General features: G+C 39.7%; 3 protein-coding genes across 9 annotated transcripts; 1 reads left to right on the forward strand and 2 right to left on the reverse strand.

The window, feature by feature from the left end:
• Window positions 1-3,077: 3,077 nt before the first annotated feature.
• Window positions 3,078-41,418, reverse strand: LOC116485968 (transmembrane protein 68-like). Of its 7 annotated transcripts, none has more exons than XR_004252915.1 (11): window positions 41,302-41,418; window positions 38,317-38,400; window positions 36,898-37,225; window positions 34,330-34,494; window positions 29,020-29,213; window positions 26,919-26,979; window positions 25,024-25,163; window positions 22,878-22,992; window positions 12,780-13,342; window positions 12,066-12,578; window positions 3,078-3,139 (listed from the first exon to the last, which is right to left on the reverse strand). XR_004252915.1 is itself a non-coding variant. In XM_032181823.1 (8 exons), exons 3-8 carry the CDS (start codon window positions 37,220-37,222, stop codon window positions 22,888-22,890), a joined length of 990 nt encoding a protein of 329 aa, XP_032037714.1. In that variant the 5' UTR covers window positions 37,223-37,225; window positions 38,317-38,400; window positions 41,302-41,418; the 3' UTR covers window positions 22,595-22,887. The 7 variants fall into 7 exon arrangements, 1 of the variants encoding a protein (XP_032037714.1); XR_004252916.1 differs by lacking the exon at window positions 3,078-3,139 and having other exon boundaries at window positions 8,850-12,288; window positions 12,362-12,578; XR_004252913.1 differs by lacking the exon at window positions 3,078-3,139 and having other exon boundaries at window positions 8,850-12,578; window positions 38,317-38,386.
• Window positions 41,419-44,958: 3,540 nt separating this feature from the next.
• On the reverse strand, window positions 44,959-65,320 carry LOC116486011 (transmembrane protein 68-like). Its single transcript, XM_032181908.1, has 7 exons — window positions 65,272-65,320; window positions 59,930-60,266; window positions 58,386-58,550; window positions 56,518-56,711; window positions 48,904-48,964; window positions 48,368-48,507; window positions 44,959-46,554 (listed from the first exon to the last, which is right to left on the reverse strand). The coding sequence occupies exons 2-7, from the start codon at window positions 60,261-60,263 to the stop codon at window positions 46,450-46,452; spliced, it is 999 nt and encodes a 332-aa protein (XP_032037799.1). The 5' UTR covers window positions 60,264-60,266; window positions 65,272-65,320; the 3' UTR covers window positions 44,959-46,449.
• A 39,487-nt stretch (window positions 65,321-104,807) lies between these two features.
• Window positions 104,808-131,407, forward strand: TGS1 (trimethylguanosine synthase 1). The gene is made up of 13 exons (XM_032182536.1): window positions 104,808-104,885; window positions 105,370-105,434; window positions 107,132-107,304; window positions 108,943-109,810; window positions 111,328-111,448; window positions 112,416-112,502; window positions 112,754-112,925; window positions 114,426-114,777; window positions 115,655-115,828; window positions 116,870-117,013; window positions 118,348-118,564; window positions 119,594-119,672; window positions 130,778-131,407. Exons 3-13 carry the CDS (start codon window positions 107,245-107,247, stop codon window positions 130,892-130,894), a joined length of 2,391 nt encoding a protein of 796 aa, XP_032038427.1. The 5' UTR covers window positions 104,808-104,885; window positions 105,370-105,434; window positions 107,132-107,244; the 3' UTR covers window positions 130,895-131,407.
• The last annotated feature ends 9,194 nt before the right edge of the window (window positions 131,408-140,601 follow it).

The raw sequence follows: 140,601 nt of genomic DNA on the forward strand, positions 1-140,601 counted from the left end.
AATTCTATAACTGAAGAAAAAGCATCAGGAGCACCATCATCAAGGGTAATCAGGTGATAAGTGCAAAAGGAAAAGCGCATTATCAGAAAACACATTCCAGTCATTATTGGAAACAACTTTGAGATGCATTATGTCAGTAATTTAATGAAAAGTTGTGGAGGAAAAAGGTCTAATGCTATGTTTCATCATCTTAAATATTTTGGTAAAAGAATAGAGTAAAAAATAGAATTGTATCAAATAAATAAGGATTTGTCACAGTTAGTAGAGAAAAATAAAATCATAGGCAAATGACAAAGGGACTGATTAACCCTTTGTTTCATTTAATGTTGGTTATATTTGTTTCACTGAGTATCAGTGTTATTGATGTCAGTAATTTATCAAGGAACTAATCTGTAATAAATCAGCATGATTTACTTGAAATTTGACTAAAAACACTGAAAAGAGTGTTTGTTAGCCATCATATATACAGTTGCCTGGTACATGCTGTCAGAAGAACAGATTTGCTAGTCCATGGATTATGTACTGAAGATAAATTTCAGATGCATGCATTTAATGATAACAATACCTCTGTCAGTTTAACTGTACCATGAATACACAGGAGCTGTTTCTGAAATCCTAATTACTGTTGCTTTTTTTCAGTATGTATTCTGCATTATTATCTGTGTATCCCAGATTGTTTCTTAACTAATGTTTGATAAGAATTAATTTAACAGTTTATAAAGCTGAGGAAAAGATTACTAGCCAGTTAACCAAAGGCTTTTGTTTTCGATTGTGTGATACGCATAAACATTTTTTAAGCTTTAAAAAGGTGCAAAGCCCCAATTGCGCAAATCCCTTGCTGAATACAAAAATAGCTCATTGGTCTTCATGAAAGCATGGGTTGTATGGAAGCTTAGCTCCTCACCCAACCATCATTCAGGTATTCTGTCACTCGTTCAGCATAGCACTTGGAAATGATCATAACTTTCCCGTAGGACCTGATTTATAGGCAGATACAAAACTAACCATGGTGGCTGTCTCAGACAAGTTCAGAAGTGGCCACTAATCACCCCTAACATTGTTCCGGCATCCCTGCTTTGGGACATATGGAGGAGATACCTCACTGAGGACATCCATGGGATTGCCACGATGCTCTGGGCAGGGTTTATCCTTCAGACAGCACTGCACAGACAATGAGAAACCTTCATTTATCAGCAGAAATGGAAACTGCCACCAGTTACAGCTGCGCAGTGCCAGCATATGGTCACATATTTGTGGCTGCTATTGATTCCTCCTATTTTATTTTATTGGAACAGCTTGAAACTTGTCAAGCTTTGCTTGGGTTGATTTGCAGTTAATTAATTCAACAGACATTTTTAATCTCGCAAATTTGTGACTTGTAATATAGTAATCGAGCTCCCATGAGTGTACGATAATCAGCTGGGGGGGAGGAGAAAACCGTTGATAGCTGTGTGCAGCATGGTGCCCACACTGCAAAGGGGCATCTACAAGAAAAGCAACATTCACCCCAGCCAAGCTCTCATCGTTCATCTGAATCGTTCATCATGAATCATTCATCCATTTGATTTGTCTTGGATGAGCCAGGAGCTGTATTTAAGGAGGATTGCTGGGGCTGAGACAGCTCTAGGTACTGTTGGTGGGGATCGACACCTCCTCTTCTGGTCACCTGTTTCCTTACCAACCAAAGAGTCATTCTGCCCAAGAGCAGACCAGTTTCATTTCTGAAATGACCATACCTCTTGTGGAACAGTTTCTCCTGGAGAAATGACAATATAAAAAAAACATAGAACATTAGGACACTAGAAATCAAGTGAATGAATGGAGAAACTTTTTTTTTTTCTTCATTGCCTTTAACATACAGGTGGATTTTAGCTACTTTGATGTGAAGCAGAAGGGGAAAAAAAATCTAATGTCTGCAGAGGATGCAGAAGTGCGTACATTAGTCGATGACTAATCAGTATGTACTTTTTTATTGTGGAAGCACTGGTAACCTCAGCAGGGAGATCAAAAGACTTGAAAGCTAGGAAGTGATTCCTCTGGTCAGGGTTAAAGAGGTGTTTGTGAAACACTGTGGAAAAGCTGCTCCTGTTGTTTCCGTGAATAAAGGGAGGAGCAGAGTCTTTCAACAGGAAAAAAAATCAAATGCCAAAACACTTTTTATGGTGCAGTTACTCTTTTCTCTAGTAACGATGTTGGTTAAGAAAGCTCTAGGCATGTTACGAACTGTAACATACAGGGAGACAGTGAATGACACTTCATAGATATAACTGTTGCTATTGACAGGAGATGTTTATTAGCAATAAGATAAAAAAGTGTCTCAAAATAAGGCCTGAGAGACAAGGATTTTTTATGGTTGTTATGTCAATGATTGTTAAATGTAGAGATCATAGATCTTTATAATAGCTTATAGGTCAAAGAATTTTTCTTTTTATTGTTCCTTACAGAGGATAAATCTCAGATGGCTTCCACAAAAACATATCACATAAAACAGGCTCATAAGATGGGCTTTTCTATGTATGGAATATTATAGGCTCAGTGTTGTTCAAGTGCTTGTGCATTTTTTCATGATCTCAGCTTTTAATGCAGTACATGCATAAGCTAATAGTGGATTCGCAAGTGCATCTTCCTTTAGCTCAATAACTCCCCACATGCTCATTTGTGTACAGGTCAGGAGCACATATGTGGTGGGGAGAGAGGTGTGTGTGCACTTGTAAAGGTGAAAAGTAGATGAAAAATAAAGATGGAAACCAGTAGATGACATGCTAAAAGCCTTATAGTTAGGGAACAGCTGTGAACCTTTAGAGTAGGTGAGTCCTCATGGTATTTCTTCATGCTCAGGTATTCTGTCACTCCGCTCATCACAGAAATCACTGCTGAAGGACTTTCAACTGTATTATAAGTTATTATTTTTTGCTTGTTTAGAAGTAGAAACAGTATCACCCTGACTCTCTACAGAAATCACTGTGGAGGCATCCATAAGCTTCATGCATGATCTGTAAGTGTAGCACGTCATAACAGTTCTGATTTCTTCTAAGATGCACTTAAACAAGTTTGCAAGATGTATTAGATATTGTTCTGATTTTCTTCCTTGGTTCCATTTTCTTCCTGTGCTTATGCATGTCATATGCAAACCCCACTGCTGAGAGAAGATGACACTCAGGTTATAAAACAGACTTTTTTTTTTTTTCTCATTTAGTAGTACAAAACACAAAAATTCATTTGCATAACACCTAGCTATTGAGATAAACTCTATAATTAGAGAAGGAAAAGCAAGTTAATTATGCAAATATTGATTTAATGTTAGCCAGTGCAAAACAGGGAAAAAAAAATACAGATAGCTGTCATATTTTGTTGTTCGACTCATCTTGCTTCATAATTCCAAAAGCTGTGGTATATGCCCATAATAGCCTGAAATTGAATATTCCTTGTTTCTGAGAAACTGGCAGAACAACCACTAATTGTGGATCCCATTAGATTAGCAGGCACAGATCTCCTAGCAAGCACAGATCCACTGTGTTTCTTCTTTAACTGGACTGCAGTTCCTTTAAATCAATTCCCATTGATTCTCAAGGACACAAACTGTCCTCTGTGTAATTTGTTCTACATGGTGGGACAGATATTTTGCTGCCTATTCTTTGAGTTGTGTATTATTAACAAGCTAATGTTTATTCTAACAAATGAGCATCACTGTATTTTCCTGCAGGTGCCTTTCCATCTATAAGGTTATCTCAGCAATGGAAGCTGGTTCTGTTCTTGTTCCCATGCTCATTACCTGCATCTTTAATCAAATGCTAATTTAACAATTGTTTGTCATGCTGCAGATCCATGCAAAGCACAGTCTGACTTCTGGATTTGACCCAGGGCATTAGCAAATGGGAGAGTCATCTTCTCACTGCAAGCATTGGACATGGATACCACTGAGATGCAATAAACAAAGTTCCTTAACGTGCTCATTTTCCAGTAATTTTCCAGGGTGCAGTTGTGCTTCAACACTTTGTGCAGCTCTCTGCAATCTTCTTTTATTTCAAAATAAATAAATAAATAAATAAATAAAAGGCAACACCCCTCCCTCCCACCCCCTCAAAAAAAAAAAATAAAAAAAATGAAATTGATACACACACATAAAAACAAAGAAGCAAACAAAAACCTTTAATTGCTCTTCCTCATTGTATATTGTTCTTATGGAATATGCTATGTGTGAGGAGAATGTTAGTTAATTGACATCGGAACAGCCTTTCCTCTCAACACATTCCAAATGGATTCTTACAAAAACTATTAATAAACCCAGTAGTAATTAAAAAGAGTGTATTTTCCAGTCATTATAAGAAAATGTATACTCAGATAAGGCTAACTAATTTGTGCATGCTTCCACCTTTCATCTCTTAAGGTACACAGCTCAAAGTTTGTTCTTCAGATCATCAACCCCTCATTAGTAAAACTAGTGAGCCTTGCAAAGCAAATTCATGTGACACAAATGATCCTAAAAGACTCAGACTTGGTAACAGTTGTACAGTTATGCTTACAAAACCTTCTTGAATGGTCTACAGCTAAGTAAAAAATAAAAATAAATAAAAATAAAACAGTGATGACAACAACGACAACAAAAAAGGCACTCTCAAAGGACTGATAATGAAATTCTGCCTGGTGAACACACCAATAAGTCATACTTACACCAGCACTTCGGACAGGAGCATTCATTATACTGTGATTTGCCTTGATTATAGACAGTTTATAGTCATAAAGGGCTTGCTTGAAGGTCTACCATAGCAAATAGATGCTTTCATCTTTAATGGACTCCAGTAAGCCCCAGGAGTAAGCATGTGTGCATTTTGCTTCTAAATTTCACAATGCCTATCCAGATGAAATTTATTTTTAAGGAATCTCTTTAGTCACTATTTCACAGCTCACTTGTACTCCACTATCAAGTGAAGTGTCAGTCATTGTCCATGCAATTCTGATTAGGCTAAGTCAAAGAAAATGTCTGGGGAGGGAATATCAGGCTTTGTATTAAAAACAGTCCACTGGAAATAATACTAGAGCTTCCAATTCTGTGAGTCACTGGATGAGTCCAAAACACCTGGCTGGGTTCCAGAATAAATTTAAATAGCTGTTTAAATTGTCTTAATGTCTTATTAAGGTGTTAATAGTACTTCAATATTTTCTATGAAAAAAGTATCCTTCAAGCCTCACATTTTAATTTCAAGAAAAAGTCATGCGTCACTAAAGCCTAAATCATTGGGCTTTCAGGCAGCAGGGGAAAAAGTGGCAAGCTGGGGAGGCAAAAATACTAAGCTAAGCTCAGGCAAGAGTCCCCTTGCTCAGCCCACCAGTCTGCTGCGCCAGCCCTTCCCGATACTTGTGTGCCCTACTTTCACTACTGACACCACTGAAAATGGATCTAGCATTTGAATCCTGATCAACCCCATCTCAGTCTTCAGCGCTGGGTCCTACAAGGCAGGGACAGAGGCACCTCAATGACAAGAGGGTAGGGTCAGGCAGGTACAGGCAGATCCTCCTTTATTCCAGTTTCCCAATTGGCTGCCACTGACACAGCTGAACTGGTGATGGGGAGAGGGTCTGCCTCTTCCTGGCGTAGATACTGCCTTCGAGTGCTGAGACTTGTGGGTGGTGTTTGTAGCCTGCCACTGTGAAAAGGAAAGCCAGCAAATAAAAGTTGTAAAGCAGTGAAGGATTAGATGAAGAATTAAATACAAAAACACTGAAACATCAAGCTTGATGCCTAGTCCTTAGAGGTAAGAACAGAAACAAGTTTATTAGCTGGTGCAATGCGGTCCTCAAAGATGCCAGTTGCAGTTTTCTGTCCTTCACAGATTGATATGCAGAGGGAAAAACAAAGGATTGCCTTTACTGTTTTCACATGAAGAAAAACTTTTTCACAGCTGTTTCAAATGTGTGCCTTTCAGCATCTTGGGTTTTATGAAGGCATGAAAAATACTTCTTTCCCCTCCAAAATTAGGCTATTAACCTTTTTCTGCTTAGGTTTACATAAAACAATACAGCCTTGTCTTTTCTGAGAAACTGAGATTCTCACAATACCCCTCCCTCCCCTCTTCTCACCCCCTAAAAAAATACAATTGAGTAACTGATCAGGAGCCCCTGGTAAGCATTTTGGGGGAAGCTGCAATACCACACTGCCCCATGAAGTCTCCCACTCCAGTGCTCTACTTTTCCACTTAGTTCTGTAGCAAAAGCAGGAAAAATTAAAGGCCATGATGTGCAGAGTGTACAAGGGTAATTGGAAACTACCAGTGGCTTTACCCTGTCACCTTAGTTTTTAGGTTCAAACACTTTGAACATTAGTGATTCCTCATTTTGGGCCACCAGAAATGAAGTTGGGAAAAGCCACACATTGCTTTTGAAAATCATCATCAAAATACAGGAAGATTAGAAAGTAAAATCAAGAAAGAAAGAAAAAAAAAAACTTTTAAAAAGAGCTTCAGGATCTCCTTTTTTAATAGAACACAAACATTAAAGAAGGTGTGGATACATTTCTCTCTTTCATAAGTTATAAAAAAAAAAAAATACACATTTCAGAAGTACAAACCCTATGTTTTCACAGGCCTATCACAAAAATAAAAAAATAAAAATAAATAATTTAAGTTTTTGATGCTCCCTTCTGTGATTTTCAAAGTCAGGTGCCAAGAGCAGAATTCATGATTCCAAATTGCATGTGCCAATGTTGTTGCAGGGATCAGCAGTGGGATTCAACAGCAGGCTGCATGAAAGCCAGCACAATGCGCATTTGATAAGGGGAAGAATTAATTATGTGGTCACTACTGACAAGAAGAACACATCTCCAATTTGGCCCATGTCCTAGAAATAGGCTTATTTGTGAAATTCATTTCCAGAGCCTGCAGTCTCCTCTTGTGCTTGTAGACAAGCTCTGCACTTAGGTAGAGAAAGCTGCCTCACTCGTGTGGTCAGGCAGGAGTTGGAAGGGAAAGCCAGGGATGTCTCTGTGCTGTTGGCCAGAACTTCAGGACCAAGGTGCAGGTCCAAATCCCTGCTCATCCTGGGTAGATTCAAGCCAACACTTCCTCAGAGAGTCTCCTGTCTGCAGGAGGGAGGTCACCAGCCCTCTTGCCAGATAAGAAAAGGCCACCATGCCTCCTGATAGGCAGTAGTGCTGGGTGAGTGTGGGGAGGTCTAAGGGGAGATACTCTGTGGTCCAAGGTGCATAATGCATGGGACAGTGCAACTGGGTGGCCCCATTGCTCTGCCTTGCCACCTGCTTGGGCTGGGTTTTACACAGAATGTGCTGGAACATTGGCAGAGGGGATCCCTATCACCTGTGTACGTCCCCTGCAGATTCAGACATGTAGGAACATCCCAGGCATGCCTCCAGAAAGTCTCTCCTATCAGTCCCACAAGACATAGGCATGGGACCCCTGGGCCTCTCTGGACTCTCAGGTGGCCTCAGTGGAGGATGGGTGCATAGAAGTGGGTGCATCTCACTCAAGCTGAGATGGTGTTGTCTTTGGGCACAGGCAGTGATGCATCTTCAGGCATTCGTGATGTATTTCTGCCTTTCAGGAGCTGCAGTCCCAGAGGTAGACCAGATCTTATGTGATGCGTGATAAAAAGTAAATGACTTCCTAACAATACAAAAGCCTGTTAAAAAAAAAAAAAAATGCACATGCAAATAGACTCAAATACTTGAAATTCAAATTCCAGTAGTATATTCCGTGTTCATTCCTATGTTATTATTACTAAAATCATTTCCTTGTTTTGTTCAGAAATCATAAAGACTCCTGCTTGGCTTTAAGTTGTTGCATGATATAAAATTAATTCCAAATGGGTGGATTTTTACTGTATATGTCCTGGATTTAAGTTTTCAGTTATTTTTCGTAAATACATTTTACATCTAACTACCTCAGCTGCCTTTTGTTTTGTTTTGGCACATAAAAAGTCATGCACTTTCTATATTTGGGGATTTGGGGGGGAGGAGTTCTTTCCATTTTGAATAACCAGGTTTAAAGCCATGTTGATCAATTTATAGAGGAGAACAACTTAACAAGACATAATTATTGACAGTTGCAGAACATACATTTTATTTTTAGGTTCTGTTGGGGTATAGTTTAATGAAAAACACCATAAGCTGCTTATTAATTTGCCTTAAAAAATGTGTGCTCTTTCCTATTCGTGTTATTTAACTCTTATCTTGTACACAATTTATGTGACAACAACTAACGTAACAGTTGGCAGATAAACAGCAAATTGAACAGAATGGACCAATAGTTTCTCAGTTCTCTGTTGTAAACTGTTGCATTATACACTGATTGTGCTAAAATAATTGTTACTGTGCTTATACTCCTTAGTCACCGTTGCGGAAATGAAGTTATGGAAGATCACATTTGTGTTTATGGAGCAGTGTAGATATCCCCCCAGTACAAGCACAGTGACTTGAGGTGAATGATAATCATTGCTGAACTTGTGCTTTGACTTGTAAACATTGTAAAAATGTATTTGGTATTTTATTTGAAATGAAGAATCAAAATAGTTATTAAAAAAAATCTTCCTGTAAATATATATATTCTGATTCCATGTATACAAACATTCCTTTAGAGTTCAGATTGTGAAGAGTGTCTTTATTGGCTAGAGACCGCTGTCTCCCTGGCAGAGGTTACATGTGCTATAGTAAAGAACACAGTGTGTGAAGTATTTGATGTACTGCAGTACCATAGTTCTTTTGGTCTGTTAAGTAAGTTGCAATTTGTGATGAAATGAAGTTGAAAGTAGTGCTTCATACTAACAAATTTCCTTGGTTACAACTTGATTTTTCTTGTAAAACTTAAAAGGAAAACTTGAAAATTTTATATATTTGGATTTTGTAGATTTTTTTTATTTTATTGCAACACAAGGTACCAAAATCATTAAATAAAGTACACTGTGGTCATTTTACCATGGCTCCAGAGTCTTTCTTAAAACTCTTCTCCCATGGTGGGTCAGCGAATGATGCCGTCTTTTGAGCTTCTGACATTAACAGACAAGACCAAATCTGTCCCTGCTTTGACTGGGGGTTGGGCCAGATGATCTCCAGAGACTCTTCCCTCCATTAATCATTCTATGATACGAGCAATACCATCACAGGAGCACCATCCCTAAGCACAGGAGTGGTTCAAGCAGCTTCCAGGCTACCCCTGGGACCTGCAGAAGACTTGACAGTTCCCCATGGGACTTAGACAATCTTACTGGTGTTGTCACCGCAGCGAGCTTGAGGAAACCACCAGACAAACCAATGGCCACCTCACCCAGAGCGGGGTGCTCCGGCCACTGCGGTCAGGGCCCTGAATGGTGTTTCAGAGGAAGACCGCCCAAAAAGCTGCCCTTGCCCAGGGAGCAGCCCAGCAGGCCCTCCCTGCTCCTTGGCCCCTCAGGGCTTAAGTGCTCTCCAGCATGGGGCCAGACACCCTGCCTGAACCCTGGGGGTCCACAACACCATGGAAAGAGAAGCAAGAGGAGTCTGACCCTGCTGCTGGGCACTGGGGGTGCTCCCTAGGCAAGGGGGAGACTTCTGGACTCTGCTGTCAGGGCTCTTGTAGCATTTCAACCACAATGAATATAGAAAGAGTGAACAGTGCAGAAACCCAGGACAGAAACCCCTCCATTACTTGAGAAGGCCACTGCTCACAGAGAACAGGAGGCGGTGCTCTGCTGCTTTTATTCGCCTTTCAGACTCCTGAAAGGATTACTATTTACTATGCAGTGAGCCCCACAGGGTGGTGGGCAAGGGAGAGGTGGGCCTCACCCAGCCTTGTCCTTAGCATGGTAATTGGAAAAACACCAGAGAAGAAGCAGCTTCATTGATCTTCCTGTGTTCAAACCCCCTAGGGTTGAGGAGGGTTTATTTCTTCTAATGCCTCCTGCATAAGTGCTTTAATTATTAGATTATTACACAAGTTGTTCTGACTTTGCCTGCACCACCAGGAGGTCTTAACAGTCCTCTTGGACTTCATTGCCACATTCGTGTGTGCAATGTCACCCCAGGCAGCACCTGGAGTTTGTGCAACAAAGGACAGCACCCAAATCTCTCAGCCTTTCTGCCCCTTAGCCATGCTCCCACTCCTTAGGTGCTTCTTCTTGCCCTCTCTTAGATGACCAAGAAAGGGAGACCAGGGGAAAACAACCCAACAAGCAGCAACTAATAATTAGCGTGAGTTCAAAGAGAGGAAACATATATATATATATAAATATATATGTTGAGTAACTGAATTTGACAGCACATGGTGATTACAAGTGACTGATGGATTCTTCAAGGTTTTGTTTTTCATATTATCTTGTACTTTGGCTAAGGAGGGAGCAGATTGTTATTGTAGCTTGGCAAAGTGCAATGGGGAAGCAACAGCCCAGCAACACAAATGGTAACTGTCCTACTGTCACAAGATCCCCTGCCCAGTAATTCTGTGACTGCCCACCAAAGAAACCAGTAGAATCCATAAAGAAAGATGCTCATAAAAATTTTTCTTAACTACTCATGTGAACTAGGGGGCAGAAAACATCAGAACCAGCCTTGAGCACTGTAAAGTCATTTGATGACACCCCGTGGGTATATAATTCATGAGGTGAAAAAGCATTAAGTGGGTGGGTAGCTGCCATAGTGTGAGACTAGTTACCTTGAGGTAAAAGGGATTTACTTGACATGTTTCTAGGCAAACTATTAACCTCTCAGGCAAAAGTCTCCTCCAGGATGTTTTAAATGTAAACTTTCCACATGAGAGAAGCAAAGCAAATTCTTTCTGAGCTAAGAAAAGATAGCAGACATTTTAAATAGATTCTTAACAGAGGAAAGAAATGGAGAAAATTTTGCAAGTTGCTTGAATTGTGCTTATTCAGAACAGTTGCTACCTTTCCTGCCTTAAAAGAGAGAAATGGCTATGGTTCCTGTAGAAAAACAATCTGAAAACAAACAAACAAACAAACAAACAAACAAAAAATATAGGGACTTGGTAATAAAAATCCCAGGTGACTTGGCAAAATTATCAAAGAATGTTTTTTTCTCCTACTTACTTAGCTCATATGAGCAGTATTAACTGCTCATAAAGTACCCAGAGACCTATGTGTATGGGAAGGAGCAGTGCTTTCCTACCACCACAATGGGAATCTTGGAAACCAACCAGAGATGGACAGTTCTTCTCCTGTATACTTCACAGGGACAAGACGCATTTATTCAGTGACTTCTGTGCTATGTACTTGAGGCAGGAAAATACTTACACTGTATAGTATTCTTGCTGTGGGAGTACTTCAGACCCAGAGTCAAGCACAGAACCACAAGTGAATTTGACATAAAGATGAGTTGGAAACCTGCTGTCTGTCATGTTTTGGGGCAAGTGAGCTGTAACATAGACTACACTCTTAAGTAGGTTGTTCACACAATAATACCTATTTAAACTAGTTTACATTGAAGTTATTCTCTTGTGCTCACCAGTGCTTCTTGTCACTGTGAAAGGGGGAAGAGAACTCGTTTACTGACAAAATTTACTGAATTTACTGTCAGAGTTTACTGACAAAAACATAGCTCCAGAGCATGTAGAGCCAGACAGACCAGACAGGCATCTTTTTACCTGTGTGCCATTGCATTCATCTTGCACACTGGACCATGCGTATCGTAGACTTCATGTTTGTTTCTAAGCGGTCTAGGCTTTTCCAAGATAGCAAGATTTCTCATTCACAGGCTACACACAAAACTAAAGACAAATGGATGCTTGTACTTAGTGGGTCTTCCAGGAACCAAGCCATTCATTTTCAGCTGGATTCCTGTTAAGTGCTGTGAGCATAAACTATACTGCCATGAGCACATCAATAAGCATGGGAAGTGTTTCCCACTGCTGTGTGACTGCCACAGGCATTCACAGGACTGGCATTATTAACCAAGTAGACCAGCTTAGAGAGGGAAAGATCAATGATAATGTCCCAAAGTATAGAGGGATAAGCCTGAGTACTTTAGCTTTATAAATAAATTGAAATTGAGCTAATGGATTATTATGGCTCCTGCAGTTCATCTCCAAACTATCTCATAGTTTTAAGCAAGTTAATCTTGTATTGACCTTAAATTTCCTGTGTCTGTAAAGTTCACAGGAGTCCCAATTTGGAATGTGATCAACTCCGTTGTTGGAAGCAGAAGTCGATAAAAAGTGGAAAGTTGTCTGAGTACTGGCTTGGTGCCAGAAGCATCTGTCTTTACTGCAGGTAGTCTCTGTTTGTCTCCAGCTTAGTCCATTACTGAGTCTCTCATCTTGCACAGTGCTCTGCAGGGATGTTTGTTTCCACCTGGAATCAGCAACAAAAAAGTCACTGGGCAATGATGTCTGTCTGCAGGAAACATGGTTTAGCTGGAGCTTACCCTGGTGTTTTGGAGGGTGGTCAGGGCCTGCAGATCTGGTCCTCTCAGGTGGGACCCAGAGATGCTCAGTAGCTCTGAAAAATGTGGGCATTGTTTTTCAGACTGAATATTCAAAGCGTCTCAATGTACAGTGGCATTAGAGGATGCTTTTGGAAAAATAAGCTTTGACTCCTGCATCCACCAGCTGCATTTTCTTGATGAGACAACTTGCATCTCCCTGTAAAAGAAGACATTGTCATGAATAATGAACTAATTTGGAAACCTGCTCTGAAGCAAATTCTACCAAGAAAGTAATTGTGCTGTTCCCCTGATACCTGTGCACCATTCTAGCTTCGTCTTGGCTGCCTAGATTACAGACAGTGTTAATTTTCTCACTGCTACTCAAGAGCAAACTAGCTATTTCACAACTTGTACTTACGTGAGAGTTACAGGGAACATCTGGAGGCTCCCTTTAGATGGATCAGGCAGCATTATGCAATTCACCCCGTCCTTATTGCATTGTTTGTTCCTAGCGATCTTTGTAGCTCTTCCAAGGGTCTCCCTTTAAGGCTTTCTCTTTTTTGTTTGTTTCTTCATTCATTTATTTTAAAGGCCTGTTTGTCTCCGGTGTTTGTTTTTTGTGTGTGTATGTGCTTTTCTTTGGGGATGTGCTTTTGCTTGGGGCTGTGCTTGCCATCTGTAGTGTCTATGTTTCAGACACAGTCACCTTCTCATGATGATTCAGATTCCAGCAGGCTGTGCCAGTGCAGCAGTGGGAGAGGTTACGTTGTACCTGTGTGGTACTTCATCAGAGGTCTCATGTCCTCAGGCGTGTCCTACCAATGTCCTGATAAAGGCAGGAAACTTAATCCCCAGAACAACTTCTCTGACTGGTTAGAGTAGTGTCACCTTTTGCCTCCGGTTTCTTCCCAGGATCCATTGTGCTGACTTGCAATTTCTTTGACTTTTATGTGTCACTCCACTTTGCCCATATTTTCAAATCTAAAAAACAAACACACAAACAAACAAAAATAAAATTAGAAATGAGGACTCTCTGCTGGCCCATAATGGGCTAGAACACTCTCCATTTCTGTGGAGGCATTTTAAGCCTCCAAAGGAATGTAAATAATTGCTGTGTGCTTAAACACCGTTATAGCCTAAAGCGTATAGCATACCTTAAGGGTAACCCTTAATCAACATCTCCAAACATCATATCCATGTGAGCAGCACACTCAGTGCAGGCTTTTATGAGCCTGTAAAGGAAAAATGAGGTTGAAGTTTAAGTTAAGTCTTATGGTATAAAGGAGGAAATGGGCTGTTTTGTCTCTGGTGAGAAGCCCTGGTGCCCATGCAGGGGTTACAGCTCTGGGGGAGAAGGGGCTCTGCCCCAACCATCAGCTGGCAGGAGAGTGTTGGTAATTAAGAAGAGACATGCCTTACAGTCAAATCTTTCTAAAGCATGAGCTGTCGTGTGTGACTTGTAGCTAATACTTAATCAAGTTTTAGATGAGCTTTTGCTTTAATATCTGGTCCACCTGATCTTTAAAGTTGTAACTATCCAACGCTATGCTATTTGTGTATTGGTAGTAGGGTTTTTTTATTTGGACACACCACCTTATCCCAAATTGTTACTCTGTGATAGTAAGACATGAGGCTGGATGATGCTTTGCCCCAGATTTTAGTGATAATGTCTTCTTCAACACCCTACTGGGACAGGATTTCATTAAAGTGACATACTAATCTAGCATGGAAAATAATTTTTCTTCCCTGTAGAGCATCTCTGTGAGGCTTTTTTACAGAAAGAGTTACAAAACAAAACTTGTCTTCAGTTTCCCTGAATAGATTGCCAGAATAAGACTGCTGCATGGTCTGTGTGTGTCTTATCTGTTACACAACCCCATGGAATTGCAAAAGGGCAAGTCTTCTTGCCAGAATTTTTACCCATGATCTGAAGCAGACCTCACCAGCGTGTGCCTTGGTTTACATGGCGATATGGGCAGATGATCTGCTCTGCTCTGGGGCACATCCCCTCCGAGCTGTGGCTGAGTAGTCACTGCACTGTATTTCCAGTCACTTACGGCATTTCATTGGTAGTGCAAACAAGTGGTACACGAGAAACCTCAATAGCAACTTCTTTTAATATTGTTTTAAATACAGATCTCATAAAACCTTTTTCTTAATTAACTTTTCTTGCATAGATAATTCATTTCACCGGCATACTATGCCACAGGATGCTTCTTCCTGTGCACAGAGATAATATGCTCTGTTTCTATTTCTGCCTGAAGCAGAATTGAAGTAGGAAGGGAAGTGTTTGGTAGCACTTTTATCCTTTGGAGTACTTTTTCTTGTGTGCACCCATGCAACGTATTTTGAGATCACAGCTCTCACATTTCCTAAAGGAAGAGGAAGAAAAAACAGGGCAGCCTTAGAGAAAAACAAAAACTCTTGGAAGAACATAAAAGCCTTGTGTTCATTACAGTTTGCCTTGAAGAATTTATCTGACGTTTCTCTGAAACTTGAGTTATCAGAAGCAATAATTTGCTCTGCATTATCTGCTACCTCGATTCAAAAGAAGTTCTGAAGAGGTGTCATTTGAATTCACACAGGAAGCCAGATCTCTTAATAGAAGATTTACTTCTTATTAAGGCATCTGGTGCAGGGGGAAGAAAGCAGAGAAGCTTCTGGTCTCAGCATCTTTTTGCAATTTCTCTTACAAACGCCTGGAGTTATAGGACAAATATGCAGAGACAGTGCCTAGAGATGAAGGTGTAAGTGTCCAGATCAGACCATACAAAAGGAGAAGCAGTGAGGAGACACAGCTGGACAGGCGTAGCAGGGAGGGTGAGAAATGGAGCTGGGCACCGTCAGCTGCTGCCTACCCCTGGACAGGCAGCATGCTGTCTCCTGGCACTTCCCAGGCTCTGCATGTCCAGTTTTTAAGCAGAAGTTGCTCTTTTGTGCCGGCGTTTTCAGTCCACATCAGGCTGCGTGAATAGCTTACTTCCTGCATGCCAGTTTGCATCGCTGCTGTTCTACCTGGTATACAGCCCTGACCTGAGCTCTTCCTGCATGCTGCCAGGGCATGAACACAGGATTTGGTATTAGATCTCAGCTGAAGTATTCAGAGGAATAACCTCTGCTTCAGCAGTGTGGTTTCCCACTCGTGCCAAGGCAGCAGTGCTTTTAAATTCTCATGACCTCATTGTTTCTGACATTAGAAACGCTGGCTGCAAACTTTCAGCCAATATGCCCGGGGGAGGAGAGGGAAGAAAAAAACAGCCAAAAAGTTTGCAAATCATCCCATTTTTTATACTGTAAACTTCCCCGTGCAAAGATCCCTCCATTGTTTGCCCTTGGATGCCTGCAAAAGTGATGCAATGTTGTGTTTTTCCATGCTAGGAGTTATTGCTTCTGTATTTGCAAGTGTGAAAGAAGCACCCAAGAGGCAAAGGACATTGAGGATCAGGCATATAAAGCAAGTTTTCTTTTCATCTTAAAAAGGGGCACAACTGCACTATCTGAGCATCACTGAGCCATCTTGCATTTTGACAGTTTTTCAAACCTAAGAAAACCTGCCTTGCTAAATATTTATCCATTTCTGTGCTGGGGACAGCAGGAATTGGTGAGAGGCAGCATTGCTCACTGAGCTAAGAGGCAAAAAGTATGTAAGAGAAAAAAAAAAAAAAAGCAGGATCGAGTTTCCATTTTTGATGTGTTCTTGTAATGTCAGTGGATTTCTTGAGAGAAATCAACCTTCAGGCTTTTCTGCTGAAATAAAAGGTGAATCCAGCACACACACAGAACAGCATGGGATCCCAGGAAAGGAAACTTGGCTCACCAGCATATGAACTACATGGAGCCTGTCGTATTTTCTCCATTTGATTTATTTATTTCAGAGAGCTGCCATCACCTACTGAACATCTTCAATTTGACTTTGCCCCACCCCAGCGACAGCATTTACATTGGGATGAATCACCTCCACCTTCCGATGCATCCTACCAATGCTCAGCCAAATGCTTTCTGTTCTCCCCAGTTGCAAAATAGTTGCTGTTCCCAGTAATTTAATGTTAAATCTGATTGAATTTGATGGAAGCACATTCTCCTTCTGTCCCAAAAAGCTGATACTACAGGCTCGTGTTTTCATTCTTCATGTCTCCTTTCCCATCTCTTGCTTGGCACCTCCCTGGAAAGCATGAGTGACTGGTGAAACAGGACAGCTTGCTGAGGAGATAAAACTCATTTGAAGGACAGCCTTGACAAAAGAATATCAGTCTTTTTCAAGAGGTCCCCCCTCTCTGGGTGAAATTGCATCAGTAGCCCTTGTATCTGAGTGTGTCTGCTTCCCTCATCGCTGAACCTGCTGTTCCTCTGTATGGTACTTTGGTGCTCAGGAAGACCAGTATTGCAAATATTTGTACTTTGGGACCGGAGCATTTCAGGCTTTATTTGTCCTGATGCGAGCATGCTGCTAACATGGATGCTGTCCATTTTAGACACTGGAAATGGGGCCCAGATCCTCAGAGGTACAACCTCCCGGTTGATGAAAACATTCCTAAAGACTTCATTCCTACACTTACGGTAATGTGCCTGATAACCCAGGAACCATTATTTCCTTGCTTTCATGGTATGGTCCATGTTTTGCTGTTTGAAGGGATGGTCTGTTAGAAATCAGCACATCTACAGAAACTACTTAGTCCACAAGCTAATAAAAAATGATTAAGCAAAATAATGACAAAGCAAGCAGGAAAGATATCATCTAGACATTCCCAAAAGTAGCAGGCAGATAGAATAATAATGGTCTGCTATTTGTCTTGCAACAGTAGCTAAAGTAGGTCCCACGTTCCTGTTTATACAGATGAAACAGGGAATCACGTGTGCACACACACACACATATGCTGCTGACTAAGATTAGGTAGTATCTGGTGCTGTAGCCATTAATAGTCAGAAGATGCTAAGAGGTAAGAAACTAAAAAAAGACTGATTAATGCACTCCGTTGGTTATTTTCTGTCCGCCTTTTTCTGTCAGCTCTCTATTCTCACTACTCTTCTCAGTGTGTTTCTGGGCACCGGTGGGTGCTTAGCCACCTACACGCTGAGCTCCCCTTAGCTTTGTGCAGACAGCAACAAAATCAATCCTCCACTTTTAAATGTTTGCCAAAATGTACATTCACTGTGCCATAAAGAAAGCACTGAAAAAAAAAAAAAAAAAAAAAAAAAAAAAAAAAACCAAAAAATGAGGCACCGTGCATGGAGCAACCACAGAGAGCTGAAGCTGGTGTGTTCAGCCTAACGTTAGGTCCACGTACAGCCCAGATGCTCCACCAGAAGGGCTGGATAATTTATGTAGTATAAGAGAATCTGTCAGTTCATCTATCAAAGCTGCTGTGCAGAAGCTTATTACCTCCCAGAAGCGGTGTTTGCGGATGCTGTATGTCTGACAGAAGATACCAGAGGCTCTTTATATAATGCTTTTTCACTTGTCAGAACAGCAGCGTTCCCTTGTAAGGTTTGCTCTGTGTGGGGATCTTAAAGGTGGCGGTGGGATGCGCACAATGAGCAGAAGTTAACTAGATTATCTCCTCAGCTGTAATTTCTAGTGTCTGTTCAGCTGTACCTGAGCCAGCCCTGGGCCGAGCAAGATATTTGAGGGTACTTGAGCCACTGAACATGGGGTGGCCGGGCCTTCTTCTGAGGCTGCTGCTTCCAAAATCCCCCCTGTCACGGCTCAACTCAGATGGCAAGTTCAGTCTTGAAAATAACGCCAGATCTGCTATGTTTCTGTGCCAGCAGAAGGTTTTTGCAAGGAGAAAAAGGGGCCAGGCTGCTTTATTTCTCTAAATGTGACTCAAAATTATCCAGAATTAGGATTCCAAAGCCAGTTTGGGGTTTGGGTATGCTTGTTTCATTGGTAGGCCTTGTTTCATATTTCTCGTTTGCAGCCTTTAGAGACTGAGCCAAGTTACAGGAAGCCTTTTCCCTCAAGCTTGTTCTCACAAAGCAAGTTCAACATGCCAAAAAGTCTGTCAGGAATGTGGAAATCTACAGGGAAAAAAAGTCGACCACACAAGCCGTCAGCTGCTGTGCCAGCTGGTTAAGAAAATTAATCCAATGGACGATAGCCACAAAGGAAAATGAATACATTTCAGAAGGGACAGGGCACTTTTAAAGTTTTGGTGGATCTGTGATGAAAGTAGATTTCATATCGTAAGGTACGAAATCCGACCATTAAGACGTGTCTAGAGAACTGGCAGCTCCATCACAGCAGCTGGAATAGGAGTTCAGAAGTGTTTCTAGGTACATGTATCTTTCGTAGTCTTCAAAGAGATCAAAAAGAGAACTAGCAAATACTCATGGGGTTCTATACTTATCTTCCTGCCTAAGTAGTAATTGAAGAAGCACTGGAACTGCTCTGGGCACAGCACAGACCCAGCCGTACAAGACCACTATTGGGAAAAAAAAAAAAAGAAGAGTAAAAAACAGTATGGAATTCATGAAGATTGGGTATATCTGCAACAGGAATCACCCCAATTCACCTGCTACAAATTCCCTGTAAATATGACATGAAATTAGGAATTCCTGACCACCCTGATGTTTAGTAAATTATTTCTCGTTAAAAGGAACTAGGTAAAAATAAGTATTTTTAGTTCAGTTTCTTGCCTTGCAACTTCAATCCTTTTTAATATATATTTTTAAACATAAGATTTTCTCTATGTTATTAGAACATCTCTTGTTTCCAGAGCATGCGATGAAATTAGCTAGCAAACATAATTTGAAGAATCACACTGCACTTTCTCTCCAGTTACTGTAACTGGTATGGACAGTCTTGCTGTCAGACTACTTTTAGCTGATCTGGGTTACTGCATGGTAGGCAGAAATACTCAAAAGAAATTTAAAGAGGTCTTGCTCACATGTGCTGGCTGTAACACAAGGCCTGGTAGGATAGGTTTGTTTCTGTAACAGCTGACTCAACTTCATAGTGGGGAGAGAAGTATTGCACCTACTTTATATGTGCATAAGCAAGGTTGTTTTTTTTTTTTTTTTAAAGAAAAGATCTCCCCCAGTTCATTACACTTTTGTGAGCAATTTTTTGATACGGAGAGATCACTATAACAATTGAATAATGTTTCAGGAGGCAAAATCTGGTATCACTCAGTGTCTGTAGTGTGTATGTAGTATGTACATACTAGTATGTAGACCAAAACCCAAGATATTAATATCCTGTTATTAACAGTCTGTGCAGAACAAAATTATTTAAGAAAAGCAAACAAGCAAATACTGTGAATAACCCATGATAAGAAAAATAATTTTCTTTGAGACCACTATTCATTTTAGCTAGTCCTGAATGTTAAATAGATATAAAATATATAAATATATATAGTAAAATGGGTATTAGCATCATTGGTCTGTGTTGTCAAAGACCTTTGTAGAAAATAAGTGGCATCATATAGCCTCATGAAGTTTCAGTAGAAATGTTTAGGAGCATTATCTTTCTTAATATTTATCTTCCATGCTATTACGCTCATGCAGCAATTCTAAGCACATTTACTTTTGGCACCCTGTTGGTACAACAGGGATTAAGCACTGCAGTGCTAACAAGTTAAGTGTCACCAGAACTGTATCTTTCTCTTCAGAATAACAAGATGAAGCAACATAATGGTGTACTTGTGCAGCAAACCCAATACAAGATGAATCGCACAATGGTCTTGACAATGCTGATTAACTGCTCTAGCTTGCATTTCAGTGATTAATTTCATATGAAAGCATCCTAATAATAGATGGCCAGGCTGAGCTCTGCTGTTACACAACAGGGCAGTAAATTGGCCAGTAGGAGGTTTGCTATCTTGCTGAGAGCTAATGACAAATACTTATCAGTACAGCAGTCGCTCTATTCCTACTTCCAAACAACCTCAAAACATACATCCTGGTTATGCTGTTTGCATGGAGAAATCTGGAAAGTCTTCAGCGTATCCAAAGGCTAATCGTGTAATCAGTGGTCTAGTCTAATGCTGTGAAAATTTCCTTTAAGTACTTCTGCCTAACACACAGTAAACCAAATCAGCTAAAAGTAGTTTGTAATCCTGTTTGTGTAAGTCTCCAGATCTGTCCCCCCCTCCTACTCAACAAAATTGGGTGTGCAAATGATTATCTACCCTACTTGCACAAATAAATCCTATTAGTCAGTGTTTATGACTTACTTCTTATTGTGGAATCTTAAATGTAATCATGGTGGTGTTGCTGTGCCTCTTAAGGCCTCCTGTGACATTGATTACAACTATTAAAACTGAGACCTTGTTCCTTATGGGATTTTTGTCCTATTTTCCACTGTTGCCTCCATTAGTTTCCCTTTAAATCATTCCATACATAAAGGTTCAGCAGCGCAGGCCATGTATAATTTCATTTAGTTTAAACACAACACAAAACCTCAGAAACCTGTTCCAACTGTCAATTTTATTTGAAAGGTGTCTTCTATACAATTTTATATAGAGAAATAAATATGAAAGGCCTATACAAGTACAAACAAGAGTTCCAATACTGCCCTTCACTTTTCATACTCATCTTTCAATACTTTAAGGGACAAAAATTGCATCAAATATCCCACATTTAGCAAAATAAATTTTACAAAATCTCAGATCACAACAGGTCTGTTCATGCCTACTGGAAACTTTTAAACCGAGTTTTCTTGTACATACAGACAACCTCAACACTCAATTACATTCAGCTGCCTTTGAGAATTTCACAACACAGACCAATTTACATTTTCCTCAAGATAGATATCAAAAGCACAAGTCATATGTATGTCACACTCCAATGTAGCAACTAGGCATTATCAGTTTTAATGATATACTGTGTGAACACAATATTTTTGAAATACGTTCTGATAAATTTAAAGGACAACCTTGCCTTCAAATAAAAGCTTTGATACTTTTTAAAACTTCAGAATGGGCATTTGCTGTGGCGCAACATGACTTTTACAAAGCCTTAAAAAAAATTAGTTCAGCACCATATAAAAGGCTTTTGATATAAAGCAACATTATAAAATAAGAAAGCTTTTGGGGTTTTTCAAAACAAAATTTAACATTGTATGGGAAAGAGTCTATATTATTCTAATATAGGGTATCCTCCAGATGCAGGTATGTAATAGACTGATTTTCACAGTTTAAAGAATATAAAACCAAAGCACGTATTTATGCATTTTGGGGTCATAGATATTTGAATGTAACTGCTCTTTTAAAAAGTTGAGGGTTGTCTTCTTTAAGAAAAAAAGTCAAAACCCAACACTATTGAAAGGAGATCACATAATATACAGAAACACTCTTTTACCCTTTCTTAGGGAATTTGTCCTCATTCCAAAACAAATTAGCATCTAAGAACTCTTTAAAGAGCTGTAGATTAAACTTGCTGGCAATCAGAGGAAATATTTCAGATATTTCCTATTTGGATAATACAAGTGTAGGCTTTAGTGCAGGGAAGAAAAAAAGTAATTTACTGTAAGTGCACAAAAGTCCAACCCTACAACTTCTTCCTGTTTCTTCAATGGTTTTTACTTATGGGAAGTATATAGAACCTCCCTCTCAACCCTGATTTAATAACTTACTATGTTTGAAGAATATGGAGATTTAACAGTTTACATGTATAAAATACATATACACACACTGTTTTTCAAAAGAACCATTACTTTTTAAAGGAGTGTTGTATTATTTTTTTTCTTTCCTTTATTATAAAGCTTTCCTTGTGTTACTAAATAGTACCCTAACTTCCATTTCTTAAAGTTTAAGTGCTTCTTTCATTCATTTGAAGGAGAATTTCCACATTCAGAATCACTAAGTATACAGGACAATACCATACTTCAGGGTAAATATCCATTAAGGCTCAGCTTGGAATAGCAGCCATGCTGTCATGTTGTGATTCGCTCCACACCAGACTGGTTTCTGTAACAAACCTGCTTGGTTCACTGCAGTTCTTTTCTCTACTCATTGCTTTCTGAGCAAAGCCAGTAAAACCAAACAGTTTTCACTGCAGGTTTTACAGGCATAGCTAGAGGTACTGCAGGCCACAGAAGGTTAACTGCTACTGTCAGCAACACGTTTGTCAGCAGCATGAAAGCAATAACCTAGAGAAAGTTTTAATAAATGTTGTAGAGTTAATCTGGCCTATAAAACCTATTTGCTGTGATGATGATTAAGACAGTAAGACCCACTGCAGAGCTAGGGTCTAACATCCAGATTAAAGCAGCAACCATAGGTGATGGGAGAAAAAAAAAAAAGAGACTATAAAAAGAAAGACCTGAAGTGTCTTTTTTACATGAACACTTTCAACATAGGAATGCATTTGTCAAAAGTTAAATCATTTGTAATGGGGTAAAATGTAAAGTTTGGGCTCCTGAGCCCAATACTGGACAAGGGAAAAAGCAAAGGAAATTGTCATATCTTAAAATAGACAGCAGTATCATTAGGACAGTATTTAAAAAACTATGATTAGAAGAATGAATAAGTTGTATTTATGACTTTAAGAATATTGTAACTAAATAGTAGCTTACTCAGAAGACCTTAGTCTTCTTTCTGTCGCGTTTGAAATCGTTCCATTAAAGCCCTACATATACTTCCTGGTATTTTCTGATGTTTTTCTATTAGGGCCTGGAGTGCTGCTTTTGTCTGTAAGGAAAGAGAAAAGGGTTGAGTCAAATTAAGTCATCTTTATATTGTTCATAAACGAACACCATTTCTAGACTCCAAAATTTGAAATGATGAAAAAGAGAACTATTGCAAGTACAAAACACTATTTTTTCCATGATTAAGCCCACATGATTTGTCCATGGGATCACTACCAAGAAACAAACCAGCAAACTAGTATCTTTCATCTGTGTTAGCTGTGTTCACAAGCCCTATTAGTGATACGCAATAATAAAATGGTGATGGAGTAAGCTAGCAGAGACCTAGATCTATAAAGCATGTCAGTACCTGTATACTGCACTGCAACTCAATCTTCTGCCTATGCACAGGTTTGCATCAGTAACACTTTGCATGCAAGAATTTTGCTTCTACTCAGGATCAGAAGCAGCCCTGGAAACACAGTTGTGTCCCATCTAAGTACATTTGGCTTTTACAAAATAATTATCCCTGCATCCAAGTCCCCCAGAGGAACTAGTCCAGCAAAGCATGCTTAGAAAACACCTCAAAAGCTGCATCTGACCACATTTTTCATCACTTGCACTCAAAAATTTAGCAAGCCCAGAAGTTAGTAACAGCCATTCTATTATATAATATCTGTATAGGGAACATTGAAAAACAGCAATACACAAAAAGTATGGTGAAGACACATAGCAACTTTCCTGTTCTGTCTACAGAAGCAGACTATTAAACTCTTAAGGCAAGAGACAGAACAGAGACCTACTGCTTTTGCAGACCATGGGTCAACAAGGGGAAGAGATATTCTTGGTACAAGCTCTCACTGTTCCTGTGAAGTAAGTGATCAATTGCTAAGTCCTGGGAGCAGGTCCCTGTCCACGTCCTAAGTGTCCTTACAGGAGAAAAGCTTCTATTAGGAAAAAATTAAGCTCACTTTTTCTTTTGCTATACATAATGGGAAAATGAATACCATACCATAGTCTGAAACATGAGATGAAGCACATTAAAATCACTCTAGGATTCTAGGGGATTCACGTTCCATGGGCTTTATCTAGCAGAATGCACCCTTAAGGCAGAAGGAAGTGAGGGCGTGTACAAATGTAAGATTCCAAAGCATGACTGAAAGTTGTTTAAACACACACAACTGCTTCTACAAACCAACAGTGCTGAGGCTCTGTTAGACTGAACCCACAAAAGAAGTACTCAGTTTGCCATAAACAGGGCATAAGATAATGCAGATAAACCTTTCAAAATGTCATTTTGTGGTGATCTAATGAGATAAGCAGGTGATGACAGAAAATCGACCTTACACCTGCATTGTCAAAAACAAAGATCTTTCAGATTAAGTTTTTAGAATGCTAAACAAGACCCCCTGTGAAGCTTTCAAAATGGCTGTTTTGGTGCCCTCAATCTGACTGCTTCACACATGTTTTATATCTGCACTGTGAAATCTATTCACGAGTTGAATGAATACTGACAAGCTTCTCTACAAACCACCTAAATCTGAAGAAGGCAAACATTCAAAGACTTAATTTGTGGGGTGAGAAGCTGGAGGAAATAGAAGTGGAAATAGACTGTACAAAGTCATGAAAGGATTCGGCTTTAGTTGTTTCATTGCATGGAATTTCAACAGTTTGTGACCACAGATTCACTGTATTTTAAAGGCTTCATTGGTAATTTTCTAAGTGATCATGATCCAGAACACTTTCCCTGGATGAAGCCCATGACTTTCTTTAGCAGCCCAGAGCAATCTTATCTGACTGAACTTCCTTAGGCCCTAAAGCAAGTTGTTTCTTGAAGCAAATAAAGAATACAGTATTGACTTTAAAAGGCCTAGAATACCTGCAAGGTGTAGCAATACATCAGCCATTAGGAGGAATATTTAGAGGTAAGCAAGTACAAAGTTTACCACAATTCCATCAACTTCTACAACTAGTTCTACAACAGGAATCACTATCTTGACAAGAATATTCCAGTGTTTTCTATTAGATCAGTAAATACTTTAAATATATATATATTTATATATACACATGTATATAATATGCAAATCTGTCTTACCTTAGCAGTCAGTTCCTCAGCAGTTATGTTTGGATCATATGGAATGGGTTCTCCAACAAATGTACGAAGCTTGACTGGAAACCCGCCGTACATAGGAACTACTGGCAATCTAATACGTTCATATAGTTTCCTAAGTATTTCTAATATTTAAAAAAAAAAAAAAAAAAAGGTAGGGGAGGAGAGAAGAGAGAGACTGAGATTACTCCACAATGTTTTTTTTTTCCCCTCACCATGTTTTAAAACTGAAACTGGATTGTCAAGTAATCCAGCCAGTGACCCAGATTCTCAAATGTGTCATCTCAAGAGAATGTGTCATTCTACCTTTCATTTTCCAAAATTTGCATTAACACCGACATAAGACTTGCTTCCAAACTCACTTTAGAAATATCCACCCCCATCCCCCAAAGAATAGCTGCAAAGATGAAAGCAGAGAAAGGTCTTTAGCTGCTTCTGGAGTGTAAGGGAACACACACAAATAGGGGTTACCATTTTTACCATTTAGCTAATTTTACAGGTTAGCTTAAGAAACCGGTAATGGTAGAAGACTGTTCTGTTTAATCCCACTGAGGTCTAAAGGAACAGAAATAGTCTTAAATAGTCTACCTAAAAGCCAGTCATGCTGATATGCTGAATTGCTCTTTCAGACCACACACTGCTTTGCAGTGAAACAATACACAAAGAAGAAAACAACAAGAATTTCAATCAGCTGTAAGAGGACACTTCTTCATGTTACTTCCTAAGCATCTGTCCCAAATGCAACTAGAATAAATTCCTTTCAAAATGAGTACTAATATTCTCTTCTTCAGTTTTAGACAAGAAATTCCTTTAACTTAGTGCTGGCTTAAAAAAAAATCTTTAGTGACAGATGTGACTTTTTCTGTACACAACCTATAAGAACAAAGAATACTCAAATACTACTCAAGCAAGAGCAATGTGTTTGAACACGAGCAATGAAGAGAATTAAAATCCTCTAGCACCTCTGTTGTATTACGCAGGTCACAATATTTTTCTGGTTTAAACTTCCAGTTTGGGAAGATTCTCTAGAACACACTAACAATTAATTGCTATTTATTTCTGTAGCATCTGAAGAATGTGTGAATCACTGTGCACATCTACATCGGATGCCTGGGCTTTCTCCATGCAATATATAGCTTTTAATTAGAGGGGAAAAGAAATGGAATTGTTTTGTCCTGCAGTCCTTTGATGAAGATGATGATGCCATATTTTAAAGAGAACATGCTGTTCAGTGGAGGCTGTTCAGGTCCTTTCTGCTAGCAGCAAGTTGAAGAACACAAAAAAAAAAGGCACAGAAGAAGTTAAAAAGAGTAGATCAGCAGAGAGATGAGCACCTAATCATCCCAGAGGTGGACTCTCCAGACAAATACCCATCTGTTAATGTGCTGGAACTCCCAGAAATGAGGCAAGAGCAGGCAAAAGCAAGATTTTGTGAGAAACTACAGGTTTAACGCTGCACAGTATACTAAGTACAGATGAAATACATTACAAACCCTTTAAAGACAGATAGGGGTCTAAGCATAGAGTATTAAGAAAATGTTTAAAGATACTGTCAACTGTAAACCCTTGCTTCCTAACAGACAGCAGAAAACCTAGAGTTGGTCTAGCAGATACTAGCTATTTGCCTTTTTCTGGCTACATTTTCCTTTCTTCTACTTCTTTTTGAAGGCACATTATCATGTTGATAATAACTTCGGTGAGCCAATACCACATCTAATGCTGATATTAAATCTAAATAAGTCTCTGGATTCTGCTGGTGAGCAAGCCTCAAGAAACAAGGCTATGCCAGATCTCAGATTTATATGGGGCTTATTTCTAGAGAGATAAACTAAACACATATTGAAAAATAAACTACAAAAAGTATATATAAAATATCTTACTTATTTTTCCTAATGTCCTAATGCCTTCTCGAACATTTTGTGTAAACACAGGAATGATGGGCTAGGAGGGAAAAAAAAAATATTAAGAATTCAATGAAGAAAACACTATCTAAAAAACTTCTACCTCACTTAAACCCAATGTGCAAATTAATTTCAGAAGTGTTTGTCATACAAGGACATACAGAGAGCAAAACAAGGGTTCATTAAGTTCTTCTGCAACCTTCTCCCATGAAGTTTCAGCAAGTCCATTTTCTTAAAGCAGTACAGGTTTTCAGAACCTGTGAAGCATTTAAGCCTCCTCTTGTCTAGAAGTATTTGCACATTTGTGAATTAAGTGGTTAAACCTCTTCCTTAATCTTTGGTTATGCTCAAAGAATTGACAGGACTGGGACCCTAAACTTGTCTGATTCAGCTCTACTGTGCTGATTGCATTGCTTCACACGTGTCATATTCGGTACAGGTCTGTGAGTCACTTCTGCTGATGAATATTTGTAATCGTGTTAATATTTCAAGCTTTTATTGCTGTTTTTGAACTTGCAAGCAGCTGTCAAGATTTACAAGGACTGTGTGGGGAAGGAGGTTCTACTACATGAAGATTTTTAACATCATTTTACAAACAAATTATCAGAAAGAGAACTCTAAGATTTTCACACATCCAGATTCTTTCAAACTTTTTTTTTTTAAAGCATGTAGATGAGTTAGTAAATTAAACTTTTCATACAGGTATTAAGTCATTTAAAAAGTTTATAAATAATCCAGTGCAACAACAGAGAATCAGTACAGTTGCCTATGCCAAATGGTAACACATTTTCTTATTCTAGAACCATCTTCCTTGGAACAGCTTGCTTTTGACACAGAAATAAGAAATTTCTGCATGTACCAAATTAGTTTATATGGCACTACCTATGGCAAGCAAACTGCTGGGAAGAAAACCTAAGGAAGCTGAAGGTCCCAGTACTGACATTCAGAACATTTTTCTTTCCATGTAGAATTATATTCATGATTAAGAATGCCTCCAACACTATTTATATTCTTCTGGATCTCTCAATTATTGGGCAGGAGGGTGGAATTGAAGCTGCAAGATCTTTGTGAGTGCACAAAGAAACTGAATATATGTTCAATAAAATAGATATAAGCAGTACAAGCTTAGTTAAACCCCATACATTGCCTTTTGTATTACAACATATTAGTAAAATCTAATCTGTTGGAAGTATCCTGTTTAAACTTATCTTCCTCCTGATAAAAGTGAAATATATTTAAAATTAGGTCTTAAGAGTATTGTAGTTTGGTATAAAATTCAGAGACTTAACTAGTCTCCCTTTGACAGTACCTACATATAAAACTCTTGGAGTGACAATTAGTTTTAAATCAGGAATATGCACACCTAAACACATATGAACACATCTTTCAAGTACAAATACAGAATGAGAGGAACTCTGAAAGAGTTATTAAAATAGATACAATTCAAATCTATCATACACTTATGTGCCTTGCACCGTTGGTCCCATATAAATAACCACCTGTCTACAAGGACCCAGGACAATGCTTAATATTTGACAGAACTGAAAAGAAATAGTACACACCAAGAAGCAGCAGCTCTTGCTGCTGCTATATGCCCTAGACATCCCTTAAGAGCGTATAAATACCAATGCAGTATGTAATGCCAGTGCTTCTAGTATGAGTACAACAGCACAGGCAGGTCTGCTGAGTCACAGTGAACTTCAGTGATAGGAGAAAGAGAAATACTTTTGTTTTCCAATCTTTCAGGTCAGAGGCTGATCCGTCACAGCCCTGATCAGGTAGGTGTAAAACAGCACAAGCTTACAAAGTAGAAACTATCCTGAATTTTATCTCTTATTCTATTAAACTCTGGATTTTCTGACCACACTATTCCCAGGTGACTCCAAAAATCTTCTATCAAAAGGGACAAAAGTCTTGAAATATAGTTTAAAAAGCAAGTAGACTGTATTCATGACACTCAGCAACGGAACACCAAATACTTGATAATCAAAACAGCTTCCCCTGGAAGAAAGAACCAGTAAGTGAGCATTTTTTTTTTTTTTTTAATATATACTTTTTTTCTGCAATAAGTCATACTTACCACTTTTGCATCAATGGCAACCTGAGCAAAGCCCTTTCGATTACCCCAAATAATAACGTATGTTTCATCACTAAAAAGTGCTTCCCGAACTCCACCTGGAGAAATACCTAACAGATAGCCTTTCTTCAGAGCATTGACACATGCTTCTTTTGGTCCGTGCAAAACATCAAATGCTTCAACAATTAGTTTAAAACCTGCAAAGTAAGATGATATTAATTCAGAAAACATTAATTCATACCATCATTGAGCAGAAATCCCCAAGACAGAACATAATGGCTAAAAGTTGTCTACTAGCCTAAAACCCCTAAGATATTGCTAGAAGGACTGGTGCATTAAGTTCTGATTCTAAATTTCAGTCTAAAAAACTTGAAAGTTTATGTTTTCCATTCCAGTAAGGTCACATGCTATCTCACAATCCACAATCAGGACAAAAACGGAAATAAAAAAAAAAGGCAAGCACTCTGGCATATCTCATGTATCCCTTCAGAGGAGTTAAGTCTGCTCTGAGGCACTGTCTCCTTGCCCATGCTCTACTTTTTAAATGAAGTCCAATAGGAGAAAATTCCAGCAAATTGTTGTTTTGTTAACACACAGTAGTCCATGCACAAGGAGATGAGAAACAGAACTTAGCATTCCCTGTGTTCCTGATCACTGCAGGGACTGAATCCTCAGGTCAGTTTGAGTACCCAAGTGGCTTTTCATCAGAAAATAACAGCAGCTCACCACAGAAGCAATCTGGGCTCACCAGATTCATACATGCATCTTAGGTGAAGATTTTTCATTTACTAAAGTCTAAAACTATGAAGTTACATAAACTCCTCATACCTTAAATGTGTCATGTCATACTTACTCTGTTCTTCAATGAACAGTAGAACATCAGAAATTGCTTACAATCATTAAATGGACACACACGTGCTCAATTTAGACAACTAATCTAATGTACAAGAACGTAACTAGCAGGAAGCCAGTCATGTTCACTTACATCAATAATTTTTCAGTTTATGTAGCATTTGTGAGTACTACATACTGAAACAGGAGCTTCAGATCACTGACCAGCATGGGAGAGATTATTTCTCTTTCTTGAGGTTTCCCACTGAGCCAAACTTAACCCGATCAGCCACAAACAAGGGCACAGAACTGATCTAGTCAAGCCTAACCCTCAATAACAGATCACCTTTTTTTACTCTGCAAATGAAGATTTGTTAACGTGAACAGACACACAAGAGAAGGTACAGTTAAGAAGATAAAGCTCTGTCCTTTTGTACACACTGCATAAACTAAGGACTCTGGAAGGAGATCGTGAGGCAGCATATCATCAGTTTATTCTTAGCTAAACTCCAATGAATCTTTGTAGGTGACATGAGTATAATTACTCTTGATTTATACCTACACACAGTCTGAATCTATCCAGGAGCACAACACCAGAACACAAGCTCTGCTGTAGCTGTCTCACAGCTTGTTTTGTCTGCTTTGTACCACATGAAACACTAGCAGGCTTCATCTAGTATCATTTGCACAGGTGATTCCTGAATTAGTTTTTCATATTTAATTTTTCTCAGGTGTTTTGATTCTAGAATTTTAAATAGCTTATTTTTTATTTTTACAAGGTTTTACGTTCCCAAACCCATTAAAGCTCTTTGGAATGCACCTGGGGATGGGAAGCTGCTCATCTCGCAGCTCTTTTCTGTCCATGAAATCAGGAGAGATACAAAACAAGCACAGCAAAGGTAGAATCACGCACGAAGATGGACTGCAAGGAAACAGAAGGTGTGAAAACAGCTTTCCTTTCCACAGCAGACATGCAGGAGGAGCGGGGATGATAGAATAACAGCGTATGAGTCTGTCCATTTCATAGATTGGAAAGAAAAAAAAAAAACAGGAACAGAATATAGGCTATATTTTGTAATAGGGAACAGTGGTGAGGTTTCAGGTCTCCACAAAGTTCCTCAGCCGTATTTTCCCCCCTTGGCTTTTACTGTAAACCTTATATTCTGAGCTGTATTTCACAGACTAGTTAGCAAATCATACTTTACTATTAATACCTCTAGTCCAACAGCAGAAAGGAAGAATCTGGCAAGTTAGAGCAGCAGGAAGACAGGAATTAATCCAGTGGTCCGGATGAGACAGCCAGGGTACTCTATACCCAAGGTAAGGGTCATCATAAGAAACACTGGGGTAGTACCTGGCTATAGCATGACAACCACCAGGAATCTACTTTTTCCCCCAGTTTAAACAATAAAAAATATCCTAAACACAAAGCCAGAACATCAAGGTATGCTAATTTTTCCAAACACCAAGAAATCCAAAGTTGATTTTATTCAACTGTTCAACCTGGCCTTTGCCCTAGCACACTCTTCTATTCCCCACTATTCAGTAGAAGATTTCATTTTTATTCAACCTTTGAGAAATCAACATAATCCTGGGTATTACACAGATGAGAATTTAAAGGACCAGGGAGTACCAGAGTGTTCCTCCCCTCCCACCTCCACCCTGTGACCAACTTCCAGTATTAAAAAAAAAAGAAAAGGAAAAAAAGTTAGCCCAAGGACTGCATTCCATGTCTTTCTGCCCCAAAAACACAAGCAAGAGAACCATACATAGTACTGATTTAGTATAAATTGAGGCAAGCAAATAATTTCCTTTTGCATCTACATGAAAGAGAGATGCATTAGGCAATGCTCAACAGGTATTTCCAGGTATCTCGAGGAGTTATTCTATTAGTTTGAATTCCCTTCCACAGGTTGCCAAGCTGTGTCTGTCAAGACTTAAGCAGGGAGGAGCAGCTTGTTTGACCCCTTGTAGGCTCATGAATCCTTCAGGGGGCACAGCAATACTCTATAAATCCAATCCAGTTAATCACAGTTAATTCAGTACAGAAGCACCTAGTGCAGAGGAAGCAATAAGACTGCATGTTGTCAGCTGCATCCTGGCATGGGTCCAACATTCAGATTCATGGGACAAGCCATTCCTCACAGCTATTCATAATAGACTCACAAATCATAAAAACAGAAGGATCAGTAAATCGTCTGATTCCAGTGTGTCTAAAAGCCTTTCTTCCATTTCTCCTAAATTGAGTCTGGTAACTTTGGGTTAATTAAAACATCTTCTGGAAAGGCATCCAAGTTAATCTGAAGCCTTAATTGAGATCAGGCAGCCTTAGTATTAGGATAAAAGGATGGCCATCTTTCTGATTTGATTCACAAGAGAAGCTCCATCTGCCTGGGCTGCCACTCATAGATTATTTTACAGGCTTTGAGACACAATCCAGAACAACAATCTGGGCTCCTTGGATTTCTCTTCCCTGAACAGCCTTAAATCATTCACATAATCAGAGAGTTATCTAGTTTGGAAGGGCCATCTAGTGCAACCTCCCACCCAAAGTGGTCCAGCTGGGCCAGGCTACTCAGGGCCTCAGCCAGCTGAGTTTTGAGAATCTCCAGGGATGGAGTTCGCCCAGAGTAGCTGTGGAATCTGTTCAGGTGTGTGATCATCTTTATCATAAAACACATTTCCACATGTCTAACTGGAATTTTCTGTGTTGCAGCTTGTCTGTCACCTATCATCCTACTGCTGTACACCTTTGAGAAGAATGTCTCCAGCTCCTCTGCACCCCTCCGTTAAGTAATCAAAGACAGCAATATCTCCGCCCACCTTTATCTGTTACAGACCAAATAAATCCAGTTCTCTCAGCCTCTCCTCATGGTACACTCCAGCGTCCAGTCATCCACTGAATATGGCTCTAATATGCCAATGTCTCTCATACTACAGAGTCCAAAACTGGACACAGTACTGCTAGATGTGCTCTCACAAGTGCCAAACCAAGAGAAGTAATTTCTTCCCTCAACTACACACATGCTAAAAAAGGCCACCATGCACTCCATCTTCTTTCCTGCCCATGGCAGGCAGGTTGGAATGAGATGATCTTTAAGGTCCCTTCCAATCCAAACCGTTCTATGGTTCCTTGCTGCAAGGGCACACTGCTGGTTCATGTTCACCTTGCTGTCCACTAGAACACTGAAATCCTTCCTGACAAAGCCAATTTCTACTCAGGGTCTCACCTGTACTGTCACATGGGATTATTTCATCCCAAATTCATAACTTCACATTCACTTTTGTTGAACTTTGTGATGTTTCTGCCAGTCTTTCTGTGAAGTTACTCTGAATACCAGCTCTATCTGTTGGAGCGACAACTGCTCCTCCAGCTTGGTATTGCCAGTGACCTTCCTGAGAATAAACTACAACTAACATTTAATTAACAAGTGTGCATAATTATTAAGATTTGACTCCACATCATACCCAATAAACTACAAAATAGATTGCGTTAGTCAGATGTATACAAGAAGTTGGATAATTAACCCAAATCCTAGTCTACTGGCAAAAGCAGTTGTAGAGACAAAGACCTAACATTACCCACACGAAAAGGTTTTGTGTTTAGGGATTAAGGCTGAAATGATTTCATGGCAAAATTAGTTCTCTGATATGAATTGTTTTCAGTAAAAGTATTGCTGATAAATATTAGTACATTACATTAACACTCCTATAAATTCACAAGTCAAATTATGAGGTTTTTAGTTGAATTTGGGAAGAGAACTGGATACTAATGTATTTTGGAAATTCAACTGCCCTTTCCCACCCCTCCAGAAGAAAAAAAACTAAATCCCCACATAACTAACTTGACTTATTTCAGCATGGTTTTTCCCTAGGCTGTCCAGCCAGAAGTTTGCCCTAAACATACTTTTCATTTCCTATATGTTTCACACAAACTTGGACACCTCCATGGCTTTCCTCTGGACCAGATTCTACTTAAAGTCTTCTTGGAGATACCAGTCTCTACTGCCCACCATACTCAATTGAGTAGGATACACAAAGGCATCCTCTATTCTCCCATACTAATGTCACCAATTTTAAGGGCACTGCTTCCAGTATATTTCTTAATCAGGTTATACACCACTCGTTCTGCCTATATTAATAAAAAGGAAACACCTCATTGAAGTATTGGCTGCCAATTAATACAAAGACAAAAGTTTCTCCCATGACCTCTTCTTTTTTGTTTGTTTCTAAACACTTTGGAGTTGTGAGAGGAGTTGCCCAGCCAGGAGTACAACCCATCCCTGCACAGGCCAGTTGCACAAACTCATTCTTGAGTATGCTCTTTACAGGGAACATCTGTTCTCCAACAGACATCAACTAAATTTGTCTGAGAGTTTGTTCTGAAAGCTGGATTCTTGCACTTCAACTTTCATTATTTACATTATTAAAAAAAGTGTCTATAGAGTTTTCAAATTGATCCTTCATAATGAAGCATGTTACCTGGTATTCTGGAGACAAAATGATCAGCTACTATGTAGCAGAATCTCTTCTTTTCTAAAAGAAGTCTAGATATGAAATAGATAATGTCAGCAGGACAAGCTCCATGATAAAACACAAAAAGTGCAGGTCCTTCTGGAATTTTTTCATCACCATGAATCTCGTAACCTGTTAGGAATCAAAGACATAAGGGATGTCAAAATAAGATACAATTCTATCCCAAAGAAACTAACTTGCATCAAGCTGGCAAGCTGAAACCAGTATCTATAGAGAAGTGTTAGAGCAAAGCAACAGCTAAAATGTCAAGAGGTGACTTGCAGCATTGACTACGTTGCTTTCACAGGAAATACAAGCTTCATTTAAATCAGAAGATCTACATTTAAAGAAAGACAGAACACCACCAAAAACAACAGCTTGGATCTCTTCAACTATTGTATAATTTTACCTTATTTTTTTTTTCATTTCGCTGCCTTCAAGGCTGTAGCCCTCTTAATCAATCATTCAAGATAAATCAAAATACAGATTGGATAGAAGTGTTGAAACACTATTTCAAGTTCTTAGCTACCTTTCAAAGTCAAGTTCATTGCCATGAGTAACTGTTTAAGCAGATTTGACATGACAACATCCATTTATGTAGCTCTTTTTATTCCAGCATGTGAAGCTCTTTTTTGTTACTTTTCTCAGTTATGCTTGCTCTATTTTTTCCATCACTAAGCACCAAAAGCTGTCTGAGGCTTTACGTGCTCAATTGCAACATACATGAATTGAAACATACAAGTACAAGTTTCTTATTGGACGTGTATTTCTCATTTAGTTAGCAGTGAGGAAAATATTCAGTTAGCACAAAATAACAAAATAGACCAGTTCAAAACACATTCAGTTAATACTGAGCAGGTTTGTTAGTGTTGTTTTTGTTTTCTTTTTAACTGCCACTTCTGAAGTTATTGGAACAATCTCCCCACACCCCTCTTTTTTAAACTTCTGTCTGTACTTTTGGCTCTTCTCACTGTTTTACTTTCTACACCCGTGTATCTGCAACCTATAGCAAACACACCCACCTATCACCTGTGCCATCACAAGTGACCACTAACTGAGCTCCCTGCCAGCTGTGCACAACCAGAACGATACCTGTGTCTAACATTTGCACAGGTTAGAGGTATCACACACCATTTTAGGGTTCTGTTATTTATTTTTGTTGTTGCTGTTGTTTGTTTGTTTTTTCCCCATTGCTGTGAGATTTCAGGAGGAAAAGTTCTTCCTGTGAACTATCAATTAACCAAGTGGGGAAAACAAATATCACAAAACACTTCAGAGAACGTGGAAGCAGCTGCCAGGGCAGAAAAAAAGTCACATCAGTAGATGATGGACTGGATAAGAATATTTTCTGTGCAAATAAAAAGTTGGGCTTCTTATAAAAAAGAAAAAGTTACTACAGATGAAAAGAGCCAAGGCCTTAAAAAATCATTTTCTTATGAAAAAAGTAAATAGCTTTCATTATGAAGTGAGCATTTTAAGCCCTTTGATTTCGCTGTTGATTTTGATCTAGTGTACTTTCACAGATTTGAAAGTTACATCTTAGTCTTACAAAGCCCATCTGATACAGCCACTGCACCATCTGGCTATCAATGCCTTGAAAACCCTCTTCCCTTTGACTGGAGAACAAATAGAGATGATTTTCAAGAAGGATTTGTTCTTTATGTAAATTGCTCTTAAACATCTTTCTCCTTTAGCTGTATTTAGAGTGAATGGTTCTGAAAGAGGCTTATGATTTCCTTAGAAAGAAAAGCCAAATCATTTATTAAGTCTGTCTTTATAAGAGATATAATAGTAGAGGGACAAGGAACAGAGCCCTTAGTTTTGACATTCTTCTACTAGAGAAAGTAGTTGTCAAAAATACATAGAGAGAAAGAAAATATAAAAAGTGGGGTTCTGTAACACTTTGGGGGCTCTGAAGTCAAATTAAAGTAGCAACTAGTGAATGAACCAATGTTGAGGGTTCCTTTTAGCCACTGTTTGGCATTATGTTGGTTACTTGTAATTAAATTGCGCAAATATGTGCAGAAATATTAGCTATTAGGTTATAACTGTCATTTAGCTTCCAGTGTTCATGTATTCACTCTGCAAGAACAGAAAGAAGGTTTTTGTTTTTTTATTGCCTGCTAAAAAGTTCATGGGACATGGCAAATTAATTTGATTTTTAACATAGCTATCATTTCAGGTCCTCCTGGAATGAAGAAAATCCAGTAGTTATTAAAAAGTAAAAAAAGAAAAACAATTAAACAATTTTAAAAATAGCATATATCCAGCTAGATGAAAGATCTCAAGGTAGCAGCTAAGGAATAAAAGTGCAAGACTGAAAATATTACATCCAAAAGTCTCAATTGTTTTTTCTCCAAACTCTACAATGGTTGAAGCACAAATGGCAGTTGTTAAGCTACGGGAAAAAAAATGGCCTGAATTTCAAATTTCATCAAACAGCAACAACAATCAGATGTACATTGATAATCCCCAAAGGTAAAGCCAGGAATAAGAGCTTCAGCACTGTCTAATGAAAAGTCAGATCTTGCTTACCATGCCATATTCTTGCGTGTCCATCCCATAAGGTAGTCAATGTTTTTCTTGCACCATCCCAAACGTTACCTGATTTTTCTCCACTTAATTTCCTTTTATGAATATAAAGAATGATAACAGCACTGTAGATAAAGACGAGGAAGAAAATTCCTGGAAATATAAAAGCTATTGCAAGTGGAAGAAGCAACCATAAAAGGTAGACTGTATAACCCAGATAATCTTCAAGATGCTCCACACCAGTCCATTCTCCCAGTAAGTGAGCCACACAGGTTAAGTAGGACAGCGATATTGGTCCTGCAGCACAGGATTCATTTCCACCTATCATCCTCTGTTTAATTAAAAAAAAAAAAAAATGCAGATGAATAAAGCCTTAAAAAAGACTGCAATAAACCTGTGTATACTGCATAATCATACAAAATACTGATGCATTTTATTTGTACACCACGTGCTACACAAGCCAGTAGGCCACATTAGAAACAGAACGGTTCACACAGCAAAACCATTACTTGATTCTTTTCGGTCATTTTTGTGTAGCAGATATGCTGACAGCTCCAATTTCAGAAAGACAGAATGGTTGTTGCACCTCAAGCTATTTTCTCTCATTAAAAACTGCACATCTTATAGAGATCCAGGACATCTATTTTATTTCCAGTTCCCAGAAAGCTGCATTCATTAGTTGATTAGTATTTTTTATTATCCTACATCATATGCAGTACACTCAAAACTTTGCCCCAAGCATTTACTCCAGCAGGAAATAGTACAATCTCAAATTCAGTACTATAAAAACCCTACCAAACGCTTCCACTAACCATGAACACACAATGACTTGGTAAGAAGATGGCCTCAAATAAGCAAGTCTCACTCGTGTAGAGACTTTGAATTGCATCTAGAAACTTACAGATCGTGAAATGCAAGTCCCAGAATACAACACAGAGAGGTTCCACAAAGAGAAAAAGATCACATAAAGTCCTCAAAGAGCTTCAATCACTCAGCATTTACTGTGTCTAGGCATAAGAACTGTCTTCCATGCCAGTTCCTAAGAAGTTTCAGTGTTACTTCTCTCTGGACTGATTTCATACTTTCTATCGTTCTGGAGCAACATTTTTTTTCTCTGTTATGTAGGGTTTAGGGGAAAATTTGCTATTCACTTCATCTTACAAACCTGAGACAACCTGTATGCTGAGGTGTTTTAGCTAGAGTTCTAGAACAAGATAAATACCTTGGGAAAAAAAAAAAAAATCCTTGTGTAGAAAAGTTTTGGTCAAGACTTGGAGTAACTGTTAATCAAGTCAAGGGGAAAAAAAAAAAAAAAGCATTTTGCAATTACAGTGCAGACTTAGTGGGAAATAGATGGATTTTAATTAAAAGCAATAATTTCTGAAATAATTTGAGGTTTTTTATTATTAAAATGTGACTTACAACATATTACTGCAGAGTTGCTACGCAGAGAGATACGTATCCATCACTCCTTTACTCTTGCTCTGTTTCACTAGCAACAAGAGACTGAAATTCAGAAGATAGTTTTGCTAATGCTATCAGAATCCCAATGGCAGCAAATACTAAGAAGCAGATCAGTTTCACTCCCCACTTGCTATGAGACACTGAAGCATGCACCAGAACAGAACTCAGCTCACTTATTTCCCAGTCTCAACTGTTCCTCCCCCATTTCGATATAGCAAGGATGTTCACTTCTGTTTTGAAACTGGCCTATCCCCACACTGCTCCAGGTAACTCCTACTCAAGAGGAGATAGAGGATCTCCTGACAAGAGCTTTGCTCCCACGATCCATGCCTGTTCCACCAAGCCAGGCTTACAAAATTCTGCTCTTCAGCATGTTCTCGAGGACAATGAGAAGAGCAGCTGATAATCTTCATAAATGCATAAGCACATGGCATAAGTTAAAGGAACTTCACCAATTTCATGTGTGTGCATTTAAGGGGTGGCAGGGAGGATCAATTTGGACAAAAGGATTGGAAAGAGAGCAAGGGAAAGTTCTTTCTCATTCCAGTTGAGAGACTGACTCCAGAACCTGTGAGGCAGCAAACAACCATGGGAAGTCCAAAGAACACAACTTCAGAGACCAAGGAGGATTTAGGAGTAGGATTCAACATTATATTTACCAGATTGTCATGCCTGGATTTCTCCACTGGTTCCACCTACTAAGCAGAGAACAGGACGTAGGCATGAGTTATGGCACAAGAGCTTTTTAAAACTCAGAGGTGGGTACAGAACTTCAAAGATTACTGAAAGTTATGCTTTCCCTCCTACTACATTTTTAATTGTTTACGACTTTCTCCAAACACAAAATCCTCATCACGTAAACTTTAAGTCCTGTCCACACATGCCAGTCTTGCAAAATGTTACTTGTCCTTCTGCATGAAATGTGATTGCATTTGAGGTATTGCATCTCACTGCAATTTTATGGGTTTGCTTATGTATCTGTGCAATAACCTGTAACATAAATAAAAATTCTTTGCTGCCAACCACAGACGTAATAGCTGAAGTACTGCCTTCCCTTAGGGACCATCAATTCTACCCTGAATAATGCTGTTTCCTACTCTTGAACGGAATCATGGAATATTTTAGAGGGGAAAGAATCACTGGACAGCACTAATACAACCTCTTGCACAAAGCAGAGCCAAGGAGTTAGATTAGGGGTGCTCAAGGCACTGTCCAGTCCCACTTGTAATATCTTCATATATGGAGATCCCACTGCTTCTTTCAGCCCCTAATCAAGTGCTGGACCACCCTCATGGTGAAAATGCTTTCCCTTGATCTAGTTAGAATTTCCCTTACTACAATTTGTTCCTGTTGCTTCCTGTCCGTTGGCTGAGAACCCTAATCCCACTTTCCCTGCAACCACTCACTAAGAAGAGCAGCGAGATCCCCATTAATCCTCCTCATCTTTAAGAAAAACACACACAGCTCCCTCCACCTCCCCATGTCTGCAACATGGTCCAGTCAGCTAACAGTGTTGGTGGCCCTTCTTGGAGTCTCCTCCAGGCTGTCCGCACCTTTCTTGTATCGTGAGGCTCGAAACACGGGGTTTCATGAGTGATGAAGAGGGAAATAAAGGGAAATACACGCTTCCCTCATCTAATGGCTATGGCCTTGCCCACGCAGCCCAGCATGCAGACAGCCATCCTGCCCCATGTTCAACTTACCATCCACCAGATAAAGGTCTCCTCCAGCCTGTAGATTTGTTCTCCCTTTAAGAAATCCAGCACATGCCCTGATGGCCCACAGGAACACACTGTTTCCAAGCCTAAATATGATTTACATTACAGCTGCACCTAACGCCCTACTAAAGGTAAGGGCAGCAGAGAAGACAGACTCTCTGTCATCAAAAGAGCACACACATGCCCTGAATTGAATAAAGGCCCAACACAGCTCATGCGCACTACTAATAGACAGATGTTTTGAGCTGTCCCACTTTAGAGCTGTTTAACTGATGACTGCCCAGCACCCTTAAGACTACAAAATTAAGTATCCTGCCTTCTCAAAACACCAGTGACACCACTCTGATCGGGACCTCCTTCAAGCAAAGGACAAGAAACTGTGTTAGCCTCCCTGTCAGAGGTGTTTGGGCATCTGTCACCACCCAAACCTAAAAACTGCAGCAGGGGTGCCCTACTACCAAGTCCCAACCTCAGCCAACTTCACAGCAGAATCCCTCTGTAGTATGAACGTACCCTTAGAAGACTTATTTTAGCTGGTATCTCTAACATGTTTCCTGCCACACAGCTTGAGCCACATGGTTTTAACTTCAATACCAACTTCCTAATGGTGTGACTGATACAGACTTTCACTGGATGATAGCAGCACAACTTCTCATTCAGCTAACAACATTACACGTGGACTTACACTTTTTTTTTTTTTTTCCTTGATGGAGACTGGAAACAAGGCTAACACGCGATTCCTTTCATTAGTTTCTAGTACATGGCCCAGACGAGTCTTTAATTAAACTACAGCTGTGCTCTTGCCACTGGGCTACCTGAGCCATGGGCTCACGGTGCTGCGAGAAGCAGAGCACCAGCACGCTGCAGTTTCACTACACAGCTGAAAAGTCCAAGTGGAACCTCCACAAAGCATCCCAGTGCCCCAAAACTGGGAAATTTCTGCAAAACGACAGCCACAACACACCCCGGCCAGCAGAAACACGCCGCCTCCTGCTGCGCCGGGCAGCCACAGGAGGCATTTAGAGCAAAATTAGCAAAGCTACCAGCACAGCAAACGAGCACAAGAGGGCTGCGGAGCCCGGGAACGCCGCTAAGAGCCCCCCGAGGGGCAGGACCCTGCAGCTGGGAGGCTGCCCCGGTGCTGTGGGGCAGCCAGCAGCGCCCCATTACGAAGCCCAGCTCCCCCATTACAAACCCCAAACCCTCGGTGCCGGTCCCCGCTCACCTTCCCCTGGCGGCCGGGGCTCCGGCTGCAGCCCCGCGCCCCTCCCGGGTCTTGCTTTTATTCCTTCGCCCACCGCCCCCGCGGAGGCCGGGTGCCCGCGGGGCGGCGGGGCTCGGGCGGCTCCCCGCGGGGCGGGGCGGGGGGGAGCGGGGGCGGCGGCGTGAGGGCAGGAAGAGGAGGAGGAGGAGATGAAGGAGAAGGAGGGGAAGGGATAGAAGGAGCCGCTCGGAACCCGGCGCCGCCGGGGCCGCGGGAGCCGCCCGGACCGCTGCCGGCCCCGCACCGCGCCGCGCCGCCCGCCGCTTCCGTGGAGGAGGCGGCCGCCAGGGGGAGCCGCCGCCATTGGTGGCGCCGCCCGCCCGGCTCCTTACGTTGCCGGACCGGGGCTTGTGTGTGTGAGGGCTCGTGGGGAAGATCTTTTGTAGAGCCAGAGAATCATTACGGTTGGAAAGGCCCTCCAAGATCACCCGGTCCAGCCACCCCCTACCACCAGTGCCACCCACAAACCATGTTCCCAAGCACCACGTCCAGCCCTTCCCTGAACACCCCCTGGGACGGTGACACCACCACCTCCCTGGGCAACCCGTCGCAGTGCCTGACTGCTCTTTCTGAGCAGAAATGCCTCCTTATTTCCAACCTGACCCTCCCTCGGCACAACTTGAGACCATTCCCTCCAGTCCTATCACTAGTTATCTATGAGAAGAGGCCGACCCCCAGCTCCCCACACCTTCCTTTCAGGTCTAAGGTCTCCCCTGAGCATCCTCTTCTCCAGACTAAACACCCCCAGTTCCCTCAGCTGCTCCTCATAGGCCTCTCATAAGACTTGTGTTCATATTCTTCCGCAGAAGCCTTGTGTCATCGTCCTTTGCTTCCTCACGGTTGGCCTGGAACCTCTGCAGGCTGTGTGGGATGCTTGTAGTGTCCTGGATGCGTGCTGGGACCCTTCCTGAAACCACGCACTCAGCAACTTCTCCAAAAGCTCCCCATTGACCAGAAATCATGCCTCCCACCTTTCCTGTTCCCATGTTTTCCATTTAAAACCATAACATGTTTAAATTTAAAACTGCAGATGCCTACACAACTGCAAATATTTGTGTTTAGACTTTTAAAAATACAGAGGTCTCTTTCCAGTGACGTTTGAAATGGTCAGGAACTTCAAACCTGGATTAGATTCGGACTGAATATGGAGGACACTGACAAATTTATACCATCCTCATTCCCCAGTTTGACAACCAGAAGTACAAAGATTTAATTTTTATTCAGTTTGATTAGGGCAACAGGAAGGCAATATGATATGCAAATCACATTATCTAAACAATGTCTGGTATCTGTTTGTTTGGTTTTTACAGTGTTTGGTCTCTTTGACATGTTTTGCATACAACTCAAATACTTGTTCTCTGATTATTTCCATAAACCAAAACTTCTTTGCCTTAAATCTTTTTAGCCAGAGATCAGGACCATTTAGGAAATGTTGGTATTCTTACCACAGAGTAAAGTGAAGTTGCTATATTGATGAATTTTTTAAGGATTTTACTGGGAAAAGGTTTTTTTATTTTTTTGTGGGGAGGGTTTTGGTATAGGAAAGGGAGAAATAGTAATATACGCCATTATAGAAACAACTCTGGAAGAACCCTATGAATACAATAGGCTTCATTTCTGAAAGTTAAAAAACAAACAAACAAACAAACAACAACAAAAAAAACACAGCTGGGATTCATTGGAAATAATGTTAGGGTTGTGCTGATGTTATGTATTTGATAAAATTGGGGTGGGGACCTCATTCACATGCAGACTATAGTCAGTGTATGTCTGCTAATATGCCTGGACATGAACAGGAGTCCAAAACACACAGTCCAGAGTAGTTTTGCCCTTCAGCATAGCTTGAGTCATGCTGCTTTAGTTCTCAAACTCTCCTCCTGAAGTCATGCGTGCTGTTCTGTGTGCAGTATCTGACTGAAATTAGTATTCCTGAATCTTTGCAGTTTGGACACATTTTAAGCAATGTTGAAGTAGATTTGACTGTCCTGCAGCCTTGGATATGATTCCTGGATCTACCTGATATGTTATATAAATAAATGCAATAAATAAGAGGATATTGCAGTTACACCAGGCTTGGTTCCAGACATGTAGGTTTATTTAGCTACTGTACCAGCTGGACTGAAATTCAACAGTTTTCAAAACAACAGCACTGTTCTGACATCAGCTTTAGGTAAGATAATTTTAGCATCAATTGGGTACAAACTCTGTGTATCTTTGTCATGCTTTTTTGACTATCTTTTACATTTATATAATCTACTGGACTTCTGAGCTGGGATTGTTCCATTGTGCATTTTTATAATTTCATTTACATTATATATATTATTGACAATTTATTTTTCCAAAGCTACCAGCAGAACTTTTTCCCCTAGTGCAGCATCTTAAAAAGTCATAAATGTGGTTTGGGTTATGAGACAGGGAAAGGTCATCTTCATTTGCTGGGTTTACATTTCTTTTTTTATACATAACAGAGAAGCTGGAAAATTTGCATTGTAGAGGAATCATCTCGTAGACAATTACAATTGTATTTTTATGAAAAGAAGCTCTACTTTCTGCTAGTTTCTGTAAGACCAGTTTCTAGTTCTAGTTGCTATATTAGAGCAGTTCTAGATTAGAATTCTGTATTAGAGAATACATGTTAGTATTCTAACATGCGGGGGGGGGGGGGAGGTTAACTATTTTCAGTAGAAAAATCAGTCTTATTCTTCATTCAAAACCACTTGGCTCTCTAAATAATATTTTTGTCCATCATCCTGAGAACCCAGTAAATACTCTAAGACAACTGCGATAAAAGAAAACCAACAGAAAGTAAGTTTCACTCCATCTCACTTCAGATAAGCTGTAGATAGCGTAGGGATGCAGGTGTTAAGATGAAATAGCCCAGAAAAACCTTGAGTTGTTATTAACAAACTGTACCAAGCTGTCTGAGATACAGGAGCTCTAGGCTCAAATCCCCACTTTGAAAGATAGCTGTTGTTCTGATTACATATCCTCTGTCCAAGGCTAGTGCTTTATTCCAAGTTGCAGCACAGCCCCTACTATCAGGTACCAGAGTACATGGAGTTTGAAGGTTGTGTTGCTCTCAGAATACAGACGACAAGTATATTAACTGATGATGTTAACGTGCTTGAAAAATAGAATAGGATAGCGAATGGTGCTGTCTAGTCCTTCCACATAGTTCTGTGATATAAGGAATGCTTTTAGATTCATTACTCCTAATTCCTGTTGGTTCATCATCTGTGTTTATTTTAGTACTTGATAATCCTTTCTTTTAGTTCATTTTCTCACTTGAGTTAAGCTCCATTTTTGAATTTTAGCTTGTATTGTTGGAGTGCATTATACACGGCTTCATGGTTTGAATTCCTATTCATGTCAAGGCATACTAGTCAGCATCTTGGTTTGCTTTAGTTTGTCAACTCCTATGCATGTTGCATCTCCGCTGAGAGAAAAATCTTTCTGCCTGCATACTGCAATTATAGTTAAGGGGTTCAAGTAAACATTCTTATGTCCTATGACAGATCTGAGTTTTTTTCAGGACAGGATTCTTGTCTTTTTGCTCCGGGGAAGTAACATTCTTCAAGGGATGCTCACCTGTCCATTCTGTTCCTTTTTTCAGATATGCAAGAAATATTTAGAGAGAAGCAGCATGAGAAGAGAGGTTTATTTTAATCCAATAGATAGATTTAGTTTTCTAGTGACAACAAGCTAATATTATACATGCCACATAATTTTTTAGTATGTGCAGGGGCAAGATATTAGAAGTACAAGAGGACAGAAAATGAGGCAAGAAAATTACTTTCCTTCATGTTTGAAGTTAAGAGACTTGGTTGCTTTTAATGGCAAATTGAAAAGATTACATGAAGTTCTCCCACTCCCAACAATAACAACAACCCATAGCTTGTAAAAACACGTTCTGTTTTTTAGCAAGTTTCTGTATGCTGAAAATCGTATTAGGAAGACAACACTGCCTATATCCTCCCTTCCAAGCAGGCACTTCAGCTCAATCCATATGGGAATGGATGTGTTGCAGTACCTCATTTTTAGGCAAACCACCAGTGGTTACAAGCCTCAGGCCTGTGTTAGATAAGCTCTCCTTACCCCACTCCCTGGGAAGCCTGGGTGAGTGTAGCACATCTGTACTGCAAATAGACTGTGACGCAGTCACTCCGACTACAGGCAGCCTCATCTGCTAAATCAGTATTGCATGGTGCAATAGTGCATGAATGTACCAGCACAGACTTGAAAGTACTTTCTACATGTATTTGCAAAGTGCTACAATTAACCAAAGCTTTTTTTCCACTCTCTTTGAGAGCGCAAAACTAAATTTTGCCTCAAAGTATAGTTGGAATCTGAACCACGTATTTCTGTTACTGTATTACTTCTTCCCTAGAGTTAGCCAGATTTGTTTCATTCTCTCATAAAAGGGCAGGAGGACATAAAACGGGATGGGAGACTTTTTCTCCCCCATAAGAGCAAAGTCCTGAATGCAGAATTCTCACTTTCGAGGATAGTGAACCATTACACTGATGTATTTGTATGAGTCTAATACCTGTTTTAATGGGATTATTTCTCTTTGCATACATTTGCAGAAAAATGATCCAAGCAACATAATTAAAGGCATTTTCTCTTCTCACACTTGTGTGAGGTCTAGCTTGGAAGGTACTGACGGAGTGCCTGCTAGACTGCAGTTCAGTGGGACAACACCTACTCTGAGATACTTTTCTGAGACTGGACAGTGAACAGCTCAGAAAAAAACAACAACACAGAACTAGGTAAAACTTCTCAAACTTTCAGATATATGTAAATACCTTTTTCTTAGGAACCTGTCAAATATTGTCTACGTGATTTCTTCTTGGTAAATTTAGCACTTGCATTGCTATTATACACAAGTTTTCTTGTTCAAGGGCTCACTCCTTCTGACTTCAAGCATATCCTCCAAAGCCATTGACTGAAAGAGCTTACAGGGGGAAACCTTCAAAACGTTATTGTTTTCTTCTGTTGAATCTGTAGAAACTTGTACATTAAACCGGTTAAACACCAATTAGTCATCACTGCCACAGGACATTGTTTTTTACTATATATTGTAAAAACAATGAAATAAACATAAGCATTCTAATCACTTTTACGATGTCTATCAAATCGGTCCATTAAAGCCTTCCATATGCTGCCTGGGATCGTTTGGTGCTTCTTTATCAAAGCCTGAACTGCACTCTTTGTCTGAAAAGAGAGGAGAAAGTTGGCCTTTACATACCTACATATGCAATAACGAACAGTACAATCACTGACTTCTTCTCACAGTTTTAAAATGTATCCAGGCAGTTCACATACAGGTCTACTTTAAGAAAAAAAAAGTTGTCTATTACATTAGCTAGTTATCCTAACAATGCTCTCCTTGAAAAGGAAGGGAATAAAAACATTGAATTGCAGTTTGGATAGGCTTAAATTATTGGTACTTACCAAACGTGAGATTTACTACGTCAAAGTAGCCTTTAACATATGCAGACATTAAGCTTATGCAACTTCCATCCCTGAAGGCTTTCAAGAGCACTGGTTACAACCTCACTGACCTAGTCTGATCCCATGCTGTGATCAGGAATTCGGACCTCCATATATCCTCCCCAACAAGAATTCTTCTCTGAGTTTATCATATTCAGCATGCACATAAGACACACATCTAAATTCTGTTTACTTTTACTCCAATATCGCAGATTTGAATGCAAGTTTATGACAAGGGTGCATAAAATATTAGGTATTTCTGCTAGTGATAAGGAAATAGTATCTCAGTTTTTCCTGATGTATTTAAAATTGAACTAAGGGGAGCCAAGTGCTAGTGATCTACTCCAGAGCAATGGTAGAATATCACTGGGAATATAAGAACAGAGTAGCTAAACTTTTCCTGACACATTCAATTCCTCGCTCCTTTCCAAGGCGGGATCAGATGGCTGTCAGCCAGACCACTGCTCTCATCTCAAACACAATTTAAGTCTTTAACTAATAGGAGACACAGAACACCTAATGTTCTTCCCACTGAAGTAGGTGGTCAAACACCTGACCAAGTAAAGCAAATCAATTCCATGCGAACTTTAAATTTCTCTTTTGCAGGTCCACAAAATACTGTTCCCCCAAAATCCAGGAATACGAGAAAAAAGTCTTAGTAGGAATTTTGTATGCAGCCTCCTAAGCCTGCTAAGAACAAACTCTACAGCTTGCTGGGATGGTTCTCTTGTAACCATCTGTTATAATAACCTTTAAGAAAGAACCTTACAAGAAACTTGTCGTTCTGGTTTTGCTGTTAGAAAGCCCAGAAAAATCTGCTGTGGATACTTTAAATAAATAAATAAATAAATAAATAAAAATCAAGGCGGCTTTTAGATCACTAATTTCTAACCAATGTTTTGATCTATGTATTCCTAGACCATACCAGGTTGTTTTTAATACATCCCTCTTTTCATCTTCTATGAAAAGTACAAGAACACGCATTTTCTGTAAATTAGTATTTTGAAAAATGCCTAAATCCTGAATCTATAGACATTTTTATGTTCCTAGGCTCCATTGATTTCACCAAGCTGTAGGTACTCAAAATATTTCTGTATTTTGGATGAAAATTTTTTGTCGCTGATGTTTTTCTTTTGAAAACAAGGCTGAAGCTGTTATTTAGACAAGTTTCTCAAGACATTCGTTCTATATGAAAATTATTTTCCTAGTTACTGAAAACTGAACTGAAAACCTAGCTTATATCATTTCAGTTATCGAGGTTATCGACAGCATGCAAGAAACAAAGTTAGCATTCCCAGGAAGACAGAGCTCACCTGCTTTGAAGGGGTAAGTGCATCCAAATGACCTATTACTACGTCAGTACATACTGGTAAGAATCCATCCATTTTATAATCCTGAAGCTTAACTGCCTATTACTTCAAGAAGCTAGTAAAAGGGTACTTGTCTTTTTTCAAGTGTACAAAAAATGGTTTCAAGTGCATATATAATAGAGCACAAGATGTGTAGTTCAATACTGCAAGTAGAGCCAACTTACCTTTTCAACTAACTCATCTGTAGTTATATTTGGATCATAAGGGATTGGTTCCCCTATATACGTGCGAAATTTAACTGGAAGTCCTCCATATGGAGGAGTAAATGGCAATCGAGTACTTTCATACAATTTTCTGAAAAATCCTGTAACAGTTAAAGGAGGAAAAAGTGAGATTATAATCATTGAAAACACAATACAAACTTGAAATCTGATGGATTTGGAAGACTCCTTAAAAATGCATGCTTTATCTGACAATCAAGATGAAATTACAGGATTTAGGTAGTTGTTCACTAAAACAAAGCTTAATATAATTAATAGATCACTAAAATAAGACTTCATTAAAGAATCAAATCACACAGCCTCAACCAGTTACACACAAGCTAGTTCAATATTTGAGATACCTCTGACCCCTAGCAGGCATGTTAGAGAAGCTAAATTAAAGAGTCTGAAAAACAAAGTCTAGAAGAAAAGTGAGACAAATCTAAGAGAAGAGTGGAGGAAACATGCTAAATACTTAAATATATATTTAAAGTCCTTACTTCGTTCTTTAAACATCCTGTATCCTTCTCGTACATTTTGAGTGTACATTGGAATGATGGGCTATGGAATCATGAAAAACATAGGTAAAAATGTTATACAAAGGTTGAATTTATTTTTTAGTTTCTGTTAATGCAGCTAAGAAAATGAATACAGAAGATAATCATCAGTTGGTCAGGCAGCAAACATGGAATTTTGTTACCACTGATACACTGAGAGCTGAGTAAAGCAGTGGCAGTTCCTTGTATTTGGAACTTATCTGACACTCCTGCACTGGAACTTCTGATCATTTATTAACATTCACATCTCAGTTTGGGACACAGATGCATGCTAAACATTTTTCTTAGAAAAGCATGGACAGTCAGACAGTGCATCACCTCCCAGTAGCCAACAGATCGCTGAATGTTTTCCACACCATAAGTGATCACGACAGAAGCTCAAACTTCTGTTCTGCCTAAAGAAGACAATACATCAACAAGCTTCTTCACACTGCCATTAAGCGCCTTTATCAGGACATTGGTTCCGAGTTTTATGTCTCTGAACCCATCGTGGAAGCCCATCCTGGCCCTCAGGAATCTTACCTGAAGGCTGTACCAATGAAACTCATGTGTTTTCAGAAAATTCTGGTAGATGCATTTTTTTTTTCCCAAATGAAATTTAAAAAAAAAAAAAAGGAGTAAAACATGCTGAATCATAACAAAGAACTATTTTTTGGCCATGATGAACAATTACATATCCTCTCTGCAATGATCAGGGAAAAAATTATAAGTGAGCAATACAAATTTTGTGGATTTGTTGATAAGCAAGTATGGCCTGAAACTGTCAGCTTCACACAGGTCACTGATAGAGGAAATCTATATAAGCCTGCAGAATTTACAAAATTCACACAATTGATATTACTTTTAATGACAGCTCCTATTTAGGGCACTGAAATAAATATACTAATATGATATTTTCAGCAGCTAGTCTGCTCTTCATTCATGGCTATCAAATATGTATTTCTTTGCTTATGTGGGAGAAGATACTGAGCAGAGCTAACCAAATTATCAAAATTATTTATTTTGCAATGTGGAAGTTACCTTTAATAAAGAGGCACATTGTTTAGTAGATATATTTATGGAGATAACCCAAGGATGTACTCATTCAAATACTGGGAAGAATTTTAGTTTTCACAGATGTTACAAATATTATCCTCCATTACACTGTTTTTAGAAAGCTGGTTTCTAGTTGAACTTAGAAGTGATTAAAATTGAACAATTAACGTCCCAAGTGAAGGCATTTTTAGAGACCATCATGCTAGTCTGCACGAAAGTTTTTTTCTTCTTTTTCCTATTCGTAACCGCATGTTTTAGCTAAAAAGATTAAATATTGTGCCATAATATTCCAACAGACAGGGAAGTCCACACTCCTTTCAAGCAATTAACTAATACCTACTCTCTTGAGATGATATTATGACACAAGAACATGACTTCATACCTTTAACTCCCTCCCCACCTTCTGAATGTTCAAACCTACAGCTATAAATGTCCTTGAAGCGCATCCTGCCTGCTACAGCAAAGGAAAAAAAAAAAAGTGAGCATACACATGCAACATAAGATGCACTGTTCTTTTGGGACACTTAGCTGGGAGGAACAAGTACCAGAGATTTCCAGAGACTTACAGTACAAGTACAGCTACTTAGAGCACTGTACAGCTGTATCATGGAAGTCCGCATGGAGAATGGAGCACAGTAGCCCATGGAAATGAACTGCTGTTGGTGTAAGAGTTAGCCCTGGTTTCACTATACTGTGATGCAGTGCAGTACTTAGCTGTGAGCAGGCAGATGATTAAATCCTTGGGTTTGACTCAAGGATTATTCCAGCAATACAATATCAGAATCATATTTTTCATTTCTGATGTTTTAAAGGGCAACTGAATCAACGCTCTCATAGCAAAACAAAATTAGAAGAGCAACTTCAAAAATACATATTTTTTTTTCTGAATATATTAGCCCTATGATTGTGCTGTTAGAAAGACACAGAGCTTCAATAGCTGTTTACAGCAAGGCATCTATCTCGGGCAGGCAGACAGAGAAAGCCTAGTGATTATTTGGTAACCTCTCAGCTTCTGGTTCTTTTTTCTCAGTTATTTTTAGTCCATCTTATTGGCTTTTCTGGATGCAGACTTACATCCTGATTAAGTCTGGCTTTTCTGCCTGTGCCTTAGAAGCGCATACCTTGAGTAATCTGTGTTAACTGATATTACAGTAAAAGCTTAAAAGTGAACTACCTTAACATCCTGCTGAAAGGCAGCAAGTTGGTGTATTAAATAAACTCCATAATAGAAACCAATTTATGTTTCTCAGCTCCCACAAACATTGCTGTTTTTAAGTTGCCATTTGTGAGGAAAGTGATACTGTATTAAAAGGTTTATATCTTTCCCTTTGGATGTACATATAAAATGTAAGTGGGAGTCTAAAAAAATAACAAGTTACGCATTTATTGCAGTGTCACTGACTGAAACAAAAAGTTTTGCCATTTCTCTGCCTAAAGTTAAAATCACGTATTACAAATAAGAAAGTGGTCAGCTCAAGAAGCATTGCAGAATGCAAGTAGATGCTCACATTCAGCCCACCTCATCAGTTTCTCAAAGTAAGGTCTGGTATAATAATATAAATAAATAAGCAAGAAAAAGACCTAAGCAAATCCAAATAAAGAACTCAAAGCAACGGAGACCATTTAATGAGGAAAAAAAAATACATATATCAAAAATATCAGAGGTACATAAAGCTGTGGTAAAAAATCCTTCAGAATAAGGAGTTATGGGAAAATATCATAAATTAACTCTTAAAAATAACCAGTAATATCTTCTAAAGTCATACAAATACTGGACACTTTAAAAATAGCACATTAAGTTTCTGCTATTAATTGTCTATGTCATTTAAAATGGTGGAAAGCCATCAAGACAAAACACTTAAATATTAGGAACAATGCAAGAAAACATTTTTTTTGCTTTAAGGAATCTGGCAAGCAACTAAAAAAGTTTTTGCACACAATAATCAGCTGATGAACAACAGAGAAACTAGCAGTTCTTAGGCTGATAAAAAGTGGTACACACTATATATGAGTTTGTGCCTGTAACAGAGGCACAAGCCAATCCACAGGGCCGATTAGCTGAGAAGCAATAATCTATAGGTTTAATTTGCAATGCTGGAACTGAGCTGGATCACACCCAGCCAACTCAAAAATCACAGAATAGTTGAGGTTGGAAGTGACCTCTGGAGATCATCCAGTCCGAAATCCCTGCTCATACCGGTTAGCCTCCAGCATGTACTGGTGCTTGGGGTTAGCATCCCCTATGTGCAGGGCTTGGCATTTCCCTTTGCTGAACTTAATGAGGTTTCTGCCTACTCACTGCTCCAGTCTCTAAAGGTCTTACTGGAAGGCAGCACAACCCACTGGTGTACTGGCCACTCTTCCCAGTTTCATACCATCAGCAAACTTAGTGAAGATACGCTGTCCCATCATTCAGATAATCAACGAAGAGTTAAACAGTGTTGGACCCAGTATTGACCTGTGGGTACTGCACCAGTGACCAGCCTCCAGCTTGACTTTGTGCCAGTGATCACCACCTTCCCAGCCCAGACATTGAGCCAGTCCTCAATCCATCTCACTGCCTACTTATCTAGCTCAGATTTCCTCAGCTTGTCCATGAGGACGTTGTGGCAGACAATCAAAAGCCCTACCAAAGTCAAAACAGACAGCATCCACTGCTCTCCCCTCATCTCCACACCAGTCATCTCATCACAGAAAGTCATCAGACTTGTCATCAGAAAGTCATCATGGCTATAACTGACCATCCCCTTGCACTTTGTGTCTGAAAGGGGTTTCCATTATTAGTGGCTCCATCGTTTTCCCTAGGAACTGAGGTAACGCTGGCTTGCCTGTAGTTCCCCACACTCTTCTTCTCGCCCATCCTGAAGACAGGTTTGATATTTACTTTTTTCCAGTCAACAGGAACCTTTCCTGATCACCAGAACTTTCCAAAGTCAATTGACAGCTGCCTTGCAATAACACCAGCCAGCTCCCTCGGCATTCGTCCCACAGACCAGACTTGTAATTAATTCCTTCTTTTTCTTTCTTCATCCTGTGTGCATCAGTGTACAAGCACTTCAGAGAAGCATCCAAAGCACATCAATTTCCCAGAAGCAGTATGAGAGCTTTCCCCCAACACTGTCCTACAGGTACTTCCTTATTTGCCTGCCTATGCTCAGGATGAGCTCACTTCAGCAGTTTTGTTGATTACCACGTACCTACTGTTTACATCACCCTCGACCCTTTGCTAAATGAGCCTGTCCACGACTTCCTCGCCTGACTGAGGATTACTCCCTCCCTTCCCCTTAATCCCTAGGGATTAATCCCTAGTTTACCATCACCTGCTACAGGAAAGCAGGGCCTAGTTATATCGTGACAGCCTCCAACTAAATGGGCTAGCTCCATAATTCCAGCCTTCTTTTAACTTCCATGTGTGTATATTAAATTATAGAAAAGAAAGAAAACCAAAGTGTTTGAAGCATTATTTTGTAGGAAATTTACAAACAGTAGTTCCTGCTTGTCTTTTACCTAACTAGATTCAAACTGGTTTTTGGCATAGATAAAATGCAGGGATGAAGGCTCCTCCCCATTAGCCCACCAAAACTGAGGCACAGACAGATGGAATTACTGAAGATCAGGTCACTGACATACTTAACTTCAATTGATACAAATATATGTCCATGAAGATCATAGATTTACATTAAATAGTAGTATTTTCCTTCTCTGACCCTGTATAAGCAGGATAGTTACACAAGATGACGTGGAAACTGAGTGGGGAAAGCTGCAGGCAAGAATTAAGGCTGAAACTACATTCCTGGCTTGTTTTTCATCAACTTTTCTAGAGGAAGAACTGTTAAACTTCCATAACATTAAATAAAGAATAGGAATGTGTATTCAGATGTGTAAAGTTATTTCTGTCTTGAAACCCTCCTGTTCAAGTAACCTATGGCAGGTTTGGAACTTCCATGTAGTTATTATGAGGACTGTAAAGTGTGTTTGGTTCTTCAGTTGATGGCTACACCATATGTTTAGTAAACTCAAAACAAGGTGATGCTAGTCTTCTTCTGCCTTCAGCCATGATCCAAGTATTAGGAAAGCACATGGATTGCTACATTACAGAGCAAGTTCTGTTAGTTTAGACGAGTCCATCCCCAGACTTGAGTCAACCTATGAGACTGGTTTGACCAGTAATGGAAAGGATGCAGCAAGGGTAAGCAGGAGCAATCAAACTCCAACTTTGTCAAAAGGTGGACTCCAGTTAATACTGTAGCATAACCTTATGTAAGAAATTGTACATACGGTTAAGGTTGCCCAGGCTAGTGTTAAATGCACAGCACCGTTTGTTTTTTGGTTTTTTTTTTTTTTTTTTTTGGTAAGTATTCTGTTATCTATCGTATTTCTGGTCAAAGATTTCCGGAGAAATATCAAAGATGCCCAAGATTCAGTGGAGTCTGCAAGTTAATTACAGGGATGCTCACCATACTGAAATCCCAGTGGCACTCTATTAAGGTCACTCAGAATTGTTTAACTCAATTTTTATTTAAAAAAAAAAAAAAAAAAAAAGACATTTCATTTAAGAGTTACATTATAAGGTCGCAAGTGAAGTGAAAACATCTGGCAAAATATTATTCAAATGTCTGAGGTAGCTTGAAAGACATGAAAAAAAAATGAAGCAAAATCACTTGTTGAAGTGACATTGCTTTCAGACTGCTCAAGTGTATTATTAATACAGAAGAGGAAAGACTATAAGGGAATTCAAAAGGCACATACAAATTTGATTGGGTTTATCCTATTCAGACTGGTATTTTCTAGTAGTGGTAGCGTATAATATAAATGTTAGTCAAAATACTTCATATATGTCCGTGCTTTTTGAGAGAAGGGTAGAGAGGGGGAACAAAAGCACAGAAATGGTGACGCTCTTAAAAGGCCATACAACAAAGAGGTAGAAATAGGACTCCAGGTCTAAAAGTACTTTATCCATTGGATAATCCAATTCCTCTAATTGTTTGCTAGCATTTTGTTATCTCCCACAAGATTTAAAAGACAGATATAGTTATGAAGAAATACTAGACTGAAGCGTGCATTTTGCAAGCCTAGGTTCTTTTTAGTAGGAGTTTTGGTACAAATAACCAAAAGTTTGAGAATCAACATGTTGAATGGGGGACAGAAATAGATACAGATAGACACAAAAAGTAAAAAGAATGGCAACAAATTCAAGCGTTATGGGAAGAACTCCACTTCCTCTAAAAATTCCCTGTAAAATTCTCTTATATAGATGGAAAAGGATTACATTTATTTGGAAGGCCAAAGAAAAGCACAGGAGAAGATGGAGCATTCATAAGAATGTACAGAAGAAACTTAGGATTTTGTAATTCCATGAGAAAGCTCATGGCAGAATAGATGAAGCCTGGATGTATACTAGTACTGTCACAAACACTCACAGTGCAAGGTATGCTAAGTCTAAATTAAGAAAGAAAACTGGCCTCTACTTTTGATGACAGGAAGTAGCAGTTAGGAAAGAGTGTTGCTGCTCTTCAAGCTCTATGCCATCCCAAATAAAGTTGTCTCCTTGAGTCTGTATCAGAGAAAGAGTTGCACACATGGGAGTCTCACAGATGGGAAAACTCAGAGCCAGTGGTGGAAGCTTGTATTTGTAGATCATCATCCATATGGAAAATCTAAACGAAACTGTGTCCATGTGTACATGTATATTTTCACAGTGCGAATCAACACAGACACTCCTCTAGAGGAAAAGAGATGATGCTGAGGATCAGACAACACCAAATACATCTCAGTGCTCTGCATCTACTTAGAACTAATTCTTGTCTTGTACCATTGACTGAACACACATTTGCAGCTGGAGCGTATTAGGTTCCACTTCTGGTTTAGTATCAGACAAAATGCATGCAGCTCTGGTACTCAAACACTATTCCATGATGCAAATGAAAGCATGGTAAGTGAGGGAGACAGAAAAACTGTTTCAGAAGTGCACATATGATTCCAACTCAAATGCTAACGTAGAAACACCTTGTGTTAAGCTGATGCAATCTTTCACAAACATTAAGAAAAGTAATGGCAAGAACAAATCCTGGAGCCTTTCAGAATATAAGAAAAGAAAGGAATGTAACGATATGATGTTAACAAACCACATGAGAATGACTGGGTACGCAGAAGTAAAAGAAAGATAAAGTCAGAAAATAAATATAGTAGGATGGAAAAAAAACATAACATTGTGAATGACCACAGTGTAGATTCCTGAAATACAGTCGAGACATGTTAGATGCCCACAAGGCGGAACTGTAGAAACAGAACTGAGGAAATGAAGCTGTTGCAAGGCATCCAGGAAAAAAGGCTATACAGTTCCATGAAACTCATGCTCCCTATGGTTACTAAGTTTGAAGAAGGCAGTGGGCAAAGGAAAAGAAATCTCTACTCCCAAGTCTCTTCTTCTGTATGGAATATACTCCGATGCTTCTAAACTGCATTTTATAATGAAACTTGCATGCAATAAGCATAAACTCAGATTGGTAGCATAATACTCACCACTTTTGCATCTAGAGCAACCTGAGCAAAGCCTTTTCGATTTCCCCACATGAGCTGATAACTTTCATCGCTGAATAGTGCTTCTCTAACTCCACCTGGTGATATAGACACTAGGTGACCATTCTTCAGTGCACTGAGACACTCCTCCCTCGTACCTGGCATAACACCAGTCACTTCTAACAGTAACTTGAGTCCTGTAATAAATAAGCAGCATGTAAGAACAAGTTTACAGCTAAACAAAAAAAAAAATCTAATAGCTGTGTTTAGACTAAGGCAAATTTGTACTAAGTAAATAAAACATGTACAGAGTAAATATTGGCTAAGTGACAGTGTTTTTGCCCAAATGTTATAAAGATAAAACAGTTTATCAAGAGCACCACCATAAGCCAATGCCTACATATGCTCCTTTCCATAATTATCAAGCCAGCAGCTATGCAACTGAGACTTGTGCCTCATAGCTAGATATCTGAAAACAAACATCTAATTCTTCCTCCTGCTTTTTAAATAGGTTTTAATGTAGAAGAATTATCTTTTTCAGTACAATACAGGTTATTGCAAAAATAAACACCTAACAAACACATAATTTAAGTGTTCTTTTAAAATGTAATTTTTAACATTATAAACATTAAGGTTTTTAAACTGTAAAATTGAGTGTTCTGTGGTTAAATTGCAAACTACTTGGGTTAAATTGGGCTGCTGTATGACTCTTTAGATGCATGAATGGCCCAAGTTAAGAGGACAGTTTCAGCATTGCACAAACCAGTGAACGGTTCACACAGTTTATGACACCAAGTTGGGTGGAACTGTTGATCTGCTCGATGGCAGGAAGGCTCTACAGCAAGATCTGGATAGGCTGGATCAATGGGCCAAGGCCAACCATATGAGGTTCAACAAGGTTAAGTGTCAGGTCCTGCACTTGGGGCACAACAACCCCATGCAACGCTACAGGATGGGGGAAGAGTGGCTGGAAAGCTGCCTGGGAGAAAGGGACCTGGGGGTATTGGCCAATAGCCGGCTGAATATGAGCCAGCAGTGTACCCAGGTAGCCAAGAAGGCCAGCAGCATCCTGGCTTGTATCAGAAACAGTGTGGCCAGTGGGACCAGGGTAAAGATCATCCCTCTTTACTCAGCTCTGGTGAGGCTGCACTTCAAATACCCTGTTCAGTTTTGGACCTTTCACTACAGGAAGGACATCGAGGTGCTGGAGCATGTCCAAAGAAGGAAAACAAAGCTGGTGAGGGGCCTGGAGTACAGGTCTTATGAGGAACTGTTGAGGGAACTGGGCTTATTTAGCCTAGAGAAAAGGAGGCTAGGGAAAACCTTAACACTCTCTACAACTACCTCAAAGGAGGTCGTAGCAAGGTGGGCTCTTCTCCCAGGCAAGAGGACAAGTAGTATTAGTCAGTATTACAGAGCCACTCTTTCACAGTAATTTTTTCAAACAAGTTGCACCCTACTCCAGGTGTTGTTCAAAAATACAGATTTGACATCATACCCCACTGCAATGTCTACCCCATGCAGAGGGCAGGCTGGTAATTAATATCCTACTATTCTGCACTCATAGCTCATTTCTGATGAAGCAGCATTAGATTAATAACATAGTCCTAACCTACACTTTCTAATGAAGCATGAAATTTCATCCAAATACGTCTATTTGTTGGCTTTAGAGTATCTTATCAGTATTTTTATGACCTTTTATTTACCAAGCAGGGCATTCTACTCTGTTTTGCTTTCTGCATCTACCAGCTTACTCCCCCGGCTTTTAGTTTAAAAGCTGCCTTCAAGGCGTAATAAATATTAATTCCACAAAAACTAGCAACGGTTTGATTGAATTCATGATGCCTAAATAGAAAAGAATGTGTTCTTACCTGGTAAACGAAAGACAAAATGATCGGCTACTGACAGACAAAGTCTTTTCTTCCAGAGAAACAGCCTAGATAAAAAGTAAAGGTAGTCTATGGGAATAGCTCCGTGGTAGTAAACAAGAATGCCTGGTCCTTCTGGTAGGTTTTCCACACCATGAAGTTCATAACCTGTTTGGGATGTAAAGCAACACACCAACAGTGACAGCTGTAAATTATATGGCAATTCAAAACTTTTTTTTTTTACTATCCTTTATTAAAGGACTTCTGTAGAGTTGTAAAAGCCTCTGCAGTAGCTTTAAAAGAATTATGTTCTGGATGGAATGTTCAATTAACAGCAAAGAAAAAGCCCCTCAACCACCACAGATTATCCTACTCAATGGACTAACTTGTTGATCAATTTAACCATCAGATCAGACTCTAACCTGACATTGAAACAGAACTGTTGCCCGTTAGGAACTTTTTCCACCTCTAAGTGCAATAAAAAACAAACAAGAAAACATTATCATACTGCTATGACTCTCATTCTCCTGATGAAACTGTTTCAGACGGACAAGGATTTCAAAGTTTGGGAATGGATGACCTTTTAGGTAAACATTCAAGTTACAAAGAGTTGGGCTGGGAACCCTTTCATTCTGATTTGACATAATAAAAAGTTGACCTGGTTTGCAGGCTCAAGTCCAAGACAGAATCCACAAGAATCCCACAGAAATTCTCTCCACGAGACTTAAATGCACTCACTTAACAAGGTTAGGGAACTTCCTCATGGGCATGGACTTCTATAAATACTTCTCCTGGCTCTTCCTACGTTTGATGTATGTTTCAGGTGGAACGAGAGTAGGAAGCTAATGCATACAAAGGCTTGAGAAAGCCACAGCTTCCACTAACTAAAAAAAAAAAATCTATTCCATCTGGTCTGCCTTTATCTCTATCCCTGCTACAGCTCCTTTCATAAGCCATTTGAAGAGAAGGACAGGGATGGTACAGGCAGGGTCCTAGCAAGAGGTGGACAAAGTTTTAGACTGCAGTATACTTCATAATTACTCAAAAAAGTTGTGAGGAAGGGTAGCAACATAGAGAGCCTGTTGTTCTTTATCCTTAGGGCAGCAAATTAAGTCCTGCTAATAGTCTTAAACTACACCTGTGGTAAGAACAGGTGCCTAGCTTGTGGCTGAGAATTTTCCTAGGGATTAGGGTGTGGTGAAAGCGTCTAAAGGTTAAATATAACATAACTGAAAAATCAGAGTACTTGTAAATTCTGCTACAGTACAAACCGAAATAATTCAATACCACATTTATTTTTCCATACAGCTCTTGGAATTATTTAAAATTTTCATAACAGAATAGTTTTCTCCAACTAAAAAGACAGTAATTACAGTTCCAAATAGTTGTTTTGTTTTGATCATATAAGCGGGTTACAAACAGCTACTAAATTTTTTAAAAAAACAACAACCACATTTACTTACAGAGAAGTTAGCAGAACTAACATTTACACCATACCTCACTCAGAATTGTAATTCAAAGCTTCAGGCAAGTCATGTCACACTTACCATGCCATATTCTTGCATATATATCCCAAAAGCTTGCCACAGTTTTCCTTGCACTATCCCAAACTTCACTCAAGGGATCTTTTGTGGCTTTTACCTCATCACTCCTCTGATATATTAAAAGCAAAACATTAGTAAGGTAAATGAAAAAGAGGATTGTTAAAGGAACAATAAAAAAAATTAACATTGCACTAATTGTCACCGAGATGATGACCACGTGGAAAAAATATTTCTTTAGGTACTCCACAGCAGTCCATTCTTCCAGTATATAAGCAAGGTAGCTTAGGTAGGTCATAGGTAGCTGTCCTGAGGCACAGGATTCTCTTCTACCTATCATTTCCTGCATGAGAGAAGGGAAAAACTTTAATTTCTCTGATTATGCAAGCTTCTCATTTAGAAAAACGATTTACTGTGGAGGTAATTGATGCCTATTTTGCACAATCATACGTTATAGCACAGAGTTATATGTTTTTTCTCTCTCTGTCATGTTGATAGCTGCTTTACACTATTGCCTGTAAAGAGTGATGAGATTATCATATATACTTACGGATCTTTCGATACTGCTAGACAACAGGGACTCATGGTACAATGGTTGGAGCCTGGAGTACAGCCAGGGGATCAGAAAAGCAAGTTACACACCTTGGGAACACCTTTATTCCCAGCAGACCTTCAAGACAATTGAATGCTCGAACTATCAACCTCTGGAAAGTTACCAGCTACAACAGAAAGGCATTTTTATATTAAGCTCTTGGAGGATCCTGAAGGAAGTGTGAGGACCCATGGAACACATCCATTGTCAAAACCATTTATCTGTGTAAGATTTCTGTGGTTAAGTGACTTAATTTTTAGAAACTCAAAACGTTAGTAAGTGCTTTCAGCAGTTGGTCAAGAAGACTGCCACCAGAGGTCTGGGCTCTTTCGATCCTCCTCAGAACCCAGCCTTTGGTTCTGGTTGTTCTCAATTCGGTACCTAGGTGAGGGAAACCAACAGAAGAGTGAGTTACTGAGCTAGAGGAAGAGCCAGCAGGAAAAACCTGGACAACTGTGGCTCCTTCTGGAGGGTAAGAGGTGACTGGGACAGCATTTGCTACTGCTAGCAGCACTGTAAAAAGCAGCTCTTCCCTGCTGTTCCCCATCCATACAACCACACCAACACACCCTTCTTTCAGATTTTCCATGGGTCTAGTGGTATTTTTGCCTCAAATGCAGCTATTTCCTTAGTCTATTCCTGCACCTGGCTACCTGTCTTACAGCAGGTAACGGTCTCTCTAGTGTGCAACATGACAGCATCCCTTGCTTGCTTTAAGTCTTAAGAATTAGCCAGATATTATGATCATATTCAGCAATTCATAACTGAACGCAGCTTTTATTTACCCTAATCAGGTTACTGCTTGTTGAACAAGCAACTTTCCGGTCCAACACCGGAACAAGTACAAACAAGAAACAAATCACAGCTGCCAGTCAGTGCCAAGACCATAAAGCACGGCAAGCCCAGACTCTTCTGACTTCAGCTGACTACTTACAGGAGCAAACCTGTTCTACAGCACTGACTCCAACCCCCCATCTTTTTATTTCTCTAAAGCACTGGATAAAATACTTTGGTGAAGTGGTGTAAAACAGCTCCGGTACCACAGAGCTCAGCTCCCCAGGACACGGGATGGCTTCCAAGCCAAAGAAAACAAACACAGTAACTGTAAGAAGAGCAAACAAGGAGCACAAAGGAAGCAAGTACTGCTTTAAATCATGCTCAGCATGTCACAAACAAATGAAACCTACATGATAAATAACATCACTAAATTAGCAGAATTGTTTATGTACTGATGACAAATACCTGGCTAAGATGTAGCAAGATCTAGAAGTTCTCACTGAAGAGAGATTTTATAGGTAACATGAAAGACATAAAAGTAGTAGTCCGCATGATTTAGATATTAAAATCTCTACTCTGAAGGTGTTTAAGAAGGTTAAGGCTGATGGTGTGGTGCTACCCTACAGAAAGGATGTAACTACTTGTTTGAAGTTGGTGATAAGGATAAGGACTACAAATCTTCAGTGCTTGTGAAGTGTGCTCTGCTGAAAGGGCCTAGGAGAAGGCAGTGTTAAGAGCTTGCCCCAGGCTACCGAATCACAAGTATTAAATGCTGCTGGGAATAACTCATTCAACCTGTAGCATGGGCTGAAGGAAGGGATTTGGTGTTGTTAGGGAGGCTTCGGACTGGGAACAGAGACTATGACAGCCAGCAACATAATTTAGATCTCCTTGAATTTGGAGATAAAGCTTCCATACAGATAGTAAATATGCTGATAATAAAGTAAACATTTCTAACCATTGTATGATCTATCTGAAGATTAAATTGAATATATTGAACATGTCAGTTGCCAAGTTCCAGTCTAAGATTAATATGTCCAGGTATCTTCTAATACATAACATTCTTTGCAAAAAAAAAAAAATTCCCTCTGACCTCATTTTTGGTAATTCTTGAAACAATAGGGGAAACCCAGAGGAATGGAAGAGATTTAATATCACTCCAAAGTCCCCCAAGAAAAGTAACTATAGTCTCAGCAGCCAGAGAAATCACCAGCAAGATTACTGAAAAGCTGGTACTGGACAAATGTGACTGATACCGCTCATTACAATTTTGTGGGAAATGACCTTGCAAACAAATGCACCTCAGTTCTTTGAGGGGTTGAGAGGTTTATATCTTGTGTAGGCTTTATGTGAGCAGCTACTCAGAGGCAACACCCACCTTTCCACCACAACTCTCCGCATCTGGCCCCATCTGCAGCAGTACCAGCTGGCTCCTTGCTAATAAATAACTGCTGGTACAAAGCAAAGTCACTACTGGGAGCAGCCCAAACTTAACCTGGCCTACAGTGATTATGAAAGTACATTACTAATGCCACTTGGCACTTTGTTTAAGAAAATAAAGCTCATTTTGACATCATCATTCGTTTCATATGTTAAGTGACATGAGAAGAAAGTTCCCATCAGTGCATCAGCAGAATGCCCACAAAATGAGAACTGATTCTGTATCCCATGTTATTTAGGATTTTCAGAATTTTCTTGTAATATTTATGGGATGTTACACTGATCAATGCAAACCATGTAACATCCCACTGATTCCTTCTCCATCTCAATTTTAATGTAATAGAAAATGATTTGCTAGATGGAAGACTACTGTATTTAATCTTGTTTGCTCTCAGACTAAAGTACAAATGAACATTGATTATTTATTCATTTCTGATTTAAAGTTTAATACATGCACTGAAAAGGGCTGCAGAAAAAAAAATTCAAAGACTTAAGTGTCCAAAAGTAATTTTAAAAACCTACAAAACAGGTATCAGCAGCACAGATTTGACTAAGGACACGTGAAAGTATTTGGCACACGTGATGTGAGTTAACTTTACACCTGGGTGAGAGGGTGGCTGGGATACAAGCAAGTTCTACATCATTCCAGTTGAATCCAAGCCAGAGTGGAAAAAGTGACTGAAAAATTGACTAAGCGAGGAAACAAGAAGGAGCACGGCTTTTTCTGGTAGTTAGGATGCTCAACCAGATTTCAGTTCTAGCTCCCATACTTCAGCTGTACACTTCCTCCAACATTTTATAATGAAAGAACAAACTGTCAGCGGGGTTTCAATCATATGACATGAGTTTGAGTCCACCATGCCAAACACATCTCTCCATCCTACCTGTATAACAAAGGCCTACAACAGGACAGGACTTGGATTGTTGCCATGTCCTACCGGCTAGCTCTCACCAGTCCCTCACTGAGACAACAAACACAATTTTGCAGCATCCTTCCTGTCCAACACTACACAGAGAACTTACTACATACCTGTTGGAGTGCATGGTACAAAGCTTTTACTAAAGACCTGCTTGGTTATGCACTGCAGGACAACACAACAGTTAACAGAACATTTACACATAACTGCTGTTTTGCCCCCAAGCCTGAGAGTTTTAGGGAAAGTTTCTCTCCTACTTTTATCAAATCTGAGCCAAGAGCAGCTCCCACGTTCTTTACAACTGAACAACCTGTAAAAAGCTAGCAAATGGGCACAGCGTTTTGTGAAAAACATTTTTCTGTTGTCTTGATATTTCCTTATCTCATCTAGCAAGGGAGATGAAGCGTTACTGTCCTGAGTGATCTCGTTGTTCTTTTAGAGAACAACATCTATGTTGACATGCAAGATGTTTGTTTTGGCTCCACCTATAAAGCATATCAAATTCCAGAGTAATAGCCATATCGACAATGTAGAATTACAGGTGATGTCACACGGAGACAGCACTAATGTCTCCCTACTTAAAGGGGAGCTCCCCTTCCAGCAGAAGACTCCTGTAGTACATACACATCATTCAGATCCCCAGCCCTCGCTGAAGTAGCATTTGACGATAAGGATAATTTTATCAGCTAACATGGTAATTCCAGGGAACAGAAAAGCAACAACAAGACTGTCACAAGAGACATGTGGCAGAAGAAAACAAAACCTTGCAGTTGCCTTTCAACTGCAACTAAAGACCTGATGATCTTGGTCTCAGTGCTCAGCAGTGTGTTCCTGGCAGTAAGCTCAGCAGATCCTAGTGGGATGAGCAGTGTTAAGTAGCTGGAGACTCTTCTGCATTGAATTTTTTTAAACCTGCTCTTCTGTGGCAGGCTCTTACTCTCTGCTCTGCCAAACTCAACCACTCTGTTCACAAGGGAAGCAACAGATCAGTTACAGCTCTACATCTTGCCTTTCAATGCAAATAAAATTCAACTTCTGTGTTTTCCAGAATTTTTTATAGCAGTTCCACAGAAAATAACTCTTCTGTTGTTCTCACACAGACATCACCTACTTTTCTTGCCACATAAACCCACGTACCTCATGTGTTGCTATGTTTCTACAGCTTTCCCCTAACTTAATGGATTATCAGCACATCCACCCCAAAACTGAAGGCACCATCCCTCCGAAGTAGGAAACTATCACCCTGTAAGCAATTACAGAGCCCAGCCCTTCTACTTTTGGTGGATACTCCAGATTTTGAATACACCAAGGGTACTTAACCCAGTGGATTTCTTCCCATCTACTCTCTTAGCACCCAAACACGTAGAATCAGAGAATTATTAGGGTTGGAAAAGCCCTCCAAGATCACCTGGTCCAACCACCCCCCTACCACCACTGTCACCCACTAAACCATGTCCCCAAGCACCACGTCCACCCTTTCCCTGAACACCCCCAGGGACGATGACACCACCACCTCCCTGGGCAACCCGTCCCAGTGCCTGACTGCTCTTTCTGAGCAGAAATGTCTCCTCATTTCCCCCCCCCGGCCCCGGCCGAGAAGCGCCCCCCGCCGCCCCTCTCACCTGCCCGCGGCAGCAGCAGGCACCCCGCCGCGCCGCCCCTGGCCCGGCATAAGAGGCACGGCCACCCCCGCGCTGGGGAGAGGCGGGGCTGGGGCTGGGGCTGGGCCTGCCAGCCCCGGCGGGCTCCGTGCCCAAACCTCCATCTTTAAACCGACCGGGGTACGGAGCCTGATGCCGGTGCTATGGGGGAGCCGCTGCCCCCATAGGAAGGAAATGCCGGCGGGGGGGGACATAGGACCTTCGCCCGCCCGCCCTCAGAGTGCCCTGAACACCACCAGGGATAGGGCATCCACAGCCTCTCTGGGCAAAGGAAAGGGTCTTTTAAGGGCTTAGATGAAAAGGATGCCAGGCAGGCAACTAAATAAAAGGCTCCTAAACCTTGCAGTCATGGCTAAATTAAGCAGAATACCTTTCTGTGTCACTACTACTCATTGTGTGGCTAGTATGACAGAGGTCATATTTAGGCAGATAAGATCAATAGATACCAATTTTTAGGTTCGGGAAAGGATTAGCGTGACCTCTTTAGGACAGGTCCATCAATTTCAGTTGAAACTGGGCAAGAAATTGAGGGATAACAACGACTTGTAAATGAAGATGAGAGAAACCTACAATGTAGTTTCCTTAGTGAACACCAGTAACACACACACACACACATATATATATACACACATATATATATGATTAGAGTAAACTTCTCAAGATTGAAGAGGCTTATAAGGGAGGTTTCAGAGTTTATCTTTCCCAGGGTAAAGCATACTGATTCAAAACTGGCATGGGTCTTGAAGGCAGGCAAAATTGTCTGTCAACTGCCCTTCAGTGTGACACTGCCGTCACCCTTTCAGAAAGATCCACACAGACTTGAAAATATTCAGGGAACTAAGTAAGCATATTCGGTAGCACCATGACGAGGATTTTGAATGCTTGTCCAGCAGGATTTATTCCCAAGGAGGATTCTTCAACAGAGACTCCCTCCAAACTTTTGAAGAGTTTGGATTCAGCTGACATGAGCAGATCGGCTTGCCACCTGCACTTCAGAAGATGCAGGGGACAGCAAGCAGTGCTCCCACCTGACCATCTCCTCACATACCCACATTCATCACAGTGCCGAGACAGAAACTGCTGTCACTGCACGAGTCCCATGAGATAAAAAATTATGGCTGCAGTACATTCCTTCCTGCCCATACCTTGGGCTATAGCTTCAGTTCAAGGAAGGTAGTCACAAACTTGGTGAATGCAGAAACGCATTCACCAGTGATGCTTTTCTACTGGCTTCTGGCTTTTATGGGTCAAGACAGGTTAACAAAATGCAGAAATAAAGTGTTAAAAATTATAAAAGTATATTTACATGGTCAGTGCAGATAGAAAAAGGGTTGCATGTAATGTTTACCAGCCAATGCAAAATCTAGCTGAAATGAAGCAATTTGTTCTGTTTACATGTGATTTGTTTTCCTGTATTTGCATGACTGTACTGTCCTGCAAAGAATCTGCATAGAAATGAAGGAACTAAAACTACTATTGAAAAACAGAAGTATAATGAAATAACAATCATGGATATTGAAAGGTGCATTGGAATAAAGAGTATTGAATAGCACTGGAACAGGCTGCTTAGAAAAGCTGTAGATACCCCATCCCTGGAGGTAATCAAGGCCATGTTGGACGGGGCTTTGAGCAACCTGGCCTGGTGGGAGGTGTCCCTGCCCATGGCAGGGGGGTTGGAATTAGGGGATCTTTAAGGTTCCTTCCAACCCAAGACATTCTATAATTTTATGATTCTATAAAAAAGAACTTCATTGCTGTCTTTGCTATCCCTCTCTCTCTCTCTCTCTCTCTCTCTCTCTTTCAGAATAATCTTGAAGAATGGTTGGAAGTTTTTTCAGTTTTAGGGATCGAGGCCTGCAGCAGCATATTTAGATACGAAGGGAGATTTCTGATGGCAGATAAACTACTCTTGTTATAACATGAAAATAAAATTTAAGAATTCAAATCTCATGGAATGAGAGAAGGTGTTAAAGAGATGCAAAATTTCAAGTCTGAAAGTTTAGATGAAATGATGGCCAAAAGTTTTAGAAAGACATTTTCAAAATAATTGAACAAATAGCTAGTGTACAATGCATATTATCATGAATACGGACATTCTATGAGAAATGAGAAAAAGGATATTACCAGTATAAGAAGCTGTTTCTTGTGAATCAGGAGCATATGTTAAATAAGGAAAAAACTATCTGAGATTTTGTACCTTCAAAAGAAAAGTAGCAACCAATGAAAATGAGAGAGAAATTAAAAGTTAATAGAGCTGAAAAAGTACTTTACTCTAATTTTGAACAAGGGCAATAAGATGGAGCGTAGGCAGATTGATAGTAAAGATGAAAGACTGGAGAGTACAAAGGTGGAAGGAAAAAGTAATGTTCAGCAACTGTGAGGATGAGTTAGTTTTCTTCATCTATACCAGAAAAAACGTCTAGCAGATACAATTGCAGGCCAAGTAATAGAGATTTTTCAGTAGTTTCATGAAATTAAGAATACCAGATAACTGAAGAATAGCAAATTTAGCACCAATATTTGAGAAAGTAAGAAGAGAACAATTAGGATTTACCTGTATTTTAAGAAAACAGTAATTCTGGATGTCAAGAGATGGTAAATTCATGTCTAGTTTTCTAATTATAAATCCTAACAAGCTAACCCAATCTGTCTTTGCCAAAGAAACTAGGCTAAAAATAAAAATGAAAAATGAAAAGGAAAAAAAAAAAAAAAAAAAAAAAGAAAAGAAAAAAGAAACGTGGTTTCATCTATCTGAGCTGCATGAAAGTTTTTGATATGTTGTCTTATAGAAAACTGAATGTTTTTGATGTTCATCGAACCTGGCCAAAAGGGTGACAACACACTGTATTGAAAGAGGATGCCTCATGGTCTGCCTCATGAATAAATCATAAATGAAATGATTAAGCCATTTCAGCAGCAAAAGAGAATGGACTAATGAAATTTACTTGTAAGCAGTTTTGTAAGCATCAGTACAAAGAAGAACTATAATATTCTATGGGAAGATGAACAATCTTGATCATGAAACAATGGGGAAAAAGTTATTTCAGGAATAACTGCTAAAACACCATGGTTTAGGATGCAATGGTGTATACCATTGGTAGGAAGCATATCAGTGGAAGCCAATGAAGAGAAGACTGGACTATACAAACCAAATCACATTAGTGGCAGAGCTGCCAACTTGTTGAAACCATGGAAGGGATTTTATTAATAACCTTAGGGTTTATCTGACAAGAATTTCCTGTAAGATTAGTGAAAAGTTGCATCCAGTGTAGAGGCTGTAACCATGGAAGGCAGTACTGAAACATTCTTTAAAATACTGTATTTAAATGCATTTCCTTCCTGTTTGTAAAGATTAACTTAGATTGAAACAAATACATTAAAAAGTCCAAAAGATGACAAGGATGCAAAAGCTTGTCTTAGGAATAAGACAGAAACTTGTTTTATCTGCACCTAACAAAATGAAATTTCAAACAGGGCATCACTGTTGCCTTTATATAATTTGGGGGTTAAATTGGGAGAAAAGTAACTGAGTTAAAGGTCAGCTGAAGCACAGAATAAGTGAATTTTAATGGTCAGTCTGTAAGTTCAGCAAGTTTTATATTCAGGTAAGATTTCTAGCAAGAAGAAGAAAAAGAGGCTCTGAAGCCGTTTTCAGAAGTAAGAGTTTCTATTGCTAATTGTAAGTTGAATCTAATAAATAGGTTATGGAAAGCTGGAGGTCCTGGTCTCATGTTACTTACGGGACACTGCAGGTTAGTTGCTCTCTGAGCTGGCTTGCTTTGCTGAGTGCCAGCTCTCTTACCTATACAAGACCATGAGAGCCAGGGTGCTTTGCTATTCAGTTTCTGCATTTCTTTTTCACATCCTCAACCTCATTATTCTTCTTTTTCAAAGCTGTTAATCTAGGCCAACTGTTTCCAGATTCAGTGCAAGCAGATACAGTTGTCCTCAGCCCACTAAGGCTAGAAACATTTTAAACAGTGCAGCTGGAGTTTGGCACTGTAAAGAAGTGTAACCCATCACTATATAATAGGTTTTCATCCTGCCTTGTCATGCATACTTTGGTAAAGGTTTTCAGCAAATCATTTTCTGATAGCAGAGATGAGACAAGTGACAAGGAATTTTTGAGTCTCTTCCAATTTCTAAAGAAACATTGTTCCTTGGTAGGTATGTCCTATTTTTTTTTTCTTCATACATTAATATTTTTCAAATCTCCTCTGTGTTCTTTTCCAATGTATCTCCTATCTACTAATGCTCAGATCAGTTTCCTTCCCTCCCTGTCCTTTATATCTAATTTCTGTCTGCATTATTCTCAGTCGCTGTTTCCCAGTGCTAGTTCTTAGACTGAGATTCTGTCTCTCCTTTCCACGTTTCTGACGTGTTCTCAACATTAACCCATCTCAGCTGAACAACCCCTTCCTTGTCACCATCACCTAGGTTCCTGGTTTCTTTGCTGTTTATCACAATGTCACCAATGAGAGCTTCCCTCTCCAATTTAGTGCATCCTTCCCAGGACCCCTTCATGAACCCCCAAAGCTGTTGGATCTCCCCACCTCTATTACCTGGAAATTCTACTGTCCATTCCTAGCTCCTTTATTCACTATTTTTTTTTATTAAAAAAAAAAAGGCTGTTCTCCAGCCTCCTCGTCCATCTTCATATCTTTTAAGCCCCACTGATGTTTCCCAATCCCCCAACATTCCTTCCCACAACCTCCCCTAGTTCCCTGTACTCCTCCTTACCTCCAGTCTCCTGGAATTCAGTTGCTTCCGTAAAATTTAGTTGCCTACATTGATAGTCTTGAGCTATTCTTGTGCCTAGAGGCAGCAGAACTAGGATAAGTTGTTCTGTTTAGATGTAGTCTGATCAGTGCTATATATTGTGACAAATTACAGTATATAGAGAGGACAGCATCTTTGTAAGTATTTAGATATTAAAAACTGACCTTCTTTTTAACATAAGTACATCAATTTAAGTTTCAGAGTAGGTCAGCCTAGACACAGGTCAGAAATATATCTGGTAATTTCCATGCATTCACTCCAGCTTCACAATGCAACAAGAATTTAGCTTTCGTGTCAATGCCTAAAAGCTCAGTACGCATTTGCTAAAGTCAACCAAGAGCTGAGCATAGATTATAGAATAGAAATACTTCATTCTTTGCCTCTAGATTGTGATGATTACATCCCAACGTGCTGTCAAAAAGTTTCAGAGAAGAGACATGAAAAAAATCATCCCAAATATGCACAGAGATTAAGGAATGTTTGCGGAAGCTACATACTGTTTTCTGGATTACAACACTTGTGCATGAGCAAAAACATACATACGTAGTTTCTCTGACAACTCATCACCATTCAAGGCAGAGAGAACCAAGCCCAGTGCTGGTGTGAGCAGTCAAAAAACTAGTGATAACCATAAGTATGCATCTTTTAACAGGACTGAAGTGTATCTAATGCACTTGCCCTGGGTGATGTTGCTGATGGACATTTATGCATATTACATGGTTATTAACTATTATGTGTACCTGAATACATGGTAATTCTCTAAACTCATGCATATAGAGACACAGGAAAAAATGGGTTTATCAGATCAGACATCTTGCCCATACCTAACATTGTACAGCTCATACCGTGGCTTGACTATAGTCAGGACTGAGGTCTCCCCTTCATAGCAGTCTAACTGAGAGTCCCCTGAAGGGCTCTATTGCTCTTGAATGATTTTGCACCACCACAAGCATTATAAACCTTATTCACAATCCCAATACAAACACTGTAATATGATTCAGGTCCTGATTGTCAGGAGGTTAGGCAGCCTTGCAGTAGTTATTACTTCAGTTAAATACTGTAATAGCATTCTTTCTATTGCAAGCTGTTGAGTGGGAGTATATGTAGCAATTGCCTAAGTGGGTAGAATGTGCACAAATGAAAATGAAGTAGATGAGCTGTAATATCAAGTGTGGGTGACATGCCTCCTTATACACCCTAGCAGTTTGCCCACACAGGATGTACACACTGAACGAGGCCATAGAGTTATTAAATTTCACAGGATCATGGGTTTTACCGAATGGATCAATTTAGGATGTTTCAGCAATTTAAGAGGAAAGTGCTTAACAAGGTGTTATTTGGGTGTGTTGCTTTGTTGCTTTTTTTGTTTGGTTGTTTTGTTTTCTTTTGTTTTTTCCTCTTCTTTTTCATCTTCTGATGCACTATCAAGTTATTTCATTTGGACATTTTTAAAACAGATTAACATGTTTTTTTGTTTTTTTTTTGAAATGAAAAATATTTTTCTCTTCATTTGCTATCTGAATTCTCATCTTAACTAAATGACAGCACAAATAAAAGGCTAAAGCCTGTTTGAGTTTGTTGAGAATCTGAACAGCAAAGAAAATGTTTCTTTTCATAGAAGAATATATTCAAAGAGAAATGAGAAAATATTGTAACTTTATTTCAGGTTACAGGAGTGTTTCATTCATTAAGAAAAAGAGAAACCATAAATTTGACAAACCTCACATACAGGATGATGGGAAGTCAGAAGCTGTAGTCAATTTTCTTACTCAAGCAGTTTTTCGTATGATACAAAGTACAACAGGTTAATGCCTGAATAACATGGTTGGACCAGAATCGGACCACTAATACATCTTAACAGTTGTTCAATAAGCCACCCTTTCGTGCAGCTAATTTCAAAACATTTTAACTATTTTATATTTTCATATATTTGAGGCCAGGGTTTTCTATCACTAGTAGGCCAGAGTTTTCTGTCTCCTGTCCTGGTAACACAAAGAACTGAATTCAAGCACACTTCAGGGACTTAAAGGGCAATGGCAATGATCTCTGCTATCAATCCACAGAAAAAAAAAAAAATGCTGTCAATTCCTTTTATACAAGGAAATGGATAGATAACCCTCTATGGCCAGAGCAGAGACACGGTTGCCAAAGAATCATGAGGAGAGGACTGGAAGGGATCTTAAGAGGTGATCAGGTTCATCCTCTTGCCTGAGGCAGCGCCTCTGTGTCTTCATAGATGTTTGTCTATCTCAGTCTAAAAATAATCTGGAGATAGAGACTACCCCTCTACACTTCAAGACTGTTATTATTGTTTTGTTAGGACTTTTCTGTAAAACAAATGTGTTTCAGAAGGCAGAGAATTTGGGAGGTCCTTTGCAAGTGATTTGAAATGTGATGGATTAAGGCATTTTAGTATTGTATTAAAATTAGTAATAACCACAGATGCACATGCATTTTCCTCTTTGCAATTTTAGATGTTCAATGCCTGGCACATGAAAAAAAAATAATGGAAGATCTTCAGGAATATGTAAAATGGAGTAACCTTTTAGGGAAAAATAAATAAATAAATAAATAAATCATGCTTTCAAGTGATTTCTCAGGAGCAAAGCTATCACTTGAAAAGAATCTGAAAAACAGGGAAAACGTTTATATTTTAATAATACAAAAGCAAACCTAAACCATCATACTTTCTTAACCAGACTGCTTTTCTGCTTTTAAACCACTTTTTTGTCCTGCTTGTCTTTCAATCCCTGTTTCCTTTAAGAAAAAAGTACCAAAGTTCTTCTTGAACTTAGTCCTTTTTTGTCAATTTCTAGATTTTCAGTGATAAGCCACTCTTCATGCCTGATCAAAGCTAGGATTTTCAAGAACTCAATGACTAATAAGGAATTAAGTTGCTGATTTGCAATACAGTGACTTTACTCTTCCTTAGATTTACTCATAGCTTAGGTTACATTAATATGTAACTACAATAAGTAGCTACTAAGAAAAGCTTAAAAATCAATATTTCTAAAATAACAAGACCCAGCCATGGGTCTTTTTTTTCATGGCCATGCTTCAGAATAGAGCTTGAATTTAGTAGATATGATGCAATGTGTTAAAGTAAACTGAATTCATTTTATTTCATTCACTGTGCCAAAGATCTTTCTAATAGAAAAGAAGATTCAGCAGAGCAGGGTCCTTGATTCTCATTCACACTTGGGCTCATTTTATACTCCTCTAGCAGTGTGAATGCACCTGAAAAGATGCTTACTATTTATCTATCTGCTGGGCATCTTCACAGTGTTAGTTCCCCTTGTTTTTAAGAGGGATTCTATAAAAAGAGAGACTATGTACACACACACACACATGTATATATATAATGTAGCTACTTTAGCTTTTAAAATCCATTTTGTGTTTTCACATATATCATTCCTTCCTATGCCCACCATGTGAATGTGCCTGTGCTCAGCCACTGAGGATCAAATAACTTGAATCAGAAAAATAGTCCTCTTTTTTTTTTTTTTTTTTTTTCTAGGAGTATTTAGTAATAAGCACTGCTTCCACCTGTTTGAGGATTGGACCAATTTTCTCTTCCTATCGCATAACTGGAGTTATTAACTAGAGCTGTCTATTCAAGTAATCAACCAGAAAACGTGAGCTTCCAGTCAAAGGTGCTCCAATCAAAGACAAAGAACTTTGATGTCATTCTGTTTTGTTTTTTGTCACTGGTCATAGGTAGATAGATAGGAGGTAACAAGCAATGGCCAGGGGTATTCTCATCACTGATTGCTAGCCTTGCCTTTGAGAAAGTTATGAGACCTTGGTCAATCCACTACGTCCTTGCACGTTGTGGTTAAAATCATGCTTGATAATTTAGCATGCATAGTCTTGGAGATTTTATTTTGGATTAAACAGGATGAAACATTAAGGAAGTGGTTTTCATATGGAGTTCCACTTTCTCTTCAGTGAGAAATCACAGAAGTTGACCTTTTCCCAATTTACTAACACAGAGCCCAAAGCTACCTAACTTTATGGCTCAGGTGTTTGCTGATCTGTATTCAGAGAACCTGTTTGTTCTTTCCTTATGAAAAAGGTACTCACTGGCTGTAAGAATTAATCCACAAAGCTCATTTGTCGAAGTGCACCAGATTATAATGTGCTGTTGGACATTTCCATCTGCTCAACTTTGTTAAAACCATCCTGAACTCTGTTAGAATTGAAGGAGTCTATCATTTCTTTAGTTCAATCAAGAACTAAACAATCTGGTAGCTAACTGGGGCCACAGCATGTCATTTCAATTTTTCAATATTTCCACAAATATATATATATAAATATTTTAATATTTCCACATCCAATTGTACACTGATTTAAGGCACAGGCCAATTTGTTCCTGTCTTTAGAAGCCCGTCAGCTAGTAAGGCCTGATTTTGGTATTCACAGCCTTCCTGGATCTACTTTTTGGGGCCCTGGAAATTTATTCATTCTTACATGTATTCAGCAAGGTGGTTTTTTTTTGTTTTTTTTTTTTTTTTCCCCAGTGATAACAGGTGTGATGAAGTAGGAAGAAATCAAGGCCAATGTGTCTGCTTCTTCAAATGTAATACTCACTTTTGGTTGGGTACCTCTAAAACTTTTTTTTTTTTTCCCCAGAAGCAATACTGAAGTTTAATCCAAAGATTAAATTACCCGTGCTGTTTCCTAAACCTCATTAATCTGAGGCTGAGGTGTATGCTGAGGTGTATATATCAAGAGGGCCATCTCTTCCGCGGCACTATTTGTTTCAGATGGTCTGGTAACCTGGTTACATTAGCAGCCAAGAAATCCAGGGCTACAGCCATCTCCACATCAAGGAAGTGTACAGGACAGATTGTGCCAAGGTTTGTTATGACACTAGAGTGGATGGAACTGTCCTTTGTCATCACAGTTCATGCCAGTTCAAGCTCTATTTGTGTCTTCATTAAGAAAAAGATGTATGCTGCTATTCTTTCATTGCCCACATCCCATCTGTAACTTCATCCATACTGCTTCTAACCACAGTGTCACTACTAAGGAGTCTGGGGGGAACTCCACTAGTTGTAAAGGCTTCTAAATTTCTTACTTATATAATGGATTATGAAACCCATCACTCAACAACTGTGAACAGCATCTTAGCTTAACCCATGAAGTTAACACGCTTATAAACAGCCTGAAGGTAAAAAAGTTACTTCTCCCAGCTGGAGTTCTCTGAAATAGATCTGTCTTTATGGACACTTGCTTCTTGATATTCTTTCTTTCTCCTCCAGAATCTACTACAAACATGAACTCTTGGATTCTGACATCAGGAGAGAGTCAGACTGATGCCAGACAGTTTTTTGTCCTGTGTACTCATGCGTGTGAAGGAAGCGAAAGGGATCATAACCTACCTCTTTACTGTAAGGCTGAAAATGCTTCAAGCTCTAAAGACTGGGCACATTACAGTGCAAATACTCATATATAAAATGTATTTAAAAGAACTTTAATGAACTCGTTACTTTGCTGTTGAAAATACCTAAAGATGGCATAATCTATCCAGTTCTTAATGCAGTAGCGGCTCATATATGGGCTCAGGACAGTCTCATGTCAACAATGGTCCTAGTTATCTGTTCTTCAACAGACAGGGAAAAGTTTGTCGATCCCTAAGGAGTAAAATAATTCTGGTAGATTATAAATATATCTGTATGTTCTTAAATGCTCTATTATTACCTGTAATTGTCAGGTAAAGGACGAATCCTAAGTAGTGCACTCCCTGGTGATTTGGTCATGGTGTTACAGACTTCATCTTGAATTGATGTCCTCTTTCAGTTGCAGCCCTAGGCCTTGTGACTGCCTGTCTGTCCTGTGACTCAGTCCCACAGCTGAGATCATTCCTATTTCCAGCCGTCAAGGGTACTGGTTATCCACATAACTCCGAACCTAACAATTGAAATTGCAAACAAAATACCATTGTTCCTTGTATGCTTTCCTGCTCCTGTCATCCTCAAGTAGGAAGCATCCAACATTTTCACCATTTATATTTGAGAACACACAGTTGAACGAAAGAACAAACAAATCAAAGAATGCATGAAAAATGATCTCCTTTTATAATACCCTGAATCAAGATAAATACATTAAGAATACATTTGCTTATGTTCTTACACATTTTTTTTATATTCCTAAAATACAGTGAAGAAAGTACTCTTAAAAATAGAGGGTATTTGCTGAGAAGTGTCTCCATTTAAAACCAGCTATCATTACAATTCACTACAACATCATGAGATGTAGACAGATGGATTGATAGATCAATAGACTGCTTAGTTAATATGATTTTCAGAAGTTCTTTGCAGTATTATAGCCGAAAGACCAGTCGAAAAAAGTTCACGTGCTATAGCCTGTAGGGTCATCAGAACAGTATCTTTTTTGGAATCTTTCATTCAACAAAACCATTCTGCTGCATCTGCAGCTGAGAGTAGCTGATAAGGAAAAAATAAATTTGAGTAGATTTTTATTTTCTTAGTTTTCTTGCCCTTGTTATGTGTCTCCATGTGATAATGCCTCAGCAAAAAAGCATCTGCTGACCATCAGAAATGTGGTCAGTATGAGAAGCTGTTTAAAGTCAGACTTCAAGATTCAAGCTCCTTTTGCATCCTGGTCAGAAGTTACCTGGATCATTAAAGTAAAAGTGAGAGAACAAACCATTAATTGATTTCACATCTATGGGTCAAGACCATGTTTGAGCACCATTTACCTAGACACTGTACGTTGTAGAGCTGATATTAAAGTCATAGTTTGTAAACAGTTTAATCAAAGTTATAGCAAATAATTAACTCTTCTATCAACACCACCCAGGTGTGGAAATAATCTTATTAATCATCTGGGTTACAGCAGTGCCTGTAAATAATATTGCATAACAGATATCATTATAGAGAGTCTTTCTCCATCACTATTTTTTTTTTTTTTTTGAATGAATTTTATGTATGTCTAGATACAGACTGAGCTTTTGGGTTTTGGACCTTTTCTAAAAGGAGATAAAAGAGATCCATAAAGCATAGTACTTAATAATAAAGTTTTAGAATAGCAAAGTCTATGTTAAAAACAGAAGCACTTTTGTAGTTCTAGCTTTTCTTTGGTTTGAACAAAGAAACAAATTCAATAGGGATACAGGATCTAGACTATGTATTTTTATTGATTTTATCGATTTTACTTGTTTAGTGAAGATATGAAAGTAAACTTTGATATACATATATCCTATGATACATTTTTGAGTTTTTAAACTGTAGACACCTTAACATACTATTGGCAATTCATGTTTGAATGTTAGTTCATCATAAATTCTTATCCAAAATACAATCTCTCACTTCAAAATTAATTCAGCGTATTTTCTCATTCAGGAACTCAATTAACTCCTTTGCATCAGGGTATCAAAGCTCAGAATAGGTCAGAAAGGAGGGAAACATTTATAGAGGTGGATTCTGCAGAGTAAAAAAACCATGAATAACAAGATAAATATTGAGCATGTGCCTTAAATAACACATCTGCACTAACACGTGTGTCCAATGGGAGGAAAATTACATCACATTTGTCTATAAAAGAGAGCAGCTAATGTTGCAATAGTGAGCCTAAGATTGGCAATTTGAGACTTTACATTAGCAAATCTTAACGTCATTTCTGTTTAGTGCTTCTTTGTATAAATTATTTCTAAATGCTAAAAACAAACAAAAAAACAAACAAACAAAAAACTGAGGTTCTATGTGCACAATATATATAAATTAGGCTTTTGAAAAACATGTATAACAGGACAGCATCTCATATGTCTTATTAGGGGGATTTTTAGAGCATGTAAGTAAGTATGTATGTGTAACATCCTTTGATCCCATAATTATTATCATCTATCAGCTGGAGAGTTGCATTACAGATGTATTTCCCTTCATATAATAGTGGTAATTGCGTCATCTGTTGAAATAATCTGTTGAAATTCCAGAAAACTAGATTTATTTTAATAAATGGTTACCATTTCATCTTGCACTCCTCTGATTAGTTTTCCTCATCTTACACAAAATTATTCCCAGTCATTTGGGAAAGAAAATAATTACCTCGAGTTAAAAGCCTGGCACCACGCACAGAAATCGTAACCTGCCTTATGTTTAAAGCTGCTGGAAGGAAGACGGTTACTCCCAGCTTAGATGGAAAGTCCAAGGGAGGTTATAACCACTTTCTGAAAAAAAAATAAAAATTCATTACAGTAAACCTATTGAACATATGGTAGGTTGAACACTACTGTTCTATTGACATGATATTGTTACTGGGTAAAGTTTAAAGAAGTGCCTCAAGCATTTCTAAAAAATATACATAGGATGATACATAAACTCCCACTATTCCCAATTGGTTATGGAAAGAAATCTTAGGCTTGGAGTATAAAATGTCTTTTTCATCTCTGTCATTGTATGCCATCTGGTGAAAGAGGTCCTTACAATTTAGAAAAAAATATATCCAAGTATCACAAGAACAATCTGAGACATTCAGAAGCCCTCACTGCTGAGACTTGTAGTCACATTGTACATGGACATTTCTTCTCCAACACATAATTTGTTGCTGGAAGTAAAAAAACACAGTTCCCTCAGTTTTCACATACTAAATCTAGATTGCATTGTTCACGGTTTTGGATGAAATGTAATTCCAGAACTTTTTCTTTTTTAATCTTCTGCAAATTTACACCCTCACTTCTCACACTACTATTTTTTATTTTTTATTTTTTTTGGCAGTTATGATCAGGAATAATACTAACTTCAAAATATCTTTTAAGTTCTGTTATCATAACTTCTAAACAATATTGGTGTAATGTGATGTTTTCATACATAACTCCACTTACTATTGTTTTCTTGCTTTCTTGCTTGAAGAACACTTTTGATTTGTAAATTCTCTTCCTTGATAATGAATTCCATGGTAAGCATTTCTTATTGTCTTTTTTCTTCACAGTAAATGACATGAAATATTAATTGCTCAGTAAAAGGAAGCACAGACAACTTATTCAGGAGTACAGATAAGAGACACTTCATTTGTCATATGAACAGACATCAGAGTTTTGAACAAATAAGCCCAAACAAAAAAGCAACAAGCAATACTTTTCATTTTAAGATGTGATTTTTAACATTTTGCAAAAAGTCTTACCTGTTTGTTTATATTTTCTGCTTAGGGACTACATGTAAGCTGAGTTGTGGTTCGTCAATGGTTTTCTTTTCATATTTTACTTTGGCTTATAGGGCCAAGAGATGAGAGGCTGCGTGTTGCTCCTTCCCTGATTCTTCAGAACTGCTTCGAACTGTCATGTCTCCAGTCCCTGGGGGACCTACGGTCACCCTCACCTGGGAGAACAAAAAACCTGAAGTACTGGTAGTGGCTTATTTTACCCAGGCAACAGGAGAAATCTCTCTGATGGAATGCTTGTATCTCATCCAGGGGTTTATTCAGAAGAGAGAAAGATTTTGTAGCTAGTCCAGATTGGATATTTCTTCAACAGCCCACAACCTTAGTACTGTAACATTTGCTATTCAAACACTGAGTTTTACCAGAATTTTATTTTAAGATTTTAAAAGCTACTCTGGTCAAATACGTACAACAGTAACACTTTAACTTCATCACTCCTTCTCTTTCTCTCCCAAATACGACATTTTATTCAACCTTCTTTTAAAATATATCTGTTTCTAGTTACCCATTGAATTAAGTATGCTACTCCAAATACTGTTTTCAGAAATCTCCCTTTTGATTGTCTAGGCCTTTTGAAGGACTCAGAATAGTAGTTCACATCCTTGTGGATTCTGGAAGCTAATTCAAGCACGAGATAGGTCACTAACCAACGCCAGCTGCTTCACTAGGTGACATCCTTCTTAAGATAAGCAGGATGTCCAAAACATAGTCTGCATGTCCAAATTAAATCTGATCTGGCGTAATGTCATTTTCACAAGGCTTCCCAATGGCTAAGCTTCCTCAGGCTGTTATATCAAGAAGAAGAACTGCATCAAACAAAATAAACTTGAAATCAGATAAATATTTTTGTCTTCCTGTTTCATTCTTGCTGATTCATTCTTGCAGAGCTGAAATTTGTACTTTCTAGGAAAAATAAGCAAGGTTTCAGTGAGGAAAAAAAAAATGATAGGAGCAAGCTATTGAATAAAGGAATAAATGGGGGCAAACCCAGTCTCCAGAAGTCTCAGGTATACCTAGCCCACAGAATATCTATTCCACTTGCAATGACACACAATACTTCCACATCACCAACCTTAAGAATTTTAATAAGAGATCAAGAGCCATAGCAATTAAGTGTCACAAGTGGAGAACAGGACAGATTAAGGGAGTTATTAATGATGGAGATGTTTGCAACACGAAGAATCTGTTAAAGATAAGTCCCAGATGATACTGTAACACAAATCTGTCCAGTGCTAAGAGGAGGGAAAAAAACTTTTACCTGCAAAACCAACTTAGGGAAAAGTTCTCTGCTGATTATGAATCCAGGAAAAATATTAGCTCTGAGCACATAAACAGTGTACAACATAAACACACCATAAACAACATAAACACGATGTTAATGCCAATAGAAACAAAGATATTTTGTCCTGCAAGCCCAAGATTAGGAAAGAAGGGGAAAAAAGCCTCCTACCCCTCTCCAAAGTTAAGCAGCAGAAGCACTAGCATGTGGGATCAATGTAATGTTTGGATTATATTGCACAAATGTAAATGAAGTGATCCAGAGTTGCTTGCTTGCCCTTCTGGAGGTAATAACACATGCAATATGCAAGAACTTAATTTTCTCTCTAAGAAGAGATCTTTTCAAAAATGTTTCAGACTCAGTTTTAAAACCCTGTATGTTTTTCACACTCAGGACTCTAGGACTCTATTCAAGACATTACTCCAGACCTTGGTCTTCAGATATGCTGTCTAGTTTGCATTTATTTATTACCAAGATAACCAGCTTGTGTCAATATTGTCCTTCAACAATTCTCTTTCATATTTAACCCTATCTGTGTTTTTTGTTTGTTTGTTTTTGGCAGTGGTTGTGGTCTCTTCTCTTCTCTTCTCTTCTCTTCTCTTCTCTTCTCTTCTCTTCTCTTCTCTTCTCTTCTCTTCTCTTCTCTTCTCTTCTCTTCTCTTCTCTTCTCTTCTCTTCTCTTCTCTTCTCTTCTCTTCTCTTCTCTTCTCTTCTCTTCTCTTCTCTTCTCTTCTCTTCTCTTCTCTTCTCTTTCCCCACTTATTTAGTCTACCACCTAGGTCAAAAAGGACATAAGCAGATGAAATTCAGTTCCTTACCCTTTCTTCTGTTTTGATCTCAGCCTCTCTGGTAATAGCCAATGTACTACAACCAGTTGCAACATTCCCTTCATCCTGTATGTTGTTACTGGATTTTTGTTAACAGCCCATCCATATATCTTAGGGCAGATATTGGAACAGCTCGGTCTGTATTTCATTAGAACCATTTTCTTTAAAGCAAAATGAAGTCTCATTTGATCCCTTCTAAGCAACTTCTCCAGCACATGTACAATCCTATTAGCTAGTGGTGTGCTCTATCCTACCTGTCCCTCTCTTTCTTCAGAGTCCGTTTTACCTCCTGTGTAAAAACCTGGATAGTATCTAAAACCACAAGACTGAGAATCCATTTGTGCAAAGTACTAGGTAAACACAAAAAGGTCTTCACCTGCTCCAGAGAGCAAATGGAAGGCATTCTCAGAGAAAACAACAGGGGAAGTAATAACAGTGATAGATCTTTTAGTAGGCCAAATGACATATTATAGATAAAGTTTCTAAGTCAGGTCAAAAGGCAATGCTAAAGGAAGAAAATCAAAATAAATAGTGGTAAACAAGAAGTCGTGGACTTCTCAACTCTAGCTGCTAGAACTGAATACAGGGTGTAACATTACACTGGTTTAAGTAACCACAGAGTAATTAAAAAAAAATTTAAGTTAGATCTGATTGCCAAGACAGGCTATGAGCCCTTAGCTATACCTACTTCTTTTACTTTAGCACACTTTCATCTCAGTAGTAAGATTATGAAGGAAAGGCTTATCTCTGAGGCACTGCTGTCTGGAGCTGAGCACACGCTTATCCTGATACTCCCGCCTGGAGGTGCAACGAGACCTTTGCTTGGAACCTTATTCTAGTTCTAGCGTGTCCTGCATTGCAGCACTCAGCAGTGACGTGACTTAAATCAGGCCGTGATAGTCCACCATTAGCATCTACTCTCCATTCAATTTCCATTCACTCCAGAGATACAGATGGATTCTGTCCCTGGTAGCCTGATGGCATTAGGTTACACCCTGTGCTGGTGTCCACTGGAGCCTTGTACTCCTGCTGTTCTGATGGGCCAGGCCATCGGATCCACACAGTCCAGTAAATCCAGTTGTCCTTCTCCTCTGCCTGGCCAGGGGCAGGGCCCCTCTAGTCCTGGTTGGAGTATCTATCACTTAATTCTTGCAAATGTGAGGAGGAAGATATAGGAAGACAGATATAGTTCCTTAGGGGTGGACCTGTTGGGACAGTTTTTCACAGCTGAGATGCAGGCCTATAGTGGGGCAGAGAGATTTTCTTCATATTACTGAAGCAATTGTATTCATGGGCCCATCAAGCTACAAACAACTTATTGTATTACTAAATACAATTCCCTTTCCTGTCGTTAAAGAACATCTTCACGTTTAAGGTAATCTAACCTGATTGGCCTATGTTTTACCAGTATGGACTAAAACAAAGTGAATCTGTAAAATATAATAACTATACTTACTGCCTATATTCTATAAGCATAATTTATTAAATTACTTGAGATATATTCACAGAAGACTTGAAAAAGAAGGGATTGAAAGAAGAAGAACTGGAAGAAGAATTGGTCCTATGGCAGAACTGTAAAAATGGTGGATGTGTCAGCTCTAATAACGTGAGACAGAGATGCATGCAAAATTAGTTATTACTAGACTATCTACACCTCATTCTGAAAGAACAATACAGTCACATATGTGATAAGCACACTGATAGAAATAAAGGAGCTATGCTATTTTACTTTCTAGGGCAAGACACAAAGCAGTAGCCAGAACCCAATCAGCTTGCTAACTGGTCCAGCCATCTGAATGGCCTCTAGACTCTCTTATATATATAAAACAAATCAAATAGAGACCCTCAGTAACTCTTCTTCTACTGTTTTGATTGTATTTTATCATTCAGTGAGAGATTTCATGAGCAGCATATACACAGCTCAAGAGTACTCAGCAATTATTTAGTGACTTGTACAAAGAATAGATAGCTGGGACTAATGTGCTACCAAGTTAAGCATCAACCTGCTCACCATTTCCTTCTGATTCTCTGTTTGTTCTTGCTATTGTCCCTCCTTCAGTTGCTAACAATTGCCACCTCAATGATTACACTTTGCCTGTGTTTTTACTTTCTTACCTTGCATGACTATAGCTCAGGTGCTGCCTCACAACACAAAACCAATCTTCTCAAAGCTCTAACCTACCATTTGCCACACCAAGCTGGAAGACAGGCCACAGAGAGCTGAATCTAAATCCTTGGACTGAGTAACATCTCCTGTCCAGATCATTCCCTGAGCAAACAGCTCTGGAGTCTTCTTGCTTCTGACAAATCTATGCTGTCCCCTTTTTCTTTCACACAGTTCTAAAAGCCTCTATTTGCCTTTTCTGCTTGGCTACACAAGTGTGGCATGATTTAATTTCTGCATAAAATCCATTTGCTATGCTGATGTAACAAGCTATGTCAAATGGTTCATACCTTTGCTTGCAACTCTGACATCAATGATAGCAAAAATAATTAAGTAATTAATTCTCCCAGCTGACAGTAGCTGTGACTGAAGCAAGCATAAATGAAATGCTGAACAGAAGAACGAAAAATCCATTCTGTATATCATGCTATGGAGGCCCATGTCTGCATTTAGATTACAAATTTACATTCTAAATATCTTATTTACCATAGAAGAATTTACCTGGTAACCTCTTGATAAAGCGATTAGTTGCTGAGTGGCAGAGCCAGCCTATGTTATTGCAGGAATCAAATGTAATCTATAAGAACAGCATTGCAGAAATAAGCAATAAGCATAGGTCCTTCCAATGTGTTTTCTGTATCACACTGTTTATAAACAGGCTGATGCTCAGAATGTAATATGTCCAATCTTAGCTTCATGCAAGTCATCCTACAATTTACCACCTTATAACACGCGGAGAAGATATAATAAATGAAAGTACACAAGGCAATATTCAGTGGGCAGCCAAGAATTAAATATGTCAGCAATTGTCATTGAGTCTTGGCAATCAAACATTTCAAAATGTCAATATGGCCAAAATGCTGGGAAGACAAACCAAGAGCATAGCATATGGCATGCTTTGCTTGAATATCATTCATTTTGTTACAGAGGTCTAAAACTGGTTGATGATACTGCTTCTGTGACACTTCTGTAGTTAATAGAAACCAGTTCAAAACAACTTTTTTTTTAGCCCTAGTTTGTATAATTTATGAATACATGAATATATGTACCATATTATTGTTTGGAATGCAAATTTATGCTTAAAAACAACTCCAAAATAAATGAGTACACAAAGGAAGTTAGAATAATTCTGAAGGTAGAAAATTGACAAGATGATCATGAAATCATCACATCATTAAACACTGGATATTGCCCTAAAATATATAAATAAATAAATAAAATCATTCTTTTTTGTGATCACTTTTCGTTAGACTTTACAAAGAAGCTCCTTAACAAATCTTCATCTGAGATTTTATTTGCAGTTTGGCATTGGCCATCAGTTCACTGTCGTGGTGTTAAAAGACAGCTTTAATAGGTGTTTTGTGGCTGCTATTAGGAGAAGAGAGTCCTCTCCTAAAGGATGTTAAAAGTTCCCTTGCACTCTGAAACAGCCTTCACTGCTTGCAACCTAACATAACTGGGAATATTTGATTAAAATAGTAAATATTGTAAAACTATTAAATTTGAAAATACCAAATGCATTTTATGTTGTTTTAATATTAATTCAATGTTTTTGTTTTTGTTTTGTTAATATTAAATAAACAGTCATGTAGTCTTAGTAATATATCATTACTTACTCCTGCAAAATAGCTGAGTATGTCACAACAAGTTTTTAAATGAGTTGTAAAGGTGTTATCTTTCAATTTTGAGTACCTATACTCAAAACCCTTGTACTAGGCTGACTGAGAGACAGGAAACACACAGCCTCTCTTCTCCATAGTGTTCTAGTGAACACTGCAGGCCCCGCTGCTAGTCACATCACCCCTGAGGAGTCCCTGCTGGAACTACAGTGGTTGGAGCCACAGCATAACCTTTTAGATCTTTGATTAGCTGAAAGTTTTCCAAGTGTTAAAGCCATCTGCACAGTCCCTTAGGTACTCATCCCGCTTCCACTAGGTTGTTCTTGAGAAGAAGCAGAAACTGTGATTTAACGTAATACTGAAAATCAGAGCTATGCTATCCACCCTGGAAACACTGTACAGTAACTTCTAAAAAATTATGTTGCATGTAACAATTTGACATGTAATGATCCTTCCCCTATGCAGTTAGAATACATTAAGAAACATACACACAAATCATAGGATTGGACATATGCTGGATGTGAACATATGCAAGGAGTCTCTATGCTCAGTTCCCCAGATCACTCACATCATTGTAAGTGTATGGGAGGGAGCGTCAAAGAAGGTTAGGTAGCACCTTAATAGTAGAGATATTAAAATTCAGGTTTTACTTGTCTGGCCACCATGCTTAAAAAGTAACAAGCAATCAACATGCATGTCCAAAGAGGAAGGTGACCAAAGAAGAAATTTTCACTTAATTCAGAAACATGGAAGTAAACAGAGACCCCTAATTTAAGAAAAAAAAAAAAAAAAAAAAAAAAAAAGTAATTCTAAACACAAAATAACTTGCACAAACAATTTCAAAGTTCTGCTCCAAAATGTAAAACTGGTAAAGAAAGGCAGTCTATCCATGGACATTCCTTTTGTTTGCTTTCTAGGTAGCACTGGGACTTTCATTTCCTCCAGGCAAAAAACTGGAAGACTGTATATGATTGCATTTTCTATTTTCAGCTTAAAAAATAAGAAGTCTAACACACTGCCCACAGCATCCTCTGAAATGTACAAAGAAAAAATCTGAAAAGTTAGAGGATTTATTTATTCTTGGATTTGGTGGCATTTTAAGAACATTCAGCAGATGCAACATCTTCTACAAGCTCAAAGAAATATATTTGCTAGAGGACCACCCTGTGTGTATGTCTCTTGGAAGAACATATGATAACTAGATGATACTGGACAAAAAGTTCTGCTGCCAGAGAATATCTTTTTGTATTTAACTCCTAGTAAAAATATAAAGATCTGAGAATATTTCTCATTTTAAATAAACAAAGATGTTTCAAAAAAAGCTGTGTATACTCATTTCATATTGCTTCACATTTTAATTAGAGGTGATTAAAAATTTCTGATATTATTCTTCAGCAAATGCAGGTTCGAAAAGAGTACTCTCTTAGAAATTTAAGAGGATTTCAGAAGAAATCTCCATGTCTCTAAGTTGCCAGAGAACTTTTTAATTTTTTTTAACACACTATTAGACAAAGTTTTAATTAATCAGAGGTGCTGATATTTAGGAAGCATATTTGACTTTGGATACATTTTGGTCTGTTTGATTTTTTGAAAAGATCAAAACACGAACTCCTCCTTCAGCAAAAGACCGTACTTTTTAAATAATTGTCCTCAAAATAGAAGAGAAGATTAAAATAAAATAAAATAAAATAAAATAAAATAAAATAAAATAAAATAAAATAAAATAAAATAAAATAAAGCAAAACAAAACAAAGCAAAGCAAAGCAAAACAAAGCAAAGCAAAGCAAAACAAAACAAAGTAAAACAAAACAAAACAAAGTAAAATAAACCATCAAAATGAAAGCCTATTTTCTACCAGCTTTGGTTTAAAATAAGTAGCAAAATACATATGTCATGATAAACCTGCAAAAAATATTCATTTGGAAATTTCAAGTCAAAATTACCTTGAAAGCTCTGTACTAACAAAAATAAGGAGATGCTCTGGGGCAGTTTTCACAACAGCAGGTTAGCTAACAGCACAGTGCACCCTAAGCTCTTTGTGTTTCTAACATACTAACAGCAGGTTCAAAGCTGTGCAGTTCTTTAAGTGCTTCTACAAAATTGGTGAGAGTGAAAGGAGCCTGGGAAGGAGCCCAGGACTGCCAATAGAGATGACAACTAGGCATGTCATTGGTAAATCGTAGGATTTACTGTGCTAAGGAGTGGGGATGAAGACATTTTAGGAAAAAAAAAAAAAAAAAAAGGAATAAAAAGCAAGAGGTAATAAAAGAGCAAGGCTAAGGCTTTGACGTGTAAAAGAAGCTGAGATAGATAAATCCTACTCGGAACAGATAAGCAGTAGAAACTATAACAATTTTCTGCCAAATACTGTAGTAAAAAAAAAGTTTATATAGCTGTCAGCAAAGATTTTCGGGCAGAACACCTCCTGCTTGGAGAAGTTCAGAAGCCACCCATGATGTTCCAGAAGCTGGCCCAGGAGGCACTGCAGGCTGCAACCCCACTGACAGCTAACAGCAGGAAAAAAAATGTACTGGGACTTTTTATTTCTTTTTTTTTTTCTTTTTTAAAGTGATGGCAAGGAAGCACTTGTATGCACAGGGCTGCTTTAAAAGGGAAAATAAATCTGTAAAATGCTGTATTGTGCATCAAATGTCTGGCATTATAGCTTCTCTTATTCTGGCCTGAACACTATAGGATTTCTTGCAGTTTGTTGAAATGCCATAAGGAGGGTATACAGAATAATCTTCTCGTGTCTGATTTATTTTCAGTTTAAAAGTCAGTTTGCTAGTCTAATCTCTCACCGCTAGCATAGGAACTCCTGAGGATTAGCAGGATGTCACTTCAGGCTTTTATATTAGCCAATGCTAGAGCTGACATTTCCCAGATTCATAAAGATGTCACTCTTTTTATCTGATACCATAGATTCAAACGACACCTTGCCCAGAGCATGCCACAATACTTGCTCACTGGATAAAAGGTCCTGCTTTCACCTCAGATCTTTCCTTTCCTGTACAGTCCCTTATTTAGGCCTTTGAAAGTCTGTTGTGTGGCCAAGCGCCATGGCCTCTCTTTTTTCCACATACTGCCCCCTCACTGTTCAACCAACAGAAAACTCCCCCATGCTCATCCCCATGTTAGGGCCCTCTCATCCCCTGAAAACAGCGCTCCAGGAGGGAGGGAGAGGCCAAAAGGCCTGCTAGCAGCTTCCAGGCTCGGCAGCTGTGGCTGGTGGAATGAGGTTCCTCTGCTGGAGATCCAGCACCAACCTCCAAGAAGCCTGGGCACCTTCTCTGCGCACGTTCCTGCAAAGAGCTGGAGGAGATGGTGTCCCATGGGCACAGGCACCATCGGCCTGATGTCCACTGCAGCAGCGGGTCCTGTTGGAGAACCCAGCTCACTGGCAGCAGCAGCTGCTCGTCCTTCAAGGCTGGCATTGCCCCACATTTATGGAATTTCTCCATGGATCTGCTCCTGCTTCTTCCATCCTCTGCCCCAAAGCTTCATGCTAAGCACCACCAGGGAGCCTGCTGGGGCCTCCCTGCCCTCCTCAGGGCAGCAATTATTCCTGCGCAGTCCTTCTGCAGAACCTAAGGAGCTATCAAAAGACCCCAGCACTCACGTTACTGAGATTCCTGTTCAAAGGGTCCCTTCCAACTCAGGATATTCTATGATTCTATGATTCAAAGCATGAACTGAACACATGCATGGGGGGAGCCCCCCTTCCTTCCTGAACTGGATGTCTGTTCTGAGGCCCCCTAACACTTCACACTGCAGTAGCTGCTATCTTACTGCTCATTGTTTCTAGAGGAAATGTCAGGTGGGTGGAAAACTCAGACTGCTTGCCCTAAGAGACTGTGGGGAGTCAGGAAGGGTGAGGTTGAACAGTAGGCTGGACTAAAATGCCTGGCACTAAGCATGCCAAAGCTCCTGCAAGACCCATCTTCCAAGAAGGCTTTAGGCTGAACCGAGCATGAGAGGACTCATTTCTGATGTTTCATGCAGTTACACAGTTTTATTACTAGTCTTATGCTGCACTTAACATTTGACAAATGAAAAATGCATTGTGAAACTACTAACTTTTAATTTCACAGAGCATACTGAGTCTGCTCAGCGAAACACATTTTCTATGTCCATTAACTCTGGTGCTCCAAGCTATATAAAGCAGCGTGCCCCAGCGGTCAGTACTGCCTTAGTATGTTGGCTACTCAATGAATAGAGTATGTAAAACACCATTACTTCATTCAGCTAAAGGACCTCTCATGTTAGGACAAATACTGTCTCAGCTTCATAATTCAACTCTTCACTATTTTGTTTCCTTCACAGCTGCACACTGTAATGACAGCACAGCCAGTGGATTTCCTTGCATTTCCAGTGCCCTCATGGGGAATGCTTCTGATTATCTAAAAATAGAACACCCACTGATCTTTTTGTTTTCCAGAATCATCTAGCCTAAAAGAAAGGGATGTGTATTTTAAAACTGATTTCTTTAATACGTCATTGACAAATTGATCTAAAAGTCAGAGGTCTGTAATTTCTTGCTTGGCTTCATAACTCTGTATTTTGTATCTCCTACTCATAAACTCGCCCAATCCCCCCAACGACTTGAAATGACTCTGAAAATGACTGTCATGTTTTCTTAGTTCCTTAAAGAACTGTTTTTACATCGTATATCTCTAAAGGAGTAAGTACGTATATTATGTGAACATAATTTCCCTCTCCTTGTTCTGCTCTCAAGGTCTGAAAACAATCAAATTACCATAGCTTAAATAAAGTACCCCTTCTTCTCTTTCCTAAAATATCCTCATGCTACTATTTCTGGTACTTCCCTTTTCTCTAGTCTCTAGTCTGGTAAGAAGCGTAATGTTTGTTTCTCCCTTTTCTATATCTGTCTCTCTGTCCATATTTGAAAGAGGTTTCTTTATATCTAGTGTTGTCTTATTCCTTCTGGCTGGTGTATCTCTCTAGTTTGTATTTTCTCTCTCTCTTGTAGATGTGTTCTGATCTCTCAGGTTTGTCCTTTTTTATTATTATTTTATTTTATTTTATTTTATTTTATTTTATTTTATTTTATTTTATTTTATTTTATTTTATTTTATTTTATTTTATTTTATTTTTTGTATTTTGCTTTACTGTGGGCTTTGGAGTTTTTCTCCTTTAAATTAATTCCTTACATATTCTGTTTTCTAAACATCCTGAAGAATTTACTCCATATTTCACACCTGCCACCAAGCACCCACTCGGGCAGCAGGGAGTCCCATAGTGGTGGTGGCACCAGGTTCTTCCAAAGGAGAGGACCAAAGTGTGGAGCTGCCCAGAGCCCAGCATGCACAATTCAGGATGGGATTTCCAGGATTTCCTATCAAAGCAATGCGCATCATCCCAGAGCCCTGGACTTCAAGCTGTAAATGAGATTTAATACAGACAAGATAAAATATCTGTAGGTAGGTTTACGTCTTGTTTATTGGGTAGCTGGCATTATCCACGCTTGCTACCCACAGAGCTATCAGCATGACAACAGAGGCGGGTTGAATTTGTATTATTCACAGTTATGCTACTGTCTGTATGTTTAGCACATCAGAGGTACAAAACTGATTTGTTTACATTGTCATTATAAACCAACACTAAATTGATTTATGTTCTACTTTCTTCTTTAATAAGTTTTCTTCCAGAGCTTTCATCTGATATTTATGCTCAACCGTGAAGCAAGGCAGAAGTTTCAGATATGTCTTCTCTGATCTGGCACTGTCATCTCCAGGCATTGTCTAGTACAATTGTTTACTTTAAGGTAAACAATTCAATTCAAGCAAACAATTCAACAATTTCAATCACTTTATTTTTCTATATTTATATTTTATTATCAGGAACGATATTATAGTTCGACTTCAAATTCTTTTTTTCTGTGCTAAATGTGCTATTTCTAGTTATTATTTATTGGTCTTATTCTTCTTTCTTAGGTACTCTAATGACAAAATTAACTGCTATAACAAACAAGATCATCACCAGGGAAAAAGTAATTCATACTCATAGCTTGTACTGTGTCCTTTTGAAAACCAATTAGAGTTTTTTCATAGACTTTAGTAATGACACAGCCAATACCTATGAACTTCACAAATGTGTATATGTGCAATTATGTAGAACACATACACATATGTAATTGTTGTATTGATTTCAATAAGGCTCCTACAGGTTCTTCATAATGTGTGGTACTAGGATACAGACTGGCACTCATCCACACTGCCTGCTGGGAACAGTGGCTGGCAAATGCTGTCCCCCAGGAACCATCTGGGAGGCTGCTGAGTGTCTTGGGCCAAAAATGTTGCAGGGAACATGCTAGTAATTAAGCAGAAGTGATGACTTCACGCCAGCACCTGGCCCTTCCCCATCCTGTTTGCTTTCTCTGTGCCTGAGGCTGTCAGTAAGGATAAATGCCACTGATGATGCTGATGTTCTGTTGTGCTTATGGCTAACCAAGCTAATCCCAAACTTGCTGTACAACAAACAGCCAAATGAAGATGTGGCAAACAGCCAGACGAAGATGGCAATACCTTTCAAATATTAGCCAAGGATCAAAGTGAAAACAAGATGGGCATTAGTCTGTACTCCATTTACTAATGCTCCCATCCATGCTGCCTCTTTTCCAATCACCCACAACCATATCTCAGCTACCGTCTTTCAGCTCATCTTTGTGGAATTACTGGCCCCTGTACCCCAGCCTTTTTCACAAGTCTGCATGTAATGATTCAATGTGTGGCAGTAAGAGCCATAACGCACGCTTGTGAAACTCTGTCTGTGTCACCCTGCCTATGCTGATCCCCTGCAAGAGAGCAAGAGGCTCTCAGCAGGCACTCTGGAGCTCACTGGGTTGTTGGTTAATGCACAGTGGTTACACAGGCATGTGCTAATGGATAAGTGCAGCATAAATCTGTGAGCTGCGCTGCTTCTGTTCACGGTAAAAGGGGACAAATACTCTGAGACGGCGGATGGTTGTAGGGGAGACCTTCAGACTTTATGCAGACCTCCTTGCCTGATTTAAAAATTTGATTTACATTTGATTTTATTTTTTACATGATTTATAAATCATGTCCTGACCCCTGATCTGATCGTCACCTGGCCAGATACGCCAGTGATTTTACTGCTTGCAATAACAGAACACAGCCACTGAGCTGTGTGCAATCTGAAAAACACACCTCAGTGGTGAAGACTTTTCCATTTTTCCATGTGGTTTTGCAGAGTGTTTGAGACCCCAGCTTTGTACATCCATAAAACCCAAAGAAAATCAATAGAGCAGCAGCAAGGCCAGCACTGACACCAACCCCAGCAACACAGATGGTAGCTGTCAGAACAGACAGTCTCTTCCTTTTGATCTCTTCTGTGGACATTCTGCACACAAGCCTAGGGAAGAAAAAAAAAAAAAAAAAACAATCATGCATTCCACCATGTTTTAATATGAAATCTGGTCCCTCTTTTTACAGCTTCAGTGTACTTGTTCTAGCACAAACAGGACAGGCATGGAGCTGATCCTAATCAGAGACTGAGAACTTAGACCTTCCTCAGGTCTAAGACCTCTGCTGTGCACTTTTAAAGCTTTTTCTCTGCATACTTATTTCTGGTGTGCTTACATCAGAGGGCAGTGGGGCAGCCCTTGGTTTTGTCACACAGGATGTCCAGGATGTGAGACCTGATGTGACACCAGCAAGAGAGCCTTGTCCTGGGTCTTGAATTGCTTTCATGTGCCTAAGTCCTACAAGTCTTAAAACATTTAGACAAATGACCTAGGAAAAAGGATTATGGCTTTTTCCTCTCCCCTCCCTTTCCTTCCTCTTTTACCTCTTTCTAATTCAGAAGAAATGCATGCCTGACCCAGGCCCAATGTGGTCTCACCGCGGACCCTGACGGATGGGATATCCTAACTTCACTACTGCCTGATTCTGCCACAGTCATACTAATTAAAAACATAACACAGCAAACGGATGGGTTTTGGTTGGACTTGTGTAAAGCATTATCAAAAGAACAACCCAACCTTTCAATTCACAAGGGCCCAATAGATCAAATCTCCTTTAAAACTGGAATTTATTATGCTACTAAGGATTAAAAAAAAAAAAAAAGCAAAAATCTAAACTCCATTAAACAAAACATCCATTGACTTTATCTCATTAAAAAAGCACATAAGAAACTAGTAGGGAAAAAAATCAATCAGCTTTATCTTTAGGAACTGTTTTTAATTAAAAGCATGTTCTAGCTGCACAAAATGCTAGGGACAGTAAATGATTTAATACATGTAAGACAGAGGCTGGGTGGAAACACAATCTTTATTTTGTATTTCCTATTCTGTCTTTAGATCTTGCCCTCCTCGGCACTAGTTTTTCAGTCATGGTGTCTAAAGGAATGCAGTCCTGAGTTGTTTAAAGATAATCACCTTTGCAAGGACTAGACATTAAAATTAGTTTATGTTCAGAAGTTCAGTTTCAATTACAGTTTTAGTGAACTGGAAATGAGGCCAATGGGGAAAGATTTTATTTTTGCTAATCCCCATATAGTAGCAACATAAAGGGTAATTTCCCTTACTGTAACTTTATCACGTAGGTGCCTTTTCCTAAAATCACTGCTAAAAAGAAGCACATCATGAAATATAAAGTCATACAAGGTAAAAGTGCTGACAACAAAAACAACAATGTTGTATTAGCAAACATTAAAATAACACTAATAGGAAAATATGGGGATGAGGGTAATCATCTACCAAATGCTGCTGCAAACCTACATATTTTTTCTGAAATAGAGAGTAAACAGTTCAGAGTTATAAACTGTTTTGTGACACATATTGTCTGATTCTCACATCACTTGTTTGGAAAAAAGATAGAATGCCTTTTGATGTTTAGCTAAAATAGATGAAAACTGTCTACACAAAAAACTCGTGTACTATTAAATGGAAAAACAGTTCAATGAAAACATCACGTCACTCCTTGTAGCCTTACTGTAACATTCCCAACCTGACGGCAAGATCGTCTCATCTCTTGGCCTATCTAGAATCATCCTAAGATTGAGGCCAAGAGGAAAAAAAAATGACAAACATAATTTCTTATGACCTAGGCCAAATGCTTGCACCTGCTACTTGACCTCTGTGATAACAAGAGGTCAAGAAAGGCACGAGCTTATCTAGGTCAGTGAATACACGTCTGATGTCCTATAGCAAGAACATCAACTATGGGCATTGACTTTTACTTTAAAAACAGATACCTTTAAATAAATCTTTTAAAGAATTAAAATGTCTCCCTTCAAATATCACAAGCTCTAGCAATTTATTAAGTTTTGAAGACTTCTCAGGATAAAATATTTCAATGTATTAAAATGTCCACTTTCTCATGTTCGAGAACTCATTCTAATAATGCTTTCAGCAAGTTTTATTGTGGTTTGTTTTTTGTTTTTGTTTTTTTTTTTTGTTTTGTTTTGTTTTTGGTTGGTTGGTTGTTTTTTTGTTGTTGTTTTTGTTTTTGTTTTTGTTTTTTTGCCTGTCTCTTAGAGTCTGGAGTGCAACTTTTTCCTGTTAAAAAGAAAAACAAACACAACTGGTAGTTCAGGGACTTCATTCTTTATTTCGTGTCATAAACAGGGAAAATACATCATCCAGAGGCTGTAGGATTTTCTAATCAATAGAAATACAGTTATATTGGAAAAGTTTGGAAGACGGAACCCCACCCCAAAATCTTGTAAAACACACTTTGTAAAAGAATTTCATTCCTAGCTGCTGACACATTTCATTATATTTGACAACAGCTTAATTCCTCCATGAGGTTTGCCCACACAGTGCTCAAGTAGGATGGGTCCATTCTGATTCAGTCAATTCTCAGTGACAGCTGTGTAGGTGAAATCTTCCCTGGATCATTGTTGTGGTTTAACCAGCTACTAGGAAGAAAATTAACTCTGTCCTAACTAAAACCAGGACAATCATAAAAGTAGCAAAAGAAATATGGGGTAAATAATTAGGAAATACTGTAAGTGCAGTAAATGAAGTACTGGGGGGAAAGGAAAGAAAACCTAAAGAGGTCATCTCTGAACATCTCTGAACTGTTGAGCTATCAGAAAATAATAATAATAATAATATTCTGCAGAGCTGTGGCCATGGTACTTTCCAGCAGGGGAGGTGAGTACAGCAACATCTTTAATGGCTTTGCCTGTTTGCTAAATCATCACCTGCCCGCAGCGAGTAAAGCTTTATTTTAGAGCCTGGAGAGTCATGAATAAAAATCATTTAATGATACACTGCTTAACCTACATCATTCCTGGGATGTCATCCAACATCATATTTTCTCCAGTGGCAAACCAGATTTAGTAAGTCCCTATCCCTTGGTCCCATGTCCCTGTCACATGCCTCATCACTTTGGGGAGTCCTCAAGAGAAACCGTGCTCAGAACTGGATCATGGAACTGATATTTTAAAAGAACTAAAAAATCAAGCTGTGTGAAGAGAGGGCAGAATGGAAATTTATTGCATATCCACTAGATAAAATGGAATATTAATAAACGAGATGCTGAAAGGGCACTGCTATGTTTTATGTTAATGCTATATTATAAGTTTTTGGCAAGCTATTCTCTGATAGCAATTGTGCGCTATAGGACACCATGGATTACCTAAGACATAAGAAGTTGCACTGTTTCTGTAGCAATAAATAAGCTCAGTCTGGGATAGGTTGCAAGGGCCACTTGGGAAGAGATCCTAAAGTTTTAATAGATATTTCTATTAAAATGCTATTACTGAGTTCAGTGCTCAGTTACAGTCAAAAGTAAAGTGAATGCTAGCAAATAGAAGAAAATAAATAGAAAGCAAAAGAGAAAATATCATTACACCCATTAAGTATCATTCAAGGCTGGGAAGTTTATTTGGGAACTACCACAGCATACTTGGCTTGTTCTTATTATTTTTCTTAGCCATGATTAGCTATGGTTGGACATGGCTGAAGAGGGATGACTGGGAAAACTGGCCCTTTGCTTTGTCTCTTTACATTACTATTTTCTAATTGGTAGTACTGTGAGTTTCATTAAAATATCTTCATTTAAAATATTTCATACTTAGGATTCTCTCATACAATAAGAATATTTTCCTTGTATTGTAAATACACAGTGACCAGCTACTGCACCTCTGGCTGGGTAACCTAGCAAAGAAACACAAGCAGTCAACAACAATGGCTCCACAGTAATGAGCACCAAGTGCTGGACCACCTCGTATTTATCCTCATCTAGCTCTGGTGGGGTGTCCTCCCCATCCCATGCAGAAGGCAGGCTGGTGGGATGATGGGTTGGGGTGCAGCAGCAGAAGATCCCATGTCTCGGGGTGCATGCAGGGACTCATGGCATGGCCTCTCAGCCACACATCGGTCAGCGGGTTGCACAAAGCAGGAGCACCCCGATCACCAAATGGAGAACCTGCATAGCCCAAAGAGGTGAGAGGGGGGTGCCCATACACAAAAACGTGCGTGGGGGATTGGAGCTTTGGGGGCTAGGTATGAAAGGGTTTCGGTAACCTGTAGGTGCTTGTCAGCATTTTCTGAGTGCCTTGTAGTCTGCTTTCTCTGCTGGACTGCTGATATTGATCTGCCACGTAAAGTTCACCAATTGCTGGATAATTACCTGTTTAATAAATCAGTAAACCAATTTAATCCTGATTTGAGTTAAAGCCTGTGAGTCAAGTAAGTCTTCTCTGCCACACTCTCATATGTTTAAGAAGTAACTTGGCCTCTTAAAAAAGACCTTACTATTACAAAAATAGTAAGCAATTAGCTTAAGTACCCCTGAATCACACTCAATTTACAATAGCTCTTTAAGTCTGATGATTGAATATTTCATTTCATAGGATAAATGTAGTTAGAAATTACATCTTTCTAATCCTCTAATTATATTGCTCTTCACTTCAAAGAAATTTGCGGGTTGGGTGCATTTATGTGTCAGTCCTCTCTATGTGTGGTCACCACTTAATATAAATTTGTAATAGAGAAAGGAAATTTCTTATTTGTAAATTGTATTTCAATAGGTAGCCTCTCCTCAAGTACTTCAGTGCTATTTGCAACCAAACTGTTGAATTTTGGAGCTACTTCCCAAATGATTAAACTGTCTTCAGTTAAAATAGAAGACTATGAGAAAATAAGGAAATTAAAAATACTTGTCAGGCTAGGAGAGTGCAAAAGAAGCAGAAAGAAATTAAAGTTTCCCATTCTGGAAAAAAAAAAAAAAAAAAAAAAAAAAGTTTAAGCATTAGGATTTCAGATATGAATTGGGAAGTGAGATGGTTTGGTGTCTGGTTACAGAGAAACAATGTATACCTAAGAATTTTACAGAAAATACTAATCATGAAACACAGCAAATAAATTTAAAACCATATAACAAAAATGTTGTAAAAAAGACATTCACATATAGTTGTTATGAACTTAATAGAAAGAAGATAATAAAGCTACTGGTCATTTAAAGTTCTAATGTAAGAAGAAGCTCTAGTAAATGGCCAGCCTACGGCTAAATCTTGCCCAAACTTCGGGTTCTATGTTGCACCCAAGGTCATACTTGCATGTGCATGTCAGGACCTCAGCAAGAACAAATACAGTGACTGCATGGAAGATATTACTACTTTTATTGAAGCATTAACATTATGTGGCTTTACTGCAGATAGGCAAGGGCATGTCCCTAATTTGCTACCCTGTTTCTTGGGATGCTAGATCTGCTAGATTAGTTTTGTTACCCTGCAGTTATTTCAACCAGTATGATCTTGTTTTGTGGTCAGTGGTAGCTGCTGAGGTGAAAAATTAATTGCTTCTATAATCTCTTGCCTATGGCCACGTCCTTTGATTTGTCTTTCTTTGACATTATTTTTGGCCTGTTTTAAAGTTTAATAAATCTCCACAAAATTCTCCCATTTGTTATACCAAGTAAAGAATCCTACCCACTCTTTAGACTAGAAGCACTCAATGCATGCATAGTATTTTTTATAATGGTCTGTGACTCCAGCTCTTATACAATGCCAGAAAGTATACGAACTTGAAAGGAAAAATTAATAAGGAACAGAGAAACATAAAGTTATTATTTTCAGAGCTGCCCTGGAGAAGAGAACTGTAATAAAACTTCCTAATAGGCACAGTCAGAGATGGCTGCACCTATGAAATCTAGCCTAGTTCAAAGAGAAATGCACTTTACAGTAAAGAAGAATTAAAGCTACACATCTTTAAATTAATTTTTTAAGGTGTTCCCAGTGTGTTCACAGTCACAGGATGTGGTCTCCTCTGACTTCAGCTACATCATCAGCACTTTCAAAAGTGCAAAATGAACAGTGGCTGCTTTAAAAATTAATGGTTCAGTCCATTATCTAGGACTACATGACTGGGTATGACTTAACGGCATGTACTACCATACAAAAAAAAAAAAAAAAAGGAACATAAAAAGTTAAACCAGAGACTACAATCAGCAGAAACAGAAGTATAAGGCTGACAGGGTCTGACAATTGGCAAGACCAAACAGGTACTGCTCCAATTAATTATTGTTCAGCCAGGATTCAGAGCTGTTTGAAGACAGCAGGCACTGGCAGTATTCGTTCTGGCGCTGTGAAGACGTATGAAACAATGGGACGATCAAAACCGTTGTACAAGCATTACAAAAGTTGTCTGTTATCTTTCTAGTCCTGTCTTTTGTCTCCAAGTGGGAGCTAAAAGATGCTTTATGTAGGAATTAAAGCTGCTACCAATAACTGATGTGACTCCCCAGTGTTGCAACAAACCGGTTATCTGTTCTGTGGGAATTTCTCCACTCTGGCAAAATGTCACATAAGGTTATTTGTCATGGTTTATACCGAAAAAAGAAACAGAAAAGATTCAGCCCCCTGTTACCCCAAATCCTACAATCCTCTTCCCCCAAACAAACACCTACCCAACCTTTCAATGTATAAAGATAAGAGCAATTAAAATTCATTCTGATTTAAAATAAAAAGATGGAGAGCTGTAACCTAAGCACTCCTTTATTTCTTGCTTTTCAATAGACTTCTGTTAAAAAAACTTTTGCTTTGCTTCTGTAAAAGCTAAGTAATTACTGTTCAACTGTGTTACTGTTCCACTGCAATTGCAGATGCCAAACAAACCACAACAGGTAAGGTGACCACAATAATTACGAGAACCTGCATCTCTCATAGACCTGTCTAATGACATAACCTGAATATGGCCACAGCATAACTAGAGGAATCTGAATATCATGTTCTGTTAATGTCCTTCTAGCCAGTTGTTTGTCTCATCAAAACATTTAAAGAAAATACTGAATTTACCTGAGATGGCTTAATATATTTCAAAATTAAAACAAATATATATATATATGGTGAATAAGAATTAGGAGTGCAAGGTTTCTGGGACTACAAGAGTTTAATTCTCCCTGAGACAATGTTGCTGCAGAAGATTAATTCCTCATGTGCCAGATCTCTCATATCTAAGTGCCAAAGGGGCCTCTGACACTGAAAAAATTCTCTCTTACAGATGGCCATGAAATCAGCTGTGAAACTACCTTGACCTTCTGATAGCTTTTGATAGCAGTTGCACAATGGGCTCTAGCCTTAAAAAAAAAAAAAAAAAAAAAAAAAAAAAAAAGGAGATAATTCTGAGAGACCGGTAGTTCTCTCAAGGCACAAATAGTATTTGAGTATTAGTTCATTTTTACATTGCCAAACACCTTTTTAGAGGACTCAAGGGTCACTGAAGCTTAATTCAGTTCTATATCCTTCTACATACATCTGCAGCTGAAGAACTGACATTTCCTCCAGTTTCTCCTCTTTATTAGTCTGTATTTCAAGCCAAAATGAAAACAAACAAACAAAAAAACTCACTATGCCATAATTTTCCATATACACTCTACAGATTTACTGCCATTTGCCTTTTTCTGTCCCATAGTTTATTAGAATAATGTCCCTTTAAGCCATTCTTTCAAACGTGAAGCAAAAGACTGAAAAGGTACAGAATGCCAAGCAGGAAGCCATAAGATGCAAACATATACTTGGAGTTTAGTTCAACCAGAACCAGTGAACACAATGCAGAAAGTCTTGCTGATACTGCAGCTGAATCTATTCTTCCCATATATAAATTGTACAGATTACAGATTTTCCTGTATGGGATTCAGGCCACATATCACTTGCTGGTAAGAGAGAAAACAGCACAGTGAATTAAATACTCTTAGATATTTCTCTGGCCGTATCCACTACAGAAAGATAATAGAATGACTATGTTTTGAAACATATAACTCAGAAAATTTTCCTCAGTTTAAATCTGTTTATAAACCAAGCCTTTCATAAAAGACTTGGATTCTGATTATATTCTGACAGGTATGTAACCCAAACATTTCCTTCATGAAGAGTGAAAGTCCTTTTCTATGAGTTCTTACATAGGGATATAATACAAACCCTAGCCTGACTCAGAAATATTTGCCTTACTTCTACAGCACTTCTGTCACACAGTAAGGTACATATGCTTGTAAGGCTTGAGCTCAGAATTACAGGATAAGAGTTACTCCAAGAACATCTTCTGTATATAAAATATACACATGGCATGTATTTGTGTTGGTTTTGCTTTCAAAAGCTAAGGGCAGAATTCTCAGCCCTCCTCCAGTTACCCTTACTTAGTCAATAGTCATGGAAGTTAGTTCTGATAAGGGATTTCAAAAGAAGGAAGAAATGAACAGCTTTAAAGCCAGCCAGGAGGCAAGGCCACACTCTGAGAAGCACAGATAGAAGTTACGAAGCCAGGGTCACTGGCAAGTGGATGTCTCATATATCACAAAAAAAATAACTGTAAGGTCCATGAAGGGCTTTGACGCTGCAGGCAAACATGATGCGTGAGAGCAGTAAACAGGCGTGAGAGTCAGGGAATGAGACAAGGCAACAGTTCAAGCCAGGACAAGCGAGAAGAGAACATGGGCCAGCAGAAGAAGTTAAGTAGGAAAAAGACAGATCACCAGGGCCATGCAGGCGTGTGGAAGTGGAGGGCTCATACACAATGCCCTCTGCCACTGGTTGTAGCCCACTGCCCCACTCTTCATGTGTCCTGCTCATGATCTTCCCCTGGCACGCTAAGGCAAAGGTCATTTGCTACAAGCTACAGATTTGGCTCAACTTGTACTTACCAGGTAAATTTTTTCAAGTTCCATTGGAAGGGCATCTCAACCCCAAACTGTGCCAATGTGAAGCAGTCCATTATTTTCCTACAAGACAAACTCCTTGTCAAGCACAAACTTAGACCAGCTTCATTACATATGCCTTTTTAAAACCTGTATCATCAGCAGGCATTTTTTTTAAGGGTGGCTTATTTTACTTTTGCTTAAGTACATTATTTGCCAATGCAAACTAAAATGACCTAAGCACTGTTACACACACCCTTCTGCTAGTTAGTGAAACATTTAAAACCCTATCTGCTAAAAATCATACTCAAAGTGCATTGTCTTGCCTCTGTCAGACTTACTTGTGCAGTGTTGGTCCAAAGGAGATATCTCTTCTAGGACAGAGTCCAACTAAAACAAGGTCAGAAAAGAGTAATAAGGAAAAGCAGAGGTGCAGACTGGCTCACAGAGAAGGAGCACTGAATATGACAGGGCTCTTCAGCTTGGGAAAGAGAATACAAGGAATATGACTGACACATATATAATCCAGTAGCATAGCAGCTGAGTACAGATCGGTTAGTGGGTTTTCTAATATGGTAGCATCTCTGGAAGCTGATAGAAGCCATATTAGAAATGAAGAAGGTGATTTTTCATGCAACAGCTGACAGACCTGTGCAATTCACTGCCAAATGATGGCTCCAGGGGAAAACTGGCTAAGTAGCATAAGGAGAAATCCACGGTGTTACTAAACAGGCAGAAATCATATACATCAGCTGCAGATGGCTGGAGAACAGGAGAGTATCAGCAGGGATAAACATCTGGCCTTACCTGCAGGTGGCTCCTCCTTGGGGCTGGATGATATTGGGTTTGGATATTATAATATATATATAAATATTATATCCAATACTGAGCTTGGATATTATCACACAACTGGAACACTGCAATCGAGGGCTATAAGCTTTTCAGAGGAGATAGTCAGGGAAGGAGGAACAGGGGTGTTGCCCTCTATGTTAAGAAACTGATAGATTGTGAAGAGCTGCTTCTGAGAAACAGCCACGGACAGATTGAGAGCTTGTGGGTAAAAGTTAAGGACTGGCCCAATAAAGGACACCTTGTGGTTGGGCTCTACTACAGGCCACCTGATCAAGGGCCCAAGGCCTGTTGATGAGGCCTTACTGCTTCAGCTGTAAGAAGCATCATGCTTGTATGCTTTCTGCCTGATGGAGGAGGACTTCAACCAGCTGGATGTCTACTGGGAAAGCAGCACAACAGGCTGCAAGCAATCCGTGAGACTCCTGGAGTGCTTTGGGATAAATTCCTAGTCCAGGCATTAGACAAACTAACCAGAGAAGCATTATTGGACCTGGTGCTCACCAATGAAGATTAACTCATTAAAGATTGGAGGCAGTCTGGACTGCGGTGACCACCCTGAATTTCAGAAGAGTGACCTTCCAGCTATTTAAAGACCTAGTAGATGAGACTCCCGGGGACACTGTCCTTAGGGACAGAGGAACTGATTAGAGCTGGCAAGAACACTGCATCCCCATCTTTAGAAAGCAAGTAGGAAAAGCAGAAAACTGGCATGGCTGAGCGAGGACCTGCTGGTCAAACTGAGGCATAAGAAGGAAATGCACAGGCAGTACAAGCAGGGGCATGTGGCCTGGGAATGCCCTCCCACTGTAAGCAAAGAGCAGGTTTGAGACCACCTGGTGAAACTTAGGTTCAAGTCTACAGGGCCTGATGCCATGCATCCCAGGGTCCTGAAGAAATTGGCTGATGTAGTCACCAAGCCTCTCTCCATCATATTTGAAAAGTCCCAGCAGTCAGCTGAAGTCCCTGGTGACTGGAAAATGGGAACCATCACTTCTATTTTTAGAACAGAGGACCTGGGGAACTACAGACCCATGAGCCTCACCTCTGTGCCTAGGAAGATCATGGAACAGATCCTCCTGGCAGCAATGTCAAGGCACATACACGACAAAGATCCGAGATGATCTGAGACAGCTAGCATGGCTTCACTAAGGATATATCGTGCCTGACCAATATGGTGGCTTTCTACGATGGAGTGACTGCATCACTTGACAAGGGAAGACTGACTGATGTCATCTACCTGGACTTCTGTAAGGCCTTTGACATGGTCCCACATGACATCCTGATCTCTCAGTTAGAGAGAGATGGATTTGAAGGGTGCACCATTCGGTGGATAAGGAATTGGCTGGATGGCTGCTGCCAGAGAGCTGCAGTCAATGGCTCTATGACGAGACGGAGGCTGGTGATGAGTGGTGTCCCTCAGGGGTCTGTCATGGTACCAGTCCTGTTTAACATATTTTTCAATGTCATAGTGGGACCGAGCGCACCCCCAGCAGAAGGAAGGGACACCACTGAAATGGATTTGGACAAGCTTGAGAAGAGTGTCCACGTAAGTCTAATGAAGTTCAGCAAGTCCAAATTCTTTGCTCAGTGGGTGGTGAGGCACTGGAACAGGTTGTCCAGAGAAGTGGAGGTGTTCAAGACCAGGTTGGATGGGACTTTGGGTAACCTGATCTAGTGGGTGTCACCTCTGCCCACGGCAGGAGGATTGGAACTAGATGTCAAGATCTCTTTCCAACCCAAGCCATTCTATGATTCTATGTAAAGAATAACCATATTGTTCGTACACAAAACTATTCTTTGTATTTCACTTGAAATGTAGTATTGTTTCTTTAGGAGTATAATAATTCCCAAAATATTTCACAACCCACAATTCAACTCAGCACAAGGCTGTTGCTAAACAGTTTGTGTTGAAAGATTTTTGTTTTATGGCTTTTTCAGTGTCGAAATACTAAGGTGACGTAGTTTCTTAATTGCAGATGCAGTTATACCTATGTAAGTGCTAGAATTGGTGTTATCTTTGTATTTTTAAAGCATTATAATTAGAAAGTGATAGATAAAAAAAAAATCCTGGGTAATGACAGTATTTAATAATTTTGGTTATATCAGATGGGAGAGTATGTGGGATTCAGGACACAATTAGCTTTAAGATTTTTGTTTGTAATAGATAGGATTTGTTGTTGGACGGTGGTTGTCCTATTGCCACCTGTATGGTCAGTCCTGCATCCAAATTCCCTTTATTCCGCATTTCCAATCTGACACTTCTTAAAACTCCCAAGGCCATTTTGTGTTCCCATGAGGCCATATAGCCTGGTAACCCAGCACGCACTGATGCAAATGAAACAAGGCAGCACAGCAGACAAACACCAGAGCAGATTGTGTTAAACACAGCTAACATCAAAACCAAACACCTCGCAGGGGGGCTGCGAACAGGGCGTGCATGTATACCGCTATAACTCTGCCACTGCCAGTAGACATGCTACCAGGTAAGCCCACAAAACCACGATTTTATTATCTGGGAATTCATATTCCTGTAAGGAAGAGGGCGGCGGGCGCCCTCCCCCGGCTGCCGGGCCGGGCCCGGTGCTCGGGGCGGGCCGGCTGCTGGCGGCAGTTCCGGCGGAAGGCGGCGGCCGCGGGGCTGCGGCGTGGGCCGGGGATGGTGCAGGAGCCGCGGGGGGTGCTGGTGGCCGGGCTGCTGCTGCGGGCGGGGGCGGCGGGCGGCATCGTGTGCCTCTGCTCCCGAGCCTTCGTCGAGTGAGTGAGGGGTCGGGGTGTGTGTTTGGGGGGAGACCGAGCTGCTATAGCGGATATAGAGGGGGGGCGGGGGGTAAACGGAGGAGGGAAGGGAAAAAAGGGGGAGGGAGAGGAAAAAAAGGCGAGGAAAAAAGGAAAAAGGGAAAAGGAAGAAGGGAAGGGGGAGGAAAAGAAAGGGGGGTGATGAATAAATAAAAATTAAAAAGGAGAAAGAAAAAAAAAAAAAACAGCCGCGCGCGGCTGCGGGGAGCCCGCGCGGAGGCAGAGGGAGGGGACACGGGGACACGGGGAGGTGGCCGGGACCCACCGAAAATTACACTCTTCTGGCCCTAAAATGCCCTCAGGAGATTCTGCCTTCTAGCTGTGTTTTCTGAGCGTCTCTAGGCTCTGTTCGTCAGGCTTTAGGGAGGCCTTTTTCGTTTTTTTTTTCATCGCTTTGTTTAATGGTGGCTAGCTGCATCAATGTTCCTCTTTATTTTTATAGGGATCGGAAGTTATATAAGCTGGGATTAAAGGGATTTTATGTCAAAGATGACAATGGCAGTACAGGTAAGGTAATACAATGCACAGCACGCTGTGTGCCCAGATATTATGTGAGTTCTGTGTGGCTATTTAGGGTACAGTAGGAGTGTGTAACCACTAGCCCATACTTTTGTGGCTATTTTTGGTATATTTTTCTGTACTTTTGTTACAAAGACAGTTGTGAGTACAAATGTGGCACATATGTAGCTTTCAAGTCACAACAGTCTTGATGTGGAACTTTTTGTCAAGCCAGACACGATGCTTATTTCTGCCTGCACAGATTTACCAGCGCACATAATCGCTGCCTGCTGCACAAAGTCCATTACCTCATGTGTCTGACTGCTCTCAATTCATAATTTCACCTTCCCCAACTAAAAATTAATTTTATAGCAGAATGTCTGTAGATCCTAGGTGGGCCAGCTGGCAGCAGTACAGTCCTCTGCCTCTTCCCTAGCCTAGGAGGTTAGCTGGTGCTGATGAATCTGTTGGGCCAGAATTAAGGGAAGAAGCAATGACCCTGATGTCTTGCCAGCCACACCGTCAATATTTTTTGTAAATCTGATATGAAGGCAGTGATTCAATAGTTGATCAGATATTTTAGAGATCAATAGGTTCTGCAGTTCAACAGTACATCTTTCTAAAATCATATCATCTTTGTTGCTTCTGAAAGAACTGTAACAAAACTGGCGGTTTCTTGTATTTTAAGTTTGCTGTGATATATGCCAAAACAACTACTGTAAAGAATTTTCTTTTTACAGTACTGTAGTGGTGGGGTCTTTTGTGTTGCTTGCTGGGCATTGTTGCAGTTTGCTTCTCCAGTTAATGAAGTGGATGTGTGTGGTGGTTTGACCCTGTCTGATTTGCTTGCTTCCCTCCTGCTGCATGGGATAGGGGAGATAATATGAAGAGCACAGGCAAGAAAACTCATGGCTGGAGGTAAAAGTGGTTTAATAGGTATGGGAAACAGGTAAAAAGAAGGCAAGCTATGCAAAGGAAATCGCTTGTTACCTCTCATAAGCAAATGAGTGACCAGCCAGCCTCTGAGCAACAGCCACCTAGGTAGCCAAAACCCCTTCTTTCTTTTTCTACCCCAGGTTTTATTGCTGAGCATCACATTATAAGGTATGGATGATCCCTGCAGCCAGGCGGGTCAGCTCTCCCAGCTGTGTCCCCTACCAGTCTCTTTTGCCCACCCTCAGTCTAATGGTTGGGGAGTGCGGAGTGGGGAAAAAGAGCCTTGATGCTGTGAAAGCACTGCTCAGCACTAGCCAAAACACTAGTATGTTATCAACACTGTCTCAGCCACAATTCCAAAACACAGCACAGTCCAGGCTGCTGTGAAGGAGGTTAACTCCATCCCAGTCAGACACAGTTTTGGCTATTGAAGCTGGATTTTGGTTTCTACTGTTAGTCAAGCACTTCAGTTCTCCACTTGTTTTTGCTTCCTCTTTTTGCTAAAAAGTTTGGAATTCATGCAAGTGTTAATATCGGGTTAATGGGAAAAAATGCTAATATATAAAACTTTACATTTGTAGTAATATTACTGTTTTGATGAGCTAGAGCAAAAGATGAAAGATGCTGTATCTGTTAATAGCTTCTCATGTACTTAAGAGAAGAATTTTAAATGGCAGAGCTTAAGAGGTGATCCTGCTATTTTTTATAGGCCGTACTGATGCATGGAGGTGTCAATCAGATTATATTCACTTAATATAATTTGTTAATAGGGGAAGAACAAGCATCTGAGGAGGAAAACCGTTGTCCCAATGTGGCATTCAAGGTGGACAGTAATCATGCTCTGGACCTGGAAGAAATTGAACTAGACTCAGAGGCTGAGCTTATGAAGAGTATGGGATTGCCTCTTCACTTTGGCGGACAGTCAACTCACAGGGACTTTGTGGTAAATCTTTATGTGCTTTATTTGTTCTGTTTACTTTATCTTTCCAAATGTAGGGGCACATCTACTCTTCAATTATTTTTGAGACTGCGGTTCATGGAAATGTATCAGAGCTGGGGTTAAGCTGTTTTACTCAGGTACCTTTAGCAACGTATACCATTGTGGTCTTGTAGTTTGTAAAACCCATTTGCCAGTTGGACTAGATAGGGGTTGGCTGTGCTTTGTGCTTCTCTGTCTGTATTGCTTGAGCTGCTAGAGGGAGCTGTTTTAAAACAGCCATGGTAACACTGGTGCTCTGCTGCAGGACAGCATGTATATTCCAAACTGAACATGTGTGTTCACATTGTCTCCTTTAACCATTAAGCTTTAGATAGTAGTAGAAAAAGCTAGGTAAGTGCATTGCCCTAGTAGCTGATCAAGCCAGGCTGTTCCAAAGGACAGGAGTTAGGCTGGGGTACTCTGCTCCCTGTACAGAGCAGTTTGGCCCTAAAGGAAGGATAAAGTTTTGTGTGGGTGAGAATAAGGTAGTGGGATATTCACTGCAACTGCTTCATAGAAGACAGACCTCCCTGGAGTGAAAGCGCCTTTTTTGCAGAGCACTCTATTATTCTGACCTGATTAATTTGTTAATACACAAGTTTATTCTATTTACTATTTTAAATGGTGACATTTTAATAGACTGGCATCTGACTTCAAGCCCAAGGTATGTGTATGATTTGTGTTGCTATTTAGTAGTACTGCAAATAAGTCAAGTGAGAAAATAATACATGTTTTTACTAGATTACTACTAAGCATTGTGCTTTGCACCATGTGTATTAACATGACATTATGAGGGATGTGAACAAAATATTAATGCCAGTTCTCTGAACCTAACTCCTTTACGTTACACCTTATGCATGTGTCAGTGCAACAAAACCAGGGATGGCAACTGACAAGGCATTTGGGGTAATACCCATACGTTTGCAGGTTTTTGGCCATGTGAGTTGTATTGCCTCATCACCACCACCACCCTTGTACCTGCCAAGTTTAATTTGGCAGTTTATTCAGAAATTGGCAGCTTTATCTTGTAGAACGTTGTGTTGTTAATGGATGTTTTTATCTCGTGTGTAAGCACAGGAAGCCCCACTGAAGCAAGTGGAGTTGTATTTATTGAAACCTTAGTGTTTTCTTTCAGAAAAAGTTTTTTGTCTTGTGTTTCTATGCCCCCCCCCCCAAGCAGTCCTTCATGTTACTGCGTTTTACTGTTGAGCTCAATCCAGTGACAACAGTTTCTGATTAACCTCCCTTCAGCATTTTATGGTGTTTCACATTGATGTATTTTTTTGTAAATCCCTGAGCAGCGAGTGACTTCTTTCCCAGCAATCCTGCTTCTGTCTGGAATTCTGACTTCTCTTGCTGCATCTTTTTACAGAACCTCTCACTGCTGTTTGTCACAACTTTCTCAGACGTGAGGTAGAGTTAAGCAGCTAGGTCCTATCAGACCCATATAATCCTAAGCCCATTTTATGGGGAAAAAGCTAACAGTGGGGTTGCAGTGAGAGGGAGGGTTACAACAGAAGCAGAAATGTACATGCAGGGAGGACAATAAAAGACTGCCTAGATGTTTTGGACTTATTTATAAGTTTATTCATTTTATTTTAGGCAACAGAAAAATACAGAAAGAGAAGTAACATGAAGATCATGAAAAAGAAAAAGAAGAAAAAGGAATTACAGCAAAAACAAAGGGATAAAATGGGGCAGGAATGCCAGGATCAAGCTAATGGGGATCATAAGCAGTCCATCTCTGATGACCCAGCCCCAGCTACAGAGCAAAGTGAGAAGAGCAAAACTGAAATTGTAAGTGAAGGGAACTGTGGAAGTTCAGAAACTCTTGCTAATGAAGCCTTACCCAATGAACTTAAAGAAAAATGGGAGAAATACTGGAGCGAGTACGGAGAGGGCCTTCTTTGGCACAGCTGGCTGGAGAAGCATGAAGAGGCCTCATCACTTGAGGTCTTAACAGCCTCTGAGCCTTGGAATAGTCCAGACACCAAGGAGGAGTGGGAGCAGCATTATAGTGAACTGTACTGGTATTACTGGGAACAGTTTCAGTACTGGACAAGTCAAGGATGGACTACAGAGAGCTCACAAAATGACAGCATGGAAGTTCACGGGGTAGCGCAGGAGGCAGATCTGTCAGGAAAAAAGGACCTTGTTAGCCTGGAGGCTGAATGCAGCGAAGTGCTGAGCTTGGAGCTGTCTCCCTCTCACACCAGAGGTGAGGAAACACTCACTTCAAGTGCTGAGCCCCATAATGAGATAATCTCTGGGATCTGTAATTTAAATCTGAATTTGGAAGAAGTGGAGCAGAGCAGTGCACCTCCAGCAGTAACCCATGAAGACCCTGAAGAGCACGGTTCCTCTAACAGTGAAAGCCAGTGTCTTTGTGCTTCAAGCCAGAAAGAGCCTTGTGATGGAGGAACCAGGAAAAGGAGTGCATCTTGTGAAAATAAAAGTATTAACCAGTCAGGTAATACAAAATCTCCAACATTGATTCTACCAGTATATTTTTAAATGTTTATGTACAAAAATGTAAAAACCAAGGCCATGTCTTTATCAAGCTGTTTTAAAACATGGATTGAGTATATCATGGAAAGGTTGCACAATTCATTCCGTTTTATTTCCTCTGATTCTCTGGTACATCTCTCTCCTCTCTAGCCTGTGTATTGAATGCGTTCTTCATCCACAGTGATTTTAACACAACATATACCTCATAAATCTCCCAAATATACTACAGAAAGTGGTGAGAGAGCACTGTTGGTGCTTACTGATTTATTTATTTACTTTAGTATTGATGTTGAAGCAGTGTCATTCAGCTGATGTTTTTCTCACTGACAGTCTGAAAAAAATGAAATAAGCTCAGGTTGATGTTTTCATGAATCTGACAAATTTAAACACAGCTTGTATTTCCAAAAATGTGGTTTCACAGTTGTTTTTTTTGTGTGTGGTTTTTTTTTTTTTGGTTTGGTTTGGTTTGTTTTGGTTTGTTTTTTTGGCAGGTTGTTGTTGGTGTTTTTTTTTTTTGTAGCTTGTTTTCCCCTGCTGTCTAAAAATGCCATGCTTGAAAATAAACTCTTGTTCTGTGGTACAAGTGGACAGCCATCTGTTACTGTGGACCAGATGACTCCCAGAGGTCCTTTCCAGCATTAAGCTGTCAGTTAGGCAGTGAGCTGCAGTCATCGTTACAACCCCAAATTCATCTGTGCATAGCTAGTGCTGACAAGTGAAAGTGCCAGCTCATAGAGGGGTATAGTGAGAGGCAGTGTGTGTGCCTTATAATGCTGGAAGAGTTTCCATGAGGAATGTGCAAGATTGGGCTGCAGACTTTAGCCAACCAGTTCAGTGTGTAGAGAATGGAGATGGGCATCCTGTTTGCTGGCTTGATAAGCAGCAGTGTAACAGCTTTCCTGACTGATGTATGCTTTCCTCCACTGAAGAGGAGGGATGAAGTACGTGATCAGCATCTTGGGGCTTTAGTTTGATGGGGAAAACCTCTGAGTGTTGCTAGTGACCTTCTAAGGAAGGAAGAAGCAGGTGTGCTCCCATCTTCATCCTACAGTACAGTTGAATGGCAGAGATGAAAGAAAAATCTCCTTTCCAACAAGACGTGAGAGAAGGTGTTGGAATCCTCTCTTATTAAACCTGTGTGAATGTCTTCACACAGCTATTTAACTGTAAACTAAATTTAAGAGCAAGGAAGGAACTTTGTAATTTTTATCCTGGAATCAGTTTATTTTTCTTGGAGATTTGAGATATTTTGAAGTCGGTCCTGCTTAAGATTATTAACTCCGCAGTGTAACTAATACTGTAAGCTTGTGTTGGAAGGTGTCCCTCAAATGAAGATAGGTAAAGGTCTGGATGGTTTGGCATCTCTGCCTTATTTGTCACATTTGAATATGTAAAACAACTGTATCTGCAGATGTACTTTGGGGATGGGAAGATCTGGAATTGATTAGGCAAAAGGAAAATATGATCTCATCTGTTCAGGTTCACAGGGGTCGTGTAACTCGTGTAGTTCAAATGACAAAGAACAGTTGCTGCTTCCTGACAGAAATGAAGATGAAGAAGAAGAGCCTCCTGAAAACAGAGTTGCCAAAGTTAAGAGAAGGTAAGTCATGAAAATTAGACCATCTTTTTTTTTTTTTTTCAAATTGTGATTTATAGCATCAATTTGTTTGATCGAGATGATGAGTTAAAATTTCAGTGCAAACCCACATAGTCTTCCATCACTGCCTACCACTTTACCTGGCAAGAAGCAGCAGATATTTCTTATTTTCCTTTGCTTTATGAAAAGAATATATGGCTTTGATGCTGACTTGTGTGCAGGGTGACAATACCTTGTGTCACTGAAGTATATAAGATTTTAAAATGGGATATGATGATTTATTTAGGTTTAGTTAGTGCAGAAGGTCTGAGGTTAAATATTTTGTATTGTTTAATTTAATTATGTGTTGCCAGTAAAGTGCTCAGTGCTGTGACAATCATAAAATAGCTAATCTCTGCCTTGTCACATTTTTTTTTCTTCCCTCTGTTGCAAATTTATAACCACAAAGATGATGGATGGCTCTTTCTTTCCTCTAGTAAGTTTACAAACTCAAAGATGAGGGGATGAATGGAATTATTATCTGCTAATGATGTTGCTTTTGTTATAACATTTTGCTGTTGCCATAAGATTAATAACGGATAACGTGATAGATAACATAATAAATCATGAAGGTAATTCGGAAATCAGCTGAACAAATGATTTGTGTTCTGCATAGGGCTTGGTATTAAACGTTTTGAGAAATTATTCAGAATAGCTGGAATATTATTACCCCTATAGAAGGACATAGTGTCCCTGGTTTGGATAAAAAGATCTTATGCATATAAATAGACTAGTATTATCTGCCCTTTTTGGTTTCAGCAGTGTGTGGGGAAAAATTACTGAAATTCACATTTAAATGGTCTCAGTATAGGAGTTCTAGTAGCATTTCTTTAAAATAATAGTGGGTTTAAAATAATTGTGGTGTGGTTTGTTTTTTGTTTTTTTTTTCCTACCAGAAATAAACTTTTGGGTCATCTGTGTTTTTTCCTAGCCATGAACTGGACGTGGATGAGAATCCAGTGGAAGATCCTGAGGAAACCTGTTCTATTTTGGGTTTCAAGTGTGGCACAGGACAAAAGTAATTGCTTATGAGGAGCTCGGGGTTTCTTCGCAGCAAGTCTACTCTGTTGAAATTATTTAATTAGACCATTCATCTCCATTCCAATTTTGTTAACCTTTTTGAAGATAAATGCAAAGTTAGTCTTTAGCGCTGTGAGCTTAAAACTGTAAGCTTTAGCAATAGAAATGCAAAGTTACAGAAATGAGTTAAAGAACAAGAAAAGCACTTTGAATTGGAAATATGCCAACTAAATCTTTTTCTTTTTTCAGATATGGTGGAATTCCAGATTTTACCCACCGAAGCGTGCAGTACTTGGAGAAAAAAGCAAAACTTAAGTCCAGATTTTTGGACATGCGTAAACCAAGGAAGAGTAAGAACACACACATCTTCTTTACAGAAGAACCTGAAACATCTTCCCAAAAAAATAAAACTCTGAAGAAGGTGAGCTGTTGCATTATGGAAAAAAAATGCATAGAGTAGGTGACATTTTTTTAATTGCCAGTCTGATACTCTTTCTTCTTTTTTTGTTCCCTCCTCTCCTCCTCATCTTGCTTTGGTGAATAGTTAGGTTAGAGCAGATATGGAAAGGCATTAGTGGACTCTTGTCAGTCTGTTAAGAGGGAAAGTGAAGTTACATGGAAGTCATTCTTAATGTCTGGGTGCATCATTCCTTCAGAGGAGTGCGTAGGTTTCTGTAGCTATTAAAAAGAAAAGGTATCTTTGGTCTTAAAGTGGATATGAGGGTATTTGTTGATGCTGTCATTTCAGTTATGAGAAAAACCAAAGACATTTGTATAATATGGATTTGCATAAAATACATTAATATATTAATATTAGTTGTTGCTTCTTTCATGTAAAAAGATCTACACAGGACTTAATGTGTTGATTGCCCAAACAAGGGGTTTGATGGAACATCAGAAACAGGATTGTTCATTTCATAGAATTTCAGCTGCTGTTGTTTAGTCCTGACTCCTGCTCTCTTATGTTTTTTAGTGATACCAACATTCTTGCTTAGACATCTGTCTGCATATATTTCCACCTATGACTTCATGCCTTAAAGTAGTCAAGTCTCTTTGAAATGTTACCTCAGATTGTAAATGTTGCTTTGCATTCTTGTGGGATGCTTGGTGTTCCCTAATACCCCATTGTACAACGTTGTTTTCTGCTGGTGACAATGTATATTGTCTTAAACTCCAGTCCCATTGCTGTAATTGTGCATCAAAAGCTTTGTCACTGTGGTCTTGCACCTGAAGCCAGTACAGTTTGAGGAGCATTTTGATTACGTGAAGGTAAAAATCTAGAAATTTCCTCAGACTTTCTGGTAAAGAACTGCCCTACGCCTAGTGCCACCCAGAGCAAATAAGTTTAAAATTGAGCATCTGCATATCCTGTTGAAGAGTTTGAACTGACGTCTGTACGTCGGTCAGGATGTAATGCTGAGTTACCTACTGTGCAGTAGATCTGATGCATGCACCATCTGGTACATCTTGGAGGTGAGGCAACTGATGTGTGAAGGTCATTTTACATGTTTATGCTAACCTGAAAGGCAAAACACAGCTTCTTGGAATGCAGATCAGAGAAAAAAAAAAAACAGTTAATTAAAATGTAGTAGTCTTGGTCACCTGTTTTCTGGGAAATCTGATTATTTCTATTTCAGATATTATTTGAGAATGATTTGCTGTTGATTTTGTGGAGTTTTTCTCTTTTACATCAATCTGGTGTCTGGCTCCCAAAGACAGCTTGTTGTGAAAAAGTTGTGCAAAGGGAGCAGAGCTAAAAACTTGAATGTTTTTGGTTTACTTGTTAGTAGATATTTTACTTTTTTTCAAAATGGCAGATTGTATCCATGGTAGGTGATTTTGAACTGTAATGCTTTTAAACTGCCCTATTTGCACCTGGTTACCAGCGCATCTCACAGTCTGTGGTATCTGACAATTCCAGGTGGAAGAGTTCCTGAAGCAGGTTAACACACCTGTTGAGGAAGCCGCGTCCCAGAAGGCCTCTCCTCAGGATAAAGTGGAGGGGTCGTCCACAAGCAGCGACTCGGAGGATCAGGACAGCGTTACCACCACACGGAGTGTGAGATTCAACATTCAAAACCCTGAACCCCTGCCTTCCAGCGTGGGTGGTGGTGAACCTGGCACAAGTAAGCCTGAAGAGGAAGCGAAGGTCACAACAGCAAACAGTGCAGATTGCCAGGGCACAAGGAAGACGGAGTGTGGCTCTGGAAGGGTGCTGGTCCCTCTGGACATACCAGATTATCTCCGGGAAGAAACAGAGGATGTGAGCCCAGGTATTCCTATTTCCTACAAACTGGACATGAATTGGCAATTTCTCTCCCAAATTACAGCATTGTGTGCTATTTATTTATGCTGTTTATTCAAAAAGACTTTCTCTTTCCAAGTGGTAATTTAGAGCTGTATCAGTGAAAGTAACTTGTTCCTGGAGCACTTAAATCCCATGTCTCACCTTTAATTTAGATAGTATTTCTTTATTTGAACACTTGTTGTTAATCTTACGTGTGGTCTAACAGGTCTCTTGCTCACACATCTTTTTCTCCTGTAAGGTAAGGGTGATTAATTTCAGGTAGAGGCATGGACTGTCCAAATTTGAGTTCGCAGATGCACATGGCTGAGCTTTAGGCAACATGCATTGCTGAAATATTTTTTCCTAGGAAAAATATCATTTATGGTGTGAACCTACTAATTTAACACTTGGAAAAAAATGAAATAGGATTATTCAGGTTTCTGCATAGAGTTTAATCCTTCCCACAGTTATGTTACAGTTCTACTGCAAAGTTCTCATCTAGATTGGTTCTTATTCTTTTTTTTTTTTTATATATGGACATTAAATTAATCTCTGATCCATTTGGTAGCTCACTATGTAGAGCTTCTTGCCATCAGTTGAAGATCATGTCTTCCCTGCTAAATTAAATAATGGGTGAAATCTTTTCATTTTAGGACTGTTACAGATGCATTATAGATTACTTTATTCCTTTGTTATATAGGATGCCCTTTTTTGACTTAAACCACAAATCTGCATAATCTGGCAAACAGTAATAAAGGTCATTTAGTAGCGTTGAACATTCTATATCTTGACTCTTACCTATTTACCAGTTGCATTTCTAGCCTATGAGAACAGTAATTGTTAACTTTTGCAGTGTCTTCCAGTTGTAGATGAAAAAAATACTACAAAGAAGAAGGAGAAAAGAAGGAAGAGAAAGAATAAAATTGCGTTGGGATCTATACCTGCTGAGATTGCTGCAGATCCAGAGCTAGTCAAGTACTGGGCACAACGTTACAGGCTGTTCTCTCGGTTTGATGAGGGGATTAAACTAGACAGAGGTATGTTTAGTACAAAGTACACTGACTTGGTGGTATAAAATGTATCCAGACTGGTGACCTTCTCGCAGATTATTACTAATTTTCTTGCTAAGTGGAGTATTACTGAGTGTGTGTTTGCAGCTCTGGACAAATTCCATCAGCTGCTGTGTGGACAAACAAAAAAACTGAAGGACTTCCTTAGAGCTTATAGTAGAGCTCCTAGCATGGGACACCCCTCTTTCTGATAGTCCTGATGCTTGCGGATGATAATACCCCAATAATACTTGATCAGGACTTTCTCAGAAACTGGATGACTTTATTTTGAGATGATCTTGGAGGTCGTTTCCAAGCTTAATGATTCTATCTATTGAATCTATTCTATCACTCTGTTCTGTATATTTTATGAAATAATTTTGTGAGAATTTGAAATGTGCTGATGAATGTAATTTTTTTCTGTTAAAATAAAAAGTCTTTCAGCAGTCATTTTCAAGGTCACATTTTTCCATGTTTACATGGAAACCACTTCCAAATAATCAGTTCATACGTAAATGAGGAATTAGGATTACTATTTTGTATGTTGTTTCTATAAGTCTTTAATTTCTAATGCTTTTCCATATAAACACGTAGATTATTTGGCAGACAAAAGACACTGCTGTAAAGAAAATAATAGTATGTAAGAGGATGTATTTCTGTTTTTACTTGTTGCAGAGCATAATTGTGAATATAATTATGAATATATATATATATACATGTATATAATATAATTGTGAATATATAGTGTATAAAGTTTTCTGCAGCCGTGTTGGTGTACTTTTCTTTGACAGGCACCAAGTTCAACAGAGCATTCTCTGAGAATGAGGCATATCTATACACTCCAGTGAGACTTTGTTTGCTTAGCAGATCCCTGGGCTGACCAGAGTTTATCATCTTGAAAGCCTGTATTTCCTGGTTGAATGCATTAAGCTAGAATTGCTGGGATTAATGCTAAACCTTCAGCTGTTTGTTTTTAATTTAGGTGACCTTGAACTAAGTGGCAAAAATACACTTCTCTTCCCTTTGCAGAGGGCTGGTTTTCTGTCACTCCTGAGAAGATTGCTGAGCATATCGCAGTCCGTGTTGCTCAGGCGTTCAACTGTGATACAATAGTGGATGCATTCTGTGGGGTAGGAGGAAATGCTATCCAGTTTGCTTTGACCTCGAAAAGAGGTAAGTGTGTAGCACACTGTTTTGTTTCTTCAGTCGTTTTCCCTAAAAATCTGAGTATGGACTTTGTTCAATGATAAATTTTATTCAGTGCTTCTGAAGCAACAGAATCTTTTTCGCTTCATCAGAATCATCATATGAGCTTCCTAAGCTCTTCCTAAAAAGGACCTATAAAACCTATTTAATGCTTTAAGTCAAAGCTGGTTTTATTTTGTACTAGTCGAAGTTACCTTTACATGGCATAGGAACTAGTCTGTAGGATTTTCTGAAGACTGCTGATAAAGGTTAAGTACTGTTTGCAGTGCCAGCCTGCAGCAACACCAAATGGCTCCTGCTTTTCTCAATAGTTACATTAGGTCTATGTACTCAAAAAACATGCTACATGTGAACAGTATTTAAAATGCTGGAATGGGATCACCTGCAGGTTCAGCAGGACCAGATACAGAGAAGTGATAATAACTTGATAACTAGTATAAGTTCCTGTTGCCAGGTAATGAAACTGCAGTGAATCATGAGAACACTTTCTGTAAAATATTGTCTACTTAATCCTCCTCTACTCATCAAACGCTCTGGTAAAATACCAGCTCAAATAACACCTCTGACTAATTTCTGAGCGAGAAAAATGTTAGTTTGTACTGCATTAAATTTGGTAAGCTATGATGCATTCTATAAATATTTTCTAAATTTCACATAGTTTCTTGTATTTTTTAGCTAAATATGTATAATTTTCTACTGCCCTGTTATTATTTGTGCTTTATTGGGTACTCAGTTTTCAGTGCAACATGGTCAGCCACAAGATAAAAGTTTTATCTTTTAACAGAGGAGAAAAATGAGTTTCCAGTTGCCACTGTTTAAGCTGTTGGGCTTCTGCCAAGATGGAAGAGAGGAGGACTGCCTCCCGTAGGCAGACAGCTTTGCCTGTCCTGTACTTGAGCTGAGGTGGGGGATTGTCATGGTAGTAGATGTAAGACTCCCAAAACATGCAGAGGTTTCCCAGTTCTGCAACAGCAACTGAACCTTGGCTGTGGTGTTTCCATGCTTTGGTGTGAATGCAACCATTCCTTTATTTGTGGAGCCTCTACAACAAAGTAAATGATCTTTCTTCCCCTTTGAGGAACTGAAGCTTCATGTCTGCTACTGCCTACAAAATGAAGTCATCACAGCACACAAAACGAAATTACAGCCACCAGACTTCTATCTGGTGGCTGCATGTGAACATCTTCACTCTGAAGCTTCTACCTGGCAATTGGGTGGCATCCACATGGTGGTCAGATGGTTTGTGTGCTTCACAACTCATGTTACTTGTGTGTTTCCTTTCCTCTCTTGTTCATTTGCAGTGATCGCTATTGATATTGATCCAGAGAAACTCAGCCTTGCACGCAGCAATGCTGAGGTGTATGGTGTGGCCGACAAGATTGAGTTTATGTGCGGAGACTTCATGGTGCTGGCTGCTGACCTGAAAGCTGATGTTGTGTTCCTCAGCCCTCCCTGGGGTGGGCCTGACTATGCCACCGCTGAAATCTTCGATATCCAAACAATGATCTGCCCAGATGGATATCCTTTCAAAGTTGTTTGTCCTCATGATTGTGATTTTCAGTCGTTTATGCTTTCTGTCTTTCTCCCCTTCCCTCTTTTGAGATGGGCTTTGCCATGTCCAATTTGCTGGTTGGAACTTATGTAAGCTTCAGTTAATGTCACAGGTATTTGTTTGTTTAATTCTCCTCCAGCCTCAGCTATATGAAATCAACTCCCTAAAATTAAATATTTTTATTATTCAAAAGAGTAATTCTCATATAGGGTTATTCTTAAAAGGAAGAAAAAGCTTTTAGAAAAATGTTCACATCTTCTAGCTTAAATATTCAACGTTTTTAATTTCTTTATAGGATTTTATTCCAAAAAACGGAGTTAATCAAGTAGGCAAGTGTAACATGTAGGCAGTAATTAGTCATATAAGTTATGATTGATCATGAATTCTTTTTTTGTAATGAAAACTGTCTTGTTTACAATGTAAACTAGCATCCAGTTGTGATATGGGAAAGCGCAGAGGAATACAAACAAAATATTAGCTCTTTTAATTAATGTATAAAATTTCATCAATGTATTCCTGTGGTAGGGAGCAATCATTCAGTTGGGAAGGCATTTGCGTAATAACTTCCTCAAATGTGATGTTTGTATTTTCCAAATAATCTCAGTTCTTTCTTCTTTTGCTAAATTATAGCCATACTTCTAAGGGTAAAGAGATCTTTGTTTGCATATGTGGGATGATTATGTAAAACGGATTAGAAAGTGGGTATCAAACAAAATGTACTGGCTCTAAACCACATTTCAATTTCTCAAATACTTATCTGCAGTCCAGCTAAATGTTCTAGGGAAATTAGTAAGTTTTTAGCTTTCTAGTGAAATAATGGTGAAACAGTTTCTGCATTTAGACAGTAGTAATTTCTGCATTTCAGAACAGTATTTAACCTACGCAGCCATTCCATTACTGCATAATAATGTAATTTGGGACATGTTTTCAGGGTGAATGAATATATAACAATTTATCCATCCCCATTCTTCTTTTTTTCCTTTACTGGCTTCTACATTTGAAATTTTCAGGCTCTCCAAGAAGATCACCAACAACATTGTATATTTTCTACCCCGCAATGCTGACATTAACCAGGTAGGTTACTGGATGATGGCTTGAAAAATACAAAAAGCTCATCTGGCTTAAATCCTAAATATTATAAGCAGAAATTTAAGATTTTTAAACCTGTTCAGGTGAATGTGTTGGGTTTTTTTTAAGCTTTAACATTATATTAAGTGATTTATGTGTTTCCTGTACTTTTGGCGTATTTAGAAATTGAAGTAGTAGATTATTTCCATGTTTTTGAAACCGTTCCTTCATAGAGCAGCAGACTGGAAATACAGACAGTCCAAAGCCATTATATATGAGTGCCAAACAGATTCATATAAAAGAAAAAAAAAAAATAACCAGCTCTTACCATCTGATAAATTGCATGGCTTTTGGTTTATGTCGGAGTTGCAGGAAATCACTGTACAGCCTGATACCACTAGTGTCACTGTTGTCATTTTGGTTAGTATGTCAGTGCATTCTCAAGCAAGAGACATATGAAGTGGGCCCATGTGAACCTAATGATGTTCAATAAGTCCAAGTGCAAGGTGCTGCACCTGGGTTGGGGCAATCCCAGACATGAGCACAGACTGGGAGAAGAACTCACTGAGAGCAGCCCTGCAGAGAAGGACTTGGGGGTTCTGGTGGATGAAAAGCTCGACACGAGCCAGCAGTGCGTGCCTGCAGCCCAGAAGGGACAACTGCGTCCTGGGCTGCACTTTCAGAGGAGTAGCCAGCAGGGAGAGGGAGGTGATTGTGCCCCTCTGCCCTGTCCTCGTGAGGCTCCACCTGGAGTGCTACATCCAGGTTTGGTGTCCCCAGCACCAGAAGGATGTGAGGCTGTTAGAGGAAGGTCCAGAGGAAGGCCATGAAGGTGATCAAGGGCTGGAGCACCACTCTATGAAGAAAGGCTGAGAGAGCTGGGGGTGTTCAGCCTGGAGAAGAGGAAGGCTCTAGGTAAACTTCATTGCAGCTTTTCAGTACTTAAAGGGGTCTTATAAAAAAAAAATAGAGAGGGACTTTTTTACTTGGGCAGATAGTGGTAGGACAGGGATGCCCATCCCTGGAGGTGTTCAAGGCCAGGGTAGATGGGGCTTTGGGCAACCTGATCGGGTGGGTGGCATTCCTGCCAATGGCAGGGGTGTTGAAACTAGATTTTCTTTCAAGTCCCTTCCAACCCAAACCATTCAGTGATTCTGTGAATGTCAAACTCAGCCTCTTTACTGACTGTTATTAAACATGCCAGTCAAATACTTTTTTTTTTTTTTTTTTAAGTAATTAGATGACTGTAGCATTTCCCCTGGGTGTCTGATATAGTTTCCTCTGTATATTTTTTATGTTAATTATGTCGTGTAGATTTTAAGCTGAGAAGGGAGCAGTAAGATGTTCTTCTCATGTGCATCATAGCACAGAAATTCCCAGGATTACTTCCCGTTCTTTCAAAAGCAGTGTCTGACATAGAGCAGAAAAGATCTGCAGAGTACTCTAACAGACTAAAATTTACGTGGCCTAAGTATTAGCATGCTCTTTACCTGTGCTGTGTGCAGCACCATTTCTACAGTGGGTGATGATTTAATTGAATTTTATACTTCAGCCTGGTAAAATGTTGGTAGCTTATGAGTCTTTAAATGAGAACTTTAATTTTAAGGGGAGTTTCTCTCATTTCAAATTCTAACCATGGTGTTTTATCAAGTGGTTCTTCATTGTGGGAATGAAACACCTCACCAGGTTTCTACTCTACTCATGAGCACTTGTACTATATTTACAAGTGAGCAAAGACACCTACAACTCGTGACCTCACAAAAACATCACAGAGTGCTATCCACAGCCCTGTGTCTGTTCCTGCTGAGCAGTTCAGCACCCGTATGTGGTTAGGTTAGGTGTTTTGTTGCCTCTACATCTCGGTACAGTTGGTTCTGCATGTTGTTGGCATACTCAGAATATTCCTTGACATACATCCAGGGGTTCAGCTTTACACAAAGTGCTGAAGTGTAACTGCTGTCACTCGGAGTCATGGCTTTGTGGTCACAGCTTAGTTGTTAAAAGCAGGCTGGAGGCCTGGATTCAGCTCAGTTGTCTGGGCAATAGGGTATTCTCTGGTCCACAGCAGACTGCATGTAAAGGCCATGGGTTTGGCTGCCATCATCTCTGGCTGTATTTAAGAGTGATGCCACTAAAAATCTAGGACTGTGAATCTCTAAAGGAAGATTTATCATTGAAGTTCTTAGTAGTTAGTACAGACAGTTTTCTTCTCAGTTCACTTGTGATTTTGCCCACAGTACAGATCCATCTTTCTTTTCTCATGGATCAGATAGGGTGGCTTCTGCCCCAACAGCTACCTTGGCAAGGGTCTGTGAACACCCCTGCTAGAGTGCAGGGATGTAGCCTTGTGAATATGGTCCACGAACACTGGAGACCTGTAAAAGAATGAAGTAAATATTGAACATTTTTTTTGCAGGAGACTAACACCTGAAATCAGAATAACTTAGATAAAGCAATATTTGCTGAATAGATTACCCAATGCCTTAAATTTGAAACTTGTAAGGTTTAAGGTTCATTTCCGATTGCATTCCTCAGGCATGTCAGATTTGCCTCTTCTGTGTCCTTTAAAGTTCTCTCTTTGCATATACAGGCTCATACCTCAGACTTTCAGGTATCCCATGGCTCCCAGAACAGGCAGTCTGGTAGGCTTAGCATGGAAAGTGGCAGCTGTTAAAACTTCAGGACCTTCCTCTTGTCTCTCACTGACTGACCTGAATCTACAAGCAAGGTGTGCTTTACCCATTTAACTTGATTTAGAAGCTGATTTAATTGCCATTACAAACCTTCATGCAGATATTTATACTGTCTGTAATCCACGGTGTCAGTGCGTAGTGGCTTGTCTGACAGCAGCTCAAATGGAAATGGATGCCCATCAACTGCAATCAACCTTAGAGCAAAAATAGTTGAAACGTTAATTATCGTGGTGCAAATTTAGTGGAGAACACATGCTTCTTTTTAGAGTTAGATAGCTGACGTAGGACAGTGGTCTTGCTGTGAAAGCAGGTGGTAGGTGGCCTCAACTGAGCTGTTTCTGAGGGCTCTGCGTTCATCGCCTTCGTGGTACACAACAACCATGTTCCGTATGGTTTTATTCAAAAATCATTGCTCACTGTGCCTGCAGGCACGGCCTTGTCTATGTCAAGATGATCTTGAGGAAAGAGATTTTTTCTTAGGCTGAATTCCCTTACAAGATTTGCTGAGTGTAGGTGGCAGAGGAAGAGCAAACTTCTGCACTTCTGCCTCAAGAGGGAGCAGCGAACCAGCAGGATGCACTTGGTGTGCTTACAAGAAATGTGAAGGATTTCCCTTAGTTGCATCAAATCTCCCGGTTCATAAACATGTACTTGCTACAAAAATCATAAAGCATAGATCCATTCTTCAGTTGAATCAATCTTTCAAAAACATTCTTTCTAGTTAGGGGAGTATTCAGGAGCCATGATGTGTGTGTGTGTGTGTAGATAAAAATAAGTTTGACCTACTAAGAATTCCTTCAAAGTAGGGAAGAATTAGAAATCACCTTTTCAAATAGGCTTGCCTATTTAAATCAAAATTATGCCATAGCAAAGTTAAGTGAAAATGTTTGATAAATACTTGGGCAGTTGAAAGCCATTTCTGCCTTCTGCGAGAAAAATTAATGGTACTGATTTAAGCTGATATTAATTGAAAATAAATAAAAAATAGAAAATATGCATACATTGGCAAAATTCTTATGAAAATAAATTTTCTGCCCTTGTTCTGCTGTTGATTAACATCAGAGAACCTGAAGTCAGGAAACATTCAGGCTTCCCAGCCATCCTTGTCCTCCTCAGCTGGTTCATTTCCACCAGATCAAGGGAAAGAAACGAGACACCTGCAGGAGATCATATATTTGGATCTTAAACCTTCAGCCAAATTTAATGAAGACTTCTATGAGTGATTTGAGAAGCAAGCTGGTTGAGACTGATTAAATACTGTCTATGAAGTGTTTATTAAGCTGTGCTCAGCCTAATTGTACAGTGTACTCACTTCAGGGACTAAGGCTTATCCCAAGTATCCTAATTTTTAGCACAGACTGTGTTTTGTACTGGTTAACACATGTGTGTCTTGATATTTGCAGTGAAGAAAGAGGAATCTGGGATTTGTTGTTGTGGGAGTTCCTTTGTAATGGTAGGATAGTTTCGTTTCAGCTCATTGCAGAAAGCGTTCCTGTTACGTAGGACACCAAAACATGTCCTCCTGGGTGTTCACATACTAATGTGGCGATTGTGTGGCCTGTTCTTCTAAGTGATGTGGGTGCTACTGTTGAGGTGTTTGTCCTTATATTGGTTGTCAGAATGGAGTGTGGCAGTACGATGGCTTCACCCAAAAAGTGGGTGAGATGCGTATGCTGATGATGTGTGAGACACTTTACCACATCAGCATCTCTATCAGCCTACACAAGCTTGAGAGATGGAGTACTGGTGAACTGGGTGAACATTACTTACCCTGACCATGAATAGTTATCCACCCAGTTATTAATTGTTATGAACCTTGTAGCAGAGCAAGCAAATCAATTAGAATAATGTTGGCCTACTCTTAAGACAGAACACAAGTGATTTTGCTAAATGGAGGTGATTCTGAGAATGAAATTTCTAATTATTACTCAACTTGAGAGCTACCTTTTTGGGTCAGAAAAAATGTTTTTGTCTATACAAGATCCAGTCTGTGGCAGAAGAAAGACACTGCAATTTGAGAAAGATTTGCCAATGTTCAGAAGCGTTTATTATTTATTTATTATTTATTTATCTATTATTATTTTTTATCTATTATTATTTATTATGGGCAGATCAGATGAAGCTGCAATGTATACACATTGTCTCTAGGAGGGATCCGGCTCTGCGGCTCTGCTCAGCAGGTTACAGCCACAACAGTGGGAAGCCGCATCGTGGACCTTATTAACATGCTATGCAGTTTTTGTACTGTCAGGATTCGTGCTGGTATGGAGTAGGAAAAAAAAAAAAAAAAAGAAAAAGCAAGGAAGTGTCAAGAATTTTTCAGAAGTGGGATAACTTAAAAAAACAGCCGCTCTTCAAAATTCGAGTCTATTTCACAATCAAATTTTAATACAGTTCCAGTTTCATAAACAGGAACTTACATTACTGAAAATAATGCATTTGCCTGTTAGACTTGCTGTTGAAGTCCTGCAATATTTCCCCATTTTCAGCCAGCAATTTTTTGACCTTAAAGTAGCGTAGCTTGACAGAGGAAGAGGAGGAGCAATGCTGCCTTTTTGGTAATATGTTTCGAAGGATAATCTTTCTTTTATTCACTTTTAAATATTATTTCTTCATCAAACCACATGCAAAGTTTTACACTTCATACAGTACTGGATTAAGTTCTTAACATAAACTTTACCATGAGCACAACCGTTAATTGCTGATTGCTGGCCACATTCACCGTAATTCTGTAAATACGGCAGATCAGACAAGATACTTGTGTTTGAAGTTAGAACAGCGTAAGAGGCAAAACATTGCCAGGTGGGTATTTCTTTTTTCTAAGAAATCTGCAGACAACTCACTGTTCAATATCTGCAGGAGGAGGTTTTCCCTGTCCTTAGAACTAAAGCATACCTCAAGGTTTTCAGTTTGTGCAAGGGAAAATCATGTTCTGTCTTTCAACTTTGGATAAATACTTTTTTTTCCAAACATTAGTCAAGGCTGTGGCAATTCAAGCAGTGTTCTCCATGACCACATCACTCTGATGGATGTCTCTGCTCTCTGAACCTTGCTAAAAGGAGGGGATGATGCAGGTTTAAGGAGCATGGATCCACTGGAGAGGCATGGGACATACTTACGGCAGTCTCCCACATAATTCAGCTAGTTAACAGAAACTGTATAAACTTGCATCATAATGTGAATTAGCAATCTCTCTTACTTAAGCTAGCAGGTGAAATAATTCTTTCTAGCCAGTTGTAACTCAGTCATTTGTGAGCTGACCAGCCAGCAATCTGCTTGTTTTTTTTTAATTGGTGTATGACACAGCCCCTGCTAAGAAGATCTTAAAGACTGCATTTATTTGCTCTTTATATCTTGTTTTTAAAAACATAGGCAGGGTAAGAGGCAAGCAAAAGTTTACGTTTGTCATTATGTAGAGGTACTAATATATTTTTTCCATTTTTTCCTTTTTAATAAGCAGGTCACTGTTCAGACTCTGTTCTGTTTCTGTGTTGAAAATTTAATGTGTATCTTTACACATTAAAGCAGTGTAAAATGTTAAAAATTAGGTAGATGCCTGGATTTGGGATGTTTTGGTTTGGGAAGGGCATTATCTGTTTGATTTTTATTTTATTTTATGTTTGTCTATAATAGCTATACCTAATTTAATGAAATCATTTCACTGTTGCTGGAGCTTTTTTTGTCCTAAATGTTGGACTTGCAGTTCTGGCTTATGTTTCAAATGTTGCCTTTGTTACTCATCTAGTGTTTACAGTGATTCTCTGATCCTAGAATCAAGCAAAGTGCTCATGACTCTAGTGGTCACAAGGAGAATACACATCATGCAGATGCCTTTTTTTTTTCCTGCTTTTGCTCCCATAATATGTTCATAGGACAGTGTGGAAGCATCTAGAGTTAAAAACAAACAAACAAAAAACCTCTTGTTCTGTCTGCAATCTAGTGCCTAGATGGTAAGATGTTTGCTGTGCTTCAGGTTTTGAAAGACCAGTTGTTACAAATGACTAATCAATGAAGAGTGTGTACAGATGGGTAAACCTTTCTTCTTATTTATTTAATTAAATAAGCCTGTTTATTATTTATTTATGTAAATAAATAAATCTGTTGCCATTCCACATACAGAAAACCATGCCAGAGACATCAGTTTAACAACAGAATATATGGTAACACCTCTGAGTTAAGAATTCTGTGGGAAGCTGACTAGTAAAACTAGCATTTGCCCCTTTCAATTCAGCTATGATTTAAGATCCGATTGGTAACTGGAGACCTGGCCAAATGTGACCTGCCAAGCATTGTCACTTTTATGTAGGAACAAATACAAAGATGAGCTAAGAAGGAACCAAGAGGTCAGAAGGTGATCTTAAAATAATTTGATGCATTTTTAAGATGCTTGGATGTTAGAGTAGTTGACACTTAAAAGACTGAAGGTTGATGTATTTTGTAGACTGATCGTTTTTTAAGCAAATGTAATTTCTTACAATTCAGGTGTAACTTCTTATTTTCAAATGGATTGGAATTTTTTTCTTCTAGCCTTTAGGTTGTTGGTTTTTTTCCTCATTTTACTAGTTGTGTAAAATGAAATGATTTATATTTTAAATGTGTGACTGGCTATTGAGGCAAAATGTTTATTTCTCATACCCCTGAAAACTTTTTTGTGGGGAAAAAAAGCGTTAGAGTGTACTTATCCAAAGTAGCTTTAATTCATGGCTAAAACAGGTAGGAAATTACTAAAGGAATTTTGATAATAAAACTGCGGGGACATTGGGAAACCCTTTGTGTACAGAAATACAGCTGAGTGCTACAAAGCCGTTTTGCCCCTTCAGCAAGTCCGTTTCCCTTTTCATATTTCTCTTCTGATATCCCCCATTCTAAACTTAGAGCAAGCCAGTTGGCTCCCTTTTTTAATGCTTTGTGACTGTCTCAGTAGCCGTGGACTAATTCCACTAAGAGTCATCTCCAGCTGCTCACCTTCCCCAGGTGTGGGGAGCGTGGTTAGCAAGCAGAGCCAGGGTGGTGGGGAGACATGGGCATGGCGTTTTGGGGAGGGTGACCTGTGCAGCCTGGCGTGTGTTGGGATAGGATTAGGAGTACCATCCCTGTAGGCTGGTATCTACAAATGATCATTGATTCAACCTTTTCTTTTTTTTTTAAGGAAGCCTTTTTACATGCATCGCTGTAATTTAATTCAAAATTGTGATAGATACAGAGACAGAGATACACGTGTATATATATAGATATTTCTAAAAATAGATGAGCACCTTTGTTTTTTTTCAAAGCACTGTTCTGTAATGTGTTATTATTTTTAGAAGGTGGGTACTCCACCAGTTCAGTACACCTGGAGGGCTGCGTTCAGCTCTGGGGCCCCCAGCACAAGAAGGATGTGGACCTACTGGGGCGAGTCCAGAGGAGGGCCACAAAAAATGATCAGAGGGCTGGAGCACCTCTCCTACGAAGATAGGCTGAGGGTGCTGGGGTTGTTCAGCCCGTGGAAGAGAAGACTCTGGGGAGACCTTATAGCTGCCTTTCTGTTCTTAAAGGGAGCTTATAAGAAAGATGGAGAGACTTTTTACAAGGGCACGTAGTGATAGGGCAAGGGAGAGTAGTTTTAAACTAAAAGAAAGGAGATTGAGATCAGATGTTAGGTGGACATTCTTCCCTCAGAGGGCGGTGAGGCACTGGCACAGGTTGCCCAGAGGGCTTGTGGATGCCCCATCCCTGGAGGTGTTCAAGGCCAGGTGGGTTGGAACCAGGTGATCCTTAAGGTCCCTTCCAACCCAAACCATTCAATGATTCTATGATGATATTTTTTAGAAGCTTTTTGTGCATCAGTTTCTCCTTATTAAGCTGTCAGGCTTGACTGAGCCCTTCCGAGGAAAGCTTGCAGGCTGGCAGCTTGTACAGAACTAAATTTGCAGCCTCCAGCAATTTGCAAACAAGCGTGGTGGTGATGTATTTTTGTTTTTCTCCCCTGAATGCTGGCAGTTCCATCCGAGTGGGCAGTGCCTCCTTGCTGGGCTCCTTTTGCTGCCCTGGACCTCCCACCAACGTGAGAAGCTGAAACATTCACGGTGCACCCGTGAGTTTTGAGGAGTACAGCCATGGATTTCTGCAGTCCCGATGTTTCTGTTCTGACTTCCTCCCTGCAGCGTTAATGCTCACATGATTGTTAGATTTTGTCACCTTTGGATTTTCAGATGTTTTTTAGGAGTCGTTTGAAATTAGTTCTCCTGGATTTAATGCTTCGAGATTGAAAGCTAGACATTGCATGTGTGCTCTCAGGTGTCCTTCAGTAAATGCCACCCTTCAGCAGAGGAATGACATTTACTTGTGTTACTGAAAAAGTATTTTGCTTTATTTGGTCTGCTAAAAGAAATATTTGGTAAAGACTTCTGTTTAATATGAATGTGCTAGCCATATATGGTTAGTTATACATATTGTGCCCTGAAATCAGGAGCGTGTAATCTCAAGAAAGTAATTTCAGTATTGTTATCCTAAATTGACTAATCCAGTCAGTATTTTAGAGGATTTAAGCAGCTATAGCTACAAAAGGCAAAGTCACTAATGCTTCATGAGAGAGTCATCCCATCTTTTGTTTGTAATAAAAATAAGAGGACAAAATTAACGTCTTCATAGGAAAAAAAAAAAAAAAAAGGATTGTCCTGCAATGTTAACTGCTTTTAGACTTTTAAGTAAGTAAAGATAAGTCATAAAATTAACATTCCTGATCACTTGCCAATTTCAGATTCTTGTGCTATTTTTAAACCAGCCTGCTTCTGCTTTTTTACTTAAGTGGCAGGTTCCTCTTTGACAAGAACGTGGAAATTTTTTTTTTCCTATCACCGTTAAATTGAAGGATGAAGAAACTTCTCACACTGTTGTTTTTATTTGCAGATACAAAAAAAAAAAAAAAAAAAAGGAAAAAAGAAAAGTAAATGCCTGTTTTAGATAAGTGTGGTGATTTTCTGGGCAAGTCAATAAAGGTTCAAGGTATAATTTAGATTAATCTGTTATTTCCTCCTGATAGCAGGCTGTTTTTTTACTTGCAGTAAAATAGAGGAAGTTCGGCATGTTTATATTTAAACCCGTGCTACAGAGTGAAGTCTCAGAGGAGTTTAGAAGTGTTAATAACGCAAACCAAACTTCAAGTTTTAGCTGGCAGTGCCACGGGCTTCTTGGTTTAAAGATCAGTTAAAATCTACTGCAGGCATGCAGACCTTTTCTTTTATTATTATTATTTTGTTGTTGGCATAGAAAGTTTTCCAGAACAGGGAACTATAGGGATGGTTTTCCTGTAGCAGGCAGGAAAAGGGCTGCAGGGAGCCGAACCTGCGGCAGCTCCAGTCCTGGGGGGACACGCCGCAGCAGCCATGGGCTGGCCTGATGAAGGAGGAGAAGAAAAAAAGAAGAGAAAAACAAGCCAAAGCTGAGTTTTGGTGTTCTCCTTCTGTCTGTGTCTGTGCAGCCTGCGGTGAGGAGGAATCCGTTGTCTGCAGGGCTGCCATCTGCCAAAGTGGTGCTGCTGGGCGCTGTGGATGCGAACGGAGGAGGACGGAGCATTGCCTGCTCCAGTCCAAAATACGAAGTCTGCTGCAATGTTTCCTTTGCAGTTACCTTCTGTAATCATTAAGCATTAGGGGCGCCCACCAGGCTCAGGCAGCAGAGCGTGAACGTGACGTTCTCGCCTGGGTGACTGTAAACAGGAGCGGAGCGCTGCGCTGCCTGCCCTGGGACTGCTTTTCCCCAGGGCTCTACCTCTACCTGCAGCATTCCTCAGCTGTTACTCAGCTGCCTTACCAGCAGCACTGTCTGGGACTCTCATGCATGCAGCATTAGCGGTTTTTAGGTTGTAACAGGAACAGGAAAAAAAAAAAAAGTAACTGTTTTTTGCAGCCTCCTCAGCTTGTTTTTTCTTGGGGTGGAAGGGGTTAATTTTGTTGTGATGTGTTTTATTCCCCCACTCTTATACCCACTCTTCAGTGCAACCTTAGTGCTTCCTAATTTCAGCTTTTGTTTTTACTCTGCCCCCAAAACTTGCAATTTTGACAACTTCAAGGCACAGTTTGCAGCTTGCTTTTGCCCCCACTGTTACATGCAAGCAGCAGGGCTGCTCCAGTGCAAGGTACCCTGCGAAAAAGGGTGCAATATCTCTTATCCCAGCACAGTATGTGAAACAATGATTACTTATCAGTAGTTCTCCTATTTTCATGGCTTGGGGGTAGAGGGGAATTTTGGCTCATGAGAAAGCCGCACTCACTTCTGTGAAGAAAAGGAGACAGAAAGCGGACCAGAGGCATGAGTCAAGGAATATTGTTGCCCGTGTTGCCAGAGCAAAGATGTTTTATGGGATGTGAATAAAAGTTTGGGGGTTCTGCCACTTTTCCTGTGCATCGATTGATCTGCTTTTTGCTCTTTGTTTTTCAGATTGCTTCTTTGGCGGGGCCAGGAGGGAAAGTTGAAATAGAACAAAATTTTCTCAATAACAAACTGAAGACGATAACAGCTTATTTTGGTGATCTAATAAGGCGTGACCTCACCTGAATTCAGCGTGGATTCTACCAAACCCAACCTCCTCGTTTACTTCTTTGCATAAGCTTTTGTACAGCTGACTTGTTCAAAATGACTTGAGCCATTTTCTGCTTTAATTTCTATTCACAAAAAAATGTTTTGTTTAATGCTACTGTCAGTAAATGTTTTATAACAATTTGACAAATTTCTAAGAATAGAGTAGCTGTGGATGTAGAAAAAATCTTTATAAATGCATTCTTTATAAATAAGTCCAAACAGCTGAAGAGGAGTTGACGACTGCTTTACAACTCTGGTGTGTGCCTCCTTCAGTGTTTGCTCTGTTTTGGGCACTCAAATAGTTTGAAAGACATGGTGTGTCAAGAAATAATATCTGTGCTTAAGAAACAAAAGCATCTGTACATAACGTGGAACCAGGTGGTCAGATAAACCACCTTGTACAGCTCTGAGCTGACTTCTCTGGCTCCCTGTGCACTTGGAAACCCTTTCAGGTTTCCTTTGTGGCACGCAGCTCCACATGTTTGCTATAGCGAGTACTGCAGTATGTTGCAGCGTGGGGAGAGAACGGGGTGTGTTTGTGGCTGGCAGCAGGGCTGTACCCTCCTCTTTGCTATTTGTTCCTTTTTTCCCCCTTTGTTACGGATATTTAGGAGAAGCATTCTGACTGGAGGTTTGTCCCAGTAGCTTAGCTAAGGACCACACAGGTTTGTATCCCCCCCCCCTTTTGAGACCTTTTGGATACCTGGTCCTTGTGCCAAAGTCAGAGAGTGGCAGGGGGAGCCCAGCCTTCCGACTCTAGGTTTGGGTGGAGAGCAGTTACTTTTTTACCAAGCAGAAGAGGAGTCAGGAAAGAAGAGGTGTCTGTAGGGCATGGCCATAGTATTCTCACTGAAATATGCTTACAGTAAGTAAGAGATTAATTCTGATAACTGCTTTTGGGGTAGGAGTGTAGGAACACAGCTTTGAAGATATTAAGTGCTGATTCTCCTCTACCTGGAGTGCAGCAGATCATTATGTTGGAGGCAGCAAAGACTAAGCATTAAACCATGGATTTGCATTGATGAACAAAGCTCTGTAGAGTAACTGCATAGAATAATCAACTGAGAGGAATTTTTTTTCTTCCTCCCTTGTAAGGAAGGAAATCTATCTTTTTGAATCAGGAGCCTAACGTGTTAGTATCTATGGGTTGTTAAAAAATACACATGCAACCTGACTCTGCATGTTTCAACTGCAGTAAAACAGCACCTAGGACATCACTCTTCCTAGCTTTACTGTCCATGCAATGCTAGACAGTTGCTAAATGTTAGGTGTTTCATCCATGCTTCACATGAGGTATATATGATCTTTTGATTTTTTTGTTGTTTGCATCACTGCATTTTGCCTCTGTGCTGTAGAAAGGAAGTGCTGCAATAGTGCTGGCCTCTGTGTCAGTATTTAAAGGGAGCTGGAAAGGAGAAAAGTTGTCTCTGCAATAAATCTTACAGAATGGCAAGGAGTGCGGCAGGGGCAAATAAATGTAAAGATGTTATTAAACATCCACTACAAGCTAAATAAAAAAATAATCACGAGGCCAAACAAAAAATAACTTATACTGTTACAGTTTTCTGTACACTAAAATTTGACTATATTGGGCTTACAGCTGCTTACAGAAAAGCTGTCATCTTATTCTTTGATTATCTTTCCCTGCCTAAGTTAAGGAGTAGCTTTTGAAGCATTTGGGGATCTCACAAATGCCATTCACTTTGCCTTCGAAGAAATGGTCCAATTTCGTTCAGTGTCCAGTCTTCAAAATGAGGAAGCTGAAACATGACATAAGGCTTACACCATTTACTGTTCTAATGTTTGCTTCCAATATGAACTTCGTGGTGAACAGGAAAGTTCTATCAAAGGTGTCTGCTGAGCTTTGCAAGCACGTTAAAAATCGAAAATGGAAGAATATCCAAAATGGAAGAATATCCTTATTTATGCATGTTTCTATGTAACCAACAAGTGCAAAAGAGCTTTTCTTCTTTTTTTCTTCTTTTGTAAATATAAATTGAAGTCAGAACGAACACTGCTTGGTTTTAGTAAATGGTTGGTGTCAGCATCACACTCAGACAGAGCAGGTGAAGTTTACCAGGGCTGTGAATCAGTCGGTTAAACCTAATTGACTGAACCTAATTAAAACTTAAACCTAAAATACATCTAAAATAGTTTTTACTACAGTATTGTCAGTAATTTCAACCAACAAACTCCATGGAAGACAGCTTTGGTCATCATGTGAGTTTCTGTAAAACGTGGTTCTGTTTTATGTGCTGGAAAAAGGTTAATGTGGCTGAGACACAGTTAAATTTCCAGGCATCTCCACCCCAGAGTTTTAATACCCTGTTCAGAGTCCTGTAATATTTTGCATAGAATATGCAAGAAATTAGTGTTAGGCTACCAGGAAGCTATGTTACCACTGTGAAATAAGTACTCCTAGAAGCTTGGTCTTTTGCTGATTTTAATCTGTAGAATAAGCTACAAGAAAAAATGCAGAATTTCTTTTGGAAGTCAACAGCTATTCATACTAAATACCACGGATGCATACTTACACTTTCTGCCATACTCCTGAGCTCCTGATCTTTTAGGTTTATCTTAATTAAATCAAATACTAAGCCCAGCCCATCAGTTTATTTGTTTCTGTTGGCGTGGAGAGATGGAAAATGCAGCCACGGCAAGAACGCTGCAAGGTGCAGTGCAATTGCAAATTTAGTAGGATCAGAGCAGGGTAAGGGTGAGGCTGAACAACCGTCCCTTCATGGTGGGAAACTCAGCATCGCTGCCCTTCTCTGAAGGCCGCCTTGTTAATGTTATGGTAAAAAGTCACTGTGCCATGAAGTTTTAACATACAGGTTTTAGAAAACCTTCCCCAAGTCTAGTTTCTGAAATAACACCTGGCTCTGTATGTGCAGCTCGGGGCTTACACAAACAAATTCGTGCTACACCACAGCGACCGTGGTAACATCTAGAAGAGGGAAACCTCATAAATAGCGCAGGGAAAAAATTACTTGCAGTACCTCATTGAGCAAGGCGGTAGAAAATTGTCTCATTTTCACTTGGTTTGTTCTCTGCTTCCGTGTGCTTCATGCTCACCATTTTCTTTAACTCTGCTTCCCCCCAAAACCCAAATCTCCCCACCCCATCTACCAAGGAGGGCAGTTGTGACCCATCATGTGAATGAATTGACCGTTCCTTTTTAGCACAGGTATCTAAGTATTCCAGTCCCTGGAATGTCTTGGTGGGGTTCAGGTTGCTTTAAAATTGATTTTCAGTAGTAAGGAAGTTTCAGTTTGCTGTACAAAACCAGAACAAATCTATTTGGGCAAGTGTATTCAAGTGAGGAAAGCCTTCAGTGTGTTGTTTCACCAGTTTTGTGACTAAAACGTTGGGGGAGGGTTGCAGCAGAGGAATAAATGCTGCAAAACCAGGCTTGAAAACAATGCAGACACTTTCCTCTTCCAGCTGTCCAAAGGGGAAGCTGCCAAGTGCCCCAGCCCACTGGGTCAGGGAGGGGTGTTACTGATTTGCATTGTAACTTGGGGGCCTGCTGAAGGGCTTACTGGCTGAGAAGAGGTTAAAGGAAGGGCTGAAAACAGGTGGGCAGGTTGAGCGTGGCGAGGCTGGAGATGTGCACAGGCTGCGAACGTCCTCGCTGCAACCATGCGGGGAGAAGACGGGAGGAAAGGCTGAGCCTGCAAACAAGGCCTGTCCAACGCAGGGCCTGGTTTCCATCCCTAGTCAGTGTAGTCTTTATGCTTAAAGCAAGGTGTTCAGCTCCATTGTGTCCCTTGAAGGTGCTGGTGGCATCTCTTGTGCCTGGGTGATGTGAGCAGGGCTGGTGCCCAAGACAGAGGCGTTGCAGCAGCTGGGCTCTGTGTGAGGGTTTCCCTGCGCAGGGGACTTCCCCAGCCAGGTGCAGTGCAATGCACCCCCACAACCACCAGAAGGGTATTGCCATTTACTCATCCTTTTCCCTACATGTCTCCACAGAAAGAGTCAAAGATCAGTGCCTTTTCAGCAAGCATCCCACTAGGAATGCCTCTGGGTGTCCAGGAGCCTGGGGTTGCCACCAGCTGCTCATGCGCCCTCCTTCAAGCCTCATGCAAATAAATGGCTTTTCTGAGATCTTCCTTTCGGCACGTCTCTGAGGCCTTGGTCTATCACCCTCCTTGTTCCAAAACCAGGCAGAGTTTCGAAGCACTTCCCAGCAGCGCAGGCTTCATCGAAAACCTGCTGAAGCCAAGCCTCGCTCCGGGTTTTGTGGTTCACAGCCTGCCGAGGAGAAAAAGTGCTGTTGGAGGCAGTCTGGGTCTGATGACAGCACAGTCCTTCCTGTCTCTGTATGGCTCAAGTCGTTCTCTTCCTTCTCAAAACTGCTCTGCGACCTTCTTGTGAAACTGCTGTGGTTTGTTAGAGCAGCGTGATGGCTTGGCCAGAGCCTGCACACGGCGTGAATGTGAGAAAGGAGGCGCACAGGGTGCTTCGGTCGTACCGGGAATAACAAAACACCTTTCGCTGGTCTTTTATCCTAAAAATGTGCCTGAAGAATGTGTTCACAGAGAGGATATTTCTCTGCACGGTTACTGCAAATTGATGCAGTTTGAATAAATACATTTATCATATCACAGCACCACTATCGGGAGCTCAGGGGGCTCTTCACAGTGTCATACACAGCGATGGTAACAGTGACAGGAGCCTTTGTGAAAGGCGGTATTGTGATCTGACAGCAAAACAGGTCCTAAGGTACTCATTAAATTGTTCCAGGCACGGGGACAGCCTATGATTATGTCAAACGGGAGCAGATTGTACGCTCTGCTCTGCTGGTGTACACGAACTTAGTCTGAAAGCCAGCCTAGGGAAGGTAAGCACCCACAGCCTTGCCCTACAGCCCTGCAGGCCCAGCTAGTGGTCCCAGAGGGATGCTCAGGGGGGACCAGAGGTGACACTCAGGTGCTGGTGCCCTCCAGGAGATGCAGGTTGCACATGAGTTTATCTTTTTTTTTTTTTTTTTTTTTTTTTTTTTTAATGTTTGGGTGCTCCCAGCAGACAAAAACTCAGATCCGTGCTTCTAGAAACCAGCTGTCCTCAGGTGGAAGATGGAGTTCCTCAGGAAGAGGCCGTGTGGCCAAACTGGGGCTCCAGTTGTGGGTGAGACCTCGCTGGGGGAAGTGTTTTATTGATGGGTTTTGACACCGAGAACCCCCATCTCTCAACAACAGTGAATCTCGTGGAGCTTTTTCACCCAGTAGAGAAATTACTTTTCAGTCTTTATTAACACTTTCAAAAATTGCTCCGTGCAAGTGTTCCTGGTGGCTCAGGAGCAAGCTGAGAGCAAACAGTGCTGAAAGCAGGGCGAAATGCAGGTCCGCAGGAGCTGTGCTCAGGCTGCAGAGCTGAATGCCACAGTTCCTGGATTGTAGTTGCTGCAAGAGAAACTCTTTGTGTCCAGTTTTGCTTCTTGCTGCCAAGTTTTGCGACTTTACTGGCAGTCTTTTGGTTTTTGCTGCAGCTTGTAAAGAGCTTTGTCTGGGAAAAAAAAAAAAAAAAAGTTTTTATTTAAAAATAGATCTGTAACCCTTGCAGGTGAAAAAAAAAAAGAAAGGACAGAAAAACCAAGACCTGGATGCATTATAATAGTTCAGAAAGCAGATAAAAATGTCTAAAATATAACTATTTTGCTGCTTGTCTCTGCTGCCACTTGGATTTATCAGCTTTATTTAAAGAGCTTTGGGCATGTATTACAACTAAATTAAAGAAAGAAACAGTCTGACCTCTTGTACATTTATTTTCTCTGTTAATAAGAACAATCATCTAATCCAAAATTAGTTCGTATAAAAATTCAAAGAGGAGAAATCATTTAATCTATTTGTAAGTAGAAATCCAGTTCACAAATGGTGCAGTGGCTACAGCATCAAGGTCTGCCAAGAAGAAATCCAATTTGGCTGATTTGACAACATCAACACTGTCCAGTTAGCTAAAAAAAAAAAAAAAATACAAAATAAAAAAGAGCTATGCCAGCACAGGAGGTTTAGGGCTCAGAAAACCCTAGAAGATTCATGATCTCAACTGAGCCCAGCTTAGGAACCAGTGACAAGCAGCTGTTTGATAGCTATGAACCATAACAGAAATGAACCTGATTTTTTGGTTCATTTCAGCAGACTGTGTGGACAGATATGGTTGGTGGTGGGGATTAGGGACAGGGGAAAAATGCCTGGAAAGGAAATTCCAAGGAGTGACAGACTGCAGCTTGGCAGCGAGAAAGGACCCAGCTTGCACGAGGAACAAGAAGAGCCATCATCTATAGATCACGAGTATTAGGTATCTGGCCTTGCAGAAAGTCTAAAGAGATAAGCGAAAAGCAGAAAGTCATGCCCAGCCTCATGCTGGTGTTTGATGGGGTGACAGGTAGTAGCCTTGGAGGACTTCATGGATCTGCTGATAGTAAAGGAACTGCAGCCTTGCACAGCAAGACCGTGGTAGGCAAAGCTGAGGTGATGTCCGTGGCAACTCAGAATAATTTAGATAAAGCAATATTAAGAATTCCTGCTACAGTCCAGGTTGCATCAAGCCAATGCTGTCAGTTCCTTTCTGCTCTTCTTCTACAGTATGAGCTTTATAATGCCTTTTGGTCAACACAGGGAAGGTTATTTTCATTTACAGCAGAAGAGCAATCAGATGACCTTGGTGTCAAGTCATGTTTGTGACTCCACGCCAAGCGGTGAAGTTAGGATCATGACCAGCAGTATCATTTTCCACAACTTCTCAGAGGTCATGAGTACAATAGCTGATCTATGCTGGCCACAGCAGGACTCTGAAGCACAGCAGTGCAACAGAAAAACAGCATTTTAGAGAAAAATACCACAGATGCTTCAGATGGTCAGCCCGGGAGCCAGCTATTGTGAGATGGGGGTAAAGAATAGCTGGGCAACGTGACCTGAATGGGCAGGGTGGTGATGCCAGGTACCCTCTTCACAGCATCTGTAATGCTTCAAGTGCCAAATGGGTCTCTGAAAAAAGATGGGACAAAGAGGCTGTGCAACTGGCAGTTGGCTCCCATCTATCCAGGCTAGCACCTGCACTCCCCTTTCCTGGTTAGTTTTTCATTAAAAACAGATCAAAATGTGTCAGTGGCCTGAAGTGGTGACATGTAGCTGCTGAGGTATGGTAACTGTTAGTTTTCTGGTCATAAGAGAAAATAGGAATGCTGCAATTTGTTGTTTGTACTATAAATTGTGTTTGCTATAAACTATCATGGGTTAACACAAAAAGCTGTGAGTAAACAATTTATGTAGGAGCAGACAGTAAAAGTTTTGAAGTTTTTGGTTATAAGTCATGACTTCTTGCTGATCCCTCATTATTCAAGTTAAATATTTAGTTGGTACCATGGATGGAGAGAGTCCCAGATCCCTTCCTTGGAGCCAAGGAGAAATTCCTAATTTTCTTTCTGTCATGTAGCTTTCCAACCAGGGCGACCCAGACTCCAGTCCCAAAATCAGCATCCAGCCCTGCAGGGGAGGTTACTGCAGCTATATCTACATCGGCAAGCCATTCAGCACCATAGGAAGGGAGATACAGAAGTAAACAGTCGGTGCTCCCATGCAGCACATGTTGCTGGGATTTTGTCACAGCCTAGCTCTGATCTGGTCCCGTGGGCTGAGTGCACATCAGTGGTTGAAAGGACGTCTGGTTAGGGTTCACCTGGCAGGAGTCCAGCTTGCACACTCAAAGACTATGCTGCAATGTGAGTCACAATAAGAGCTGAACCATTAAATTAATTTATTTTTTTTTTAAAAAAAAAGGTGTTCTTGATCCAAATTGAGCCACCGATTTAGAGATACCCAGGGAGAACAGGTACACAAGGGATCGAACCCTAGCTCAGCACCCTGATACTCTCCAGCTGGAAGAACAGAAGGACCAACCTGAGCCAGAAAAAAAAAAAAAAAAAAAAGAAGAAGAAGAAGAAAAAAAAAAAAAAGAAAAAAAATAGAAAAAGGAAAAAAAAAAGCACTGCTAGACGTCTGTGATTCCTCCTATCATTATTATTTCTACACGTGTCTGTCTCTACAGACAGCAACTGAACACTCCTACTTTGCATGCCAGCAGAAGCTCGTTTTGCTTTCACTTAAAATTCATTTCAGTTTGCGTTGAGTGATGTCAGGCTGGCTGGCAGCCTGCAGTATTTCAGCCTCTGGGGAGCAGCAGTCCCAGGTGGGGAACCGCTTTCACAGGACCCACCACCACCTGCAGGCGAGATCTCTGTGGATCAGGCACACGGGGCTGTTCCTGCACTGAGCCTTTAGGGCTGGTAATTGCCATTCTTTCCCTTCCATTGCATTGTCTATGGAATAAAACTATATGTCACCTCAATATGTGAGAGCCACAGACATGCATTGTCCTTACAGGTGCTAGATGAGAGATTAATTTAATAATAAATATTATTCTGTTAATTATATATTTACTGTGGGCTTTCCTAAAATATCATCTGCTGCCATGTAAACACAAGAGCTATCTATATAGGTTATCTTACACCTCACCTCCACCTCCTTCCCATCTGTCCAGACCTTGTGAGCCACCAGCTCCATGGATGCTGGCCACCCTCATGCCTGTGGGTGCTCGGGACAACACATCTCCGGAGCTGTGATACTGAAACAGAGCTGCTGGGTGTAACTCAGAAAAGAAATTATGCAACTCAGCCAAAGAAATTAATGAAGTGGTAGCAAGTAGGGCAAGATTGTTTTGAAACAGGAATGAATTATGATAGTATATTAAGCTGATTATGCATCCGGGTTGAGATGTACAGAATGGGTGGGCTATGCTATAGCTGGGAGAAGCCAGGCGCACAGCCAGCCACGCACAATGTGTGTGTTTGTGTGGCTGGTGGCAATGAAACCCGTCGCCCTCTGCGGAGAGTACTGTAAATGTGAGCAGGGCCTGCCAGATGGCAGACATCCGGAGAGACACAAGGAGAGAGCAAAGCGTAACTGCATTGTGCATGGAAGTGAGCGGGCTGAGCCTGTCCACAGATGGGAATCTGCAAATCTCAGTCCTAGTGCAAGCTCACGGGAAAACGCTGACAAAGTCAGAACCAAATTCCCAAGCCTCCTCTGTGTAGCTGAAAAAGCAGGACGAGGGTTCAGACTGGTCTCATCTACGGTTGCACAAATCTAGAGGAAACTGCAAGCCTAGGTGTGGCTGAGCTGCTGGTGGTGTAGGGCATACAGAAGGGATGTAGGAAGATGAAACTGAGTTCACGCTGGTCCTGATGCTCATTAGCTCTGGGGCTAATTAGACACTGGATCACCCTGTACATGACGTTGGATTGAAAGCCCAAAATTGTAAAGTGTGAGGGGTGCAAATATGTTCCTACTTCTCTCTTCCTTTGGTTGCCACTTTCCATGGGCAGCCATAGGGACAAGGTGTCCTAGAGCTGCTGAATGCCAACATGGGCTGGGGAGAGAGCACTTCTGTGTAGCTCTTTTCTTAGCTACATTATGCTAGTGTAAACAAAAATTATTCTAGGATTGAATTCCATGAAGTAAAGAAAGATTTTTTTTTCCTTCCTGCATCCAGTCTGTATTTCACTGTTTCTTGTTTCTTTGCAAAACTTTTTGTCTTTCAAGGCAGACTGAAGAAACAGACAGCAACACGAGACTCATACCCATGTCTGTCTCCCTTGCCTCATCTGCTTTGATTCAGGACTC

This window comes from Aythya fuligula, chromosome 2 (genome assembly GCF_009819795.1).
Source record: "Aythya fuligula isolate bAytFul2 chromosome 2, bAytFul2.pri, whole genome shotgun sequence".
In the NCBI taxonomy this organism is placed as follows: domain Eukaryota; kingdom Metazoa; phylum Chordata; class Aves; order Anseriformes; family Anatidae; genus Aythya; species Aythya fuligula.

Coding starts and splice junctions, on each gene's coding strand:
- TGS1 (XM_032182536.1), top strand. CDS start 107,245: ATGAAGAGTATGGGATTGCCTCTTCACTTTGGCGGACAGTCAACTCAC. Junction 107,305..108,942: donor CAACTCACAGGGACTTTGTG/GTAAATCTTTAT, acceptor ATTTTATTTTAG/GCAACAGAAAAATACAGAAA. Junction 112,926..114,425: donor AAAATAAAACTCTGAAGAAG/GTGAGCTGTTGC, acceptor TGACAATTCCAG/GTGGAAGAGTTCCTGAAGCA.
- LOC116485968 (XM_032181823.1), bottom strand. CDS start 37,222: ATGATAGGTGGAAATGAATCCTGTGCTGCAGGACCAATATCGCTGTCC. Junction 34,495..36,897: donor ACACGCAAGAATATGGCATG/GTAAGCAAGATC, acceptor GATTCCTAACAG/GTTACGAGATTCATGGTGAT. Junction 26,980..29,019: donor TTGCCATTGATGCAAAAGTG/GTAAGTATGACT, acceptor TTTCCCTCCTAG/CCCATCATTCCTGTGTTTAC.
- LOC116486011 (XM_032181908.1), bottom strand. CDS start 60,263: ATGATAGGTAGAAGAGAATCCTGTGCCTCAGGACAGCTACCTATGACC. Junction 56,712..58,385: donor TTTTGTCTTTCGTTTACCAG/GTAAGAACACAT, acceptor TATTTATTACAG/GACTCAAGTTACTGTTAGAA. Junction 46,555..48,367: donor CAGATGAGTTAGTTGAAAAG/GTAAGTTGGCTC, acceptor CTCTCTTTTCAG/ACAAAGAGTGCAGTTCAGGC.